A 129,513-nucleotide genomic window follows, 5' to 3' on the forward strand; every position below is an offset into this window, starting at 1 on the left:
CATAATACAATGATAATAATGATATCAATGAAATGGGATAAATGAAGAAAATAAAACCTTTAAAAAATGGAAGGGTTTGATAAATGTTTGTTTCCTTTTGTGATCTACTATGTACATAATATCATGTGATTTACAATATGTACAGTAAAATGACTTATTCATTTAGATCAGGGTTTCCCAAACTTGGTCCTGGGGCCTCCCAGGGGTGCACGTTCAGTTTTTTTCCCCAGCACTACACAGCCGATTTAAATAATCAAAGCTTGATGATGAGTAATTTAAATCAACGTCCACCCATGGGAGGCCAAAGGACCGTGTTTGGGAAACCCTGATTTAGATTAAAGCACTGCTCTTTAACATCCTCTGGCTGCCTAAGGTACTCTTCTGGAACAGGTTGGCCATGATTTGGGTATATAAATACCCCATAAGTTGCATTGTAAGCGTTCCATTACCATTATTGACGTGAAGCACAAATAGTTTGAGTACTTATGTTGACATTCACAATGTGCTACACTATAAATGAGAAATGTTGTATTAACACATTAATGATTTAATGATCCATTATAAACACAGAAAAACAGAAAATCAAACAAAAAATAAATTCCTGAACTTCTCCCAGATCTTTCAATAAAATGTCAGCATCAGATCATTGTAATTTCCACAGTGTTTCTCTTAAAAGAGAGTAAGGCTTATGCATCTGGTCTGGTCACAAGCAGATGCTTTCTTCTCCATGTAGCTGTCATGTTCATCAATCTTCCTCAAGTTAAATGGTTTGTTTTTGTCTTAAGTCCTCTAAACCACCCATTGAGACAGATGGAATGGATCCTGTTTTAATGCAGTGACTAAGTAATGCAGTTCAGTCTTATGACAAATGGGGTGTTTTCTCTCAGTGAGAGTTTTGGCATTTTGATGGGTGTAGGCATTCAGAACTACAGCCGCTTCCATTGTAGACACTCAACGTGCCAGCTGAATGAAGTAAAACACTGCTTGCTGCGTTTGCGTGATATTCACTTCCACCAAGTGGTTGTGGGGGAGAGAAAGGGAGCAGAATATGTTTTGATGTAAGAAAACCATACTTTTGTTTTTGATGCCTATTTCTTATCTACACACTTCCCATAGGAGCCAGCACAGCCATACTTGTGTGTCAATTGAAGAAGATAACCACCAATAGCAAAGTGTTTGAAAGGGAAGATGAGTTCCTCAGAGCAGTCTACAAGTTAATAAAGGTTGATATAACAACGTTTTGCCTGTAAGGTCTGGATTGATCCTCTTGTAATACATATTGGTAGAGATGAACGTTAATTTATAAGACAAAATCTGACTTTATTGTCTCATTTTCTACTTTTCCTAAAAAAGTAAGACACAATCCAGATTAATAATCAGCAGTGTTCTTTTTTTTGTATCCATAGCCAACAATAGAAGACCTTAAAGGGGCAATCTACAGTTTAAACAATAACAAAGGGACACCCCGCCTCTGTTTTGGTTAAAAGCTGAGGGATGGACCTGAAGAAATGTAACCACTCTTAAATGATGCAAGGACTGACCATCCAATACATCTAAATTATAGTTTTAAACATATTTTGAGGCTATACAGTGTTTGTTTACATTTACAATGTTTCCAAACAATTGAGTAAAACAAGCTTATATCTTGGGTTGTGATGGGGTACGACAGTCGAAGTAAGCTTTTGAGGCCTTTATAAGTTATATTCTTCAATTATCTATGAGTATATAATTAATTTATATGTCTGAAAATTGATGTATCAACTGTGGATTGCCCCTTTAAAACATGTGTTGATTTTGGGCCTGAAAGGTGCATGCAATAAATGTAAACCACTACATAATATTAAATATATACAGTGTCTGTACAGTTGACCATAAACAGTATTTTCTAGCGCTCTGACCACACATGAAAAAAGTAATGTTTAACTGTGCTAAAGTAATGTTTTACAGTTAGCTGAAAGAAACCTAGCTATCAAAGTATAATTGAAAATCATACTAACTGTTCAACCTATATATATATATATTAAAGTGCTTTAGATTTTGCTTATTTTGGATTTTGGATGGATGGAACATAGCAATAAATAAATACATATTTTAAAAAATGGGAAACTAAGCTGATGTCAAATCTTCCGTTTGTCTTCTACAGTACATGCGTGACTTGTTAATACAAAAAAACGGGAACATGCTTAATACTATTTTTGTTTGAATGAAGTTTGTTTACTGTGAAAATGTTTACTGTAATCTAATATACTGACTAAGGGCAGATACAAAAGAAACATTGAAGCGGCCCTGATTGTGAATACCTTCTACATAAACCAATTACCTGACCAAGGGGAATCTGGGAAACGTAGTCATGCAGAATCACTACGGTGAGCTTAGGTTCTTGCTTACCCAAAGCACAGTCGTAGTTCCACTATCGGACACCAGATCCCTGCATGCCTATTGGTTTTGCTACAACTTTTGCTTCAACCATACAAAGAAATTATGAAAAATATGAATTAACAAATAATGAAATCGAACAGAAACAAAAATAAAAGGAAAACATTTCAGTGGGTCCCCTTCTTAAAAATCATCTAGCTGGAGCAGAACGTATATTATAAGGCTGGCTACATGCTGGATCTAGAGATAGAGATAGGAGATCCAGTAAACCAGGTTAAAGAGACCGAAAGCGGTGGGGAAACCGATGCGAGCGTACGAGTCTATCTTGGCGACACGGATGTGCAACCGCCCATGCCGCCAGGCCCCGGAGCGGCAGTCCTCGAAACAGCAGAAGAAGCTGGTGCAGTCCTTGCCGTCCAGGCACTCGTAGCCATACTCCTCATCTCGCTCCTGCATGTGGGTGGCGTTGTTCATCTGGATGGCGGTGGCTGAGCGAGGCCGTATGTCCACCGTAGGGGTCTGCTTTTAACAGAGAGAGCACAGTTAGCGACTAGAGTCTAAGAGGCAGCACAGGGGACCTAATTTAGTCTCTCTTTATGTTAGTATACAAAATGTAATTTGCACCTTCACTTGCCAATGGGATCTTTTTAAGCATGTCAGTAAAATACATGTATACCAATCTGTGGCACCTGCATTTAATTAGAGTGGCTTAAAGATGACAATGGACTATTCCCTTTGGAACACGCAATGCAAATAACACCTTTGGGTAAAGCCTATGAGTACAAAGTTTAGCTTCTATCAGAAACATGGTGTAGTTTTGCTTTATTTAGCAGAATGATGACTCTAGTGCTGGGCAACCCATTTTAAGCTCTGCTGCTGCACATCATGGGAAAACACGAGGAGCATCATTGTTATCATTAGTCCCAAAGCTAAACACAGTCCTCTTTTGCATAATGATTCACTCAAATTACATCGGACCTGCTATATTTGAAGTGTATCTTATGAAGGCTTCATAAAGCATTCATATAGGCTTCATAAGCACTGCATACATGGGTCACAAATCATCTGTAACTGTATTTCATGCTTTATAAAAGATGAACAACTGTGAACAAATAAATGTATGATTATGTCACGCAGTTATGCCACATTATGAATCTTTATAGAGCATGATATACGGTTGTAGATGATTTGTGAAGCATCTATGTAGTGCTTATGAAGCCTATATGAAGGCTTTATGAAGCCTTCATAAGATGCACTTCAAATAAAGCGGGACCAATTCTTTTTCTGTACATGGATACCATTGTGTGGATTTCACAGGGGGGAAATCGGAATTTATTGTAAATCGCTCATGATGTAAGCTGTATGATAAGAAAGACTCCTGAGCAGGGACTCATTGTTCCTCCATCCTCCATTTCCTGTCCCTAAATTGGTTAAATCAACGTCCTTTTAAGCCTGCTCACCACTTGAGGGCATAGCGTTTTATTTCTGATGATTCCTAAAATAGGTCAGTGACATCAGCGAGTCCTTTGCTCCATCAGTCAAAAGAGGCACAATTCGCATTCAAATAGGGCATTTTCATGGGCTTTTATCTAAAAATAGCATGGCACCTTTAAAAAAAAAACTCTCTCATGATCAACTTTAAGACGGAGTTTTCTCCGACCCAGCATAATATTTTCTGAATGAGTCAATTTGAAATATAATGACACATTTATATATTGGATTGTCCCACTTAAAATAAACTGAATGGAATCGCTACTAATTGAACAGAGCCCAAAGCCTGAACAGAGACCCTAGCCTCTAGCCTCTTTCAAAAGCTTTTTTGCACTTAATGAGGCTTTACTGTAGCTTTATTTACAATGGATGCCGTGCCAGTACTATGTTTAGGTAATCATATTGCTTTCCGAATGTTCTGTCCTTATGAAATGAATCATATGTGTGTCAAGTACCACTTCTCAAATGCCATAAGCATTGGGGTAAATTGTTTAAGACGTGACATCATAAAAGCTCAAAACATTGATTTGACTTTAACTCGCACCCTGCAGCTCAAATTTGCCCAGCACTAGAACACAAGGGTTATTGTCGTCCCTTTGAAAACGATACATAACCATCATGTAAAGCATGATTGCTGGTTCCACATCATTGTCTGATTGATTGACAGCTGCCAGGGGATTTGCAGCAGGAAGCAGCAGCAGGTCATGTGACTCGGTTCTCAAAGTGGGGTTGCACGGTAGAAGGAAGAGCGTGGTGGGAGCTAGCTCAAGCAGAGTAGCAAACACAGATACTGCAGCGTGGCCGGGGTTTGCAAAACAAAACAGTGGCATTGCAGCTTTAACCGGATGAAAGTAGACAACCTCTAGGGAGGAATGATTGACGGAAACACTTAGGCTTCTGCTCTGGATCTGTACCACTTTAATCTAAGCTTAGTGTCAGCTGTAGTAAAACTTTTTTAAATTATTTGTCAATTTAAAATAACTATAGAAAATGGCCTTCCTATAAATGGCTGGTTCAAATGTTTACCATACTTACAGTATTCTCTGACTAATGGTATTTCAATTCAGTCAAATGACCCCATTAAGAAATGTTATTTCATACCATAGATTAAGGGTGATTCCGATTTTTAAAGCACACAGTCTTCTTTACTTGAGTGTTAAATATAGCTCTTCAGTAGCACCCTGTGCACTATGAGTGTTTAAAGATTATTGGGGCTAAATCTACTCTGCTGCGTGTGGAGCCATTAAGATGATCACTACTAATTAGGCTTAGCACAGTGTAGTGGTTGTCTATTTCAGTCTGTTAAGGCTCTGCTGACTCTATAGGAAGCGTCAGGTTAAAAGCCCAACAAATACACGGGTAGGTTAACTGACAGGGGAGAAAAAGCTGCCACTGGTTTACAGTCAAAATTGCACAGTGTGAGGCAGAAAGAAATGAAAAAAAGCCAGAATGAAACCATTGTGTGGCATCTTTTTACTAGCTGTGGACGTGTGTGGGCTGGTTGAAAGAGCGGAATGTTGTCACTACACAAGTACGTCTGGCTGCCTCTGCACTTTCCAGTGAGCACTTTGTGTAGTGGTATTGCGGAAGAGATTCTAAGGTAAAGAAAGGGTATCTAAAACAGACAAGTAGCAGTGCGGTGCGCTAGCTGGAGCCAGAAAGAGGCAAAATGCAGCAGACACATGCAGTCAATAGTTGAAACTCAAGGCAATATACCTTTGAGGAAAAGAACCGGAGGAGCTTTTGTCCCAACAGGAAACAAAGAATATGTGGAATTAAAACAGAACAACACAAAAAAGAACACATGTCAAAAAACTAAAACAAAGAGAACATCAAAAGAACATAAAAGTAGAAAGAGAACAGCATACTGAAGAGACACACACATACAGGAGGAGGAAGATGCATGACAGGATACATCACACTGGAGACCAGGTTGATCCCCAGTCAAATCTACCTTTAGAGATATGCTATATCCATGATAAAAACTTGACTTCAATGGTTTAGGGGTGATATTGATCCTAGTAGGGCTCAAAGCTGACCCGTTACACCAAAACAAGACAAAGGCATTTTTATGTACAGTTATTGGCATTTGTATCTAAAAAACACATTGAATATGGATTTGTAGTACTTTATACTCTCTTTCTCCATCTAACTTAAAATACTTTAGCATACCTAATCAGTTCCAGTACGCATACATTTAATAGATTGATTATAAATAACCTGTTGTTGTCCTCATGCATAATACAATTCTCTGAACAATTACCATCATAACATGAAATAGGACATTGTTATGTTTTATCTTTTCAGAAAATGGTTAGACCCTTACACCCAAAGCCTATGAGAAATGAAAGGATGTTATTTCCTCGATTTCCTGTTTTATTCTTAACTATTCATGAAGATCAAAAGGATCTCAGTCAAAGGCTTCCGCATCATATCTTGGCAGACCATGTGAAGAACCTCGGTGAGAACAACCTTGGTGAGAACATCCAGATCATTACTCGTTCATCCTGCACACATTTATATCCAAAAGAAAATCTTAGTTACAGAGAAGCTGAAACTGGAGCATCCCACAGCCTTTTAAGTACCTTGCTAGCTCTGGTGCTTTCACTTTAGCCACCATTATGTTGTGGGGATTTGAAGACCCTAAGAAAACTTCTGGTCATGTGAGAAAGGTCTAAATTACTACTGCACAGGTGTGGTGTGGATTAAGGACAGGTTCTATTTCTCCCGTGCCTCTCCCGCAGACTGCATGGCACTCACAAGGACTTCTCCCTTAAGGAAACCTAGTAGTAGTAGGCGGCTATACATTACAGTAACACAATAATACAGTGACAGTGATTGGTGAGGCTTTCCGAGGCTGGAAATAACTCAGTGTTTGGAAAGTGCTGTAATCTCCACTCCTTGACCTAGCCTCTTCCTCATATATACACATCATCACGGGTAAGGTTAAAACTCTGTGAAAACACGCTAAGCTCAAATGCTAAATGATTTAAGGAGAAATACTGTAAGTTCCCTGACAGAACAATTTTGTCTTCACTACTTGTGGGCCTACTTTGGATATAAAACACTCACCGGGTTTTTCTTTTTCTTGTCCTTTTTTGTGCTTGGCTTCCTGTTGCTCACAAAGTAGTGCAGTGTTCCATACTCTATCAGCGCGGCGAAAACAAAGATGAAGCACACGGACACAAAGAGGTCCATGGCCGTCACGTAGGATACCTTAGGCAACGACTTCCTGGCTATGGTACTCAGCGTAGTCATGGTCAGCACAGTGGTAATGCCTGTCAATGGACAAGATGGCCAAGAGGGTCAAGATGAGGGTATAGAGAGGTTATAGCAGCAAAGGATAACATATACCATTTGTGACCCATTTTAAGAAGCTATGCGTATGTCACACGTCTCTATTTCACAGGAGAGGCATTTGAAGTTTTTTAAAAATTATATATTTTTTATCAAAATGTGTTTTTTGGCAGAAACGCCTTCTTGAACATGTCAACTTTCATGTGCCTTAATAACCAACTTGTATGTCATCTGTAAATACGAATATTATTGTTAAATTACAAGCCTAGTTGGTTTAGCCATGGAAAAAGACAGGAACCTTCCCGCTAGCCATGATTGGCTGAGATAATGGATGGAGTTGACATGCCGAGAGATGAGTTTGGATTGGTCTGCCATGTAGCACGCTTCTGTCGATAACATGAGCTGCTCAGTATGTGTAGATAATCCTTGCTACCGCAGCTTTTTTGAAAGATATAATGTTAGCCATGGAGAACTGCAAAAGGGTCGCTACTGCTCTCAACAACATTGCTGCTCTTAATTTAGCAGGCGCTATCGACAAAGATGGGAAAAAGTTGTGATAGACTACTTTCTGCACACGGTCAGTGTGAACCGGAGTGACTTGACACATCGGGCCAACCAAGCTGTAGCTAGCTACAAATTAAATGGAAAAGACACAGGACGTCTTACTTAAAGTGGTTCCAGTTTGCCGTGAAGCGTGTCATCATCCATGTATACGGGTAAGAGTCTAGCTACATTTTCAGATATTATACGTTTCTAATTTTGTCAGGAAGTCGTTTTCATTGCAGGTTAAAGCGTACTGTTCGCTAGCTAGCGAACATTAGCTTTCTGGCTCGCTGGCTAACGTTACGTGTATAATCTGTGAAGTAATATTATTTGTATCTCAGAAAGACATTCGCATTGCTAGTTATAGCCTAATGTTAGCTAACTAACATTGTACTTAGTTGGTTAGCTTTAGCTACCTGCAGATTCGTCCTACAGCATTTAATGCATGGTGGCTAGCTATGACAATCAGTTTGTACTGTAGCTATGGGTGGTGGTCGATCACATTTTTAGGGATGTTGGATTTTAGGATTTGGGGATATGGTGCAGTGGAGGCATTCCAAAATGTAGGAGATGTAGGAGACTAACATGACAAGTTGTTTGAGAGTATGCCTTTATTTATAGTTGTTTTATTTACTTTTTTAATGGTCTCAGAGATGTGAGAAAAAAATATAAAAAACTCAAAATAAACTTTCTGTCCAAAAATGTATTCTCATAGGAAATTATTAGAATGGAGGAATCTCAGACTGGTTGAACAAAATAAAATATGTATGATATCCAGTGGGGATGGTTGAACTATTTTAGCATGCTGCACATGAAGAGAGCTTGCTATTTTATCCTTATGGGTTTTAAATGCATTACATACTTTATTCCAGCAGGTAAAAACATGTATGATTTAGTATAGTGATCAGAAAAAATTCTTCCAGAACGGGTTTGAGTACTGGATTACACGGAACTAAAGGATTATGAAATGCAGAGTGTGTTTAATTGCAACCAATTGACACAGTATGACGTATAGTCTCCCATAACGGATGGCGTAGCGACCAACTGTTTTGGTCCCCCTTGATCCACAACATATCTATGCTTTCGAATTCAGCCAATATGTTCATACCATGCCTTACCACCAGCCATCTGGTGCATGGGCTCTTTGTCACCATGTAAGAGACATGATGATGTGGAGGGAGATACTACACCAGGGGAAACCTTTTAACGTAGCACACAGATACTACACCAGGGGAAACCTTTTAACGTAGCACACAGATACTACACCAGGGGAAACCTTTTAACGTAGCACACAGATACTACACCAGGGGAAACCCTTTAACGTAGCACACAGATACTACAGATGTGTGTTTACCGTGTACAGCTTCCAACATCCCTGCCTCAAACACACACCCCAGCTCTTCAACAAGTCACTCTAATATATCATGAGGGCTTTAGGCTAATATGGTGTTTATTTATCAATTTTTTATGAAAAATGAGAGACGTCATCATGTCTCAAGATTAATGTTGTAATATCCATGGGGGTGCCTGGAGTGATTGTGATATTTGGTTGGATGGCACTGAAGGATTAAGAATTATGTCACAGCCATTAATCCTTCCAGCTAGGTAACCAAAATGTACCTCTCTGTTATCTTTGGAAAGGAAATTAAGCTATTTGACTCCATTTACATTTTGGCAGGCAATTCAATTTGTCATAATATTAGTAAAATGTTATGAAGATTATAAGAAAAAAAATTATAAGATATAGACACCGGCAATAAATTAAATAATACGTTAACCTCTCACAGTAATAGGGTATAACATTGTTTCTAAAGGTCAAACAGCTCTTCTCTGATAAGAAGTGGATGTCCGTGTCCTGGATTGATTTACATTCAGCAATGCTTCTAATGGTCCTGGTGTGAGTGATTGCGGTAAGGGTTGAGAGGCCTGGAGAGGCTTGGAGGTGCATAAGGAACTGACTAAGGAATATGTAACTAAAAGACGACATTCTCTGAAGATGTCCGCCCTTTCGGAGACAAGGGAAGATTCAATAGCTCACACATTCTCCTCAAACATTCCCCCTTTTGCTTTAAGCAAAGTTGGGCCCCTGCATTTTTATGCCGAGGCTGCATCTCCCCTGAGATATGCATAAAAACATATGCGCCAGGCTGGGCTCATGTAATCAAGACTAGTTACTGAAGCAGCTGCCCTCTCTGGGCGCTAAGGGTCGGTCTGGACCACAGCAAGTCCTATTTTATGAGAGGCAGTGATCAATTAGGGACCACACTGCTAATGAACTCCACTGATAATGCTGCAACGTATGTTTGTGTCGGGGCTAGGTTGGCAGATTATGAAAATGAATGCTTTGGCGTGAACCTGATGAGATTAAATACAGGGCAGATGCAGAAATGTTTATTTATCTTCAATTCAATTGAAATCAAAGAATTATGGATGAGATTTGTATTGCTTTGTTGTTACCTAAGGATGTTCTAGCAGGCACAGCATCCTTGTTAATCCAAAAGGAGACCCAGGAGAGGACAACGATGAGGGTGCAGGGGATGTAGGTCTGAATGGTGAAGTAACCCATCCGCCTGCTCAAGTCGAAGAAGACTGTCAGCACAACGTAGTCGCCTAAAGGAGAGAGAAGACAAGAGAAAAAGCAGAACATTGAATCACCATATGGAAATTACACTGAACAAAAATATAAACGCAACATATATATAAAGTGTTGGTCCCATGTTTCAAGAGCTGAAATAAATCATTCCAGACATTTTACATACACACAAAAAGCTTATTCCTCTCAAATTGTGTGCACAAATTTGTTTACATCCCTGTTAGTGAGCATTTCTCTTTTGCCAAGATAATCCATCCAAATGACAGGTGTGGCATATCAAGAAGCTGATTAAACAGCATGATCATTACACAGATGCACTTTGTGCTGGGGAGTATTTATGTCTGTAATAAAGCCCTTTGGTGGGGAAAAACTAATTCTGATTGTCTGGACCTGGCTCCCCATTGGGTGGGCCTGGCTGACAAGTAGATTGGCCTATGCCTTCCCAGGCCCACCCATGGCTGCACCTCTACCCAGTCTTTTGAAATCCATAGATTAGGGCCTAATTCATTTATTTCAATTGACTGATTTTACTATATGAACTGTAACTCAGTAAAATCTTTGAAATTGTTGCATGTTGGGTTTATATTTTTGTTCAGTATATATAATATGCAGGAAGGCGATGCAGTCAATACAATTGAATCACCATAGAGAAAAACATAAATGCCACACAGTCAACAAATAAACAGTAGACAGAAGTAGATAAAGTTGTGGGATTTTAGAATTGTGTATACTGGAAATCAGATTTGCACATAACATCACAACATCCCTCCTGAAGACCACATCCCCCCCTTATCACAGGGTATCCCTGACTCCTACACCATCTGGGATCGATTCTGTCTGCTATATGGAGTAACAGTGCCAGCAGCTCACCCTGCTTGTGTAGGTTTACAGTGAGCTCACCGTATGTTGTACACTAATTGATTAACACCATAGTGTAAGCTGTGTCAGAAACCCTCCCGTCCCATACTATATTTTGTGCTTGTAAGCCTGGGAGGCATTGAGCATTCTCTCATAGCCCCTTTTCTGCTCTGCGAGTGGGGCAGCGCTGCTTCTCAGATGGGACGAGAACAGCTGGCTTTATTAATAAAGCACCAAGCAATTTGGCAACCTGGTAATTTATCTCACGAGTAAAAAAAGAAACACACGTTGTCTGCCATTTCTGCAAAACGCCAACATCTGTGTGTTCACACAGCAGGGCTATGTGATCAATCCCAGGTTACACCTCTCCTCACCTCCACACTGATGGCGTAATTAGATAGCCGAGTACAGCGACAGAGAGAGAGAGAGAGACCTCATTACCGCTCATATCTCCATGTTATTTTCTGCTGACAAGGCAGTTGGTAAGAGGAGAGAGAGACATGAAGGATGTCCTCAGGGGTCTGTGGTCCACTATTTGTTTTTATTAACATTACATAAGTTGAGGGCTGGAAGTTGCACAGACAGCCCCTGGCAACTGAGAAACTGCCAGTTAATACACTTATTGAGCTTGGTCAGCAGTGGCACATCCACATTGCATTACCCTCCACTATTTATAATGATGGGCTTCGCCAACGGACCCAAATACTACCTTAGTGTAAGACACCCCCGGTGCACAACAGTACAGCACAGCTCTGGCAGAGTGTTTCCTACAGTGATTACAGAGAACAGTGCTCTCCTGATAGAGACTTGGGGTGAGGATATTGACAACCTCCTCCATTAGGGCTCAAGGCTAATGTATCAGTATCAATTCAATAATGCCTTCCTGTTGTCCTGAAACACTCAGCTTTCTTGTTTATCGCCTTGTTTATTTGTTTAGCTCAGAACCCCATTATCTCTCACCATGGCAAACATTATCACTCCTTCAGTGGACAACACAAGAGTTGGAGCTAGCAAATGAATGAGGTAAAATGGAGATACGATAGCTAGATATATCTGGTTAATCTCACACAGTAGACAGTATGATGAACAAAGTACATAGCGTGTAGCTTTGATACACACAACACTGATCAACACAACCCAATCATGTTTCGCTGGGGCTACGCACACCTCGGCAACAGTGACACATCACACATTATCATGGCCCACGGCTCACCATTCCTGGCTCTGCTCTTTTTTTCTTCTTCTGTGTCTCAGAAAAAGCCCTAAAAATAGCCCTCCCAAATTATTTAGTGAAATGTAATATTGGGTCCTTGGCATGTGCCGCATAGGTCTCCCTCTCTCTCTCCCTCCCCAGAATCTACAAAGCTTCAGTGAGGGAAGTAGCCGGCTCGTCCCTATGCATTTCTTAGTGCACTCCAGGACATCAAAGGGCCATGCCTGCTTCCCCCTAATGACAGCCTAGCTCATGCACGCGCACGCACACACACACACACACACACACACACACACACACACACACACACACACACACTCAAAGCTCCTCTCTTTCTGTCAGAAGATCTGATCTGTCAGCCCACAAGATAATGGAACAAATGGCGTAGGTGTAGAAATGCCTGTCCTGCTTTAATCTTCACACCGTGGGAATGCATGAAGCAACGCTTCCTTCGAACAGGCAGGCAACTCCTCTGGTGGGGCTATACCTAATATATTTATATATTTATTTTACTTCTCTTTGAAAATGCAACACCCTTATCCAAGAACATTAAAGATGGTTGGTAATCGGCTCAATGGGTTTGGTTGGGTCATGCCAATGAAGATGGAGCCTCTTCCATATTCAGCTTGAGATAGATCTTGGATTCAATTAGTCTATGTGGGTTAAAATATTTATCCCTCATCTAATGGTTAGCCTAACTAGTAGGCTATTGGTTGGCGATTTTCTGTTTTCTTCTATTCAAATAGACTCTACTACACAACAGAAAAATTTAGAAAAAATTATAAAGCTGTGAAAAATCCACCACATACAGTAGCCTAAACAATGACTCAAAAGTAAACTCATTGTTTATATTGAGATATTGTTTTCTGTAGTTGTATTAGTATAGCTGCACATTTTCCTGATGCAGGCAATTTAGTAAGAAACCTCACAGATGTAATCTTCTCCTCCTGTAAAGATTTATGGAATGCAATAATAACTTGGGGTGGAAAATCATTCAGAGCACACTGTTAAAACCTCTGGGACTGCCAGATAGAATTATACACACAACACAGGCCTCACTCTCCTCATACTCCTCCCATCCCAGATCCCACTGCAACAACATTACTGTGGTAAATAAGCAGTTCCATTTTCTATTTTAGATGGAAAAAAATAATGTCTTTGGATGGGCGGAGGAAATGATGAAACATCACTCCCAGGAATGTTGCTGGCTGCATATTGCCGGGGCGACTGCTTTCAGGAGAGGGGATATGGTAATCCCAGGTTGGGTTGCTGACTAGGAGAAAAGCTGCTGCCACAGGAAAATCTCTCTCACCCCCTATAAATTGGCATGACGGAGACAGGCAGGCTTGGACCTGCGGCACATGTTGGCCGTCCCATGGTCAGAGGCATCTGGTGACAGGATGGCATGATGTCTTGGTATGGCCTCAGCCTCGCTGTCAGGGGTCGACTATGAGAGGAGACGGTATGCAGAACCACAGAGCACAGTCTATGAGAAAGGATGGTAAGCATGACTGTGGGGTCAGCTACAGTATACGAGGGGATGTTGAGCAGCACAATACACTGGGGAGTGGGGACACAGCAGTTACAGTGTCTGTCTAGGGACATTATTAATGCCCATGTGCGGAGGATTGGACAGCATGTCTTAGTCAGGAAATAGTGTGCCCGCTGTTCAAAGAGATTACCATCATGGTCTCAGGTCTAGGGTCGAACTACCACATCTGGGGTTTACGTAACCACCCAGATCTGAATTTTAACTCCCAGTGCAGTCAGTCCCCACTCCCCATATCTAATATATTTATTTCCTTATCTTCCTCCGCTTGCTACCCATTTGAACTGGTTTAGGGGAAGACTTATCCCCCTCGCAGAACAATCAGAATGCTGATGAGCAAACTCTAATCCTGGATGTGCTGGGAAAAATAAGATAATCTGCAATTCAAAATGACAAGATCCAACTAGTGAAGGCAAGCCAATGCGGTGGTTGGCGGTAGACCTGGAGCTTCGGCAGTAAGGAGATGCACACTTATAGCTCAGAGGTATGCAGTACACAGTGCAATTAGGGCAGGCTTTCCAAACCCAAAACAGAAGGCAGGGGGTCTGTTCAATCATACTCTTTCTGTACTGCACATGCTGTCATTGGTCCAGTTGTCATAGCAATATTTCTCTAGGCACGGATCCATCCTCACAAAGTAATACGCTTAAGAGTGGTTTTTTCGAGGGGTTACTACAAGCTGAGCATATTTCACATTTCATTTGGACATGGGAAAGGTGCAAAATAGCTTACACGACAGCTCAGCTGTTGTAGTGGAATTATATCACAGAGATTCATGGTGAATGTAACCATATAATGTACCATTATGTTAGAGCAAGGTAATCATCTCATTGCCTGCAGTCTAAGTGATCTGACGTCTAATGTATAGTCTCAGAAATATAATATGAGTTGGTTGCTCGGGTTTCCACGAAGGGATTATATACTATATTACAGTACTATGTTCTTTTGTAGTAAACAATAAAAAATGATGTCATAAACTAATCAGCAGCCACAAGTTATAGTGAGACCAGCAAGTCTCCTCTCTCCTCCTCATTTCCTTGTTTATTAGCTTGGAGACTGAAGGTGTCCCAGTACAGTATAATGGTGGTGTCACGCCCTGGCTCTGGGGACTCTTTAATGTTGAGCCAGGGTGTTGGTTCCTATGTTTAGTTATTTTCTATGTTGTGTTCTAGTTCGTGTTTTCTATGTTGGCCAGGGTGGTTCCCAATCAGAGGCAGCTGATTCTCGTTGTCTCTGATTGGGAACCATACTTAGGCAGCCTGTTGGCACTTTTGTTTTGTGGGATCTTGATCCGTAAGGTTTGTGTTTAACCCTAGGACTTCACGTATCGTTTATTGTTTTGTTCGTGTGTGTACTCATTAAAAGAATGTACGCTTATCACGCTGCGCCTTCGTCCGTCACTTCTTATAACGATCGTGACAGGTGGGTGAGAGCAATTAGGGCTAGAGTGAGTACGGAGCCATGGACTCCTGTGTCATGCCCATAGGGGGCACTAAGGCACGTGCCCACTCAGATCTGTCCTGTTTTTACATTTTTCAGATGTTTTTACTAAACTTCATTTTTAAGCCCACACTTTATCATAATTATTTATAAAAATACCCATCTGAGGTATTTTGCCCCCACCCCCAATTCTCCCTAGTAAGTGGCCCATTCCTAGGTGCACGGAACAAAGATACCGGACCCTACGCTGGATGCAATTACTCTAGTGCGTGCAGTATCGTCAGTGGAGGAGGAGAGAGAGTATAGAGTGACACTCACAGCTGCCGGTGATGGACAGGAGGTATGTTTGTAAATTAATCTGATCAAGCTATGTAGCCTACTGATTCCTTGATGAATAAATAAAACATGTTTTGTTGTTTCTCTGTAATACTAGCCACCTAGCAATTTTATTTTATGGAAATTCATAGACAGTGAATAAAAATTCATAGACAGAGATTGAAAGACATTTAGATTGTTCTTTTCAAAACTCAAATTACAACAAATAGATACAGAATTATTGACAAAAAATGATTTAATTATTTGGTTACGATACCATATATCAGTGTGGCAGTTGTACTAAACTTCTAAGGCATAAAAGTTCTTAAAGAATCAACGTGCAACATTAATGAAAAGTACAATTAAACAGGTAAAGAGGTATGCTTAGACAACCTTTGTGGAAAAATATAATTTTTTTTACATAGAAAAGGGCATAATGATTATGGCTCTAGATTGCAAGAAAAAAGCTGTTTCAGGTGTTTGAAAAATGCTAAATTCTCCAACTTCTGGAGGGGGTACTTGGTGCCCCTCTAAAATAATGGCTGCATGATGTCCCTGCTAGAGCGAGTAGGGAGCCCTGGACTCTCACAGTAGACTTTGCATGCCTGGATAATTTGATCATGATCTCTACGACTCTCCTCTCCTCATACCTACTGCTCCACAGAGTGGCATTGACTCTGCACTGCTTCCTGCAGCTTAAAACTCAATGTATTGATGATACTGGTACTGGGTTGTCTCAACAGTGTGGGGTTGGGAGTGGAGCGAGGACAATTAAATAGCAACGATCGTAAACATTTATAAATGGTCAAAAATACAGTTTTGATCAATGTAACAGCTGCATAATGGAGTACGATAATCAACCCTTTTTTATTTTAAAAATCCATGAAATATTGACTGTATTATAACACATAAACAATTGGATAATGAGAGAGAATATTAATGGAATCCAGAGATTTTGGTGGGACTTCATGTATTCAATTGAATGTCAATGATACAACCACATATGGCCCTTTTATATGTTTTGTTAATATACTGATAGAATAATTATGTTTGAAACTACCAACTATTTTCATAAACATATGGACATAATCAAATTATCTAGAATTTTGAATGATCTAGAATTAACCAATGCACATTTATTTGACATTATGGGAGTGGCGCAGTGGTCTAAGGCACTGCATCGCAGTGCTAGCTGTGCCACTAGAGATCCTGGTTCGAATCCAGGCTCTGTCGTAGCCGGCCGCGACCGGGAGACCCATGGGGCGGCGCACAATTGGCCCAGCGTCGTCCAGGGTAGGGGAGGGAATGGCCGGCAGGGGATGTAGCTCAGTTGGTAGAGCATGGCGTTTGCAACGCCAGGGTTGTGGGTTCGATAAAATAATGTATGCGCTAACTGTAAGTCGCTCTGGATAAGAGCGTCTGCTAAATGACTAAAATGTAAATGTAAATAGCACCTTATAACACAGTCATAACATGTCATAACATGTTATAATAGTTGACATAACTTGTCATAACCTGTCTTAACATTGTCATAAGACTGTCATGACACATATTTAGACCTGTTCTGATATATATTACGATATTTTATGGCTGGTTATGACACCTACATAAGAGTGTCAAAACCAACAAAACCTTCCAAACTAGGCAAAACATTCCATTCCAGCATAGCCTACTTGTAAAATTGGCAATTGTATTACCATGTCACACACATTGATGTCAAACATGTGCCTACCCCAATGCTATGTTGCTGATGACTGGAATGAATGCAGGAGCAGGACAACATGTGTGACTTATGACTGACATATGGGGAATGTACTGTGTATACAGTTAGGTCAAAAATGATTGCCAACCTTGATAAAGATGAGCAGAAAAGACTGTATAAATAAATAATACATACCATACCTGGAATTTGATAAATGCCATTGGCACTTGGATTGGAACCGGTGCTATGGTCAGATGACATGAAAATAGAGCTCTTTGGACTAATCAAAATCCACAAAGTAATGGTTAATTGACCACAAAATCAACATTTTGCAATGGCCATCTCAGTCTACGAACTTGAACCCCATTGAAAAGTTGTTGTTTGAATTTAAGAGTGCAGTCCATAAGAGCAGACAAAGCATATCAACGTTCTGGAAAGATTCTTTATGGAGGAATGGTCTAAGATCCCTCCCAACGTACTCTCCAATCTCATAAAATGTTTTAGAAAAGGCTCATTGTCGTTATCCTTGCAAATGGAGGGTGCTAGTGTATTGTAAACAGGGGTGTGAATAATTTTGACCACTTTCTTAAAGAAAAAATATATATAACTTGCTAAACACAATTCTATTTCTCTGAGCAATTGTATTAGTATAATATAATATAATCACTCTTATTTTATAAAATGTTTTGCTCATATTTATCAAGGGGGACAATAATTATGGACCTGACTGTATATCTTTAGCGAACGGTGGGGCAGAGAAGCGACCCCGAGTCGCTGGTGTGAAAGGCTAACGCCCTACGCATCGAGCCAATAGGGTTAACCCACTTGGTGGGAATTGTAACATGGCTCATATAGCGAGGATTGCTAACCTGCCCCCTTCAAACGGTTAAGAACCAACTATGTGCTACCTTTTTGTAGCATTTCTGACAATGCTAACATCTTTTTTAGCCGAAACTCAGAGTTCTAACACAGGGTTGGTTGCTTGGCAACAACACAGCTGTTTGCACCATGCTGCCACTGCCAGTTATAAGAAGTGTATGCGAACAAACCTAGGCTACTGTTTATAGCTAGCTATATGGTGGTATTCAAGCTTAGGTTAATCAATAAATGCAAACATATATTTTGATTAACTAGGTAGCTAATGTTACGTTGCTAACTTTAGCTCGCTTGTACAAAACCTAGCAGCTAGCCTATGTACCTAGCTAACACCAGTCAGCTGAAAGCTAGCTAGCTAACGAACAGGGAAATAAAGTTAGCTAGCCAATGAATGCGTTTTTGTTTTGATTAGCTAGGTAGCTATCTAGCTAGCTAGCTAATGGAACATTATACTAGTCAGATGAGAGCTACCGTTGGTTAGGTAGCTAACCAACAAGTGAGGAAAGCTAGGTAGCTATATTTTGCAAAGTAAGGTTTTTCACATAAGGCCGAAGTTATGTGTAAACTGCTGATCTAGACACTTGTGTGTAATCGGAGCACAAACAAATATGTACAAATAAACTAGTGAACGTCATTGGCTGCTATGATAGCCAATTAAGTTTAGCTAGCTAAGTAACCTTAGCCAACGTAAGATTGTAACGTTAGCTAACATGTATGGCCAGTTCATGCACCACAATAGATCATACTTTCTTACACAAAGCATAACTAGTTAGTTACGTTAAGTTTAAAACCACCAAACTTTGGGAAACTGCCATACTACTCACGTCATTTGCATTCCACAGACCAAGCTAAGTATGGTCAAATGAGGTAGCTAGATTTCAGACAGGACAAACACTGCAGTTAGCTACGCTACATTTCCTCGAAGAACAACCAAGACCACTCAAACCATAGCCGAGAAAACAAATTGTTGTGTTAAGAAACAGTAAGCTAGTTATGAACCGAATATAGTAAATGGTTGAACCCCAAATGCACACGTAAACAGAACCTCAGTTGTGCAGACTTGACTGACAGCATCACTGTTTCAAACATGTGTAGAATAAATTCCAGCTCCGACATTAGCTCTTTCTCCTGCTGTCTTATCATTCTCATAATCCAAATGTGTGCTGACTGATCAACACATTGTCAAGTTACTGTTCAGTGTGTTCACAGAAAATCTGAAGTCGCCTTGCACAAGTAAAAAGTAGTCAGGGGGCTGCACACGATGCACCAGGGTAAAACAACATTAAAATCACTGCATGCGCAACATGCTGAGTTGCAGCCTGGTCCCATAGACTAGACGTAACATAGTAAATGTAAATCCGGGACACTAAAATTAGTAGATATGTATCCTTTGGTATGGTTACATAAGACAGAAGGTTACTTAAGGCAAAAATGAGGGTGGCTGGTCGGAGAGGAAGGATGGGCATATAACACGAATGTCTAGCAACCCAAAGGTTGAGTGTTCCAATCTCATTATGGAAAATGAGCATTTTAGCTAATTACCAAATTTGCAACTACTTACCACTTTTTAGCTACTTTGCAACTAGATACTGTAGTAGGTCAGAGCTGTGTGCTGGAAAACCTTAGTAGAGCATGGGTGGAATAGGCATTGTGGTGCTCATGTGAATTTCCTTTATTTTTCCACTTCAGACCAACGCCTATTCTCACTTAAAACATAGTTTTTAGTTTTGAATAAAGTTTACACACTGAGTGAAACAACTGCCATTTGTAAACATGATGTTCTTTAACTGAACTCATTGCATATTATCTTTTTATGCTGTAACTTCAAAATTCAAAAGTCACTCACACATCTGAGCTATCTTTTTTGCAGGTGCATGGTAACTTTAACACCTCTTTACTAGTCATGCTGTTAACATTATGGCAATTGATGTTAGTGTAGATTCATGGCTGTGCTATAGAAAGTCATGATAACCATAACCATACTGTGCAACATTACCTGGACTAGCTAAATACACTTTATGACCCTGTCATGAAGCACTATAACCATCATATGTGACTTTACTTGAACTAAGTAAATACACTTTATGACACTGTCATGAAGCATTATGTCCACCCTGTGTCACTTTACTTGGATTAAGTAAATACACTTTATGACACTGTCAAGACGCATTATGACCACCCTGTGTCACTTTATTTGGACTAAGTAAATACACTTTAAGACACTGTCAAGAAGAATTATGACCACCCTGTGTGACTTTAATTGGGATAAGTAAATATACTTTATGAAAATGTCAAGAAGCATTATGACCATCCTGTGTCACTTTACTTGGACTAACTAAATACACTTTACCACACTGTCAAGAAGCAGTAAGACCATCATAATCAAATAAGCCAAGCCTATCACGTACATGCCCTTATGTCAGTCATCAGTCACAAAGAGGGTGTCTTGTCCTGCTCCTGAAATCTGCTCCTGCATTCATCCCAGTCATCAGCGACAGAGCATTGGGGTAGGTACATGTCTGACATCAATGTGTGCAGAACTATAATGACAAGAATATGGCCAATTTCAGGAAATGTTATAAAACAAACATACTGTTTACATGTAGGCTATGGTGTAATGGAATGGTTTGCCTTGTGTGGTAGCCATAAAATAACACAATATTTATCACAATAGGTCTAAATATATTTGTCATTACTGTGTTATGACAATATTATGAGAGATTATGACACGTTATGTCAGCTGTTGTGACATATTATGACATGGTTATGACTGTTTTAACATGCTATGATGCTTCAAATAAAGTGTTATCAAACTTTTATGTCTACGACTTTTATGTAATCCTTTACACACTTTTCCCGATAGTAAAATCCAGGAGAAAAGGTGGTTTGCACAGGTAAACGTATGAATATTGTCAGTTTCTATTTTGAAAGCAATTGTGAAGTGGCAATTAGTTGACAAATATACTGAACGGAAATATAAATGCAACATGAAAAGTGTTGGTCCCATGTTTCATGAGCTGAAACAACATATCCCAGAAAGCTTATGTTTCACCGGGTCGTGGCTGAACAACGACATGGATAATATAGGTTTGGGTTTTCTGTGCATTAGCAGGACAGAGTAGCTACGTCTGGTAAGACGAGGGGCGGGGGTGTGTGTCTATTTGTCAATAACTGCTGGTGTGCGATGTCTAATATTAAAGAAGTCTCGAGGTATTGCTCGCCTGAGGTAGAGTACCTCATGATAAACTGTAGACCACATTATCTACCAAGAGAGTTCTCATCTATATTATTCGTAGCCATCTATTTACCACCACAAACCGATGTTGGCACTAAGACTCACTCAACGAGCTGTATAAGGCCATAAGCAAACAAGAAAATGCTCATCCAGAAGCGGCGCTCCTATTGGTCGGGGACTTTAACGCAGGCAAACTTAAATCCATTTGACCTCATTTCTAACAGCATGTAACATGTGCAACCAGAGGGAAAAAAACTCTAGACCACCTGTACTCCACACACAAAGCTCTCCCTCGCCCTCCATTTGGCAAATCTGACCATAACTCTATCCTCCTGATTCCTGCTTACAAGCAAAAACTAAAGAAGGAAGTACCAGTGACTCGTTCAATATGGAAGTGGTCAGATGATGCGGATGCTACGCTTCAGGACTGTTTTGCAAAGAGTGGGACACTTATAAGAAATCCCGCTATGCCCTCAGACGAACCATCAAACAGGAAAAGCGTCAATGATGAATCAACTATGATTGAATCCTACTACACCGGCTCTGACGCTCGTCGGATGTGGCAGGGTTTGCAAACTATTATGGACTACAAAGGGAAACCAAGTCGGGAGCTGCTCAGTGACGTGAGCCTACCAGACGAGCTAAATGCCTTTTATGCTCACTTCGAGGCAAGCAACACTGAAGCATGCATGAGATTACCAGCTGTTCCGGACGACTGTGCGATCACGCTCTCAGTAGCCGATGTGAGCGAGACCTTTAAACAGGTCAACATTCACAAGGCCGCGGGGCCAGACGGATTACTAGGGCGTGTACTGAGAGCATGCGCGGACCAACTGACAAGTGTTATTTTCCCAATGCAATCTCTTCTTTGGCTTATCAGGAGCATCAGTGTCCAGGTGTTAATTATGGGATTATTAGTCTGTCACAGGCTGGACGTAAAGCGAGGTATTTTACTCAGCAGAGAGGATTGTGTCTGAATCACAGCCCTCACAGCCTGTCTCTGCTCCCACTCATCTGCTCATTACTGGCATCACCTAGGAGGAAGACAGGGGTTCAGACACCTGCTCCTTTGGGAACATAGCTGTTCCGCCATGGTAAATTGATTATACAGTGCATTCGGAAAGTATTCAGACCCCTTCCCTTTTTCCACATTTTGTAATGTTAGAGCTTATTCTAAAATGGTTTAAATAAAATATGTTCCTCATTAATCTACACACAATACCCCATAATGACAAAGCGAAAACAGGTTTTTAGATTATTATTTTTTATGTTTACAAATGAAAAGCAGAAACACCTTATTTACATAAGTACCCTTTGCTATGAGACTCGAAATTGACTTCAAGTGCATCCTGTTTCCATTGATCATCCTTGAGATGTTTCTACAACTTGATTGGAGTCCACCTGTGGTAAATTCAATTGATTGGACATGATTGTGAAAGGCACACACCTGTCTATATAAGGTTCCACAGTTGACAGTGCATGTCAGAGCAAAAACCAAGCCATGAGGTCGAAGGAATTGCCCGTAGAGCAATCGTGGTAGAAGGGCCATGGTCAGGGAGGTGACCAAGAACCTGATGGTGACTCTGACAGAGCTCCATAGTTCCTCTGTGGAGATGGGAGAACGTTCCAGAAGGACATCCATCTCTGTAGCACTCCACCAATCAGGCCTTTATGGTAGAGTGGCCAGACGGAAGCCACTCCTCAGTAAAAGGCACATGACAGCCCACTTGGAGTTTGCCAAAAGGCATCTAAAGGACTCTCAAAACATGAGAAAACTAGATTCTCTGGTCTGATGAAACCAAGATTGAACTTGGAGACAGAATCACTAGATCATTTGTTTTGGTTCTGTCCATTTGTAGCTTGTTTTTGGACACAGGTCCAGGAATGGCTAAAGGATTGCAATATTTAACTGGAGCTAACCTTGCAGATAGCATTACTGGGTGATCTGAAAAGTCATAGTCAATCGATCAATAATATAATAATACTTTTAGCAAAAATGTTTATTTTTAATTCACAATCTGTAGAAGCAATGAGAATAGAATGGTTCAGAACTTTTGTAAAACATCACAGTACGGTTGAAATATATATGGCAAATAGAAATCCTATATGGATGGTGTTAAGAGATAGATGGGAGGTATTGAATGGAGTTGAAGGATGGGACTAATAACAAATAACAACAAATAATAACAAGATAACTAATAATGTAAGCATACTGTGTCCATAATAAGTATATAGGTTGTATGTTGGGAGCTTTTGGGAAAGAGCACAGTTAGAAAGATATGGCATATAGAAGCAAACCGGATGGACATCATGAAAATGATTGGAGAGGTTTAGAGTAGAAGAAGTTCAGGCGCAAAAACAAATAAAATATAATTATTTTAAAATTGACTGTGTCCATAAGGTGTAGATAGTAAGTATAGGCTGGAAGTAGAGGCCTGGGCATTGTTGTTCACTAATTTACCCCAAGGAGGGAAAGGATGGCGGGGTTGAAAAGTAATAAAGGGGAGTATATATATATAAAAAACATGGGGGATTGGAAGTTATGCAGATAATTACATTGATGGAAGTTACAATATATCTGCAATATTAAGCTGATCTACCCCCCCCCCTCTAAAAAAAATAAAAATAAAAATAACAAATAGATTGAACTATTTGGCCTGAATGCCAAGCGTCACGTCTGGAGAAAACCTGGCACCATCCCTACGGTGAAGCATGGTGGTGGCAGCATCATGCTGTGGGGATGTTTTTCAGCGGCAGGGACTGGGAGACTAGTCAGGATCAAGGGAAAGATTAACGGAGCAAAGTACAGAGAGATCCTTGATGAAAACCTGCTCCAGAGTGGCCCAGCCAGAGCTCGGACTTGAACCCGATCTAACATCTCTGGAGAGACCTGAAAATAGCTGTGCAGCGACACTCCCCATCCAACCTGACAGAGCTTGAGAGGATCTGCAGAGAAGAATGGCAGAAACTCCCCAAATAAAGGTATGCCACGTTTCATACCCTAGAAGCGTCATACCCAAGAAGACTCAAGGCTGTAATCGCTGCCAAAGGTGCTTCAACAAAGTACTGAGTAAAGGGTCTGAATACTTATGTAAATGTGATATTTCCGTTTTTGCTTTGTCATTATGGGGTATTGTGTGTAGATTGATGAGGGGAAAAAACGATTGAATCCATTTTAGAATAAAGCTGTAACATAACAAAATGTGGAAAAAGGGAAGGGGTCTGAATACTTTCCGAATGCACTGTATACTGTATGTATCCTTCCTAACCCTTTTAACACAAACTGCGTGGAGATCAGATAAAATGGCACTTAATAAATGTGCTCCATCATTGAGGAACTGTTTTTAACTGGAATGGAGAACCTGAAATAGAGTAGATGTAAGTATAGTTTATGCACTTGTGTTTCACGTGGAAATAGCTGTTGGCAGCAATACAAGTTGTTCTTTCTACTTCATTCATTCCACTGCCCTATGAAAGGCTCTTTGAGCTTTCACTTCTTCTTGGTCATCTTCTTAAACAGCCTGGCACCTTCTCTCCTTAATCTGCTTTTGATTACCGTACTTCTATCGAACCTGTTGCAATGCCATTACCGCAGTGCCCCTGGGATGATTCCCAAACCTCTCTCCACCACAGTCACTATATTGCCACAAGGTTTGTCTCTTCACCCTAAGTGGATTGCCTCAGAAAATATCCTGTGTTGGGATTACAGTACAGTACTACTAACACACGCTGCTGGAACAAAAGCCCTCCGTCCATCCATCTATTCAGAGCTTGTGTAGAGGTTGTCTAGTAATAATATAACAACATCAAATATCCAAGAACTGAGATTAAAAAAGGAAACAAATACCCCCCCTTCATTAGTGTTGACCATAGAAAATAGGACTTTTCTGGAGATAATTGGTCAGTTTTCAGTCTAGCATCACTACTGTCCTTCTGCGGCGGTTCATCTTGGGTTTTGTTTGTTTCTTTGCTGGCCCCCATGTGACCGAAGGGCTAAAGAGGGGACAATGACGCATTAACCAGGCGGGCGGCGTGTGCCCTGTGTGCTGTGCTTGTCCCTCGTCCCTCACCCCTCGACCCGGCCACTTCCTTTCATCCACAATGCCTCCAGATTTCATCTGCAAACTGTGGGGCTCCATAATCGGAGGAGGATGATGATGTGTCCCGAGGCTTTCTTGACTCCAGCTAAATCACACAGATCGACGCACACAGACAACAGAGCTGCACGCCACAGCATCTAAAAGGTCACTCTAAGAATAGCACTCGCCCAAAAAAACACACACACAGAAACACACACACACCAATACATAACAAATGAACCATCAGCTACACTGCTTAAAACCATACTATGATTCATCTAAGAGAGACAGAGGGGGAAATGTGGAATATGGAAATTGAAACGATTGATTCTTTTTACCTTGAGAGTATAGCCATAACCCGGGTTCTGTTTAAACAATGCTTTTTCAATTCATTCATTATGTTAATGCACTCAGAAGGAGACTAATGAATGTGGGGAGTTCCTTTTGCAATAATGCTGATGATTAACCCATTTGTTCCCCAAATTTTTCCAGACATGCCACTATGCAAATCTTATGCCATTAGTAACCCTAACATGTAACCCATATTTGTATTTTATTTTATTGAGAAGTATGTACAAATTAATGTATTATTCTCAGTCACAATTGTGACCGATGGGAACATACAGTGCTCTGCCTATAATAAAATGAACAGACATTTACCTGTTACAGGAGGGGGTCGCAGTTCCGGAGCGACCCACTAGGTGTCATCCTCCGACAACCTTAGGCACCCCCTCACTCACAGTCTGGACTAATTCTTATCCTATTGGTGTCACCTGTGTCTACCTGTTCACCTGTGTATTCATGCCCTCACTTCCCTGTGATCCCTTGCTCTGTTTTCTCTGCTAGTTTCTCGATGCCAAACAGTACTCATCAGTGTCTGATCGTGAGACATATGTACAGGTACTTGAGAAGTGTTCTCCCTGTTTCATTGTTGTTTTCAGTTGTTGTTAGTATTTCGTATTTCTGCTGTCATCCTGTTTTTGGAGACCAATTTGCTCCTTCTTTATTTTATCGTTATTTTGTATCCTGGTTTTGGCACCACCAGTAAAGATCCTTGTTTCACCTTCTCTGCCTACTGCCTACTGTCTATCCTGCACCGCACCTGGGTCACACCTCACACCAACCCTTACATTTATCCCTATTCCTCAACCACAATATCTATATAGCCCACTTACCCACACACCCCAGCCCTGTTACTCAAGCCCTAACCCTACACCCACATGGCAATACCCTAATATTGATACAATCAAGTACCAATACACCCATATCCTAGCCCTAAATGCACAATTTGTTACTCATGCCAATTCACCTCATCCCTTTTACTTGCCTGTCTCAGCCCTGTTACCCACTTTCCTTAGGCCTGTATTCCCCAAGTCACCAACAGTAACCGCTATTCAGCTATTTGCTACACATCCTAATCCTGTTATGTGCATAGCTTAGTCCTGTGACCTCCGACCTGTTTACACTAATAATTTCATAGATAAACTCATAGCACAGTGGTATAACACATGTGCCCCAGCCCCATTCACTTTTTCCTACCACAAACTTGAATGGGCATTTGAATGGGCAGTAGACATCCATCCAGACCATTTACCTGTATGAGCCTTGTGTATCCCTACACCCCATTACTCATAATGTATAAACCAGGTAAATCTATGAGCATACTCATATAGAACAGGTTTACCCCAGTATTCTTACAGATCAGCTGTACACTTGCACGTCTAACCCAATATTGATAAAAAATATATTTAAAAAACTGTTCTACTGCGACATGTCAGCCCCAATTGTCATAACAATAGGAGTACTCCTGCATTTCAGACCCAATATTCATACAAATCAGGTCTACATCTGTGGTCCTCTGTAGCTCAACTGGTAGAGCACGGCGCTTGTAACGCCAAGGTAGTGGGTTCAATCCCCGGGACCACCCATACACAAAAATGTATGCACGCATTGGATTGCTTTGGATAAAAGCGTCTGCTAAATGGCATATTATTATATTATTTACTTCAGCTCCAATTTACATACCTACAAAGTCTGCGCCTGTGCTTGAACCCAATTAGCCAACTAAACCAGGTCTAAATGTGCTGAAGCCTGAATACTCATAAACTATAAACCAGGTCTACTCCTACACTTAAGCTCCAGTACTCTCACAAACCAGGTCTACACCTTTGACTGAGTCCCAATAATAATATAAACCAGATTTACACCTGCATATCTAAGCCCAAATACTAATACGAACCAGGTTTACACCTGTGGCTATGTCCCTGTCACGCCCTGACTTATGGGACTCTAGTATGTTGAGTCAGAGTGTGGAGTTCTATGTTGTTATTTCTATGTTCACTTTCTAGGTTTTGTGTTTCTTTGTTTGGCCGGGTGTGATTCCCAATCAGAGGCAGCTGTCGCTCGTTGTCTCTGATTGGGGATCATACTTTAGTAGCCTGTTTGCTATCATTAGTTGTGGGATCTTGTTCCGTGTTTAGGATTGTATTGTGTTTAGCCTGAGGACTTCACGTTATGTTGTTTTGTTCGTGTGTTTATTTTGTTAAATAAACATATATGCATTTCACGCTGCGCCTTGGTCTGACCCGTCCTTCAACGTCCGTGACAGTCCCAATACTCTGATAAACCAGGTCTACCCTAGTGACTATTCAGCAAGACTTACATAAACCAGGTCTACCATTGTGCAAGAGACACTAAACAGACCTATTTACATTAAATATTTGTTTAGTTATTACACAAATTCAGTTTATGGGTCTATACATGGCCAATTCCCCCTGAAATAACAAAATATTACATTTTACAGTCAAAACCACTGATTTAAACATATGTAAAGGCTAATGGATAATGGTACAATCATCTGTAACATCATCTTGATCAAGTATATCCATAACCCAACTCAACTTCAATCTACTGAAAAAATAAATAATCTGCTATGATTAAATATACTGTTTATAATAAGTTAGAGCCACTGTATTTTCCCATTGGTAACAATGATATTTTCATATCCCAGAAGCATCAATGTATTGAACATGAAACATGAACGCATGTATGTAAACTAGACCCTTTAAACATTATATTTACGAAGAAAATATTTTAAAATGTCAACAATGTATTTGTTTTTTAAGCTGTTAAATATTGACTTCTGGTGCCAAATTAGTCTGTAAAAGTGCAGCTTTTTGATTATGGTCACCTTAATAATGCATAATATAGGACTTATTTGTTGATAAGTACAACTTTAACTTCTCTAGAGCCTGTAAAGTTTTGTGACCAATGGGATTAAATGGGTTAACACAAATGCTCAGAAACAAATGTCTGTGTTTGGCAAGGGACAAATCAAATGGAAGAAAACAACAACGTCTGACACAACTTACTCTCAAACCCTCAAGTCACTTTCCTTTCGCCGTCTTACTCTCTCTCTTTCTCTCTCTGCTCGCCTTCCCTCCCCCTCTCTCTCCTCCCCTTGTCTCTGTCACTGATCCGCCCTGATCTCTGGAGCAGCCTGCCAGATGGGTGGAGCAGATCCGGACCGTCGGCTTAACCCGGTGACTGAAGCTTTGAGTTTGCATTAAGGTTACCCAAGTATGGAGGGAGACCCTGCAATGACTTACAGACAAATCCTCTAGTGTGTTGTCTGTTTCTCACTCTCAAACTGCTTGCCCATGTAAAGTTAGTTCCTTAGTTGTCAGCAGCAATGGGCAACAGCAGGGGGCTAGATCAGGACACTGTCTGAGGAGGACGTAGGGATCCACAGGTAGACTGGTGGCCCTCCAGTGGCCTTGATGTGATGTGACATAGTGAAGGTCTAAGTTTGTTGACGTTGCCTGAGGAGGAACACCAAATCAAAGCAGACACAGCCTCCTTATAAAGCAAACAACCACAGCGGAGGATCAGATTGTCTTGCCTTTTGTTCTCTCTCTCTTTTTCCTCTCAGAGCGTCACTTTTCATCACAATTCACTAGAATTTCAACATGTCACCGTGAGCATCTAATGTAAAATATATTAGAATAATATGTCCAAAAATGGCTCGTCAGATATTGTGAGACAATCTGTTCCCCTGGCCACTGACCACACTCTGTTCTCCCTCACTGTGAATAAACCTTAGCAAGAACAGACATCTTGTTTCTCTGTGTCCTTGTGCTCCTCCTAACTGACCTATTTTACAACATGTACGTAACTCAATAAATCACTCTAATCAAGTGACTCTAATGATTTATGTGCTTTTGGCCAAACTTTAAATATTAACTCAAGCTATGTGCTCTGAATGTACAATATGCAACATATACCCAATGCCCTACAAGTAGTCAACATTTCCCATATCAGCACAGATGGTACGGTAGTTAAAATACAGAGTGCAAGGGCATGATCCCTTCTCCGCTCCCTCTGAATACATTTTCACCAGATGGTGTGTTCCAGAATCTTAAACAGAGGCAAACTCCACAGTGGACTGCACCATTACAACAGGGGCATCCACTTTCCCTTGTTATGTAAGAGAATACTATTTTGTTTATCTAACCAATAAGTCAAAAGAACAGAAAGTAACTTTCCATTTAGTCCTTCCCCACACAGCATATATTGCAAGTTCAATCAATCTGATTATAGTATACCATTTCCAATCAATGTAATTCCCTCTCAGTTGTATAGACAGTGGGTTATTTTCCAAGGCATTGTATTGTACCTCTGTTTTGTTCACTGACTTCAGGCTAGTGTGTGAATATAAAAGTCAACAGCTGTCGGAGCAGCCGTGCATGGTAGATTTAGAGCGTTGCTTTGTCATTATTATTATTATTTGTATCTATGAAAATGAGGTGTGCCAGGTTTCGTCAAACTGCATGCATTTACTGACAGGTCAGAATGACTGTTGCTGCTCATTCAATTTATCTTCTCCATACACAGCTTTACACTTTCAACAGGTCAGGTTACATTTCACTATCTATACATGCAATAGTTCGCATGATAAATAGGCTACTTAAAAGAGTACCTCAAACATAACCTCTTGATAACGGCTATATGCTGAAAGGAGTTGGATCTGTTGTCATCAAAGACATTCTGTTCATCTTTCACATTACTAGTTAGGACCACTACATGGAGTTTTGAAAAAGGAATATGCTATCTGACATCTGTACACTTAGAAAAAAGGGTTCCAAAAGGGTTCTTCGGCTGTCCTCATAGGAGAATCCATTTTGGTTCCAGGTAGAACCCTTTTGGGTTCTACATGGAACCCAAAAAGGTTCTACCTGGAGCCAAAAATGGTTCTTCAAAAAGTTATCCTATGGGGACAGCCGAAGAACCCTTTTAGGTTCTAGATGGCACCTTTTTGTAGCCTAACCATCATATGTGTAATGACACCAGTATTAAAAGCAATGACCAAAAGATTCAATATAATAAATGCATCGTACATTATGTCCCCTTTGCAGTAAATGGATTACTAACCGGAAATGTCTTAGAACATAGCAAAATGTGTACCTTTCAGAACAACAACATTGCCTTCTAAATATACTAAGATGTAATCTGAAGAAAATACCAGACATAATTGCTCTACTAAAGCATGTCTGATACAATCATTTATGTTTCTTTAGGCCAGGGAGATAGTCCAGATAAATATAGCCAAGAAAGATCCCTTCTGCGTGATCAATATCCATTTAAGTGAATAACCTAAATAAATTGAGTATATTTTTAAGATCTTTCTTAATTTGTACTCTCTCCCTCCAGAAGCCAAAAAGACTCTTGCCACGTTTATGATAATGGTAACAGATTGTGTTTCCTCTGGTTATCACTTCATCTTCTGTAGCTGCCATTTAGGGGAAATAACTGCTAAAATGGCATTATATCTTCATGACTGATTAAACATTGGGTTGGCCGGCCTCCAGAGTGGCGCAGTGGTCTAAGGCACTGCATTGCAGTGCTAGCTGTGCCACTAGAGATCCTGGTTCGAATCCAGGCTCTGTCGTAGCCAGCCGCGACCGGGAGACCCATGGGGTGGCGCACAATTGGCCCAGCGTCGTCCAGGGTAGGGGAGTGTTTGGCCGGCAGGGATGTCCTTGTCCCATCGCGCTATAGTGACCCCTGTGGCAGGCCGGGCGCAGTGCACGCTGACTCGGTCCCCAGGTGTACGGTGTTTCCTCTGACACATTGGTGCGGCTGGCTTCCGGGTTAAGCGGGCACTGTGTCAAGAAGCAGTGCGGCTCGGTTGGGTTGTGTTTCGGAGGACGCACGACTCTCGACCTTCGCCTCTCCTGTGTCCGTACGGGGGTTGCAGCGATGGGACAGGGACTGTATCTACTACAAATTGGATACCACGAAAATAGGGGAAAAATACCCACCCCCCAAAAAAACAAAAAAAACATTGGGTTGGCCTTTAGTTTTACAGACAATATCACGGTGACTACCCAACCAATCCATGCATTTCCATACAAGCCTCTTAACACACCACCACACATAATAAGCATTCAACTCCAACAACTAAAAACAGCCTCTGACCAGCCTCTGATACACTGTAGCTGCAGAGGAGCCATTTTCCTCAGGAGACAAATTCATTTCCTGCTTTGTTTCTAGTGGAATCCACCAACAGACAATGTGTGCATGCATAATGTCCCGTGTGGCTCAGTTGGTAGAGCATGGCAATTGCAACGCCAGCGTTGTGGATTCAATTCCCATGGGGGACCAGCATAAACAGAATACGAAAATGTATGCTCTGGATATGAGCATCTACTAAAATAATGCATATGTTTCCCTCTGTTATTTACTAGGCACAGAGTCTTCTAATTCACCAGGGTGCACATTCATTCAAGCTGCATGTGCCAGAAAGCAGAAGTGAGGGGTATGGGAAAAGGGGTCTCCTTGAGTAAACCACAGCACATTCAGAACAGGGAAGCTCAGAGAGACAGATACAGAGAGAGAACGAGAGCATTACCTGACACGGTCCTGACGATCTCGGAGGTGTTCCTCAGGCCAACGAAGGAGAATTGGTAGAGCCTCCAGGAGCGGATGTCTCCCACCTCCACGGAGCTCCTCTTCCACTTGTACACTATCTCCTCTCTGGGGTAACCATCTGAAAAGAGGAAGGGTGGCGAGTTAGCTCTGGACATTACTATCTGGTGGTCTATGACTGAATCCATCCCATATTCAAATGTGTTAAACGGGTGATGTGTTACACTATGTACTTCTGTACCACTCCAATGGTTTTTAGGTTTAAGGTGACTGTACTGTAAAGTGGACAATGAATATTCAGGAACATCGTAAGGTGCAATCCTAAATAATGAATTGACACTAATAACGACTGACCTTGAGTCAAGTCTTTGTTGATTTCTGTCCAGAGAAGAAAACAACAATGCATAGGCATCATGCTAAATGGGGTGGTTTAATGCACCTCAACTTTCCCAAGCGCAAGCTGTAGTGGGCTATGTAATTGAAAATATATCCTGTAACAGTAAACCCCTGAGACACATAGGTTTGAAGGTTGTAGTCTTTATCTGCTGTCCACATTAAGGCCATGCTATCCTTCCAAAGATCCTTCCATGGCTATGCTTTCAGGATACATTACAAAATGGTTGCAGTGAAACTGTGCCATGTGGCACTTTTTCTCAGTGTGTGCTGAAAGAAATATGCCGCATCGTGTGCTGCAACTGAGGGAAGCTAATGCATTTCAAACTGATTTCAGCCACTGGAATCATCCGTGGCTTTCATCAATTTTAAATGTGTTTTTCTGTTCTATTTTTAGGTCTTCAACTTTCATTTATCTTTCTTGTTGCCCTGGAGCTATTTAGGAACCTCTCTCTCTCTCTCTCTCCGAAGACCATCCCATGGTGCATCTGTAGCTCACTTACTGGCTCATTACCACAAACCCCTTCCCCACTAGCTCCTCACGAGGAACACTGATTTCTCTGGCTGTGGTCTCTCTCACCAACCCTGCCTGCCTGGCTACTGTACTGGATCTAAATGTATATGGTTTGGAGGTCAATGTAAAAATGTATTGCTTCTCCCCTCTCAAAATGTCCTGCTTTCTCTCTCCTTTTTCCCTATCTCGCAATAGGAAAAAAGGAAAAAAACATGGGAGCATTTTGTGCAGTGTGCTGATGTCTTCATCGGCATGGTATGGTGCTTGTTCTTGGCTGCCACTGCTGATGCAGTTGGAAGCGGGCATGTGGACGGCATGCAGAGAGATAGAGTGTGTGTGAGCAAGAGAGAGAGTGAGAGAGACGGTGGGGTAATAGAGAGCATATGGCCAGACTTACAGCTTGAAAACTCCAGGGGACAGGAGTGCTCATCCATTGGAAAGTTGTTCAGTTTAAGCTGGCACTCGGCATCAATAGTCAACCTGCAAACAGAAAAACACACAGTTTACATCTGCTGTGATGGTCGGGGTTGTCAACAAAGCGTCTAACATATTTCTGTTTTGTAACAATCCTGTCCGATTTATACTGTTCAGTGGACTTGAAAGTCAGACACATTAAACCTTCTTAATGACAAAATGGGCATTAATGACACTACCCATCCATGCACTTTTGTCATGTATCATTCTATTCAGCATTAGGACGATACAATTAGCCATGGGTGAGGTTGGAGTTCCCTAACAAATTAATGAACTGTGGTTGCATTCTGGGAGAACATCAATCACTGCTGGGTTGAGGAGTCCAGTCCAGCATAGTTCCTCCTCTAATTAGACAGTATGAGAGAGAGAGAGTTATCTAGCTAGCTAGTAGATACCGCTCATCCTAGACCATTGCGTTCTCTAGACTAGACCACATCAGCACTGCCAGGCTGAAGCTACTCTCCTTTCTTAACCGGGGGCACCAAATTATGATAATTAACGTGGTCCAAAGCTCAATCAGTGCCGATTGAGAACTACCGCCTGTCAGATACAGTCAACTGGAAACAGTCTCTGTTTCCTCATTTGTGTCAGGGTCACCCTTCGGTGCTTCTTCATTGGACATCTCACCGCAGTGTGTAGAGTATCCGTCCATCGTTCCAGATCCGGAGCATGCGATTGGGCGTGGTGATCCAGTGGGCGTCAGCCTTCTTGGAGTTGCGGAAGAAGGTGTCGGGTATCCAGATCTTGCCTACCATGTTGCTGTTGAGACGCAGGACCTTCATGGTACTGTTGAACTTCAATCTCCGGTCATACCACGTCTGGGCAAAAAAGATGTCGATGGTGTACTCCTGCGGAAGGAAAAGAAACACAGGCTCGATTTAATCAAACCGGCATGGCGGTATTACGCAGTAGCTCTTTTTCCTAAGGCCAAATGAGATCAGATAATGTTTTTTACTACTGTAACAACCTGCTACTACTAATACAAGGTAGACTCCCCTTACAGGTAGATGTATCCCATTTCAGAATAAGAAGTATGTGCATAGGCAGTATTTCATAAACAAAGACAGTGCCTAATTAATTGCCCATCACTATGGTAGTTTTGAGTGAATTCCATTCACAGTCATCATTTACACTACCAGTGAAATGTTTGGACACACCTACTCATTCAAGGGTTTTTCTTTATTTGTACTATTTTTTACATTGTAGAATAATAGTGAAGGAATCAAAACTATGAAATAACACATATGGAATCATGTAGTAACCAAAAAAGTGTTAAACAAATCAAAATATATTTTAAATTTGAGATTCTTCAAATAGCCACCCTTTGCCTTGATGACAGCTTTGCACACTCTTGGCATTCTCTCAAACAGCTTCATGAGATAGTCACCTGGAAGGCATTTCAATTAACAGGTGTGCCTTCTTAAAAGTTCATTTGTAGAATTTCTTTCCTTCTTAATGCGTTTGAGCCAATCAGTTGTATTGTGACAAGGTAGGGGGGTGTACAGAAGATAGCCCTATTTGGAAAAAGACCAAGTCCATATTATGGCAAGAACAGCTCAAATAAGCAAACAGAAACAACAGTCTTTCATTACTTTAAGACATGAAGGTCAGTCAATACGGAACATTTCAAGAACTTTGAAAGTTTCTTCAAGTGCAGTCTCAAAAACCATCAAGCACTATGATGAAACTGGCTCTCATGAGGACCGCCACAGGAATGGAAGACCCAGAGTTACCTCTGCTGCAGAGGTTGGATAAGTGGATAAGTTCATTAGAGTTACCAGCCTCAGAATTTGCAGCCCAAATAAATGCTTCACAGAGTTCAAGTAACAGACACATCTCAACATCAACTACTCAGAGGAGACTGTGTGAATCAGGCCTTCGTGTTCAAATTGCTGCAAAGAAACCTCTACTAAAGGACACCAATAAGAAGAAGAGACTTGCTTGGGCCAAGAAACACGAGCAATGGACATTAGACTGGTGGAAATGTGTCCTTTGGTCTGGAGTCCAAATTTGAGATATTTGGTTTCAACAGCAATGGCTTTGTGAGATGCGGTGTGGGTGAACGGAAGAACTCCGCATGTGTAGTTCTCACTGTAAAGCATGGAGGAGGAGGTGTTATAGTGTGGGGGTGCTTTGCTGGTGACACTGTCTGTGATGTATTTAGAATTCAAGGCACACTTAACCAGCATGGCTACCACAGCATTCTGCAGTGATATGCCATCCCATCTGGTTTGAGCTTAGTGGGACTATCAATTGTTTTTCAACAGGACAATGACCCAACACACCTCCAGGCTGTGTAAGGGCTATTTTACCAAGAAGGAGAGCGATGGAGTGCTGCATCAGATGACCTGGCCTCCACAATCCCCCGATCTCAACCCAATTGAGATGGTTTGGGATGAGTCGGACCGCGGAGTGAAGGAAAGCAGCCAACAAGTGCTCAGCATATGTGGGAACTCCTTCAAGACTGTTGGAAAAGTATTCCAGGTGAAGCTGGTTGAGAGAATGCCAAGAGTGTGCAAAGCTGTCATCAAGGCAAATGGTGGCAATTTGAAGAATCTCAAATATTAAATATATTTTGATTTGTTTAACACTTATTTGTTTCCTACATGATTCCATATGTGTTATTTCATAGTTTTGATGTCTTCACTATTATTCTACAATGTAGAAAATAGTAAAAATAAAGAAAAACCCTGGAATGAGTAGCTGTGTCCAAACTTTTGACTATATACACGTTAAAGTCTGTGTTGAAATTTAACAACGAATAAAAACACTACCATAGAGCACCCTGGGATCCTTAACTGGATCTGAGTGCCCTGAGACCCTTAACAGGATGAGAGTCCTCCAGAACTGTTAATACAAATCACTCTCCGGGTTCCACCAAACCTTTTATTCTGAGGGCAGTTTTACATTGGAAGAGCACTTTCTCAAAGAAAAATGGCTTCCTTTCCAGTCATGAATCCTTTGTCCCGATGAAATAGTGCTGCTGAACTGGACCATCTAAACTTGAAAATGAAATGTATAACAGGGCAAAGAATGGCTTCCCTGGGGCGGCAGGTAGCTTAGCGGTTAGAGCGGCGATCCAAAAGCTGGAGGGTTGCCAGTTCGAATCCCGGGTCTGACAGGAAAAAATCTGTTCGAAGGTGAGCTGGCAACTGGAGGGTATCAAATCCTAGAAGTCATTGCCTGCTGTTGTGCCATAGAGTAAGGCTCTTAACCCCCCCCACAATAACAGCTCCCTGGGTGCCCAGTGTGGCAGCCCCCTGGACCTCTCCAAAACCTGTGTGTCTTTCGGAGGGGTTGGGTTAATTAAAAGTGAAAGTCACATTTCGGTTGGACCTTGTGTGCAATTGACAAATAAAGTGACCTTAATCTTCCATTGTTTAGCAGAAGCATTATATAACCTCATAACCTCCCTGAGAATTGTTTCCTGCAGTGATCTCTGTCTCCCATTCAACAGGGCTGGGAAATACAGGTCACTTCATCCTCTTCTCTCAACTCCTCCAGTCCTTCTCTCCCGTCCTCCTGGCTTGGGCCACTACAAGCCACCAGGACAGCTTTAATGCGCCTTGGCATAGATTCTACATGTGTCTGGAACTCTATTGGATGGATGCAACACCATTCTTCCATGAGAAATTCCATAATTTTGTGCTTTGTTGATGGTGGTGGAAAATTCTGTCTCAGGTGCCACTCCAGAATCTCAATTGGGTTGAGATCTGGTGACCGAGACACACACACACACACACACACACACACACACACACACACACACACACACACACACACACACACACACACACACACACACACACACACACACACACACACACACACACACACACACACACACACACACACACACACACACACACACACACACACACACACACACACACACACACACACACACACCCTTTAAACCCCTATGCTCCCTTGAGACCATATTTCAAAGTCACTGAGATCTCTTCTTCTAGCCATGGTAGCCAAAATAATGGGCAACTGGGCATTTTTATACATGACCCTAAGCATGATGGGATGTTAATTGCTTAATTAACTCAGGAACCATACCTGTGTAGAAGCACCTGCTTTCAATATACTTTGTATCCCACTTTACACAAGTGTTTCTTTTATTTTGGCAATTACCTGTATGCAGTGCATTCAGAAAGTATTCATTCCCCTTGACTTATTCAACATTTTGTTGTGTTACAGCCTGCATTCAAAATTTATTAAATCGATTGTTTTATCACCCATCTACACACAATATCCCATAATATCCCATACATTTTAAAATGTATAAAAAATGTAATACAGCAATATCTAATGTACATAAGTATTCACACCCCTGAGTCAATACTTTGTACAAGCACCTTTGGCAGTGATTACAGCTTTGAGTCTTTCTGGGTAAATCTCTAAGAGCTTTCCACACCAGGACTGTGCAACATTTGACCATTATTATTTTCAAAATTCTTCAAGCAATGTCAAATTCGTTGTTGATCATTGCTAGACAACCATTTTCAGGTAGATTTAGGTCAAAACTGTAACTCGGCCACTCAGGAACATTCACTGTCTTCTTAGTAAGAAACTCCAGTGTAAATTTGGCCTAGTGTTTTAGATTATTGTCTTGCTGAAAGGTGAATTCATCTCCCAGTGTCTGGTGGAAAACATACTGAACCAGGTTATCCTGAAAAACTCCCCAGTCCTTAACGATTATAAGCACACCCATAACATGATGCAGCCACCACTATGCTTGTAAATATGGAGAGTGGTACTCAGTAATGCGTTGTATTGGATTTGCCCCAAACATAACACTTTTTATTCAGGACCAAAAGTTAATTGCTTTGCCACATTTTTTGCTGTATTACTTTAGTGCCTTGTTGCAAACAGGATGCATGTTTTGGAACATTTTTATTATGTACAGGCTTCCTTATTTTCACTCTGTCATGTAGGTTAGTATTGTGGAGTAACTACAATGTTGTTGATCCATCCTCAGTTTTCTCCTATCACAGCCATTAAACTCTGTAACTGTTTTAAAGTCACCATTGGCCTGGTCTTTGTGGTTGAATCTGTGTTCGAAATCCACTGCTCGACTGACTGAACTTACAGTTAATTGTATGTGTGGGGTACAGAGATGAGGTAGTCATTCAAAAATCATGTTAAAAACTATTATTGCACACAGAGTGAGTCCATGCAACTCATTATGTGACTTGTTATGCACATTTTTACTCCTGAACTTATTTAGGCTTGCCATAGCAAAGGGGTTGAATACTTATTGACTCATGACATTTCAGCTTTTCATTTTAAGTTAATTTGTAAAAAACTTGAAAAACATAATTCCATTTTGACATTATGGAGTATTGTGTGTAGGCCAGTGACAAAAAATCGCAATTTTATCCATTTTAATTTCAGGCTGTAACACAACAAAATGTGGAAAAAGTGAAGGGATGTGAATACTTTCTGAAGGCACTGTATATGAAGTCTATTCAATAGAGCACAGAAGAAAGGAGAGAGCAGTGTGTGTGGGTAGTCGTGTGTGTGTGTGTTTGAGTGAGAGATAGAGAGAGGAGAGACAAAGAGAGAGGAGAGCGAGAGCGAGAGAGGAGAGAGAGAGAGAGAAAGGAAGAAAAAGAGGGAAAGTGAAAGAGAGAAAAATAGAGATGTGCAGAGAGGGGGTATAATATTTGATTATTATTTGACCATTTAATTTTTTTCATTATGCTTTATGGAATGGTCCTGAGGTTAAAAAGTGATGTGCGGGTAGAGAAAAATCTGGGGAGTTGTGTGTGTGTGAGAGGGTATAGAGGCATTAACTTTTCTACAAAGCTTAGCCCAACAATAAAGCCCAAATCCACACCAAAGAGTCATACACAAGATAAAAAGCAACTCTGTTACCCAGAAAACATTTATGCCAATTCAATAGGCTATTTAAAAAATATATAAATAAACAGACAGCCCAAAGTCAATGACATGGCTCCCATGCCTTTTCATTTGGGCCTTGCTCCTATCCTACCTCTGTCTCTCACCACAGTAGGGGGGGTCCATCCCATTCCACCCCAGCCTGATCTAAGTCTCAGAGCTAATGGGCTTTCACAGTCTATAATCAAACAGTCAGGATATCGAGGCCTACTGTACATGAAGCCTCAGAAATCAATTCAGTATACAGTATATATCAGTATACAATTTACATCACATACTTTGTAGCATATATTTTTATAAAGTATAACCTACTTCATCAAACATATTTTAAGCTAATCAGCATTCTATAGACAACGATCGGTTGTTGTAAAATACATGTCAATACATTGATTCATAAATAAGTGTTCATAAATAATACCATACATTTGGAATAAAAACATACAGTATATATACAAAAGTATGTGGACACCCCTTCAATTTCAGCTATTTCAGCCACACCCATTGCTGACAGGTGTATAAAATCGAGCGTACAGACATGCAATCTCCATCGATAAACATTGGCAGTAGAATGACCTTACTGAATAGCTCAGTGACTTTCAATGTGGCCCTGTCATAGGATGCCGCCTTTCCAACAAGTCATTTTGCCAAATTTATGCCCCGCTAGAGCTGCCCTGGTCAACTGTAAGTGCTGTTATTGTGAAGTGGAAACCTCTAGGAGCAACAACGGCTCAGCCGCGAAGTGGTAGGCCACACAAGCTCACAGAACGGGTAGCACAAGCATAAGATCACCATGCGCAATTCCAAGCGTCGGCTGGAGTGGTGTAAAGTTCACCGCTATTGGACTCTGGAGCAATGGAAACACGTTGAATCACACTTTACCATCTGGCAGTCCGATGGACAAATCTGGGTTTGGCGGATGCCAGGAGAACGCTACCTGCCCCAATGCATAGTGTCAAGAGTAAAGTTTGGTGGAGGAGGAATAATGGTCTGGGGCTGTTTTTCATGGTTCGGGCTAGACCCCTTAGTTCCAGTGAAGGGAAATCTTAATGCTACAGCATACAATGACATTCTAGATGATTCTGTGCTTCCAACTTTGTGGCAACAGTCTGGGGAAGGCCCTTTCCTGTTTCAGCATGACAATGCCCCCATGCACAAAGCGAGGTCCATACAGAAATGGTTTGTCGAGATCGCTGTGGAAGAACTTGACTGGCCTGCACAGAGCCCTGACCTCAAACCCATCGAACACTTTTGGGATGAACTGGAACGCCGACTGCGAGCCAGGCCTAATCACCCAACATCAATGCCCGACCTCACTAATGCTCTTGTGGCTGAATGGAAGCAAGTCCCTGCAGCAATGCTCCAACATCTAGTGTTGTCCACACACTTTTGGTCATGTGGTGTATTATGCATAGCCTATATATGTTACCTGTTCGGCTGATAGGTTTGATTCTTGAAAGTATTTGTGTTAACTACTTATAGTTATTAGGTCGACTACTGTAGGCTGTCTGTCTCGTAGAGGAAGAACACACAGTTTCTGGTGCTTCTTGCTGGCTGTCAATCAAATGGCTAGGGGCTTGCCCAGATTCCGTATGACCCTTAGGTTGGAAAAATGGCTGCCTCCAGCTTTAAAAAAGTGTCTGTCTCAAATCTGTCTCAAACAAGGGATTCCGTGGCTAAAGTAAAACAGTAATTAAATTCATTGATTATTCATGTACATGAACTATACATTGACACATTAAACCCAAAACTGGAGGTATAAAAAATGTTGAGGTGGTTTTCGTCAAATTCGTGAATATCTCGTAGGCTACTTATCTCTTTTACCACCAGAGTCTACTAAAACTGGTTTGGGGGATAGCATAAACCTGCCGCTACCATGTAGATTCCTGTTATAAGACAGCTAGATGCTTCTTTTTCGGAATTAGAAGTGTGAATGTACAGACAAACATTTGCAAACATTGTTACGGCAGCTTCGGTTGAATTTCAACCTCAGACTACTGACCATAATAGAATGCATCTTACTATCTTAGATTAAGATGGCGGAGCTGAGGAGGGCGCACGTCTTGTCGGTTCCTGCTCGAGTTTGCTTTTTTATGGCTATTTTTGTGTTAATTATTACTTTCTTTGCTCAGAATGTAGTGTAGCTCGGTGGAGCTACTCGTACCTTGTTATTGCCAGGGTAGATATTTCCCCTGTGCCTGTTATTGTTGGAGCTACCGTTACCTTGTATTGCCAGGGCATATTTTCCCCTGTGCCTGTTTCGTTTGTCGATATCCAGCGCTATTTGTGTACGACGGAATAAACTCTGCATTCGGTGATTATCCTCCTGCGCCTGACTCGTGGCACGGGTCCAGGACCATTCCACGATGATGGCCAGCTTGGGGGAAGCGATGGATCATGTTCTTCAGGTCGTCCAACGCCTGGAGAGGAGAGGACCCGATCTGTTGAGACCAGCTGGCCAACCGGATCCAGCCAGCTACACCCCAGCACCCGGAGGGATCCAGATATCCTGACCACGGCGTTCGACGGGACGGCGGCGCCCTGCCAAGGATTCCTCCTCCAACTGGAGCTTTACTTCTCCAGCATCAGGCCAGCGCCATCGGAGCGGGAGAAGGTGTCCGTCCTCGTTTCCTGCCTCTCGGGGAAAGCCCTGGAGTTGGAGGACTACGGGGAGTTCGCTCGCCTCTTTCGGGCGGACTTCGATCACCCGCCCGAGGGTCGAGAGGCGGGTGAGCGGCTGGTCCACCTGAGGCAGGGGACGAGGACCGTGCAGGACTTCGTGTTGGAGTTTCGGACTCTGGCAGTGGGGTCTGGGTGGAATGAGTGGGCCCTGATCGACCATTTCCGGTGCCATCTGCGGGAGGACGTTCGATGGAGCTAGCCTGCCGGGACACCATGTTGTCTTTCACGAAACTGGTGGACATGGCCATCCGTTTGGACAACCTGCTGGCAGCCAGAGGACGTCCTGGTAGGGGTCTGCCCGTTTCCATCCTGGACGACTCGGATCCCAAGCTGATGGAGCTGGGTGGAGCCGCCGTCCGAGAGAGCGGAGGACGACAGTGACAGTGCCACTCTGGTGGCACGAAGGGACAGTACACCACACGTCGTAGTCAATGCTCTTTTGGGCCTTAAGGTGGCAGGCAGGGCACTCTCGCATCACCCCAGGTATCGAACCCCCACACTCGTTTAGAGCCCTCTGCTGCACACTGTACCCTACCTATCCACTTTCCTGATCACATTGTAGTTCCCCAGTGTAAGGCGCTATTCGATTCAGGCGCAGCTGGGAACTTTATGGACAGGGCATTATCACGCCGTCAAGGCATTTCATTGGTTCCCCTATCCATTCCACTCCCAATCAGAGCACTTGATAGTCGACCATTAGGGTCCGGGTTTGTAAAGGAAGTCACTGTACCAGTCACCATGATCACCCAGGAGACTCATTGTGAGCAGTTTACTTTTTCGATTATTGAGCCTCCTGCTTTCCCTGTGGTATTAGGTATCCCTTGGCTAGCACTCCACAACCCCACATTCTCATGACAGCAGAGGGTTCTCACGGGGTGGTCGCGAGAGTGTCAGGGTAGGTGTCTAGGTGTTTCCGTTGGTGCAACCACGGTGGAAAGTCCAGATGGTACCTCCACGGTGCGCATTCCCCCCGAATACCATGATCTGGCGCACACGTTTTCTATGACACAGGCGACAAAATTACCACCTCATCGGGCGGGGGATTGCGCGATAAACCTTCGGGTAGACGCTGTACCTCCCAGGAGTCATGTGTACCCCCTGTCGCAGGCTGAAACGGAGGCTATGGAAACATACGTCACCAAGTCCCTGGGCCAGGGGTATATACGTCCCTCCACTTCACCCGCCTCCTCGAGTTTCTTCTTTGTGAAGAAGAAAGACGGCGGTCTGCGCCCGTGCATTGATTATCGATCACTGAACAAGGAGACTATAAGATTTAGTTATCCTCTCCCCCTCATTCCTTCAGTGATTGAGTCAATGCATGGGGCGCACTTCTTCACCAAATTAGATCTCAGGAGTGCATACAACCTGGTGCGTGTTCGGGAGGGGGATGAGTGGAAGACAGCATTCAGCACAACCACGGGGCATTATGAATACCTGGTGATGCCCTACGGTTTGATGAATGCTCCATCCGTCTTCCAGTCCTTTGTGAACGAGGTGTTTCGGGACATGCTTGGTTTCGGTGTGGTGGTCTACATCGATGACATCCTGGTGTATTCTGCTACGCGCGCCAAGCATGTGTCCCTGGTTCGCAAAGTGCTGGCCCGACTGTTGGAAAATGACCTTAATGCCAAGGCAGAGAACTGTATGTTTTTCCAGCAGTCCGTCTCCTTCCTTGGATACCGCATTACCACCTCAGGTGTGGAGATGGAGGGAGATCGCATTTCAGCCGTGCGTAATTGGCCGACTCCAACCACGGTTAAGTAGGTGCAGCGCTTCCTTGGCTTCGCCAACTACTTTCGGAGGTTTATCCGGGGCTTTGGCAAAGTCGCAGCTCCCATTACATCCCTGTTGAAGGGTGGGCTGTCCCGGCTCCGCTGGTCTGCTGAGGCTGACCTGGCCTTCAGCAAACAGCGGGGTCTGTTGACCTCAGCCCCGGTACTGGCCCACCCCATTCCATCACTACCGTTTGTAGTGGAGGTGGATGCGTCCGAGGTAAGGATAGGCGCTGTCCTGTCTCAACGCTCGGGCACGCCACCCAAGCTCTGCCCCTGTGCTTTATTCTCAAAGAAGCTCAGCCAGGCGGAGCAGAACTACGACGTTGGTGATCAGGAGCTGTTGGCTGTTGTCCGAGCATTGACCGTGTGGAGGCATTGGCTCGAAGGGGCAAAACACCCTTTCCTCGTCTGGACGGACCACCGTAACCTGGAGTACATCTGGGCAGCGAGGAGGCTGAATCCTCGCCAGGCCAGGTGGGCCCTATTCTTCACCCGGTTTGATTCTACACTGTCATACATTCCGGGTACGAAGAACGTGAAGGCAGACGCACTGTCCCGGCTGTATGACACAGAGGAGAGGCCCAGAGACAACACCCCCATTCTCCCGGCCTCCTGCATTGTGGCGCCGATAGTATGGACGCAAGACGCAGATATAGAGCAGGCATTATGCACAGATCCATCTCCACCTCTGTGTCCAGCAGGGCAGCGGTACGTGCCTGCTCTTATCCGTGATCATCTGATCTACTGGGCACACACGTCACCCTCCTCTGGTCACCCAGGTATCGGCTGTACAGTGCGCTGCCTGACCGGAAAGTGCTGGTGGCCTACCTTGGCTAAGGACGTGAGGGTGTACGTCTCCTCCTGCTCGATGTGCGCCCAGAGTAAGGCACCTAGGCACCTCCCAGCGGGTAAGTTACAACCTTTACCAGTTCCACAATGACCATGGTGTCACCTAAGTGTTGGTTTTTGACTGATCTTCCCCTCTCCCAAGGTAACACCACCATCCTGGTCGTTGTGGACCGCTTTTCCATGTCCTGCTGCCTCCTTCCTCTGCCCGGTCTCCCCACGGCCCTGCAAACTGCGGAGGCCCTGTTTACTGACGTCTTCCGGCACTACGGGGTACCAGAGGATATAGTGTCCGACCAAGGTCCCCAGTTCACATTCAAGTTCTGGAAGGCGTTCATGGAACATCTGGGGGTCTCGGTCAGCCTGACCTCTGATTTCCACCCCGAGTCAAATGGGCAGGTGGAACGGGTAAATCAGGATGTGGGTAGGTTCCTGCGGTCCTACTGCCAGGACCGGCCGGGGGAGTGGCCGGTGTTCTTGCCATGGGCAGAATATGCCCAGAACTCTCTCCGCCACTCCTCTACTAACCTAACGCCATTCCAATGTGTTTTAGGTTACATTTACATTTTAGTCATTTAGCAGACACTCTTATCCAGGTTACCAACCGGTTCTGGCACAGGTGGCACCAGAGCCAGACCGAGGCTCCTGCGGTGGATAACTGGTTTCGGCGCGCGGAGGAGATGTGGGACGTTGCCCACATTCACCTCCAGTGCGCCGTGTGTTGTCAGAAGGCCACGCTGACTGCCACCTCAGTGAGGCCCCGGTCTTCGTACCGGGTGATCGGGTCTGGCTCTCGACCCGGAATCTGCCCCTCCGCCTGCCCTACCGGAAGCTGAGCCCGCGGTTTGTGGGGCCGCTCAAAGTCCTGAGGAGAATTAACGAGGTCACTTATAAGTTATTACTTCCCCCTGATTACCGTAGTAACCCCTCGTTTCATGTGTCTCTCCTCAGGCCGGTGGTGGTTGGACCATTCCAGGAGTCTGAGGTGCGGGAGGTTCCTCCACCTCCTCTGGACATCGAGGGGGCCCCGGCGTACTCTGTCCGTTCCATCCTGGATTCAAGGCGTCAGGTGGGGGGCCTTCAGTACCTCGTGGAGTGGGAGGTGTACAGTCCGGAGGAACGGTGCTGGGTCCCGGTGAGGGATATCCTCGATCCCTCCCTGTTGCCGGATTTCCACCGTCGCCATCCGGCTCGCCCTGCTCCGCGTCCTCCTGGCCGTCACTGAGGCCTGGGTTGGCGCGCTGTTGGAGGGGGGTACTGTCACAACTTCCGCCGAGGCTGCCTCCCCTCTTTGTTCGGGCAGGCTTTGGCGTTCATCGTCACTGGCTTACTAGCTACTGCCGTTCCATATATCATCATTCCATTTGTCTTGTCTTGATAATTACACACACCTGGTTCTTATCCCCTCATTAGTCAGTGTATAAGTGTTCCCTCTGCCCCCCTTGTCCTTGTGGGTGATTGTTTATTCGTGAGAGTAGTGTAGCTCGGTGGAGCTACTCGTACCTTGTTAATGCCGGGGTAGATATTTCCCCTGTGCCTGTTATTGCTGGCGCTACCGTTACCTTGTATTGCCAGGGCAGATTTTCCCCTGTGCCTGTTTCGTTTGTCGCTATCCAGCGCTATTTGTGTACAATGGAATAAACTCTACATTCGGTGATTACCCTCCTGCGCCTGACTCCTATCACACTCATCACAGCCGGCAACGAAAAAGAGAAAGGAAAGGGGGACTCCAAGCTACCTCTTCCTAGTATCTGGCAGAGTGAGTAGTCCTAGTGCATACCATACTATTCACCATCATGCTCATGCTTCGAGACACCCCTGAATCATCAGTCGACCCATAATCCTCTTCTCTGTAGAAAAACTAGCATCCTCACCACAATTTCCTCAACAACAGCCATGTGATTTAATGTGAACGTACCCACAAGACAGATTATATCTAAATGTACAGCAATCAATATGGTCTTCACACATGCATGTGCATGCACACACATAGGCACACTCACATGCAAACAGACACACAACGCACACATACACAGCCTCAAGGTGATTAACAGGAGATCAAACTGCCGCTTAACCCCGTGATGACAGCAACAGAGCTATACTTGTGCTAAGACTCTCTCTGTGGCTTGGTGCTTGCCGATGATGGAGATGAGAGATTGTTGTGCTGAATTACAATGAAATTGGAACCTCAGCAGGGATTTCAGTTACAGTACAATGGGACACAATGGCTGCAGGCTCTTCAAACCATACCCATCCTGCCCTATTTTTACAGCCCAGCTTAACTCCTGTACTCTGTCTACAAATAGCAACAACCATCTTGGAGTTGCTTATTCTGTATGTTTATCTGACAACCATAGCCAAGGAAATGCAACAAAAGCTATGATATTACCTTGAGCAGGAATTAGGCCATATTATCTCAGGTTTGATGTATGCAACAATCCATGGCATGACATGAAAGCAACACAAGCATAACACAATTTTGTAATTCCTTACATAACGCAATTGATCAACATTACGACTTCCATTGTATCTATCTATTTTGAAATGAAGCTTTGTGTGTACATAAACAGACCATGATGTCAAATGTATGGAAAAAGTGCAATGATGAGACAATGAACAAAAACAATTTGCCAGCTACCGAAAGGGAATATTACTGTAGCTTCAGAGTGTAATTTGAGAAGGGACTAATATACTCACCATATTGATAGCATTTACTGGGCCGATACTGTTGACAAACATGTCCGTGTGGATCACGGTTGGTTTGACTGAAAGAAGAAAAAAACAAGTGTAATGATGCACATTCGATGAACGATGGGGTATTCTGTGTTTAGGTTGTTATTGGTGTTATATATGTCTCTGTCTATCTTACAGTGGGGAGAACAAGTATTTGATACACTGCCGATTTTGCAGGTTTTCCTACTTACAAAGCATGTAGAGGTCTGTAATTTTTATCATAGGTACACTTCAACTGTGAGAGACGGAATCTAAAACAACAATCCAGAAAATCACATTGTATGATTTTTAAATAATTAATTTGCATTTTATTGCATGACATAAGTATTTGATCACCTACCAACCAGTAAGAATTCCGGCTCTCACAGACCTGTTAGTTTTTCTTTAAGAAGCCCTCCTGTTCTCCACTCATTACCTATATTAACTGCACCTGTTTGAACTTGTTACCTGTATAAAAGACACCTGTCCACACACTCAATCAAACAGACTCCAACCTCTCCACAATGGCCAAGACCAGAGAGCTGTGTAAGGACATCAGGGATAAAATTGTAGACCTGCACAAGGCTGGGATGGGCTACAGGACAATAGGCAAGCAGCTTGGTGAGAAGGCAACAACTGTTGGCGCAATTATTAGAAAATGGAAGAAGTTCAAGATGACGGTCAATCACCCTCGGCCTGGGGTTCCATGCAAGATTTCACCTCGTGGGGCATCAATGATCATGAGGAAGGTGAGGGATCAGCCCAGAACTACACGGCAGGACCTGGTCAATGACCTGAAGAGAGCTGGGACCCCAGTCTCAAAGAAAACCATTAGTAACACACTACGCCGTCATGGATAAAAATCCTGCAGCGCACGCAAGGTCCCTCTGCTCAAGCCAGCACATGTCCAGGCCCGTCTAAAGTTTGCCAATGACCATCTGGATGATCCAGAGGAGGAATGGGAGAAGGTCATGTGGTCTGATGAGACAAAAATAGAGCTTTTTGGTCTAAACTCCACTCGCCGTGTTTGTAGGAAGAAGAAGGATGAGTACAACCCCAAGAACACCATCCCAACTGTGAAGCATGGAGGTGGAAACATCATTCTTTGGGGATGCTTTTCTGCAAAGGGGACAGGACGACTGCACCGTATTGAGGGGAGGATGGATGGGGCCATGTATCGCGAGATCTTGGCCAACAACCTCCTTCCCTCAGTAAGAGCATTGAAGATGGGTCGTGGCTGGGTATTCCAGCATGACAACGACCCGAAAACACACAGCCAGGGCAACTAAGGAGTGGCTCCGTAAGAAGCATCTCAAGGTCCTGGAGTGGCCTAGCCAGTCTCCAGACCTGAACCCAATAGAAAATCTTTGGAGGGAGCTGAAAGTCCGTATTGCCCAGCGACAGCCCCGAAACCTGAAGGATCTGGAGAAGGTCTGTATGGAGGAGTGGGCCAAAATCCCTGCTGCAGTGTGTGCAAACCTGGTCAAGACCTACAGGAAACGTATGATCTCTGTAATTGCAAACAAAGGTTTCTGTACCAAATATTAAGTTCTGCTTTTCTGATGTATCAAATACGTATGTCATGCAATAAAATGGAAATTAATTACTTAAAAATCATACAATGTGATTTTCTGGATTTTTGTTTTAGATTCCGTCTCTCACAGTTGAAGTGTACCTATGATAAAAATTACAGACCTCTACATGCTTTGTAAGTAGGAAAACCTGCAAAATCGGCAGTGTATCAAATACTTGTTCTCCCCACTGTATGTAAAGGCTAAATAGCTTGTAGTGCTGTAGCAGTTAGTGTGTATGCGTTTGTAATGATGGCATGGTGGAGCTGCTCATGGTGCGCTCTCTCTCTCTAAATATATATAGAGATGTCTTTGAAAAACACAACAAATATGGCGGTATACAAAATTAAATAAAAACATTTTAGAATGATAACATTAATGCAGTTGTATAAACAAACTTCTACTTTCATCATGGGAATACTCATCAAAGGTGCAATGACGTGTAAAACCTAAAGCAAAACAATAAATGAAGCAAACTATCAGTACGTCCATTTGGATGTCCGATTTCATTTCGCTCCAGGATGGCATTACATTATTTCTTGTTTATACCTGCATGCTATGAAGCACACCATTTATTTTCATCCATAATGACAATCCAGCCTGCGCCCTTGTGATATCATAAATCGAGGAAAGGAAAATGTATTTCCCTGTCTATCTCTCTTCTTTGCTCTATTGCTATACATAGACTGCAGCAGCATTAAAATTGAATGAGCTGCAAAATGGACTTCAAAAGAACTGTGGCACAATCTGCAATGAATCCAAATCCCAGTGATTGTAGGAGAAAAAGCGCTCTTGGTTGTTGTTAGCTAATTATAACCCACTGTATCTGTGCAGTGGTGTAAAGTACTTAAATGGATACTTTGGGATTTTGGCAATGAAGCACTTTGTCTACTTCCCCAGAGTCAGATGAACTTGTGGATACCATTTTTATGCCTCTGTGTCCAGTAAGAAGGAAGTTAGAGGTAATTTCACAGGCCAATGCTAACTAGCATTAGCACAATGACTGGAAGTCTATTGGTATGTGCTAGACTTTCTACAGAGGGTTCTACATGGAACCCAAAAGGGATATACCTAGAACCAAAAAGGGTTCTGCATGGAACCAAAAAGGGTTCTGCTATGGGGACAGCCGAAGAACCCTTTTAGAACCCTTTTTTATTAGAGTGTAGATATACTGTAGCTACAGATGTAGGATCTTAATTTGATCACTCTGTTGTCACTGAGAATGTTCCTGCGTTGCAGGAAATGCAGATGAGCTTAATGATTTACACACATTTACTGAACACCTGCACTAACACATGGTTATATTAACATTATTGCACTTTTCTCGTAGACTGATTTTGGTCAGTTAGTAGCCTAACCACCTGATCAAGCAACATTATGGACTAAACATTAAAATCCTGTCGCTGCAGAATAATTTTCCTGCGACGATACGGGTCAAATTAAGATCTTACACCTGTATACGCATTCTCTGTCTGAACATGGGAGCTGAGCACAGCTGCCAGTCAAAGTGAAGGGAGAGAAAGCTCCTTCACTGGGTCTATACTTGGCCCACAGCAGTGACAGACAATGCTAATTGGCCCATGATGCATTACCAGCCCGTCCAGGTTTCACAGCTAACGCTGTCTCTGCATAACAATGCTAGCATGCTGTTTCGTCTACATGAGTCATACTGTGGTGGGCCTACGGTCCTGTAGTCTGAATGGGCTCATTGAAATGAGAGGGCTGTCTCTGATGATGCTAGCAGTGATGATGGTGTCTGCTCATCCCTCATGGCTTGTGTTGACGATGTTGATGAGAATGGAGATTGGTAACGGGGAGGGCGGCCATAGCAGCAGCAGCCAATCAATGTGCAGTGGTATGACACCTACCTCCTATATCTGGTCGAAGTTTGTTATCGTAGCCATCTAGTAGGCTGTTTAGGATGTTGGTGACATCGCTTTCGTACACTTTGGGAGTCAACACCCAGGTTTTGTTGGTCACTTCATCATCATCGTTTTCAGTCTGGATGGAGCTGAGGAGAGAAAAAGGGAACAGAGGAAATATGAATAAATGATTTTTCCATCAGCACTATAAGCAGCGAGGTAAAATGAAAAGAGAGAAAATCAGCACCTATCCACAACATCAGCACAGCAAAGACCACTACATCATGCTAGGCTAAGCTTGCTATGCATTTAGTGTCACGATCGTTTACGAACGAGAAGGACCAAGGCGCAGCGTGATAAGCATACATGTTTATTTAACGAATGAACACGCGACAAAACAACAAATGAAACGTTAAGTCCAAGGTAACACACAAACATACCTTACACGGAACAAGATCCCACAACTAACTTGTGCCAAAAGGCTGCCTAAGTATGGTCCCCAATCAGAGACAACGAGCTACAGCTGCCTCTGATTGGGAACCACCCCGGCCAACATAGATCTACACATCATAGATTCTATAACAATGAACAAACACAACACGGAATATACCCATCCTGACTCAACAAATAAACGTCCCTTGAGTCAGGGCGTGACAGTAACCCCCCCAAAGGTGCAGACTCCGACAGCGCCACATAAACATAACAGGGTAGGGGCCGGGTGGGCATTCCGCCTCGGCGGCGGATCCGGCTCCGGGTGTGACCACCACTTACTCTCCACCCCCCCGTTGCGCCCCTGGTCTGGTCTGGACCTCGGCGCGCTGCTTCCCCTCTCCTTCCTCCCACGAAGTACCAAGCCCTGTCTGGACCCTGGTGTGGGAGACCCCGAACCTGGAGAGGGGCTGACGTCTGGGTCTGGACTGGAACCGCTGACTGGAGCTGGACCCGACGACGGTGGATCGAACTGCTCTGGCTCCGGGGTGGAGCCGCTGACCGGAACTGGATCATGCATCGGTGGAGCGGACTGCTCTGGCTCCGGAGTGGAGTCGCTGACCGGAGCTGGACTGGACCCCGGTGGAGCGGATTGCTCTGGTTCCGGAGTGGAGCAGCTGACCGGTGCCGGACCAGGCACCGGTGGAACAGGCACGGGCCGTGCCGGACTGGACACACACACCACTGGCTTGGTGCGGGGAGCAGGAACGGGCCGGACTGGGCTGACGACGCGCACCGCTGGCTTTGTGCGGGGAGCAGGAACGGGCTGTACCGGACTGGCGACGCGCACCACTGGCCTGGTGCGGGGAGCAGGAACGGGCCAGACTGGGCTGACGACGCGCACCACTGGCTTGGTGCGGGGAGCAGGAACGGGCCGTACCGGACTGGCGACGCGCACCGGTGCGGGGAGCAGGAACAGGCCGGGCCGGCGACGCGCACCACTGGCTTGGTGCACGGGGCAGGAACAGGCCGGGCCGGGCTGGCGACGTGCACCACTGACTTGGTGCGAGGGACAGGAACAGGCCGGACCGGGCTGGCGATGCGCACCACTGGCTTGATGCGAGGAGCAGGAACGGGCCGAACCGTACTGGGAACACCCACCACTGGCTTAGTGCGGGAATCAGGAACGGGCCGGACCGGACTGGCGACACGCACCACTTGATTGGTGCGAGGAGCGGGACTGGGTTCCTTCATTAACCCCCGCTCCTTCTGCTGCCTAACCAGCTCCTCTCGCCGTGCCTCTACACTTTCCTTCTGTTCCCTCTGAACCAATGACCCCCTTAATCTGGCGGCCTCCTCTGCTAAACGGCTGAACCGCTCTATTGCGGCCTCCTGCTGCCTCGTCGTCCACGGCGTGAGCCCCCCCCTAAAATTTTTTGGGGCTTGTCTCTCCCCCGTGATCATGGCCTCCATCCCTCTTGCCAGACTCTCGCTCATCTCCTCCCAAGTCCATCCTCTCTCCTCGTCACGCTGCTTGATCCAGGATTGGTGGGATCTTCTGTCAGGATCGTTTACGGACGAGACGGACCAAGGCGCAGCGTGATATGCATTCATGTTTATTGACGACTAAACACACGACAAAACAATAAACGAAACGTGAAGTCCAAGGTAGACAAATAACATACCTCACACGGAACAAGATCCCACACCCCACTAGTGCCAACAGGCAACCAAGGTATGGTCCCCAATCAGAGACAACGAGCTACAGCTGCCTCTGATTGGGAACCACCCTGGCCAACATAGATCTAAACGATCTAGAAACTAACCTAGACAAACCCAACACATAAAATACACACCCTGACTCAACAAATACAAGTCCCTAGAGTCAGGGCGTGACATTTAGGCTCCATTCTTACAAATGTGCACTTTCCTCTGGTTGAAATTAAAGGACAAGCCAGAAACTGGATAAAAGGGCAAAACTCCTGCTGTTTGCCACTGATCTCTATGTGTTGCCCTACATGAAAGTTCTCACAAACTGACACCAGTCCCAAAGTGCAGCTGGAACTGAGGATAACGGCAATGAATAGTGCCATAGTCCCCAAAAACACAGTTAGGAGAGAAACACGGCGAGAGAACATTCTGTTACCAAAACCCTTTCATAAAACAGTTGGTAGAGCATGGCGCTTGCAACGCCAGGGTTGTGGGTTCGTTTCCCATGGGGGACCTGTAAGTCGCTCTGGATAAGAGCGTCTGCTAAATGACTAAAATGTAAAAATGTAAGAAATGCAAGGTACAAACAGTTGCTCTGTTGTTCCATTTCTGAGATTTTGTAAAGACAACCAAGAGTGCCATAGTCCCCAAAAACCCAATTAGGAGAGAAACATGGGGAGAAAACATTATGGTTACCCAAACCCTTTCACAAAACACTGAAGAAATGCAAGCTACAAACAGTGTATGTTCCATTTGTGAGATTTTGTAAAAGGAATCTTTGGTTCTCTTCACTCTTTTCAGTGCTCAAGCAGAAGGGTCAGTATTGTGAGTTGGCTCACCTCTGTAAAACGTCTCAATGCATTAAGACGTCTCAACAATCCCAATAAATGTTTGCTTCACTCAGCCAAGAGTCAGCTAACTGAATTACATGCTGAATAAAAGGTGTTTTGCAATGGGTCTGGAATATTGAGGCTGGAGACGTGCATACACTAATAATGGTGCATTGGAGTGCACCACAGATGAGCTTGATCTAGAAGTGCTAACGGCAACAAACTGCCATGAAGTGTGTGATCAGCCTAGCAAACACAGATTGTGGGCTCTGGGAGGTTGTTACTGCCAACGGCACAATACAATGGAATATGAAGGATTTCCATTGTATCAAAACTCACAGCTCTAGAGCTCACCCCAACTCAGTACCCATGGAATCTGAGGGATATATAATAAAACAACCTTGAGAACAGCCAGCCACCGAAAGCCCTTTGAGCAGAGAGAGGCTTTTGAGCTTGGAATAATGTTTAGCAAAAACAAAAGAAAACAGCACATATCTCTAATGGCTTTTTCATGCACTTAGGTATGGTGCAGGATATCGTGTTTTGACTACCAGTCTTCCTCAGGCAGCATTAAGTGCTCTATATTCCTATATGGGGGCACCACCCTCACATTAAAACTTCATAGACGGATTCAGGACAGCTTGGATCTTTTTGGGCTACCTTGGACACTGTAAATGGATCTGATTCTAATCATAGAACTAGAATGTACATTGAAATAGAATGAACATTTTAGTTATGTGGTTTTAATCTACTACAGAGTTGATTGAGCCAATAGCATTCAAGTGCTGTTCCTAGGTTTTAACAGAACTCTGTACTGTCAATGGAAATCCTCCAGAGGTGGCTGGATGAAAGAGAAATCTGAAGACAGATCTGAAGTATCAGTGGTTCATTTGGTAAAGGGAGGCCCATAAATATGTCCAAGCTAGAGTGTGATGCTGGAGTGCACTGGAGTACAGTAATGTTATTGTAGCTACCTCCATTGAGAAGGGCCTAGCTAACCACAAGAGGACTGTTTCCTATACTCAAATGTTTAAATTGTCCTTTACGGTGGTTGCATCATGTGAAAACTGTTATCAGATGAAAAGAGAACTCAAATGTCAGCATGTGAAACATGGTCTTCAGGAAACCAATTGGGATGTATTTAAAAATGAAGGTTACATGAGTACTGTTAAATATGCTGTCTGATTAAATGTTTATCAAAACCAATAATTAATCAAATACAAATATACATTTAAGACCCCCAAATCAGTGACTAAACCATCATTTCAAATGTTACAAAAAAGGCTGTGATGATTTGATGTATACTTAAAATGGTCTCTTGAGCATAATATTATCACGTGCAAAAATCACTGCTTCCCTGTTGATAGTATGTCACGTTTCCGTAAGCTATCATTCCCTGTGTTTGTGATTGTGGCTAACGCTGGCACGGCCCCTCCGAACTCTCTTCCCATGCAGCCAACCACACACAAGACACCAGGCAATCACTAGTCACCATTCTTACAATCATTACACCTAATGAAGACTCATTATGCTAGCTAGCAAAATCTTAATGAAAGACAATAACACAGACTGCCTTAATGGAGGACCTCACACCATTTTGCTTGATATTGCCATAGTGAAGGCACTAAGATATCCCTGGTGGAACAAGATGAAAATGCCTATGTATGTTCATTTCATGGAGGGTGAGATTGCAGTTTAGCTGAGATTTTGTAAAATGGCCTCCCTCTCGGTGCCCTGTCCTGAGGATGCAGAGCTTTTAGCAACATATCAACTGACCTGTGGTGGCCTGGTACTCCCTAATTAGCTCACCTCTTGCAGCAGCGATATTCGTGGACTCGGATAAGCCTAATTAAATGGAATCAGACAGATTAGAAAGGATCGTTTAAGAGGCGCAATACACTTTTTCCATCAATTAAAAAGTGAAAAAGAGATGTTCTCAATGAGACTAACCTGGACAAATAAAGGTTAAATAAATTAACAAATAATGATACAAATAAAACTCAGGGCAGATTAGGCCAATTTGAGAGGCACAAGACTATTGGTTTAATTTGTATCAACAGTTCAGAAAAAAGGACCTGTAGGCATACACACAGCTTTATGAGGGAAAGAGGGTGCCCTGTCTCTTTACAACTAGCTAGTATAAGATGGCAAATCACAGTCAAAATCCAATAACACACAGAAGCTCAGTCCCTCCAGGATGTCTCTGGGATTTTTTGTGATATTTGCAGGCAAAAAGGTTTGATTTTGCTGCGGCAATTCAGACATTTTGCATGGAAATATGCTATGATTTTGTCCAATTTTGTCGTGGAAATGCACTGATGAAGGAAAATGTTTGTTGACGTGTGGCTTGATTGAACCATGCTACGCGGTAAATTTGCTGTGATTGGTTGAAATTGCAAGCCCTCTTTTTGTACTGCGGTGATGGGTCAGTTTTATGCGATAATATTGTGACTATTTTACTTTTCTATGCGGAAATAGTGCGGTGATTGGTCAAATTTGCAAGCCCTCCCATAATATGCAGGGAATTTAGCCCAAAGAAATGTGATCGCAGAATCGCAGAATCCTGGAAGCACTGAAAGCTGATTGATTAAAACAGAGCAGTTAAATTGAAAGATGGGACTACGTAGGCCTACTGTAATTCTTGACACATTAAGTGTCATGCAGGTGGGAATTTAAGGAAGCAGGTTATATAAATACTTTTTCACAGCATGTATTATCCTCAGTATACCAACTACAGTAGGCTTATGCCATGTGCCCTTTGGAAATAAACTTGCTTTTTAGGATTAAGAATAGGCCAAGCGGTCCATATCCAGTGTGTCTTTCAGGATAATTGGAAATCACTACCTGCAGGCTAACACAGCAGTGGCCATCCTGAGATACCACACAGTCAGCGGTATCTTATGCACCAGGTAAATGAAGTGTCTAATGTAAAAGTGCATATAAATCCCTGTGGTCCTACTTCAGTATTATTGTAATACTGACTGGAGGGTCCTGGCTACATGTGTTTTCAGTTCAACATTGAGACCCAGATCCCAGTTGTATCCCAGAATCTAAAATTGCTCTCACATTTACCCCATGAGTAACTGAGATGACAAACTCTGGGTCACGGCAGAGAAGTACGGTACCCTCAGGTTTTACCAATGCTTCTTCACATTCAAATGCTTTCAACTAGGGAGAGAGAAGCTTTATCTCTTCATATTTTGTGAACAATTGTAACAATGTGTTCTCAAAATAATGCAGACATACCCAAAGCCCATAAATAGATGTGCATGGACAAACCTACAAGCATTTCTCTCTCCAATCCCTTCCATCAAAGCAAACAGAAAGGGCCAGCCACTTCATTCATTAAAGTTATGCCCGGTAGAGACATGCGACACCTGTAGGTCATAGTAACATGGACATTCTGAGGGATCACACTATAGATGCAGTTTGTCTGACATATTGGTTGTGCAATAACAACAGATGCTATGATCAGGGCCAGTTTAACCCAATGGGCAACATGGGCTCCAACCCAGGGCATTGCTTCTGGCATGCCATACAGTGACTTACTTGATTTAAGCTCTTGGCTCCTATAAGCCGTTGACAAATGTCCCCAATATGCTATACTGTAGTTGTGTACTGTTGTCATCTTTGACAAAAGGCTATTCAACCTGTCCAACATACATCCAACATTGTTGACTATGTCAAGTGAGATGAAAGAGAGTATACAATGAGAGGACACATTGAGAGGGGCAAATGAACAATAGACATTTGTGGTGTGGTGGGTCTGCTATAGGTAAACTGTTTGACAGTAGCGCCATGCTGAGTTTTGCTGTACTGGAGCTCTGACTTGACCATCTAGTACATGTTGTAGGTACAGTATGATTGTCTGAAAAGGTTGCATAATGTATCAAACACTACAAATTTCTTTGATAAGGCACACCAATGTGATACAGCTTAATAAATACTACACATTTCTTTGATAAGACACACCAATGTGATACAGCTTAATAAACACTACACATTTCTTTGATAAGACACACCAATGTGATACAGCTTAATAAACACTACACCTTTCTTTGATAAGACACACCAATGTGATACAGCTTAATAAACACTACACATTTCTTTGATAAGACACGCCAACGTGATACAGCTTAATAAACACTACACATTTCTTTGATAAGACACGCCAACGTGATACAGCTTAATAAACACTACACATTTATTTGATAAGGCACACCAATGTGATACAGCTTAATAAACACTACACATTTATTTGATAAGGCACACCAATGTGATACAGCTTAATAAACACTACACATTTCTTTGATAAGACACGCCAACGTGATACAGCTTAATAAATACTACACATTTCTTTGATAAGACACACCAATGTGATACAGCTTAATAAACACTAAACATTTCTTTGATAAGACATGCCAATGTGATACAGCTTAATAAACACTACACATTTCTTTGATAAGACACACCAATGTGATACAGCTTAATAAACACTACACATTTCTTTGATAAGACATGCCAATGTGATACAGCTTAATAAACACTATACATTTCTTTGATAAGACACGCCGATACAGCTTAATAAACACTACACATTTCTTTGATAAGACACACCAATGTGATACAGCTTAATAAACACTACACATTTCTTTGATAAAACACACCAATGTGATACAGCTTAATAAACACTACACATTTCTTTGATAAGGCACACCAACGTGATACAGCTTAATAAACACTACACATTTATTTGATAAGGCACACCAATGTGATACAGCTTAATAAACACTACACATTTATTTGATAAGGCACACCAATGTGATACAGCTTAATAAACACTACACATTTCTTTGATAAGACACGCCAATGTGATACAGCTTAATAAACACTACACATTTCTTTGATAAGACACGCCAATGTGATACAGCTTAATAAACACTACACATTTCTTTGATAAGGCACACCAATGTGATACAGCTTAATACACCTATGCCTATTATTTTATATGCCTCTGGCCTAGGGCCCACCTTAATCCAGCACTGTCTGGGCATGGCTTAATAATCATATTGTGATAATCCACTCAACACAGATTACCTGACCCGTGATGATCTATTGACCTTTTGAAATCAGAGACGTCACAACACAAGATGCCTGGGTGGGGTGGGGTCCAAGGGAGGGCCACTAGGCTACAGGTAGTGTCTCATTCTGACAGTACTTTGTGCTGGCAAGGCCTTGGCACTTCCTGGGTTTACAGATACTTCCTGGGGATTACATCAGAGGGCACATGTTTCCCCTGGGTGCCGGTGCTACCAACAGTGAACTATAGGTGGGCATGGCCCAGTATACTGTAAACCAAATAGTTGGAGTGGAAGTATGTTATTGTTATGAGTATGTTATTGTTATGAGTATGTTATTGTTATGATAATGTTATTGTTATGAGTATCTTATTGTTATGAGTATCTTATTGTTATGAGTATCTTATTGTTACTAACAGTGGTTTCATAGGTCATACTCGTGTAAAAAAAAATATTGAAGTTCAAATAGCTAGTAAGGAAATTGTAGTAACAACTACACCCCTCAAATAAATGTGTCAAAATAAATTCCCTATGCCATTTGTAGGGACAGGCCAAACCTTACGTTGTACCTAGCCTTGACAGCCTATACAGTATTGCTCTTTCACAGGTGCCTATGGATGTATTATGTAAGTATTCCTCCTAGAATTGACTGACTAACTAGAATGCACCTTTATGGTGTCTGTCTTTGATAAACATGAGCTGCAATCAAGGTGTTCATTACATTTCATGCATCTATTTAACATTTTCATGTGATCTGTGATATGATATAACCAAAGGTCCCAGATGCATATGAAAATCCTACTGTGCATTTCTGAATTCTTAACCACAGAATCCTATTAAATTAGGCTTCAATCACGTTAAAGGCTGAAATATGTGTGAATACAATTGCACACACAGTGCACACATTTTAATCTAGGCCAGAGAGCTCCATGGTCGCATTTTCTACGATGGTAATTGAATGAACACTGATCTATCACCCTCCATTTTTCACCCTCAGGCAGCATATAAGACGGAAGCGATGTGAGCCCTTAAACCATCTGCTTCCTTCTCAAGTGTTCATATTTTCTTGCTGCAATGGCTGCCTTTTCGTGACAAGTCAATTGAGCATTTTCTTTCTACAGATTCGGGAGTTAGCAGTGACTCAGTATAATATTCTCAAACGTTAAGACATCAAGATGGTTGCATTCAAGAGAGATAGTCCATATGATTTCCCCATATTGTTGCCTTTACAATTGCACTGCTTCTGTAAATATAAAAGTCTGCCATTTTGAAATGTCGTGATTTAGATATAGGAATCAAAAATTACTTTTGAAGAATCATGATTATAATGGCTAAGGGGGGCTACATATGAGACCAGTGGCTTTTTCATTGAAGTTCTACAGGAAGTACACAGTCCATCACCTTAAAAACATTCTGGAATGATGATGCTTTGGATCTTGGAATATAAGGAACATGCGTCAATAGACTATGTCTTCACCAGGTCTTCACATATCCAATTAGGGTATACAATAAATACAAAGAGTAGCTTACATTTGCAATTCTTCAATACATATATATGGTAGGCTATATTATACATATTTGCTCATGACATTGACTTCAAATATTATTCAGATCTGAATAGCTTTGCCCAGTAGCCCACAGAACCGTTATTATATTCATTGTACAGCGAATACACCCGTGGAAATAATGGACATCCTGCAGAACCTCACAAAAAAACGACTATCTGTTGGAAGCATTACAGTGAATGCCCCGATGGAGCCAATAATATATATCCAACCTGTTAACATACCGTTACAATGTGTGAAAACATTGGTTGACATGTAGCCTAACTAAACGAGTCCTGGTTCTGTAACAAGCCACTCTAAGAAGCGACAGTGTTTTATCATGTCTGAGAGAAAGCATAAGACGAAGATTCGAGGAAACATAATATATTGAAATAACTGGGCTGGGCTCTCATTCTAGTAAGCATAAAAAATATATTCGCCCGGCCATACATGTATCTGGCGACTGCACTTTAATAAAAGCCTCGTATGTTTCCGCTTACCTTGTAGGAAAATTAGCGAATAAAAACACCCAGAGAAATAGCTTTAGAGGGAAGGAAGCCTTCTCCATCGCTGTCGAGCATTTAGATGCTACATTTGGAGGAGCCATTTTCACCATCTTCTTTTCCTCTTTATTGCAGATGGACGGGTCCCCTTATTTATTGCAGATGGACGGGTCCCCTTATTTACTGTCTATACTCACTGTGATACATTACGCAAATAGCATAAGCGGCTCGCGTTAGCATTCGGTTCGGAAAATGTAGACCTGCTGCAGTGTTGAGGAAAACGGACACACAACTGATTGAATCGAAGCAAGCTTCACCGATCTTACGAAATAATAGTAAAACTACATAAATACAGCGGCTCCGGAATAGCTTAATATCCAGAAACGGAGAAATATATTGAATCGTCAGTCTGAATGTAGATTAACTCTGGGGTCAAAGAGGAACGGATGCACGTTGCTGCAGCACAGATCTACACATGCGTGGTTTCATCGCGCGGAAGCAGAGCTGTGAAGAGATGACAATAAACCTTAGCTTGCTACTATCCTTAAAAATGCACCCTAAATCGTTTTGAGTGTTATTTTCGTATGCTAGAAATGCCTCATAAGATGTTGAAAGAGAGAGTTGGTTTGGCAGGTTTGAGCGTGCAACGGACGTGTATTCAATTGGGTGCTACTAAATAGATCCAGCAAACAGAATTATACTATAGCTAAATCTTTCACATTGTAAACAATTGAAACAATATATATTTCACTGAGCTGAAAGATGTAATCTAGGCTATAGCCTACGCGACTCGTCGCCACCATGGACAGATCCCCTACGGTTTTGCTTTCAGCACCCTGGACAGCTCCCCCCACAGTGTTTTTTGCAAATGGATTTCCATAGGAAAGAAAATAAATGACACGTTTTAATTGTCAATGTGCTTGATACAGGCTACATTCTTAGAAAAAAGGTGCAATGTAGAAGCTAAAAGTGTTCTTTGGTTGTTCCTATATGAGAACCCTTTGAATAATCCTTGTTGGTTCCAAGTAGAGCCCTTTTGATTACAAGTAGAACCCTTTTGGATTCCATGTTCTACCTAGATGGTTCTACCTAGAACCAAAAAGGGTTTTACCTGGAACCAAAAAGGGTTTTCCTATGGGGACAGCCGAAGAACCCTTTTGGAGTGTATTTGGTCTTGGTCTTGGTCTTGGAGGTTTGTAGTTCAGGGCTATTTTAACAACCCACCATGTCTTGTTAGCTGTAATGTACGAACACTGTGGTTTTCACTGGTCTCTTTTGGAGAGTTTCCACATTTGTTCAACACAGGGATTAATGTTCTTATTAATATTCTTATTTGCTGTAATTTACTATAACTGAAAATGAGATAATATCATTTGTCTGACACATTATTTGATGATGAAGCCTGGGTCATTTCAACCATGGGAGACAGTTATACCCAAATGGTCAGTCCCCATTTACTTTCACCTGGGGAAGATCCCCCCCATTGGTACATCTAATCAACATAGCCTACTGTACAGTAGCCTTCATTTCTAGAATGTATTCCACGGTATGTATTGAAATCAACCAAATGCATAGCCTACACCATGAGATAACACATGACATTTGACCCTGATGTCGTGTGCTGTCCTTGGGTTTGTCTTATGATTTCCCTTCACAAATCAAAGTGTTTTGCCCAGCACTAAGATGCTCAGTGTTGTATGAAAGATAAAAGTGTTGTTGCTTTTTCCAAATAAGAAAATATGCTGAATTGAAAACAAACAAACATTGTCCGAAATTCTTGGTCACAAGAAAGAACGTTTTACTCATCTGAATTCAATGGGACCAGATGTATCCAGTAGTCTACATCTTTTAATGAGATGCTTGCCAACATCCCCCCACACGCATACACAACAACAGATGCGCATCGCTGAGGGTCCTATGAGGATAGCGGTGATGAACTGTTGCATAGTAAAAACTGTTTCATTCAGATACAATATGAGGATCCAGTGTCCTTGCATTGACCCCTAGCAATAACAGTTCAGTTATATCTGGTTTTATATCTGGTTTGAATTAATCTAATTGAATGGCTAGCCTTACCAGCTGCCTGTGCCATGCATGGATGGTGAGGTGCCTTGGTTTAATAAACAAAACCATGTACTCATTTGTAACAATTGAAGGTTGGTTCACCAGCCTTACCATATAATAATAATATATATAATATGCCATTTAGCAGACGCTTTTATCCAAAGCGACTTACAGTCATGCGTGCATACATTTTTTTTTTTTTTGTGTATGGGTGGTCCCGGGGATCGAACCCACTACCTTAGCGTTACAAGCGCCGTGCTCTACCAGCTGAGCTACAGAGGACCATAACTCCTTGAAGCAAAATATCTCCAACAAACACCTTTAATGAAAATAAAGAGAGTATGTTGTAATATTTAGTATCACCCTATGAATGGTTTCGAACCCAATTTCTCAGAAGCGCCTGAAGCTTTCCTTCAAATGTCAGATTCACAAGCACTGTACTGCACGCAACATGTGGAAATGCTAGAATTTGTAGTTTTATCACCACCCGTATATCTACACTGATGCGGAACTACATTTAGAGCGATGATAACAGAACATCACATGCCCATGTTTATATAACCCAGGAACATGTGCTTTTTGCACTGACCTGGAAAATATTTGGGATTTGTGATACAATTGAATACAGAATCTAGTCTCAGGCAAGCCTCATGTTCCCCAGCAACGCCACTTATATTACACTGACTACTGTATCTGTTTTGGTCCTAAACATTCCATTGTGTTTCTCTCCGGTGACTTTCAAAAAGGGATTCTGAATTCTTTACATATCATTACCCAAAATAAATAAAATGGAATGGTACCAGTGTAAAATCATTGTTCATTGTTCCATTGTATTTGGACAAAATACATAGTTGCATCTTAAAAATAGGTCCTTTGTAGATCATATCTGGTACAGTGAAAGAGCTCTGAGATGTGCAGAGGGGATGTTTTGGTTTGATCTACAAGGGCAAAGAAGACAGAGGACAACATTATTATTCATCTCCTGCTGTCGTTTTTACTTTATATTCTCGCAATGACCCCTTTAACCCTTAGCCAACACATGGTACATTGACATCCACTAGGTAGTGAAGAAGTCTATACTTAGCTTTGAACATGTGTAGAATAAAACTTCTGTTGGAGGCTGATTACAGATCATAATACCTTTACAACTAGTGGGTGTAAAGTCCATAAGCATTTAATGTCACCTGGAACAACAGCAGGAAACACATACTACAGGTCTGAGCCTGTGTATTATTTATGTTATTTCTTGAGAGGAGGCAGCTTACACAGCCCCGGTTGAGGGTTGTATCAATCAGTTGTCTGCAGATTAATTCAACTCTTCTTGTTTAGTTCAGTGTTATATAAATGACACGGCTCTCCAGGTCGCCCCACATAGACAGACATGATAAACAAAGAGCTTTACAACTGCTTGGAATGATTGCTGGAAGTGTTTCACTGGAGATTTACATACACATTCTAGGCCTTTATGTCAATTTTCGGTCAACTAATCTGTGTACCATACCGGTGGAGCACGAATTCCAATAGATGGTCACATACATTGTTTGAATTATCATATATCAGAGGGATTAGTTACTTAGCTACATGGGCCCTTCATGCTGATATGAAGTCAACAAACATGAATGTATAAAAAGGAAAATGTGTTTAATTTGCATAGTGGGGGAAACATCCTTTGTGTACAGATCACTGATAGACTTAATTCTTTATCAGCTTCAGTAGAATCAGCCACGACATAACTCACTTCCACTGTGCTTTTTATCTACAAAGTATTAGTACAGTCAACCACTCCTTCCCATACCCAGCCTCCATGTTCTGCGGTCATCAGTGTCCTCTCTATTTGTCATCATTAACCGCAGGATAATAAGACACCAGTATGCTAATGTGGGTCTGGCTGACTGCTCACATGGACCTAGACTCTACAGTCTGTTGTTCATCTGAAAACATCCATAATAACACATACCCCAGGGACTGATGCATCAGCATCCCACTCCCAGGCAGGCCACCATGTCATTGGTACTGTCATGGACACTGCTCAGGTCACCGCTAATCCCCAAAGATGGTACGGAGATATTGATTTGGTTGGATGTTGATTAGATGCTGATTTTCCAGCAGTCATTGCTGCTCATTTGAATTCATCCAATAGTTCTAGTAAAGTAACCTTTAAAATCTACCTTTTATGTAGCACTGCACTTGTGTATTTGTGTATGTAAATCAATGCATAAAATTGTAACTGTGTCCTTTCAATGAACACGAATGCTTGTAGTCAGTTTAAACAGGCAAACTGCAGTTGCACAGTACACAACAACCATTGGAGATGGACCAATATAGGATTTTCCTCATGGCACTCCATCAAGTCAAGCACAGGTTATTTTGGATTTTGAGAGAGGCAGGATACATGGTGAAAGAGTTGGTTCAACGGTCACAGAAGGAGAGTGATTCAGGAAATGCTCCCTGTCACGCATACACCTTTGCTGTACTGCCTCCCTGGATTCTCTCCCTGGGCTCTCTCCGAAGAGTGCCTCCCTATACTCTCTCCCTAATACTCACCTGCAATATGCACCTCAGCAACAACCACTTTACACTTAAGCCTCCTCTTATCTACACCACCCCTTAACACTCTATTGACTAGATGAACTGAAGGAATTGGTAATTTGTTGAGTTAGGTTGTGGTTCCTGTTCAATGTAAATCTTTGAACTCCATCACAGCGTTAAGTGCATCACCAATATTTAAAAAGGAATTCTTTTTCTTGTATCATGTATTTTTAAGGGCATTCTTTTAAAGGGATTCTTATGAATCTTTGATAGGCTGAAATTTTGGAGACGGTGCAGTTTGAATACATTGTGAAGATGCCACACTTAGGTTACACAACTAGCCTTTCAGGGGATATACTTATAACATTGTAATGAGCGCAATCGGTTCTGAATCATTTACTCTGTTGACATAATAAGGTAACACAATACCAGAATCTGGATTGATGGTAGATAATGGTGTTGGATAGTAAGTGATGTATTGAGTCAATTTCCGGCAACAGGAGGGAGGATTAGGGGAGGTTTGCCCTTCCACAATGGCATTATCATTTTAGTCCAGATGCCCAGCCAACGGGATTCAATATGGCTTTACGACCACCACATATGTTGTTACACCATCACTCCATTACATATATATCATTAGTATGGTGATTGGCTATATGTGATGTTTAATAGCATCAATATCGATTTGATAGCGATTGCTATTGTTTTAATGGCTACTGTTCAGAGTTTGTGGGGTGGGGGGGAGAAAATTGTCACTGGAATACACACCTGTATTTGGGGAGTATTTGGGGAGTTTCTCCCATTCTTCTCTGCAGATCCTCTCAAGCTCTGCCAGGTTGGATGGGGAGCGTCGCTGCACAACTATTTTCAGGTCTCTCCAGAGATGTTCAATTGGGTTCAAGTCCGGGCTCTGGCTGGGCCACTCAAGGACATTCAGAGACTTGTCCCGAAGCCACTCCTGCATTATCTTGGCTGTGTGGTTAGGGTCGTTGTCCTGTTGGAGGCTGAACCTTCGCCCCAGTCTGATGTCCTGAGCGCTCTGGAGCAGGTTTTCATCAAGGATCTTTCAGTACTTTGCTCTGTTCATCTTTCCCTCGATCATGACTAGTCTCCCAGACCCTGCTGCTGAAAAACATTCCCACAGCATGATGCTGCCACCACCATGCTTCACCGTAGGGATGGTGCCAGGTTTACACCAGACGTGACGCTTGGCATTCAGGCCAAAGAGTTCAATCTTGGTTTCATCAGACAATCTTTCTCATGGTCTGAGAGTCTTTAGGTACCTTTTGGCAAACTCCAAGCGGGCTGTCATGTGCATTTTACTGAGGAGTGGCTTCTGTCTGGCCACTCTACCATAAAGGCCTGGTTGGTGGAGTGCTGCAGAGATGGTTGTCCTTCTGGAATGTTCTCCCATCTCCACAGAGGAACTCTGGAGCTCTGTCAGAGTGACCATCGGATTCTTGGTCACCACCCTGACCAAGGCCCCTCTCCCCCGATTGCTCAGTTTGGCCGGGCAGCCAGCTCTAGGAAGAGTCTTGGTGGTTCCAAACTTCTTCCATTTAAGAATGACGGAGGCCACTGTGTTCTTGGGGAACTTCAATGCTGCAGAATTGTTTTGCTACCCTTCCCCAGATCTGTGTCTCGACGCAATCCTGTCTCGGAGCTCTACCGACAATTCCTTTGACCTCATGGCTTTTGCTCTGACATGCACTGTCAACTGTGGGACCTTATATAGACATGTGTGTGCCTTTCCAAATCATGTCCAATCAATTGAATTTACCACAGTTGGACTCCACTTAAGTTGTAGAAATATCTCAAGGATGATCAATGGAAACAGGATGCACCTGAGCTCAATTTCGAGTCTCATAGCAAAGGGTCTGAATACTTATGTAAAAAGGTATTTATTTTCTTTTGTATTTTCTTTTGTAATTTGCAAACATTTCTGAAAACCTGTTTTTCGCTTTGTCATTATGGGGTATTGTGTTGTAGATTGGTGAGGGAAATACGTTCCGAATGCAGTGTATACACAACTAAGTTTCTTAAAGTCAGAGCATTGTTTTATAAAGTAGGGTTACGCCAGAATTACCATTGGTAAGAGAGGAGCCGACATATTTGTCTCCAGTGAGTGCTCTTTTATGTACATGGGCTTATGGGGCCATTAGAGATACTAGACCATGCATTGTCTGCCAGACAGAGTTTACCTCAAAATCTTTGAGCAGTCAGGGTAACGAAAACTCTCATCTCGGTGCATATCCACCTTTAAAATTGCAGTTCACGACATGTCTAAAATATAATGTTGGTTTTCAAAAACTATTTATGTACACACCAATGGGCTTAGACCATAAAATTCCAGATAAAATCAAGAGGAATATGTACTCATTTCCTAACCCTCAGGTAAAAAGTACATATTCCTCTTGATTTTCTGTCACAGAAGTCTGCCTGTTCAGGGCAAAGACAGCAAACTGGGCTTACAGTTTTAAGTCTCTGCTCGTCTCTGCTCCTAGTTGATGACTTTCATTAAAAGTTTGGCAATGACCACACAAACAAACCTGCTCCCAAGACTGTTAACCCATATCACAATACCAAGGAAGTCTATCTACACCCTATATCTAGGGCTGATGCACTGCATCTCAAGCCCCCTCCTCCACCCCAAGTGTGTCCTGATATCACACACATCTGTAGTATAGTGATGCAGATACATTTACACTTAACCTTTTACTGCAATGGGCTAAATCAGGGTCACACAGAGTGTTTTTTGGTAGTCTTAAACAGATCTACTTTGAAACAAAAGTATACACCTCACACACATGGCTATGGGCTTAAATGTATTACATTTTGAGTTTGCATCCCAATATTACATTTTATAGACTGAAATATAACAAAACCGTTTGACATAAACACCGAATTTTCAGCATTGTTTTTTATTTGTTTGACTGTTTATTAATTATGTCGTTTGACTGCAGGAAAGAGCTACGTAGCCTATCACAACAAGGACAGCACTGTAGTCATAAGAACACAATCATGCCATGAGAGGTTGATGACAAAAAAAGTTCCTAAACTAGAGTATACTCCTCCACTTAGTAAGCATACTACAACTACTTTATGTCTGTTTCTGCAAGGCTGGCATCTCTTCCTTTCGGTCTGTGAGCAGTGGGGGCGCCTGTCTGGCTACTCCTAACCTCTCTCTCTCTTTCTTTGCTGTGATTATGGGAGACATCAGCAGGGTGATTTAATTGCTGCTCTGATACAATATGTGGGCTGCTTAAGTTAAGCAGGTATAATCTCCCCTCCCTAAGGTAGATCATGTTGAGTTTTTCCTTCCGGCATAGATAGTGTTTGCGGGGCCTCTCTGTAGGGAGGTACCAATTCAAATAGACATCATAACTATTAACTGGTATGTGAGACTGTTTAGACTTACCCAAAAGGAGATTACATATGGGGAACAGGTGATTAGCCACATTACCGTTTTACAGTCTCGTAGACTAGAGTATTGTAAACAAAAAAATCACTGTTCTGATTCCATCTGTGCATATAGCCTGTCTCTTCAGTCCTACACTAACCCTTAACTAATCAAAGATGTAATATCCAGTAAAAGTAATGTAAACACACACATACAGTTTGTAATTCTGTTGTCAACATATTCAGCTGCTTTAGGATGTTGTCAAAGCACTCTTTCCATCCCGATCATTCAGGGTCTGTATAATCAAGATTAGCATATCCTCAGGCAGATTGCAAACTCCTCGACACCCTATGGGATTCTCTGATTACGTGTTAAAATCTTCAACTCCTCATGTTCTTGTTTTTACCCACACTCTCTCCTAAATTTCAAAACATAAACTAAACTGTTTGCTTAATGGAACTCAAATCAAATTTTCTAATAAGATGCCAGCATGTATTTTTGATTTGAACTGTCATCCAAAAGTATTTACGCCTCCATAAATAATACTAAATAATCCTCTGGACTAAATTGCCCTTTCATCTCATGCAACAAGACATGTTTGATGTGGATAAATATGTAAATGAGAAGAGTTACTAATCAAATGGTAAAAAATAAGAGTCTGTTGATATTTGACAAATTACATCCCCTGCCAAGAATAAGTGATTATTGCAAAGATAAGTACTCCATTACTAAGTAAGCAAATACGAGGTATAACTTCATTTACATGTACAGTATTTGATTAATTCAAGTACTGAGACTGGGCCAATTAGACCTAATAGAAAAAACAAACAGATGTGGGCCTCCTGTAGCTCAGTTGGTAGAGCATGGCGCTTGCAACGCCAGGTATGTATGCACTCACTAACTGTAAGTCGCTCTGGATAAGAGCGTCTGCTAAATTACTAAAATGTAAATAGAGACTCTAACCAATACCAACGCAAAACAGTGACTTTTTAGATTAGCAGTACATTGTAATTTCTGATCTCAGATATTAGAGCCCAAAATAATTCATGTACCTACATTCTAAATGCAACTTCTGTTTACTATCGAAGAAAATGTGCCATGTTCTAGGGGTGTTTAGGGTCCTTTCCCCCTCCAAGTCTCTAATCAACTAACTAAATTAAACTAAAGCCAAATAATTATGTTTCTGTTTCTTGAGGTGAACATGAGGTGCCCGTGTATGTATGGCTTAGTTGTTATTCACGACAAACAGCAGAGTGATGCTCGAGAGCAGCGTGACTCATTTCAGGTTTCTTGGAGCAGCAATCTCTGAGATGGTACTGCTCCGCCAAGTTGTGGTGAATTATTTAGTTTTTGCCACTCTTCTCCCATGCCTCCACTAACCTCTTGGCCCCTTCTGACAGTGGGATAGGATTGATATTGAAGGCTCTCAGAAATGACTATTATTTATTCTGTAAAGTATAACAGTTTTTATCGTTCACGCATCTTATCCTGCCATCAAAAATCATTGAAAAGTTAGACTTCTCTTGGTTTGTGAATCCATGATCCAACCCTTCGGACCATTCTGTAGGATGATGCCAAAATGAAGGACATTTCCATTTGAAATAATGAGTCCTTGATCTTTCCTAATGTTTATGTCATAATGAGGATGAATTTTCCCCATGCCAGTAACTGGGTTTTTAAAGCCAGGGGATATTTAGCCACATCAACTATAATCTGTTTTGGAATTTAATGACAAATGTAGCACAATGCCTGGAGATCCATGCATGATGGACAATCACAAAGTCATTTAGACCTGAGATGTTACCACATTCAGTACAAAGACAGAATGTGCCATCAAAGCCATTGAGATAACAGTGGGGAATTTGATTTGTAGAGCCTGAAATTGTTTGCGTCTCATTTAATAACAATACAATGTGTCCTTCATATCAGTCAGAACACTGCAGAACGGTCAGCAGATCACTGCTGTCCCTGGGTTGAGCTAATGCAACATGGTATCTTGGAAAAACATAGCTTGTCTCTAAGCAGGAAAATAATTCTGCAGCAATATTGATCCAAATTGACAGGCATTACCAAAATGCCTGATCTGTGGGCACTCACAATTCACAGCACCCTCCAAATGTTGAGTTATGAGCATTGTGACAACCAACCTGTGTGGCAACCAGCCCCTGTAATAACAGAATGTCACGTATCTCTGTGTTCAGTAGTTCTCAACACTGCAGAATTTAGATGAAAATCTAATTTATTGCCCAAGAGATGTTTGGTAAAGCCCTTTCTGCATTCTCATCAGGCAGTTATATAACTTGTGTTTAACCCAAAGCCATATATTTCTCTCACTGTGAATACAGACAGCAATAGTTACTCAGCCAACAATTTGTAATTCTTCCAGGATTTTTGTGTCCACCATTTTCTCCCTGACTAAGGGGACAAAGACGAGTGCACTTGTCGTCACCAGAGGAAAAGGGTGATAAATAACCTTTACGATTGTTTCTACTGCTGCATACAGAGATCTAACCTTAAGTGTAGCTGTTATGTCAAAGAATGCCTGACGAAGCATTTAATGAAAAGTGTGTCAACTCAAACGATGAAATGGATGTACAGTGCCTACAGAAAGCATTTAAAGCCCTTGACCTTTTCCATATCTAGTTGTGTTTCAGTCAGAATTTAAAATGGATTACATTTAGATTTTATTTGTCACTGACCTAAACACAAAACCCCATAATGTCAAAGTGGAATTAAGTTTTTCGAAATTTTTGCAAATTAATAAAAATTGAAAAGCTGAAATGTCTTGAGTCAATAGGTATTCAACACCTTTGTTATGGCAAGCCTAAATAAGTTCAGGAGTAAGAATGTCCTTAACATGTCACATAATAAGTTGCATGGACTCACTTTGTATGCAATAATAGTGTTTAACATGATTTTTGAATGACTACCTCATCTCTGTACCCCACCCTCAGTCGAGCAGTGAATTTTAAACACAGATTCAACCACAAAGACCAGGGAGGTTTTCCAGTGCCTTGCAAAGAAGGGCACCTATTGGTAGATTGGTAAAAAATTTAAAAGCAGACATTGAATATATATGACGGCGTAGTGTGTTACTAACGGTTATCTTTGAGACTGTGGTCCCAGCTCTCTTCAGGTCATTGACCAGGTCCTGCCGTGTAGTTCTGGGCTGATCCCTCACCTTCCTCATGATCATTGATGCCCCACGAGGTGAGATCTTGCATGGAGCCCCAGACCGATGTTGATTGACCGTCATCTTGAACTTCTTCCATTTTCTAATAATTGCGCCAACAGTTGTTGCCTTCTTACCAAGCTGCTTGCCTATTGTCCTGTAGCCCATCCCAGCCTTGTGCAGGTCTACAATTTTATCCCTGATGTCCTTACACAGCTCTCTGGTCTTGGCCATTGTGGAGAGGTTGGAGTCTGTTTGATTGAGTGTGTGGACAGGTGTCTTTTATACAGGTAACGAGTTCAAACAGGTGCAGTTAATACAGGTAATGAGTGGAGAACAGGAGGGCTTCTTAAAGAAAAACTAACAGGTCTGTGAGAGTCGGAATTCTAACTGGTTGGTAGGTGATCAAATACTAATGTCATGCAATAAAATTAATTACTTAAAAATCATACAATGTGATTTTCTGGATTTTTGTTTTAGATTCCGTCTCTCACATTTGAAGTGTACCTATGATAAAAATTACAGACCTCTACATGCTTTGTAAGTAGGAAAACTTGCAAAATCGGCAGTGTATCAAATACTTGTTCTCCCCACTGTATATATATAGAACCCTATATGGAACCCAAGGGTTCTATATGGAAACAATTTTGGTTCATTGAAGAAGAACCCCAGGAAAAGGGTTCTATATAGAACATTTAGGGGTGCCATATATGAAGCAAGCAATAGAACCCTTTTTGGTTCTATCCAGAACCTTTTTTTCTAAGAGTGTGTTCTATTAATCTTCAATTCATGTACTGATACAGAATAGTTACCCTTTTATCAGAAATAAATGGCAGACTCATTTATCATTTGCACAATGCTTACAGAAAAGATTCTGAGAAGGCCTACATTTTGATTTGAAAGATTTTCAATTATGCACCACCCCTTTTATGCCCACATGTAAAGGTCAATTTCATCTTCACACTGTGAAGGTTTGAGTAATACATCTGGAGCTACACAGTCATTTTTTATACTTGGCCAGAACGAATGAGAAATAATGCACCCTGGCAGCAATGTGTATTAACTTCTGATTTGTGCTGTGTTGGGTTATTTATGAGTTAATCAAATATGCATTAATCCTAATTTACAATATCTCTGTCTGGTTGAAAAGTGCTCTGGCTGAGAGATGCAGCGTTTCTCTCTGCATTAGATGCACTTATTTTAATTGGTCCACACCTTAGCCTAACCCTCAGCTGTCTACCGTCTCGATCAGGGGGCCCTTTCTTTCCAACGTGAGAGCAATTACTCAGCTATGTGATTCAATTTAGTGGAATAATAGATTTAGGTAAGAACTTTTAACGTTTTTTCTGGAGCGCGTTCAAACCTGGATTGGAATATTTGCGCCTCCTGCCTCTCCACCTCCACTACTCATCCTCCAATATTGAGTGCAGCATTTAGCATCTCCGGCTCCGCGGGCCGGATGGGAACAGGCGGCGTGTCAGCAGAGGGGGCCATGAGATAGTGGTGCCCTCACATCCCCTGTCAGCTGCGTATCTGATCCCCTGTCAATCAGCAGCTAACCCACCATAGCCTGGCCCCAGCGGACCCACAGCCTGAGTACACACTCTGCTGCCTAGCCTGCGCTGGGAAGGCTTAAAGAGGAAGCCTTGTGCTCCATTTCAGCTTTGACACATGCATTTTACAGATCGTTATCTCCCCGTCACACCACTCAGCTATTTGTGCTTCCTCCTCACAGGTTTCATAGTGATAATGAAATATTTAGAGCTAACATTTTACCAATGTAAACCCTATGACCTGAATTTAGCTGGAATCGAGTTGAAAGCAGCAACGTCAGTGGTCATCATGCCTTTGGGACATGGCAGTGGAACGTTATTCAGTGCTGAAAAATCAACTTCTCCCACTGTAGTCTCAGTGAGTAATAGCAGCAGAGTCCCTGGGTGCATTGCGACTGGGCATGTGTTATTAATGTAATAGAAAATAAGACTTCATATCACCCCACAATCACCCCCCAGGGCATAATCTGTATTTATGATTCCGAAATAAACAACAACACAAACATCTGTTATTCATTACTGTATGCAGTATTAATATGTCATCTATTTACTCTAAACCATGGGTGACTTCCTTTTCGTGTTTCTCCAAATTCAGGTACAGAATTACACAGAAGAAATTACACATCATATGAGCTCAGAGATAAACTCGGACCTGCAACCCAAACAAACAGATATCCATACTGCCAAACTATCCTTCACCACAGCTCTGCATAAAAGACACCTCAGCTCAGACTGTCTCAGCCAGTCTCACCTGTGACACCAGAGAACTATAGCAGGCAAAATGTCAGTGCCTCCCAAGTGCAGGAAACATTTCATGGGCTGGCTCTATGTGCCAGGATGGACTGCACACCTACAGTGAGCTACGACAGCCAGTGACGGCCTGGTTCATTTACTGTCACAGAACTCCTTTGAGTTGACTGTACCTCGCTGCACTTGGTGATATTGACTGCAGTGATAGAGCTAGGCTGTCTCTGGCTGTACGTGTCTGCCTGCCTGACGCAGTGCTTCACACACAACCAAATATTACAACAACTCCCCCTGCTGGCTTTACTGCAGTGAGATGAGCTGATGAATTATGGAGCGTTTGCTGAGATTCTCTCCTCTTCTCACTCTCTCTTCACTCTGTCTTCCACTCGCTCCCTCTTTCTCTTGCGTCTCTTTTTGTCATTCTCTCACACTCACACTCTTTTCAACTCTCTCTTGCGTTCTGTCTCTTTTTCTGCCTCATTTGTTTCTATTTCTCTCTCTCCCTATTTCTCCCTCTCCCTATTCATTTTGTTACATTCACTTACCTTTTTTCTCCCTCTTTATTTGTTACCACACTCTTACGATGTTTTTTGTATTTGGCAGTGTAAAGTACAGCCTTCACTAAAGGTAATAAACTGGGGGAGGGAGAGGGGATGGTTGACATGCATTCTGAGTAATACTCAACAACAGTATTTGTCAATGTCCATTTCTCAAATAGTGTGGGAACGGTTTGCTCAGCGGGATTTTTAGGCACGGCTGAAATTTGAATGTCACCCAACTGCAATGGTATGAATCAATAGGGACTGGCGTCCGTCTCAAAGTCAGCCATCAGTATTCAAACAGCGTGTGCAGTGTTAGACACAAAGTCAAAGCACAACCAAACTAAATTTGATTTTTGTCTCACGATAAAGACTCACGATAAAGACAATTCTGACTCTCTCTTTCAGTGGTTGTCGTCACGCCAGGGGTGCGCGAGCTGTGAGCCAGATTAAACAATTAGATGTAAATTAAATGTCTGCGGGGGAAAAACTTCTTAACATCAACATAAACAGGCAGTGTGTAAAGGTTAGCCTGCAGGCAGAGCACACAGGTCAATGGCATTTAACTTAATTTTCATTTAATTTCATCTAATTTAAAAAAAAAAACAGCCAAGTTCCTTTATTACAAACTATCAGTGTCTTCAAAAGATGAAGGAAAAAAGGCGAGTGTTCTGAATCAACTGGAGCTTTAGTGCTTGAGAAAATAAGCAAGGCTTTCATGCCCCGAGTCCCCAGGCGGAATGTCATATTGAGATGGTCCCAGTCTAACGTTGCCACACCTCCAAAATCATGTCATTGTCACGCCTCCCTTGGAGATCTGAAAAATGTTGTATTGCAAAAATGTTTTGAATGGTCTGCGGAAAGATGCTGATTGGCTGTTACATTTCAATAACCCTCCCCAAATCAAATCAAATCAAATGTTATTTGTCACATACACATGTTTAGCAGATGTTATTGCGGGTGTAGCGAAATACTTGTGCTTCTAGCTCCGACAGTGCAGTAATATCTAACAAGTAATATCTAACAATTTCACAACATACACCCAATACACACAAATCTAGTCAGGAATGGAATTTAAGAATATATACATATATGGACAAGCAATGACAGAGCAGCATGGACTAAGATACAATAGAATATTATAGAATAGAATACAGTATATACATATGAGATGAGTAGTGCAAGATATGTAAACATGTGGTGCTAAGTGTTATGTGCGTCACTGTTTTCAGTCCAGGTAGTTGTTGCCTATGCTAGTTTTAAATGCTAGTTTTCAAGTTATCAAGTGTGGCTGACAGTCTGCGATTTATATTTATTGAAATTGAAAGTGGATTACGCTGGTAAAGTCAAACGTCACAACATGTTCTAAACCACTCTGGTGAGAAACACACTTTTTTTTCCTTGTCTCCATTTGTGACTAGTTTCAGGAAACTAGGTGTATGTCGCGTATCACTACTTCACAGGAGAGACATTTGAACTTAAACTTTTTTTAGTTATACAGCTGCACCATCGAGAGCATCCTGACTGGTTGCATCAACGCCTGGTTTGAAAACTGCTCGGCCTCCGACCGCAAGGCACTACAGAGGGTAATGCGTACGGCCCAGTACATCACGGGGGCCAAGCTTCATGCCATCCAGGACCTCTATACCAGGCAGTGTCAGAGGAAGGCCCTAAAAATTATCAAAGATTCCAGCCACCCTAGTCATAGACTGTTCTCTCTGCTACCGCATGGCAAGCGGTACCGGAGCGCCAAGTCTAGGTCCAAAAGACTTCTTAACAGCTTCTATCTCCAAGCCATAAGACTCCTGAACCGCTAATCATGGCTACCCGGACTATTTGATTGTTCATGTTCATTGTTTAGCTAGCTAGCTACATGTGTTAACGAAAGACTCCACTATGCAAGTAACCATTACAATAGAATGTTAAAGATGTCACTGCAACAGCTGTTGATAGACGTAGCTGGTAAATTCGCTATGGCTATCTACTCCGATTTCAGAGCACTCTCGTCTGAGTGTGCCAGAGCGCAGAATAACTGACAGATTTACAAACGCTCAACACCCGTTGAATATGGCCGGTGTTAGTAAACATTGGCAAAAAAGCATAAATTGTTGCCAGCAGCACAGTTGCAGTCACCAATGCTCTGGATAACATAAAAACAGCCTAACCAGCTCTTCTAGGGCGAGTAAAATGGTCAGAGTGAGCTGTTCTCTCATTTGTGTCTGGAAGTAGTTAGCAAGCTAGCCAATGTTAGCCAGTTAGCTTCAGTGCTTGACTGCTATTGTTAGGACAGAACGCTCAGATCAACCCTTAAAGATATGGGTGGGGCTAAAGCTTAAGAGGGTGTGAATGATGCTGAATGGGTGTGAACAAAGAAGAGATCTCCAATAGGTGTACCAAAACATTCAAAGGCCATTTCCTCAAAAGCAGAAGTACTTTCCCATTGTTCCTCAACTGTAGTGTATGATATACCATTTTCTAGCTCTAAGTCTCTACTTTTATCCAATGTAAAAAAAAACACAATTTAAAATATTGCTACATAAGACCGAATCGAGCCGGTCGGTCACATTTGTCCACATGGCTGCAGGCTGCGCTTTGCTACCACAAACAATATTGTAAAGATTGCCTATTATTTAGTTTTTGTAAGGACCCAAAAAATGGAGGCAGTGGGAGAACCTAATCAAGTAAGTAAATTCATTTTTAAATGTAAAAACATTATGTAGGCCACTTTGTAGGCTAACTCAACTAAGCTGCTAGTTAGCTAGTTAGCTTTACACACTGTTTAGTCAACGGCAACTCCCGAGTGGCGCAGTGGTCTAAGGCACTGCATCGCAGTGCTAGCTGTGCCACTAGAGATCCTGGTTCGAATCCAGGCTCTGTCGTAGCCGGCCGCGACCGGGAGACCCATGGGGTGGCGCGCACAATTGGCCCAGCGTCGTCCAGGGTAGGGGAGGGAATGGCCGGCAGGGGATGTAGCTCAGTTGGTAGAGCATGGCGTTTGCAACGCCAGGGTTGTGGGTTTGATAAAAAAATAATGTATGCACTAACTGTAAGTCGCTCTGGATAAGAGCGTCTGCTAAATGACTAAAATATAAATGTTTAGCTAAGTGAATTAAACGTAATCAGCTAGCTAACGTCGTATTAGCTAGCTTTCTTGATATAATCAATGTGAATTAAAAACACAGTCTCCAAATGCATTTGTAGATAACAGCCATGGAAGAGGGTGAAAGAGGGACAGAGAGATAATAGCAGCATACAGTAATATTCAGTGCTGTCTAATTTGAGTTTAATGAAACCTGTTTCTTTGTGATGTTTTCTGTCCTCAGATATGGAAAGCTGTGAAAGCCTGTTTGCAAATGAAGAGAGAGGTCCCAATGAATGTCCAAAGAGACTAAGGGTATATCCTAAATGCCATGGGTTATACAGTGCCTTCAGAAAGTATTCACACCCCTTTTCCACATTTTGCTGTGTTACAGCCTGAATTCAAAATTTATTAAATAGATTTCACCCATCTACACACAATACCCCATAATGACAAAGTGAAATATAATGATAATAGAAATGTTTGCAAATGTATGAGTCAAACCTGTAACTCGGCCACTCAAGGACATTTACCGTCTTCTTGGTTAGCAACTTCAGTGTAGATTTGGCCTTGTGTTTTAGGTTATTGTCCTGCTGAAAGGTGAATTTGTCTCCCAGTATCTGGTACAAAGCAGACGGAATCAGGTTTTCCTCTAGGATTTTGTCTCTACTTAGCGCCATTCCGTTAATTTCTTTATCCTGAAAAACTCCTCAGTCCTTAACGATTACATACATAGCCATAACATGATGCAGCCACCACTATGCTTGAAAATGTGGAGAGTGGTACTCAGTAGTCTGTTGTATTGGATTTGCCCCAAACATAACACTTTGCATTCAGGACAAAAGTGAATTGCTTTGCCACATTTTCTGCAGTGTTACTTTAGTGCCTTGCTGCAAACAGGATGCATGTTTTGGAATATTTTTATTCTGTGCAGGCTTCCTTCTTTTCACACTGTCAATTAGGTTAGTATTGTGGAGTAACTACAATGTTGTTGATCCATCCACAGCATTCTCCTATCACAGCCATTCAACTCTGTAACTGTTTTAAAGTCACTATTGGTCTCATGGTGAAATCCCTGAGCGGTTTCCTTCCTCTCCAGCAACTGAGTTAGGAAGGACACCTGTATCTTTGTAGTGACTGGGTGTATTGATACACCATTCAAAGTGTAATTAATAACTTCTCCATGCTCAAAGGGATATTCAATGTCTGCTTTTTTTTAAACCAATCTACCAATAGGTGCACTTCTTTGCGAGGCATTGGAAAACCTCCCTGGTCTTTGTGGTTGAATCTGTGTTTGAAATTCACTGCTCGACTTAGGGACCTTACAGATAATTGTATGTGTGGGGTACAGAGATGAGGTAGTCATTCAAAAATCATGTTAAACATTATTGTTGAACAGAGTGAGTACATGTAACATATTATGTGACTTGTTAAGGACATTATTACTCCTGAACTTATTTAGGCTTGCCATAACAAAGTGGTTGAATACTTATTGACTTAAGACATTTTATCTTATAATTTTTTAGTAATCTGTAAACATAAAAAAAAAAGACATAATTCCACTTTGACATTATGGGGTATTGTCTGTAGGCCAGTGACAAACAAATTCAATGTAATCAATTTTAAATTCAGGCTGTAACACAACAAAATGTGGAAAAAGTCAAAGGGTGTGATTACTTTCTGAAGGCACTGGGGTGTGATTACTTTCTGAAGGCACTGTATGTGTAGGCCTAGCAAATGTTGTATACAAAAATACAGTTAAGCATCACACACAATGTACACTGAACAAAAATATATACGCAACACGTAACAATTTCAAAGATTTAGTTACAGTTCATATAAGGAAATCAGTCAATTTAAATGAATTCATTAGGCCCTATTCTATGGATTTCACATGACTGGGAATACAGATATCTGTTGGTCACAGATACAGTCCCTTAAAAAAGGTAGGGGCGTGGATCAGAAAGTTAGTATCTGGTGTGACCACAATGTGCCTCATAAAGCGCAACACATTACTTTCGCATACAGTTGATCAGGCCTGTGGAATGTTGTCCCACTCCTCTTCAATGGCTGTGCGAAGTTGCTGTATATTGGCGGGAACTGGAACACGCTGTTGTACACATCGATCCAGAGCATCCCAAACATGGGATGCTCTGGATCGTATACTGTTGAATATTCAGGCCATGGAAGAACTGGGACATTTTCAGCTTCCAGCAATTGTGTACAGATCCTTGCGACATGGGGCCGTGCACTATCATGCTGAAACATGAGGTGATGGTGGCGGATGAATGGCATGACAATAAGCCTCAGGATCTCGTCACGGTATCTCTGTGCATTCAAATTGCCATCAATAAAATGCAGTTGTGTTCGTTGTCCGAAACTTATGCCTGCCCATACCATAAACCAACCACCACCATGTGGGGACGACGAGCACGCAGATGAGCTTCCCTGATACGGTTTCTGATAGTTTAAGCAGAAATGATTCGGTTGTGCAAACAAACAGTTTCATCAGCTGTCCAGGTGGCTGGTCTCAGACGATCCCGCAGGTGAAGAAGCTGGATGGTCCTGGGCTGTGACACTACCGTCCTCACTCTGTTTAGCACATGGCCTCAAATGTGAATCCTTAAAGAGATGGGTCGGGCTATGCTGAATGGGTGTAGACAAAGAAGAGCTCTCTGTTAGGTGTACCAAAACAGTTTTTCAAGTGCCATTTTCTCAAAAGTGGGGTTACAAGTTTATCAACTTTCAAAGCAGAATTACTTTCCCATTGCTCCTCAACTGTAGTGTATGATGTACCATTTTCTAGCTCTGAGTCTCTACTTTTATCCAATGTAAAAAAATAATAATTTTTAAAGAGCAAGAGAGAGAGCAAGAGAGAGAGAGAGAGAGAGAGAGAGAGAGAGAGAGAGAGAGAGAGAGAGAGAGAGAGAGAGAGACAGAGAGAGAGAGAGAGAGAGACACTGACACAGATGTACTGCCAGTGTATTCATATTTTGGCTCTATATTATATATGTAATAGTAATTAGAAACAGCTCAGATGTGAGTGCAGTGGAGGTAGGAAGAAAAAAGAGACCCAGATGCACTGCCAGTTCCTTAATGTGTTGCATTCGGAAAGTATTCAGACCCCTTGACTTTTTCCACATTTTGTTACGTTACAGCCTTATTCTAAAATTGATTTTTTTTTTTGTTATCCCTTATCCATCTACACACAATACCCCATAATGACAAAGCAGAAACAAGTTTGTAGACATTTTTGCAAATTAATTTAAAAAAACAACAACTGAAATATCACATTTACAAGTATTCAAACCCTTTACTCAGCCCTTTGTTGAAGCACCTTTGGCAGCGATTACAGCCTCAAAGTCTTCTTGGGTATGACGCTACAAGCTTGGCACGCCTGTATTTGGGGAGTTTCTCCCATTCTTCTCTGCAGATCCTCTCAAGCTCTGTCAGGTTGGATGGGAAGTGTCGCTGCACAGCTATTTTCAGGTCTATCCAGAGAGATGTTCTATCGGGTTCAAGTCCGGGCTCTGGCTGGGCCACTCAAGGACATTCAGAGACTTGTCCCGAAGCCACTCCTGCGTTGTCTTGTCTGTGTGCTTGTCTTGTCTGGGTCATTGTCCTGTTGGAAGGTGAACCTTCGTCCCTGTTTGAGGTCCTGTGCTCTCTGGAGCAGGTTTTCATCAAGGATATCTCTATACTTTGCTCCATTCTTCTTTCCCTCGATCCTGACAAGTCTCCCAGTCCCTGCCGCTGAAAAACATCCCCACAGCCTGATACTGCCACCACCTGCTTCACCGTAGGGATGGTGCCAGGTTTCCTCCAGACATGACACTTGGCATTCAGGCCAAAGAGATCAATCTTGGTTTCATCAGACCAGAGAATCTTGTTTCTCATGATCTGAGAGTCCTTTAGGTGCCTTTTGGCAAACGCCAAGTGGGCTGTCATGTGCCTTTTGCTGAAGAGTGGCTTCCATCTGGCCACTCTACCATAAAGGCCTGATTAGTGGAGTGCTGCAGAGATGGTTGTCCTTCTGGAAGGTTCTCCCATCTCCACAGAGGAACTCTGGAGCTCTTTCAGAGTGACCATCGGGTTCTTGGTCACCTCCCTGACCAAGGCCCTTTTCCCACGATTGCTCAGTTTGGCCGGGTGGCCAGCTCTAGGAAGAGTCTTGGTGGTTCCAAACTTCTTCCATTTAAGAATGATGGAGGCCACTGTGTCCTTGGGGACCTTCAATGCTGCAGACATTTTTTGGTACCCTTCTCTATATCTGTGCCTCGACACAATCCTGCCTCTGAGCTCTATGGACAGTTCCTTTGACCTCATGTCTTGGTTTTTGCTCTGACATGCACTGTCAACTGTGGGACCTTATATAGATGGGTGTGTGACTTTCCAAATCGTGTCCAATCAATTGAATATATCACAGGTGGACTCCAGTCAAGTTGTAGAAACATCACAAGGATGATCAATGGAAACAGGATGCACCTGAGCTCAATTTCAAGTCTCATAGCAAAGGGTCTGAATACAGTTTTTTATTTTGATAAATTAGCAAACATTTCTAAAAACCTGTTTTTGCTTCGTCATTATGGGGTATTGTGCCTAGATTGATTCGGAACATTTTTTATTTAATCCATTTTAGAATAAGGCTGTAACGTAACAAAATGTGGAAAAAGTGAAGGGGTCTGAATACTTTCCGAATGCACTGTATGTGTTCCCCTGAATCCCTGCTTCCCTAATTAGGCCTAAGTGTTAAATACACATCAACCAGTGTAGATGAAGGGGAGGAGACAGGTTAAATGAGCTTTTTTAAGCCTTGAGACAATTGAGACATGCATTGTGTATGTGTGCCATTCAGGAGGTGAATGGGCAAGACATAATATTTGATTGCCTTTGAAAGGGGTATGGTAGTAGGTACCAGGAGCACCGTTTTTTGTGAAGAACTGCAATGCTGCAGGGTTTTTCACGCTCAACAGTTTCCTGTGTGTATCAAGAATGGTCCACCACCTGAAGGACATCCAGCCAACTTGAAACAACTGTGGGAATCATTGGAGTCAACATGGGCTAGCATCCCTGTGGAACGCTTTTGACACCTTGTAGAGTCCATGCCCCAACGAATTGAGGCTGTTCTGAAGGCAAAAGGAAGGGTGCAACTCAATATTAGGAAGGTGTTCTTAATGTTTTGTACACTCAGTGTATAGAATTATGACAACAGAGGAAAAAAACGTTTAGTCAATAGTTTTTATCTTTTTTTTTTTTAGACCAGCCCACCCAACAAAAAGATGGTCTGGCCCATCTGGCATTTGCCAGAATTGCCTGATGGCCAATCCGCCCATGCTTGAGAGATGTACATAGAGGAAAGCTCCCTGTCTCTGTCTGGATGTGAGGTCTCAGCCAATTAACTTTCACTCAGCATCAAACAGATTCCTGGGTAAGGAAATGAGAGACAGAGAGCAGATTGCAGTAGCCCCCACCATCAACAACAGACAATTTCATACTGAATTGAAATAAACTTTAGACTCCTATCTTAGACACTGCATATAATTAACTGGCATTTTTTTCCTCCCCACTCTCTCTTTCTCACTCGGAGCATTCATGGTTAGTGAAAGAAGCAGAAATAATTATTTATGTGACTGTACAATCGTGGTCAAAAGTTTTGAGAATGACACAAGTATTGGTGTCACAAAGTTCACTGCTTCAGTGTTTTTAGATATTTTTGTCAGATGTTACTATGGTATACTGAAGTATAATTACAAGCATTCCATAAGTGTCAAAGACTTTTATTGACAATTACATTAAGTTTATGCAAAGAGTCAATATTTGCAGTGTTGACCCTTCTTTTTCAAGACCTCTGCAATCCGCCCTGGCATGCTGTCAATTAACTTCTGGGCCACATCCTGACTGATGGCAGCCCATTCTTGCATAATCAATGCTTGGAGTTTGTCAGAATTTGTGGGTTTTTGTTTGTCCACCCACTTCTTGAGGATCGAACACAAGTTCTCAATGGGATTAAGGTATGGGGAGTTTCCTGGCCATGGACCCAAAATGTCAATGTTTTGTTCCCCAAGCCACTTAGTTATCACTTTTGCCTTATGGCAAGGTGCTCCATCATGCTGGAAAAGGCATTGGTCGTCACCAAACTGTTCTTGGATGGTTGGGAGAAGTTGCTCTCGGAGGATGTGTTGGTACCATTCTTAATTCATGGCTGTGTTCTTAGGCAAAATTGTGAGTGAGCCCACTCCCTTGGCTGAGAAGCAACCCCACACATGAATGGTCTCAGGATGCTTTACTGTTGGCATGACACAGGACTGATGGTAGAGCTCACCTTGTCTTCTCCGGACAAGGTGTTTTCCGGATGCCCCAAACAATCGGAAAGGGGATTCATCAGAGGAAATGACTATACCCCAGTCCTCAACAGTCCAATCCCTGTACCTTTTGCAGAATATCAATCTGTCCCTGATGTTTTTCCTGGAGAGAAGTGGCTTCTTTGCTGCCCTTCTTGACACCAGGCCATCCTCCAAAAGTATTTGCCTCACTGTGCGTGCAGATGCACTCACACCTGCCTGCTGCCGTTCCTGAGCAAGCTCTGCACTGGTGGTGCCCTGATCCCGCAGCTGAATCAACTTTAGGAGACGGTCCTGGTGCTTGCTGGACTTTCTTGGGCGCCCTGACGCCTTCTTCACAACAATTGAACCTCTCTCCCTTAAGTTCTTGATGATCCGATTAATGGTTGATTTAGGTGCAATCTTACTTGCAGCAATAGCCTTGCCTGTGAAGCCCTTTTTGTGCAAAGCAATGATGACAGCACGTGTTTCCTTGCAGGTAACCATGGTTAACAGAGGAAGAACAATGATTTCAAGCACCACCCTCCTTTTAAAGCTTCCAGTCTGTTATTCTAACTCAATCAGCATGACAGAGTGATCTCCAGCCTTGTCCTCGTCAACACGCTCACCTGTGTTAACGAGAGAATCACTGACATGATGTCAGCTGGTCCTTTTGTGGCAGGGCTGAAATTCAGTGGAAATGTTTTTGGGGGATTAAGTTCATTTTCATGGCAAAGAGGGACTTTGCAATTAATTGCAATTCATCTGATCACTCTTCATGACATTCTGGAGTATATGCAACTTGCCATCATCAAAACTGAGGCAGCAGACTTTGTGAAAATGTGTATTTGTGTCATTCTCAAAACCTTTGACCATGACATACATGTATAGAGTCCTGCGGCCTGCCTGTATTTGTAAGAAAGAAACGGTGAGAGCTGTAAAAGGGGAGGGTCAATAGGCATGAGTTACTGTGTTTCCTAACTTCAGCACTCCTTAGAGAGTTAGACAGATCATCATTTGGGTAAAAGTAGGTTTCTATGACCTTACTCTAATCCAGAAGTCGTAGAAGAGCTCTACAGTACTTTAATTCAGTTTAACCAGAGGAGATAAATCTGTTATGTATTAATTATGTCAACTTAGCCCTCTCACCCAAACAACACTGCCACCTGAGACATGATTGTGCATATTTCTAGCATTGCCTGTGCAAAATTCAACTTTATGTCCCCTTGAGTCCATGCCAAATGTATTTTATATGCTTGTAGTAAGCTGCAAAGGTCTTGCATTCTACTTTTACATTCCCCAAGAGATACATAAATGTATGAACTGTCACTTATCAAGCATTATCTTTGTTTGTAAAAAGGAGCAGAAAGCATATAAAAGGAAAAGTGACAAGGAATAATGTGTTGGCATTTTTATAATTCAATTTATTACACATTGATAAAAATGTCAACATGACTGTTTTCCTCTCTTTTATTTAAAGACAGATTCTACAGAGGGCCATATCATAACAAAACAAAACATTTACAGAAGGTACACCTTTCCACCCAATCCAACAGAATCCTACCCCATCTCCATCATCGTTTGTCATTTATCATACATTATATACCACAAACACATATCAGTGAGTGTGGATGCATTTACCCCTCATCCATTATATATCTTCAACATTTGTGCTTTAAAAAATGTTGTTTTATTTCCAAATTAATATTTTTTTTTTTTATGCCTGATAAATTAAAACACAAGAAAACAAAAAACTCCCACAGGTACCTAACATTGATCAAAGACCCAACTTTGAAAAGCAAGTACTGTCCAGAACAACAGTTCTAAATGGGGGATTACTTGGTCTCCAACATAGGGGATCGGTTTGCGATGCATTTATATACATGTTACAGCTGCTGTATGTGAAAGGAGAAGGGGTTGGAAGCTCATGTTTGCAAATATACCACAGATTCTACAGCCAGTGCTCTGGAACAGATACAATGCCTTCCTAAATTAGTATGACAAAATAACAACAACTGGTGGTGGCCCACTTTCCACTCTGAATGTCAAGAACTGTATTTTAGCTGAGGTTTTAATTAGCAAACAATATAGAGGAACCCTTCAGGGATTTTGCTATCTTTAAAGCTAAAGTTCTATGAAAAAGGAAAACATTTATTTGTCCAGTCTGCAATTTATCATCACTGATTATTAGCAAATCCTCAAATAAAATTATTAATGTGAACTTAATATACAGTACTTTTGTGGTTTTCAATTGACTCACTTTATTGCCATATTTAAAAAAAGGTGCAATTGACATTCAAAGCCATCTCCCCATCAATAGATCGACCTGTACATCAAAAATAAAGAAGAGTAATTCACGATTACCCTGCGGAGAAATGGTTAAAACGCTAAGGGTGCATGATTGATTAAAGAGTTCATCTTTTTACAATACCTTGTTCATTTGAAAACACAATGGTCAGGGAAAGAAGCTAATGAATGTGTTTCAAAGCTGACCTTGCATGGCACAAAGTTGACTACATAAATGTAAAGGATGCTTCTAATGTGCAAAATGTATAACAATAAGTTGGTACAAACAATATCTATTATCTTAGCTAGTATTTTTATATTAAATAGTCATATATGCATTATGTATATTATATATCATTTTTTCATCATGATAATAAACATCCATACAATAGGTTTAAATTGAAATATCTATATATTTACATGTATACATTTCACACAGGACTTGTGTTCCTAACGCAGTTTGAGACTGAGTGCACTTGCATACTGAAAGCCTTCCATCTCCAGCAACGGATCCTCTCAATCGGTCATAATACAACCGACTCTCTCCTTCTCCCTCTGGGATACACTAACCTTCTTACCCCTGTGCACTGATCTACAATACACACTAGTCTGTCTACACGGTCCAGAGATATTGTCACCACTGCACAATGTCCAGTACTACAATACCCATTTATTGTAAAAACACCCCAATCCATGCCATACAATGCCCCCACTCTCAATTTGGATCATGGTTTTCTGAAAGCAAGTTGGGTGCTGACGGCTTGAAAACTACGGAGAAGAAAAACTAAAAGACATTGCCCGTGAGCGTTAATCCAAATACTTTTTGGATACCGATGCTACACATGGAACTATGATTACTGAGGTCAACATGAAGCTATGGATATCACACCGGAGAATGCAGATTTTTTAAAAGCCCTTGCTAATCGATATTGCTACATTAACAGAATTTTAGGACAATTAACTTTAACTTTCCACATCTGAGAAAACATCTCATTGCGTATGTTTGAATGTGAAAAAATAAAATCAATAAAAAGAAACCAACAATATTTTTACATGTTCGGTTTAGTACCTGTTGGGTCTCTTTGAGGAGGGATTGATATCATGCTACAAAAATATAGGTATCCAGTACTATCATAGAACTACAAGACATTTCCTGTGTGTAGGACACAGCACTAGCCCATCACGTTTAATGCCTCTGTATTCTCTCCCTTTCGCTCTCATCAACATCAAGCAGCAACAAATGCAGTCCAAAAGAAGCATTCCTCTAACGGCATGTGAGACTGAAGGCAGTGTAGCTGGTACTTTCTGAGTGTTGTCTAAAACATTGTCAACAGAAGATGGGAACCATGGCGCCTTCACAGGATCACGGAATAGAGCAGAATGGAAAACATAGTGCCATCAATTAAAGGAGTATCCTTTCCTTAGTTCAACCCTGAAAATGTAAATGCACTGCTCTTCACTCTCAATGCATTTGCCACCGCCCGCCCGCTTCAATGCTTACTGCTAGCAGCCCTCTTAGAAACGAAACAATGTTGCTGACAGTCCTCTGGGCCCTGTACAAATGACCCTCTAGGGGTTCTTCTATTGCCATAGAAACCAGAAACCAATATAAATAATAATAGTGTTTTTTTAATTCTAAATATAAAATGCATTCCGACATTTAGATTTTACAGTTTTACATTCTTACTCATTACTAACCCACCCCAGACCTTGACACATTGTTGTTGTTAGTGTGTACATAGCTATGGATTTAGGGTGAATAGATATTAACTTATACTTCAATTATAACCACTGGCAACGTTGACCAGCCATCAGTGGAACACTGACTTGGTAAGAAACAGTCACTTAGGAGTGAACCAGTGAATACTCTCTTCATACAAACTATTTTCAATGTTTCATAAACAGTTAAAAAAAGAAAAACTTTCTCTGCCACGTGTTGAATATTAATACCCTTTAGTTACATTTTGCAAAGCTTAAACGTAATCTCTAACACTTGATAATATTTACAATAAAACTAAATAAATTGTATTCATAATGTTGCACATAAACAAATTGTTTCTATCCTCTTCTTAAATCCATGAATTAATGACATTGTTTCCACTGAGACATGTTTTATTGCTATTGCTGAAACCCTATCTTGATTCTTTCAACAAAAGGAAATGAACAACCCCAAAATATCAACTACAGAGAATGGAAGAATATTTGACGGAGATTGAAGGTAGCATTTTGTCACTGATATCAAACAAACTAGGCCATCAGTCAAATTTTGATTGGTCTTTGAAAAGAAAAACTTCCAGTCCATGCAAAAACACGATTTTCTTTTACAGTGTCAATGATTTAATGCAAAACAACAACTGAACATATATCAGAAAACTAAAACAAAGAATAGATCCTTAACAATTTTTGGGCTATGTGAATTTGTAGAATAGCATTCTCTTGCGTATATTATATATTATTTTTAGCATATTTCCTTTAGTAGCATAATCCCTCCCTCCCAAAACAATTCCCATTATAGTCATCACATTGCTCTGATCCTAAAACCTTTTCTCTTTTTTAAATCTTGGAAGGTACAGTATGTGACATTGAAGCAATGTGGCGACTGGGAACTCAACCAGCATGGACACCATGTTTTCTGAAAATAAACATTCGGAAAAAAGAGAAGGGAGGATTGGGATTAGTGGGATCCCGGGGTCATCCCCAGTAACTTGGGCTTTTTATTCAAGTAAGTTGCCCAGTAGACCAGGTTAAAGGTTCCGAAGAGTAACGGGAAGGCTATTCTGGCGATCCTGTCGATCTTGCTGACGCTGTTGAAGGTCTTCTTAGCCTCTGGTGGCTTGGGCTTGGGTTCTTCCTTGGGCTCGGTGGGGGGAGGGGGGGCGCTTTTGGCAATGGTGGCCAAACCAGGGTCCCTGGCAATGTTTGGAGCGAAGGCTGTAGCAGTGGCGGCGGTGTAAGCCGTGGTGTTGTTCTTCTTCAGGAGGGACTCTTTCTTTTTCTTTTGCTGCAAGGAGGATAAACAGACAGTGCCTTGGGTTATCTCACAAGAAACCAACCAACAAAGCACATTGACAAGCTAACAATTCAAACTGGGTACAACCTGAATGGATAAGTACAGATGTCTGCTCTCGCTTGTTCAAAAAACATGGCAAAACATTGTGTGATAATGGCAAGACATTGTGTAAGAGTTTGTCTAGTATTTTGTCTCAATTTTGTTTAGGAGCAGGTAGAGACCACACAGTATAGTAATGTACTGTACTCCTAACTGCACCGGTGAGACAGTGAGCACCAGAAGACTCGGCAGGAACTCTAAACTATTAATGTTTTTGTCATGTCCCATGAATCTCATTTGCATTGAGATGAGTTAGTGACATAAAACTAACCCTCACTGTTGTGCTCCACCAATAATATAGAACTAACTGCTCTGGTTTTAGGTGGAAACCCCTGATAATTATGTTTGAGCTTTGTTATCTTAAAGCTAGAATCCTTAATTGAAACAATAACAAAGCATTCTTCCTGCCCCCCTTTCACTAAAAAGCTACAGGATGGGGCTGGTGAAATGTAACCTCTCTCAAATTCATAGACAGAGCTATTGATGCAAGGACTGACCATCCATGATATCAAATATATAGTTTCAGCCATGTTTTGACATTTACGTTGTTTACAAACATTAGAGTAAAACAAGCTTATATTTTGGGTTCTGATGGGGTACAGAAGTTGAACTATGCTCATGAGGCATTTCTTCATTATATTCTTCAAGAATCAATGGTATATCAATGGATAGCAACTAAGGATTCTAGGATTAATATATCACAAAATATATAATTTAAAAATATATATATAATTTATTTAAAAATACAATATATTTGATGTGAGATAATAATAATAATAATAATAATAATAATAATAATAATAATAATACTACGAATACCTTCTCTGGCACCACACTTTTCCCATCCCAGGCGTAGCCCCTCTTTGTGAAGTAGTTGACTGTAGCAAACTCAATGAGGGCAGAGAAGACAAAGGCATAGCAGACTGCAATGAACCAGTCCATGGCTGTGGCGTAGGCCACTTTTGGGAGAGAGTTCCTAGCGCTGATACTGAGGGTAGTCATGGTCAGCACAGTTGTCACCCCTGTAGGGACAGAGCGGGAGAATGGGTTACATTCTAGACTGAAATAGATAGATCATGTTCTTGCTTGTTTGGGTTTTACGTTGTAGGCTAAATACGCATATTACATCCTACAACTACACACTCTGTCCAACCTAGTCTAGTATGCGTGGCCATTTCCAAAATGGGGATGTTCTGGTGAGAGTATAGCACACTGCTGTTGACATATGTAACTTTACGCATCTTGAATCAGTACCAACACAATTGGTCACTGGGTAAAATTGCTTAAATGGATTAAGCAAAAGCTACGATTATGTTGGCAGCCTGAGCATTACATTTTGATTAGCTGGCGAAAAGCTTGCCAACTTCTCCAATACCTCCCTGATTCCAACTTCATGCACTACATGAACAATGAGGCTGCAGCCCCAGAGAAATAGGAATTGTCACGTAATGCCGGCGGAGGCACATATATTTTTTATAAAAGCACCAAAACACATGCGTTTTTTTTAAGCCTGCATAATACCTGCACACAAAAGGTTGTATGACTTTAAAAACAGAAAGGGGGAGGGTGTTAAGCCTACAGGATTATGCAAGGGTGTCGTTCTGTACTGTGGATGGGTTTTGTTAAAGAAGAGGTGAGAGTAGGGGATCGGAGAAGAGAAGCAGTTCAGGGGATGTCTGTCGGTGCATTGCTCATCCACACGGACTGCTGCAGATGTTTACACCACAAAACAAAAACAGCCCAGCAGCTTACACAGAGAACTCGGCTGGGGCCAAAGAAGGCAATTCAAGGGACAGAATGAGAGGCTGCTTATGAATCCAATATAATGGACTGTTCCTCCACCACCATAGTGTTATAATGCAATGGTACTGGGTGTACAGGTATAGGGAACGGGCAATGCTCGCCTCGTCATCATATGTTGATAGACTACTGTGACGTTGTCTCTCCCTGCTCTGCTCTGCTTGGAGGACTTAGTTCACTGAGACAGCGATGGAGAGATGAGACACACAGAGAATCAACCTGATGCTTTATAGACTGAAACTTTGTGACTCTACTGCCTTTGGTCTGGACCTTGGTCCTGTGATGTGGTTTCTACACAACCATCAAGTGCAATTGTGGAGCAATGTTCCCTCTAAGCTTCACACGTGCGCGGCTGCGCACCTCCTCCAAGACTGCCGAGCAGAAGAAAAGAAACGCCAGGCCGTGTAGAGAGATTGAACTTTGCTGAATTAGCCCCATTAGTTTGCACCATATAGATCAAAAAAATTTCTGTGATCAAATCAACATTATATCAGCCCATTTTCAATGCAACAAACCAAAACAAATCTAACTTTGCAAGACTGGTGTCTGCGATTTTGTTGTAGGCAGAGCCAGAGCGCAACGGTGGGGGGTAGCCCACAAGCGGTTTTTCAATCACTGACAAGTGAATGGCTTTTCAGATCAGTTCAGATCAGAGAGCATAGCCGCGCGTGTGCACATTTGTTGATATTCTTTGCTCGTTAGCGAGTTATTAGGCCAGTTACACAGTGCATTCGGAAAGTATTCAGACCCCTTGATGTTTTCCACATTTTGTTTAGTTACAGCCTTATTCTAAAATGGTTTAAATAGTTTTTTTTCCCTCATCAATCTACACACAATACCCTATCACGCCAAAGCAAAAACAAGTTTTTAGAAATGTTTGCACATTTACATAAGTATTCAGACCCTTTACTCAGTACTATGGCAGCAATTACAGCATCGAGTCTTCTTGGGTATGACGCTACAAGCTTGGCACACCTGTATTTGGGGAGTTTCTCCCATTCTTCTCTGAAGATCCTCTCAAGCTCTGTCAGGTTGGATGGGGAGCGTTGTTGCACAGCTATTTTCATTTCTCTCCAAAGATGTTCGATAGGGTTCAAGTGCGGGCTCTGGCTGGGCCACTCAAGGACATTCAGAGACTTGTCTTGAAGCCACTACTGCATTTTCTTGGCTGTGTGCTTAGGGTCGTAGTCCTGTTGGAAGGTGAACCTTCGCCCCAGTCTGAGGTCCTGAGTGCTCTGGAGCAGGTTTTCATCAAGGATCTCTCTGTGCCTTGCTCCTTTCGTCTTTGCCTCGATCCTGACTAGTCTCCCAGTCCCTGCCGCTGAAAAACATCCCCACAGCATGATGCTGCCACCACCATGCTTCACCGTAGGGATGGTGCCAGGTTTTCTCCAGACGTGACGCTTGGCATTCAGGCCAAAGAGTTAAATCTTGGTTTCATGGTCTGAGAGTCTTTAGGTGCCTTTTGGCAAACTCCAAGCGTGCTGTCATGTGCCTTTTACTGAGGAGTGGCTTCCGTCTGGCCACTCTACCATAAAAGCCTGATTGGTGGAGTGCTGCAGAGACGGTTGTCCTTCTGGAAGGTTCTCCCATATCCACAGAGGAACTCTGGAGCTCTGTCAGAGTGACCATCGGTTTCTTGGTCACCTCCCTGACCAAGGCCCTTCTCCCCCGATTGCTCAGTCTTTCTGTGCGGCCAGCTCTAGGAAGATCCTTGGTGGTTCCAAACTTCTTCCATTTAAGAATGATGGAGGCCACTGTGTTCTTGTGGACCTGCAATGCTGCAGAAATGTTTTGGTACCCTTCCCCAGATCTGTGCCTCGACACAGTCCTGTCTCGCAGCTCTACGGACAATTCCTTCGACCTCATGGCTTGGTTTTTGCTGTGACATGCACTGTCAACTGTGGGACCTTCTATAGACAGGTGTGTGCCTTTCCAAGTTATGTCCAATCAATTGAATTTACCACAGATTGACTCCAATGATGTTTAGAAACATCTCAAGGATGATCAATGGAAACAGGATGCACCTGAGCTCAATTTCGAGTCCCATAGCAAAGGGTCTGAATACTTACAGTATCAGTCAAAAGTTTGGACACCTACTCATTCCAGGGTTTTTCTTTATTTTTACATATCTTTACTAAAATATACAGTATTTTGATTAGTTTAACATTTTTTTGGTTACTACATGATTCCATATGTGTTATTTCATAGTTTTGATGTCTTCACGATTATTCTACAATGTAAAAAATAGTAAAAATAAAGAAAAACCCTTGAATGAGTAGGTGTGTCCAAACTTTTGACTGGTAGTGTATGTAAATAAGGTATTTCTGTTTATTATTTTTAATACATTTGCAAAAATGTATAAAAAACAGTTTTCGCTTTGTCATTATGGGGTATTGTGTGTAGATTGCTGAGGATCCATTTTAGAATAAGGCTGTCACGTAACAAAGTGTGGAAAAAGTCAAGGGATCTGAATACTTTCCGAAGGCACTGTAAGTCAACACATCGCCAGTGTTATGTTGAAATAACCCTTGGCCCTAAGCCCTTCATGGAATGGGCACTTGCTGATGTGTTTGATAGTGTCAATTACTTGAGAATTGAGACGATCAGAACGCACTTGTATCCCAACTGCAACTTTTCAATACTCCAAAACCCATTTGCGAACATCTTGTACCCCCCCTCATACTGTTTTGTAACATGATTCCCTATGAAGCACTGCCAAACAGATGCACACTATGGTAATTGATAGTGAGAAAGTTATTAAAAACCAAATGGCACCGAAGCACACACGTCGACGCTCACCAGTGACCTGATTGTGGCCTGGCTGCTCAATGTGCCTGCTAGTTCCTAACATTACTTGCTAGCTTCATTGAAAAAGTTTAAACTCGTATGGCAAGTGATTTTGGGCACTGATAAACAGCGTGTAGCTTGTGCTTTATTTACCATCGTTTCACAGCTTGCAGATGATGAAGTTGTAGACATGTTGTCGTTCTCAGAAATCAGTCCTGAGCGTGCATCCAGACTTTCCCAATTCGATAGAGTGTGTGCAATACACTGACTAGTTTTTCATGCAAATTTTTTTTACTTGAGAAATACTGCACCAAACATCTATTTCCACTTAGCGCTTCACAAGTACTGCAGCAGTAATGAATGTGTAGGAAAGTGTATCTATAGGCTTGCGTTGTTGCTATTATTAGTGGCTTGGGTCTTTTTTAATATCCAGGAATATGTCACTTTCTCTGTTCATAGGAGTAACAACATGAATTTGTGCATGAGGCAGAAATAATGCGGTGCGACTCGAGTTTCGCCATCAGCTGGAAGACGGTGTCCCTTTTTGGTCAGTGTCAGTGGAGGAAAGGGAGAGCGGAGGGATGTTGAGAGGTGGACCCTCAGTCTGCTGCTCTCTCCCTCCGCTGAGACTGACCATCAGATGCAGGCACCATCAGCCCAGTAAAATAAAAAGCAAGTTATTTAAATGTATGCTCACTCAGCTGTGCTTCACCAGTAATACAACAACGGATATGTTACCGGTGTGATCATATAGCCTACCTCAAATGTAGAAATATACTTTTTTTAAATGGCCCGAACGACAATGCATTGGCAGGGCAATTCAAGCAAAGCCAATAGGCGGTGATAATGTATTGGGCCTATAGCTTACTGCACAAAACTCATTACTACAGCACTGTTTTTAATTGGTTAATGTTGCATAGGCTTACGTTTTTTAAGTCATGTAAAAAAAAATCTGAGTGGTAGATCTCGTCTTGCAGTTTGAATCAAAGTGATCTTGACTCAGAAAAGGTTGGTGGCTACTGTTCTAGAATTTTCCCTGTTAACACTATCAACATTTCACTACTGTGGCAATTATGATTGAATCAACGCAATATTAGCCACTTTCAATCCAACATACCAAAACAAAACTAACTCTGCAAGAGATTTTGTTGTAGGCAGAACGCATCGGAGTAGGATTCTATTGCATTGACACTCACGACTCAGCCCGTACTCTACACAGACCGGTGCAGCATAAACAATCAGAGCTGCAGTAGGCCTATATGCAAATAGACCATTGCCATATATGGATCTGTGTCATTACTTTGAACTGGACTGTGTTTACAGCGTAAGCGGTCGTGAGTAGATGTGCTTGTTTTGAGATCAAAGCGAGAGCTGCATGTAGCCACGGGTGCACATTTTTTCATACCCTTTGCTAGTTAGTGAGTTATTAGCCCAGTTATAGATAATTTGTAGTCAGCAATAGGGGAGTGATTGCTTCCTACAAGAGCAAAAAATAAATAAATTTCTAGACATCTTTGAAAAGCGAGTCAGGTAAAGAGCATTTATTTTTGTCCTAAAGGGGCAGTGTTACATTTTGAGACAGGCTTGAATAAGCTAAGTACTGTAGCCAATAGGCAGAGGGTAGCATAATTTGTCTGATTGTCTGTAATAATGGTATGGGAATAATAATGCATTTTATTTTGTAAAGTGGTTTCTTGCATCAAACAACACAACAAAAATGTTTGTCACCTCCTTGTCTGAAGGACAAGTGGATAAACAGGTTAATGTCAAGCCCTGTATGTTTTTTTCTCCAAAAGTCTCATGGAATGTAGGCCTACATTGAACACCACACATTGGCTGCTACTGTAGGCTGAATGATAGAACAGCTATTTCCATGTTCAAATGTTATGGGATGCATGTTTTGATGGTAGGCCACTCTGGTAGGCCTACATTATGATCAAATAGCCACAGTAGCCTACTTGCCCACTGTTAAAACTGTAACTTAAAGTGGGTACAGCCTCAGTGTTTGCAGTAAATGCTCACTGGAATTTTCACAACGTTCAAGTTTGTGCTCAGCAGACCTGAAATTTGCTCAGAGCTGAATTATTTTGAGGGAACATTGACGATGACCCAGGAGGGACAAACCTACCAGGGTACGATATGCGAACATAACACCCACATCAAACCACACCACCAAGACAATTCTCGTTTGGCTTCAGCATTCCTTTATGAGAAATCTTCACGGGGGGTTGATGGTTAGATGGATAAGTACGTTTGGGTAAAGGGGAGGGGGATGGGGATGGGCATGCCACAGTCAGTCAAGAATTGAGGCTGGTCTATGGCAGCTGCCTCCTTCCTTCCTTCCCCACCACACTCTTTTCCAAAGTATCCTGAAGGATCCACTAACATACATAAAGACAGAAAGCTGTGTTGCCATGGAAACACATCACCAGCTCTAATGTCATTTCATGTCGTATTTTTTTTAACCAAGAATATTAAAATCCCAAATGATGTGTGGAATGAAATCAAAGTCATGTGGTGGGCATGGTAACATTTGCTTATAGAATAGAGAGTGACACTGTTAGGTATTTATAATTGTTTTCAACCTAAATAAGTGCAGCGAGTGATTCATTAAAACAAGATTTTGACGCTCGTCTTAAATGACTCTATTTGACAAGTTGGACTAATAGACTGTGTGTGGTTGGTGAGTTTGAAGGCCCTTAATGAGCAGAGGCACCCATCTGGAAAGTTCTAAGTGGATTAATAGTGGTATAACTCAATTGTTGGGAACCCTTCCACTCAATTTAGCTCTGTGTGCAGAAGCAACTCTCACTTGATTTAGATGATACAAATCTTTTAACAAGGTTTTCCTCCACACAGACGGTAGGTAGCAGGGAGGAACATTTTTTAGATAAAGTGTGATAGTGTGAAAAGGTACACTGCAAAAATGAAATTAAACATTTCAGGTGATGAATGGCAAGGTGGGGCAATGAGACTGTCACACTTTGCTGACTTAGATAGAGAGAGCACTGTAACAAGGAAAGAATGGATAAATCATAACCAATAAAGTATATCAAATGAAATCTCAAATTAAACTAATATTTAACTCCTTACCACTCCCAGCAGTGGTGGTCCTCTCCATTCCCCTACTGTATCCACCTTAAGGCTACTGCTTTATTCATGACCTTATCAATAACTAAAAACTAATCTGCACATGTCTAACCATGCCAGTGGCACACACCAACCCAGAAGATGTTCAATAGCGGTGCTCACTTTAAGAGCAGGGAAGAAAGAGAGCTAATCTTCTGAGCACCGTTGATGTCTATGACAGCCACAGAGAAAGAATAGAGGACGGTGCTCCAAAATGAAATATAATGGAACATATTAATTAAATTTTCCTTTCAGAGCCATTTAATCATTATCATATTTTTATTTTTTATTGGGATGATAAATAAATAAATAGCCAATTGTTTTTCCACTACAATATACTGGCTCTGAATGTATCTGCCTTCTTTAATCACAACAATGACAAATAGATAACCCTATGCTGCATTTTTTAAATTGCCAATTTATCTAAAAGGGAGGATTTGCATTTGCTATATGCCGTCTTTGCTCACTCACACAGAACCCCTACATCGGATATCAACCAGGAGGCAATACCTTACATCCTGTGCTAGTTAATATGCTAGCTAATATGTTTTGATGAGACAAATACTACTTATTAATTTCACTAATTATTTCTTAAAGACTTGAACAAGTTACATTGCAAGAGTTGTGAAGACATACTTGTTCTAAACATCAGTATAAAACATTAGAACTACAGTTTGGATACAAGCTTGTACAGCTGATTATTGGAATCTTTCATTCAACAAATAAACATGAATTGGCTTTTTGTCAACAGCCTAATGATTAACTTCACAATAAAACATACCAACTGCCCCTCACATCATTCATTGTACATTATTTATTATCAATGACATATGCCATTGACCTAGCCTATCTCTTGAAACATGCCCATCTCTTGCCTGAAATAATGAGTACTGAATAGCTAATTGTAGTGTGAGTACAGTGGATGAGTTTTGTGCTCCCAGAGACAGAAGTACAGTACATGACATGAGGAAGACACACGCTCCAGATAGTGCTATGCATCTAGGTCAACCTCATTCCCCTACTCCTCATTCTGCCACGTGATGAACAGCACCAGGTAGGCTACATAACAGCACCACAGGAACCCTGAAGCAAACACAGTACAGGCTAGGGTTGCTGTTGAAAAATCCTCTGCCTCACACTCACCTTTACTTTTTTTTTGGGGTCATTTAACAGACTCTTATCCAGAGCGACTTACAGTTAGTGAGTGCATATATTTTCATACTGGCCCTCCGTGGGAAACGAACCCACAACCCTGGCGTTGCAAGCGCCATGCTCTACCAACTGAGCTACAGGGGACACAAAGAGGCTTTATTATGTAGCTCGGAAAGCTCCTTTAAATACTCAGCCATGGGAGACACTGACATGGGCGATGCGCATAGAGAGTGGGAGGTAAAGCAAGGACAGCCCAGCTAACCACCGCTCTGTTCTGCTACAGAGCAGCATGCTGCAGACTGACGAACAAGAGCATTCCTTTTGGACGCTGTTGCGTAAGAGCTCAGACATACACACACACACACACACACACACACAGTGCACTCACTCACACACACGCACATCCATACTCACAGCCACACTCAGCCAGCGTAGAACTTGAAATTCCACTGCAGCCACTGTTGAATCAAGAATTAATACACCTCTGGCTGGTGCAGTGCTCCAGAATATAGTAGGTTTAGAACTCAGACGTAATAAGAGGATTCAACCAATCTGGTTTGATACTGACTTTAGGAAACCAACCAATGTGAGCGAGTGTCAGTGTTACTTTTCCTTCGCTTTGATACAAGCTCATTAATTGATGGGCACCAGGCCTCCTCTATCAACATTGCTAGTATAGTAATTGATTTCAGAGCTACATGTGAAGGGACGTTAGTAAGGCAATGTGACGAAGATCACACTGTTCCCTCTGGTGTGAAGGCCTGCTGTGGTTAGTTAACACTGTGTGTGGTGACTGTGTAAATTGGATGTCAACTGGTTTACGTTTGGTATGAAGTAGCAGGGACTCACCAAACACAGTCCTGGCTGGGACGGACTCTCTGTTGAGCCAGAAGGACACCTGGGACAGGATTACCGTCATGATGCAGGGCAGGTACGTCTGGATGACAAAATAACCAATCTTCCTCTTCAGATGGAAGTGTGTCGTCATGACAACATATTCTCCTGTTGTCGGGCAGGATGGAGAGGTTGAAACAGAGAATGATGCGTGAGAAGTTATTGTGTCATTTCCAGTTGGAAGGCCACTTGATAAAGCTCTTGTGCTCCTGTGAATCCTACACATTTGATCTGATATACTAAAAAAATGTGTGAGATTGCAGTTCTGTCTGCGTCACTGCATCATGTTGGAGCTCAGAGCCTAAGATTTTCACTGTACCCTACTATCCCACCTGCAACCCCTGTACATGCAACTATTAAACACTCTGAATCTGAATCAACACCCCCCCCTTCCCTTTAAAAGAATGTATATGGAAAATATTAGATCCAATCTAAGTGCTGTGCTGGTTCATAATCTTCAGATTGGCATAAGACTATTATATCATACTAGAGAGGAATCTGTCTGTGTGCTTTAGAGTGGTTTGCCATGTTATGAGCATGGTGTTTTGTTGCCATAGAGATATATTAGTATTGTTAAAGGCCTCATTTATCAACTAACTCAGTAACGTGGCATAACCATCAGTGCATTGACAGCAATAACATCGAGAATTCTCTGCGACAGCAATGGGAATTAATTAGGTAGTAATAAATTGGCTCTTTATGTTTGACAGAGACATAAACAAAGGAATCAATATGCACTTATTCAATGGCCATGCAAAATTAATTACATTTGTTTTGATAAATCAATGGTACCTCAGAATTAGCATATACAATTTAATGAGATAGGTATTGTCACTTTCAAACACCGACCAATAAAGAAACAGTAAAGGCTGTCTTAAGCATAGATTTCTATGGTCTTAAGCACTACCTTTCTGCCTGCAGCTAAACTCACTGTAAAGGGGTCACCCATTTTACACTGTCACTAATTATGCCATGCAGCATCAATGGACCAAAAAGAAGAGAAATGATGTGATGCCCACAAGGGAAATTACAAATCTGGGACATGTTCTCAAAGCAAGCCTACAAACGTAAAGCAGCGGAAGTGTGATGCAGCTATTTGGAGAGAAAGGAGAGGGAGGTTTAGGGAAACAAGGGAATCAAACCTGTGCTGGACTGGACAACCCCAGAGTCCACACTTTGCCCCATCAGATCATACTGGTTGAGCCGAGAGCCATCTTCAGCCACCACAACAGACTGGGCTGCCCCTCTCGTCCACACGTACACAACCTCAGCCCTGGTGTAAGCATCTGGCAGGGAGAAGAGAGAGGGGAAGAGAAACAAACAACATCTCAATCTGACTGACCTTTAAACAGCCAAGTCAGATTTCCTCCCTCCTGGCGAACCCTCTGACATGTCAAAGCCATCCACAGTGCAGTGTTGCTTCAGCACTGCAGAGGAGTTGTACTGCAGAGGAGCCTCATCACTGAAATATTTAGCAAGCCAGTTTAAAGTTGAGGGTTGGTCTTTTATTCATGCTGTGTTATTCCGAACAGACTGACTCATCATTGTCGGGCTCCTCTCTCTCTCTCACTCTCTCTTTCTCTCTTCTCTCTTTCTCTCTCTCTCGATCTCTCTCTTTCTCTTTCTTTCTTCACTTCTCAAGGATGATTTGGGGTCAGAAGACCTGGCAGCCATGAGCACTTGGCACGATGCGCTGAAAGTATGACAGGGACTACTGCATCCGATAAACAGAGGTCTCCGCCCTGCCGTGCACCTAGCGAGGCCCAGCGGGGCCTGGGAGGTCAGATCCTGCCGGAGAACAGCTGTAACGCCACTGTCAGCTCCTATCAGGTACGAGAAGCGCGTTTCCGGTCGGAAGGGAAAGAGAGAGAGATAGAGGAAGGGGGGAAACACTCACAGCTGCCAAACTTCAGTGGACAAGCATGGGCGTCCATGGGGAAGTCCTCCAGGTGCATGGGACACTCCGCCCTCACTGTCAGTCTGGAAGGAGGGAGGGAGCGAGGGAAAGATACATAGAGAGAAAAAGAGAAAGAGACAGGGAGAGACAAAGAGAGAGAAAGTGAGAGAGAAAGAGAGAGAAATAAAAAATGGCAGGGAGGGACAATGCTGCAAACCTCTGAGCTGCAGCCTTTTCCCGACAACACAGTGAAAAAGGGAACGTCAACCCAGCCATGACACGTCACCCATTCATCATCTCTACGCCATAAATATGAACTCACACTGTGTCCTTATCTGCTAATAAACATGTTAAAGAAGGTTTTATGGCCACCCCCTGTGACCCACACGTTAGCTCCATTTTGTGAGCATTGGAAGTTCACGTCTGAGACCATTATTTATAATGTTTCAGCTCAAATGAAAACCCACAAAGGGCCTCCACTCTACCACTATATTCTACACTACTCACTCTACTCACTATGGGTCTTATCTTAGCGCTCCCCACTACAGTATACAATCTCTTTAAAGATAAATAATTTGCTGGATACCAACATTATTTTCTAGAGCAGAAACTACAAAAACAATACAATATACTGGAATCACGATCATCATGGGACTGGTAGACTTATGACTATTGTCTGTAGAGAAAATCATGTTCCGCTTTCCAGTAAGGATTTCCAGTTACAGTGTTAAAAATACCTCTTCCTAAAACTAATATAACAAAAACAGACAAATGTGTTCTCTTACCTCATAGTGTAGAGCAGAGTTCCCTCCTCTGTGATTCGTAGGAGTTTGTTGGGCATAGTCATGTTGTGGGCCACAGACTTCTTGCCATTGTGAAAGAATGTGTCAGGGGTCCAGATTTTACTGGCCATCAGGTTGTTCAAACGGAGAACAGACATTGGACCTTTAAATTTTAGCCGCTCGTCCTTCCAGCTTTGACGAAAGAACACGTCAATGGTGTATTCCTGTGAGAGAGAAGGCAAGGTCAGGACCCAGGAGAGGTAGGTTGTCCCTAGTCATCCTATATCTGTTGCTGAGTAATGCACACTCCCACTTTTCAATACTTTTGTTCTCTCACACATCACTTAGGCTTCCATGTAGCAGCAATTGCCTATTTATCCTGCTGGTGACTGTCTTGTCTTGTCAAGGTAGAGGCTTCAACAAAGGTAGGTCTATCTAACTGGTGGAGTAGCTTCCATCTCTTCTTTCCAGCTTGTCCTCATGAATGTGTCGTCAATAAACATGAGGAAGAAGCACAGTGCTCTAGATTTAAGCACACCAAAAAATACAAACACTGGCATGATATCTCACTCTAACATGCACTAATCGCCATGGCTAAGAGCAGCTTTGAATTATTTCAGAATGCCTGACGGAGTTAGCTAGCCAGTGAATTTACAACGTTCCGGTTCTCTATTTTTCCCCGGCCGTGAGTTAATTAGTGTGAACGGTAACAGAGCTGCAAGGTAATGGAAATGGACTGGAAAGGGAAATGGTAGCTACTGTAGCTGTTCCTTTTGGCCAGCCCATTCCGTGACTTACTGTGAAGTTGCGCAGCAGTAAAAAGTGCAGGTCCATATGTTAGAGCATGTTCAGTAATAAAATCATAATACGTCAAATACACACGGTTCAAGTGCACCAATACCAAACCTTCATCAAGATTGCGAGACAATATCAGAGGCAGAGAGAGAGAAAGAGAGAGAGTGTGTTTCACATACTGTATGTCCCGGGACTTGATATTCCTGTGTACATTACGCAGAGTCAGATTAGTAATTGTTTTATACTGACGCTATGATTCATCCACAGTGGTTAAAGAAGACATCTCAACAGAGCAATGATTAATAAATCAATCTCACCATCGCTGTTGCCATTCAATAAAGAATATCTCTTCAATATCCAACTAGATTTTTCAAATGGTAGGTACACCGACTTTTGGTCAATGAAATTGCGTTTGGCTCATTTGAGGAGAACAGGTAGAACATTCTGAAGGGTGATTTTGCAAAGACTAGTCTAATCATTCCACTGTCAGTTTATATCTCTGAGTGTGATTATATCAAATCACATTATCCAGTCATGATAGCCATAGGAAGGGTAATGTCTCTGGCCATAACCATAGCATCTGTTCTCTGTGGCTGCATCCCAAATGGCACCCTATTCCCTATAAAGTGCACTTCTTTTGACCAGGGCCAATTGGGCTCCATTAAAATGTGTCAAAAGTAGTGCACTAAGTAGGGGTTCCATTTGGGACACGAACTGGGGCTTTGCAATCTAGTCCCAAGCACCTGCTAATACACTGTACATCATGGCCAAATCTAAAGACAAAGGCTATACAAGATCCAAAGTCATTATACCCACATCAATACCAAGCCCTCTCCGCTTGGGTCATGCCATGCAATAAAATTGGACATACAAATATAATTCTGTTTAAGACTACAAGTTGCATTTATCTGGGAAATGAATGAGCCAATTGGTCTAATAACATTTCCTTGCTCGTGACATTTCATTTATGTCGAAAACTAATGGGGCTGATCAAATTTATAAACATTTTACCTTTGAAACCACATCAAAAGAGGTTAAGGGGAGAACATGGACACAGAACTGGTGACATTTCAGAGAGGGGAATAACAGAGAGGAAAGACGGGCATACCATGTCATGGTCCGAGACGGGCCCAATACTCGTCACGAAAATGTCAGTCTTGACTTCAGTTACACGCTCTGTTGAACCAAGAAATTAGGAGAGTGAGTGTCGATCAGGGCTCCTCATTAGCTCTAACTAGCACGTAATCCTGGGGAGCATTGCCCTTTGATCGTATCATTCCCTAATTTTCACAGAGCCCCCTTCCAAAATGACACCTTACAATCCTGATTTTGAGGTCAATAACCATTTCTGCAGTTCTCCGTTTCAGGGTCAGGACCATTACCTAGGGACTGATGCAATCTCTTCATGTATTTTCAAGTCTCTTGGCTGAGATAAAATTTCACCTGGTCTGACGTATTTTGAGTACCTTCATCTGTACAGCATTATGTTTTGAAGTGGAAAATGGCAACATGATTTACATCAGGAATGGTGTCAATCATAATGTTTAATTTCTCTCCATTTGCCACTGAAAATGTAATATTCTCTTGTCTGTATGCCCCCACACTATCAATTCCATACTTTTATTTATTTATTTTTATTTCACCTTTATTTAACCAGGTAAGCCAGTTGAGAATCAATTCCATACAAATACCCTTCACGTTCCAGTAGGCCTAGATATCTCTCCATTACTCTGTCAAGTTGAGTTGAATCTAGAGCAGTATAGGCAACAACTGTCTTTCACAGTACACTTCCATGAAAAGAGCCAAAACTCCCCAAGGTCCCAATGAGAATATCTACACCATACACTATTTCTCAAAATAATTAGTTAAGTTATTCACCAAGGGTCTTTATTTTCTGTTTGCTTTCATTTTCAAAAGATACTTGTTCTTGATATCATGCTTCTAAGGAAATAGCTAACAGTAAATCGCCCTCCTGTAGATTCCACTGATATGAGTGCAAAGGCAGAAAAAAGAAAGATATGAGGATGCTTGTGACGATAAGCGAATGAAATGCCGATTTATTTTTCTTCAAGCAGGACAAAGGACTCCAGCCCTCCCTTTTTTATGTGCTCTGGAGTACTATCATCCAATTAATAGTATTGGCAAATGACCAATAGTAAACCAACAGGGTGGTGCAATCTCGTGCCATCAATTCCAAATAAGACAACAAAGGATTCCGAAAATTAGCTGCTGTAAAGGTAATTTACGGCATGCAATAACCATGTTATTGCATAAATCCAAGTAACTCATCATCACCCTTTTATTTCCTACCAGCTCTAACTTGAGAATGTTATGAGTTGGTGAGAAACCATTGTACAGTACTGTACCTCCCAACCCTGGTCTGAGACGGTTGTCGTAGCCATCTAGGAGACGGTCTAGGATCCGGGTGAACACTGTGGTGTTGTCTTTCTGCTCATCTGTCTGGCCATTCTGTCCAGAGCTGACGAAAAGGAAGAGTCATTTTGGACAGTGAATTCAGTGAATTGATGCAGGAGTGTTGGAGCAAAATCCCAGCTGAGCAACTTCTCTTGATCCTCTAAAATCTACTTCCTCGGATGAAACAGAATTATTATAAAGCCATATGAATGTGAGAAATACGTTTATTTGATCCACAGGGCATGACATTGTACACATGCAGAACTCATAATGCATTATACCTTAATGTGGCCTTTTAACAGCAAAGGACTAATTGGGTTTGCTCTTTGTGCAACATGAAACTAAATGCTTAAGGCAAACCGAGAACACTCACAATCAGTAATTGTGTGAGCAGAGTTAACATCACCACTCATTAATATTTCAACACAGTAATCAGTAGCAAAGTTTTAATCATGTAGTGTACATTTGTAGTTTATCAACAGGAGGTGTGGATGGAGAAGGAAATACTCGGCTTGGGAAGGGGTGGGAGAGATTTCTTCTCTCCCTCTCAAAATAATCACAGGAAAGCCTTTCTCATAAATAATCGTTTGCCTCTGAGCAATCATCTTCCATTTTAACCGCCCAGTCGCAGGCCACATTGGTTTGATTGCATGGTAAATAAACAGTCCCCAGTGTTTGGAAACAAGCTCTGCTCAGAACACAGCTCCAAGGAGAAGGGAAGGTCATCAAGATTAGTTAGCATTGACCGGTGAAGGGATGGAAAGGTGGGGAATCTGAAGTAGCGAGTAGCAGGAGGAGTCAACAGAATAGCTGAGAGGATATGCATGCTGGCAGCCACAAATGAGAGAGAGAGATAGAGAGAATGAATGAGAAGGGGGAGGGGCGGGAGCGGCAGATCACACGGCTTTAAATGTGAGCTGTTAAACGATTCTTCTAAATAAGGACATTCTACTCACATCACTGCAGGAACAATATAGTTAATATGACATTAACACACCATTCATTACCACATAGGTGATTTGTTCAAATGCCACTTCCTGCTAAAATTACTTTTAGGGAATCTAAATAATATTAAGAATTATGATAAATAATGGAACAAGCAATTAGAATAAGCATCTGATATCACACGTTGGGCATCAAAAAGTCTTACTGATGGCAATTCTACATTCTACGTTTTGGGTCAAACTTTAAGATATGGCAAAGCCTTCCTTGCCTTAGCTCAAGAGCCAGGCCACCAAAACAAAGATATGAGAAACTACATGCAGGGTCATGTGAGGCTGAATAACTAAAATCTCCCTAAAATACCCCCCCGCCACGTCCCCTCTCCCCACACACACATTTTATTTTCTGCTCGCTTGTAAACACAACATGCCGAAGATTTTCTTCCATTTATCACAGAGATACAGTACATTCCATCAGATAAGTTCATTATATCCTCCTTACAAAAAACCACAACAGCAAACATACAAGGATGCCTCAGAGGGCTTTCAAGTGCGCAATAATAAAAAATGCACTTGACATAGGGTATATTTGGGATTGGGGGGGTCGAGGAGGGGAACAGCAGAGTGAGGGGGGGAGGGGTGCAGATAAGCAGAGAGCAATGGACTGGATGTTTATGAGCTGACGGGGCCACTTCCTCATAAAACATTGTACACCATCCCCATCTACAGGTCATCTGAACAGCAACGGTACTGCCCTCTGCTGCATGCTGCTGCAGCCTCAGCCTGCCTGCCATCCCACAAACTCTGGAGCTCTCTCTCTCTGGACCTTCTTCCAAACACTATAGTTACCCCATTATATGGTCCTTCTCTCTATCCACAACACGAATACAATGTGTGCACAACTGATTATTGCGCCTGTTTAAAAACCCTCCAATGATTGTGTTTGAGTTCTAGAGGTAAATACAGTGAATTACTAGTTAATAATTACACTGCAGTTTATAGTGACAGTTGTAAGGTAGAGTAATCAGGGGAGGTGTTTATTGGTTAAATGGGCCATCCTTGAAGCAGTGCAGTTAAAATACATTCAACTCACGGTTGATTACTGGGGAGAATGTCACAGCTCACTGAAAATAAATCCTTAAATGGCAATTTCATTAGACTGATGAGATATGCACGCATGTTCGAGTACATATTCCATCTACACATATGTTCTTCAGCATATAAACTGTGGTGTTTACTCTAACTGTACATAGGACAGTGACCGAGAGGCAAAAGGCCAAAATATCTCAATAAATAACCATTTAAGTCAACTTCAGTGAATGACTCTGACAGTTCAACTAAATAATTTAGGCTTGCAGAATAGCAAGACCAAACATTATTAATTTAAGAGTCGAGCATCTTCATGCTATATGAGTATCTAGCATATACGGCTTCATTTGCAAATAGTGAATCCTTGATATTTGCATAATTTTGGTTCAATGTCAAACTTCTCTAAGTTTATCCTAGGACTGGATTAGTATTGAGGTGTACACGCAAATGTCTGTCCTTTCAATGGCAGGATTAATAGTGTGACAATCACATTTCAAAACCACATATTGCTGTCATCTCTCAACCCATCACACCGTGGTACTGAGTGGTGTGGTCAGGGCACAGACCCCATCTGTATTCCCACGTGTTACTTTCTCTATTGAACTACCCTCACATGAGACACATACATAATTTGAATAAATGACAGAACATCTGAGACATGCACTTCTCTACTTTGGTTGAATATTCAGTGTTGTCCCATGTTGCTGCTGAGCCAATGGAAACTTTAACACAGTAATTGCTATTTTGGGAAAATCAGCCCCAGCTCGTGTTCACCTCTTATTACCTCATGGCAATTACAGTGTGGCGTCCTGAAGTGATGGCCTAATTACTGCCATCCTAGAGAGTTAGGCACAAAGGAAAAATATGGTCAGCTGGCGAAACATAATCATTACATTGTTTTCTCACAGACTGTCAGTGAGGGATGGACGCCAACATGACATGATTGCACATCACAAAATCAATTCTAATTCCGCTCTGTTGGGGACTTGAGAGACAAATATATTGTCGTTGTAACTAGAGCATAGAACAGAACACTGTGATTCTCCTTCCTGGGCCAAATCTAGCTCAGCGAATGTTATGTCTGTGTGGTCGAAGCCCACCTTACCTTTTCCCACAAAGCACATTGGCCATCAGCAAACAGGCCCACACACATAGTATGGCCGTTCCTGTCCGTCCACCCATGGTTGGAGAGTGGTTTGCCACTGAAGGAGGAAGACAACAATAACAATACATCATAAAATACAACAGTAGGCTAGCATTGACATGAATGGATCAAAAGAGAATCAAACAAGACACAATTGAGGCGTTGATGGATCCTCAAACCAAGACGATCAAGGAGAATAAGAGGCAGCCAACTTTCTACTAAGACCAGCCTTTCCCAATAACTATGTTGTATCTTTTGGTTTATATTAGTGTCCAGCTTTTGCACACACACAAAAAAAAACTACTTAAATTAAGATTTTGTGAACCTCAAAGCACTATATATTTCACAAGTTAGCCATATGCTCACAACCTGAACTGCATCCGCCAGCTCATATGTCATGAATTAGTCCCACTATTTATTATCCTTCATATATTTGCCTAAAAATAAAGATAGTGAGAGAGCGTCTGAATGAATTTGATAGATTGGAGGCGATGTATCCGTTGCTTCAAAAAGGACTACATTCCATTATGAAGAATATATTTCTCATAATCCGACGACACACATTACGCACGCATATTGCGATCAATAATTGCGGAAAATAATCAAACACGTTACCGGTTATATAGTATTGTATGTCGTGTGTTATCCTGGCACTTGTATTATAGCTTACTCATAGCCTGCAATTGAAAGGCGGCGGTACCGCAATATTAAACCAAATCCTCTTATATTCACCCATTTTCATCTTCGTCCAACATCGTCATGTCAACCCAGTTTCAGAGGATGTTAAGTGGTAGGCTACGTTATTGCGTTATGCAAAGACAATTGTTTGCCAGATGCCCGTTTAATTGAACCCATTAAAAATATATATAACGATGTTTCCCACGGCAGCAATTAATTACCCACGAAAAAGACGCTGTAATCAATAGCTACACCATTATCCAACAAACGACTACAATAACCTGTCAATAAAACGTACATAGAAGAAACTGTGCCTGTTACTCGCTTCAATTCCTCCAATGTGCACTGGAATATGCTGAGACCGAAGCTGTGCAAAGGACGTGCAATGTTCTGTTAAAATTCCGTTAGTTGACAAGGATTTGATGAAGCAGGGATAATGCAGTTTAGCGTAAAAATCCCATACAACCACACTTTCTAAATTATTCCGTGGAAATGCATCCGCAGTATAAATATATTGAGTTCAGGGAGATATTTAGCATGCAACTGACATTTCTCAAGGCTCATCTTAAACATGACCAGTAGTCTAATTCAATTCGTGCGTGGCGAGTAGCCTATTAAGCAACTGTATGATTCTATATTCTGAAACAACCTCGACAAAAACATAAAATATCATACCACAGCAGATGCCTCCCTAAATCGTCTTAATTTTCAATAACAAACTCCACATACTCCACTCACGGATCGTTGCAACTCCTCTACCATCTATGTGGACTGGATTCTGCCTCTGTTAGGCTGAACACAACTCACTGCAGTTCTAAATGCAAGTCAAATTCCCCGACCTCCTTCTGCACCGATAAAGACAAGCAAAATGAAAAACGATTAATGAACTTACAGCGATATACCAGAGATATTCGAGGCTGTCGTATCCTGAAACTTTTATGTATATCTTTTTTTAAACTGATTCAATGAGAAAAATCCTCAAAGATCTCAGATCTACTGCCGAATTTGAGTTTGAGGCTGGAGAAGCGGCTGCTGACGATGCTGAGTATGCGCAGGTCTCGCGCACTATTCATTGGTGTGGATGGTTAAACTCTTCTCAGTCCCCAACAAATTGGTAATCTAACTACAAAATCTACTGTAAATACGGAGATTGCAGCCAAATAAAGCTTTACTTTACCAGGACAATAGTAATATGTCCCTGGGTAAACCGGATGTGAAATAGGCTGTGACTTCATGCCAGGGCAATTTTATTTTAGAATGGAAGGTGGTCCCACTCTCTCATCTAAAGACCAATCCGCCCATTTTTTTTATATGCAGCACAATTTAACTTCCACTGCTGTCGACTTAATCTCTTTTCAGTGGCTGCAAAATTAAATCCTCTTACATTTTCAACCGGCTCCCTTGTTTTTTACCCCACTCTTTCTCCCTGACTGATGTTTGATGTTTTCCTATAAAAACTGCGTTTTACATTTATTGAATGGATTGGCTATATCAACTGGCACGACATTCCTCTCTGACCAAAACGAAGATCTCCAATCGATTATTAAATGTTTATCACATAGCCTATCAATGAAGACACTCAATGCATACAAAAACAAATCATTCATACATGAATAGGCTACATTCTTCCCAATATTGAGAAATGCATATATCATACCCTCACCCGATAGATTTGATGAGACGAGCCTCACCGAAAATCACCTTGAATCACTCACTCACTGTACCCTAAAAGCCCAGGATTCGCATCGAGACAACAGGACCGCCTGTGCTTACAGCCAAATATTATGCTGCTATTGCCTGCACTCCACGACTGAACACAGGCAGAGCTGGAGAAGCAGAGCTGTGCTGTGCATCTGCAAAAACCGCCTGATGATACCAAGCGTATATTTTTTGTAGTCATCTGTGTATTTCAAGTTAAACTACAAACCAGAAGACATTTTAATAATGATGGGACATGTAATAACCCACAATTTATGTAGCCGGTATATTGCCCTTATCAACGCATAATACACACCTGATCTCATTTGTTTGTTTTATTACGTTTACAACAGACTATGATGGCATCTAGACTACTCGTCATTCATGTACAAATCATAACTCCTCAATGCAATATTGACATTGAATTGTATTTACCAGACTACTGTGATTCGTCTTGTCTGAAATGGAACCGGGCTTATGTGTTGCGTTATGCATACTTAATATAGTGTATGAATACGTTATGGGAGATGTCATAGAGTATATGCATCGGTATTCAGTAAGGTTTCTCTCTCTCTCTCTCTCTCTCTCTCTCTCTCTCTCTCTCTCACTCTCTCTGTCTCTGTCTCTCTATCTTGTGCTCTACACAGATCGTGAGGTTGCCTAGCCTATATGCATCGCCCTTAACCTGATGCTGCAAGTGCATTTTTCTACCCGTTATTCAAAACTAAACGCCGAAGACTTAATGTCATTGTAATGTATGTAATATATTCCTAGACATGCTTCTTCGCTGTCCAATGACATGGAAGCGGGCACTGTGAGTTGATTTGCTTGTGTGCACGCGCGTGCGCGTTCGTGCACGTGAGTTCGCACGTGTCCAGTTAGCAAAATTACAACCCCCCCCCCACACACCCACCCCACACACACACCCACCCCCACACACACGACCAAATTTAATGCAATTCTACTCATTTTGCCATGGTTCAGAGATCCTATTTATTTATTTTATTTTTTTGTTGCAGTTTTACAGCACTTTTCCTGCAATTCAACCCATTTTGCCATGGGGTGGAGAGAAATGGTTTCATTTTTAAAGCACATTTCCTGCAATTCTACACATTTGCCAATACTGGAGGTCAGGGCCCCTGGGCACATATCCTGCATACCTGGTCGGTATTTGGCAATGATTACTACAAGTTTAGATAGCTGGCTAGAATAATTTACCAATCTAAAAATTGTTAGCTGATGTGGCTAAATGAGTGACTGTCAGTGACTGACATAACAAGAGAAAAACTGCTGATGCACAACCATATTTCGAAATTGCACATTCCCCCCCCCCCCCAGTGCAAGTGAGGGAGAAGACCTGTGGTGTAATGTAGTGTGGAGATATAGGGCTGAACATCAAAGTGATGGATGATAGTAATTTATGTAACTGCCTTGTTTGATGTGCAGGTTATAGGGATATAAGCACTGCTTCTAAAGTAAGGTTTTGAATCAAAAAGTAAATCAGACTTCTTCCTGGCATTTTATGGGTCACCATTTACATTGACTTTTATTTTCTGTTTTCATATTCCATGTCAATGAGCATAATAATCTACTCAATAGCCTACAGTTGCCCAGTGAAAGGTGTCATCTTTCCTTGATGTTTTTGTTCCATTATCTACAGTGCCTTCAGAAATTATTCACACCACTTTACTTTTTTGTTGTGTTACGGCCAGATTTTAAAATTGATGAAATTGAGATTAGTTTGTCACTGGCCTACACAAAACACCTTATAATGTCAAAGTGGAATGATGTTTTTCGAAATGAAAAGCTGAGATGTCTTGAGTCAATAAGTATTTGTCACGACTTCCGCCGAGGCTGCCTCCCCTCCTTCTTCGGGAAGGTTTCGGCGTTCGACGTCACTGGCTTACTAGCTACTGCCGATCCATTTGTCATCACTCCATTTGTCTTGTCTTCAATCACACACACCTGGTCCTTATTCCCTCATTAGTCATGGTATAAGTGTTCCCTCTGCTTCCTTGTCTGTGTGGGTGATTGTTTATTGTGGAGGTTTGTGTAGCTCGGTGGAGCTTGTGTATTGTGAATCGACGGGAGTATTCTCCTGTGTGCCTAGTATTTTCCAGTGCGCCTGTTTTGTGCCCTGGAGTGTGTTTGACACATTTCTGCGACACATCCGGGGCTTTGGCAAGGTCGCAGCTCCCATTACCTCCCTGTTGAAGGATGGGCCATCCCGGCTCAGCTGGTCTGCTGAGGCTGACCTGGCCTTCAGCAAAGTGCGGGGTCTGTTCACCTCTGCCCAAGTACTGGCCCACCCCGATTCATCACTACCGTTCGTAGTGGAGGTGGATGCATCCGAGGTTGGGATAGGAGCTGTCCTGTCTCAACGCTCGGGTACACCACCCAAGCTCCGCCCCTGTGCGTTCTTTTCGAAGAAGCTCAGCCCGGCAGAGCAGAACTACGGCGTTGGTGATCAGGAGCTGTTGACTGTTGTCCGAGCCTTGACCGTATGGAGGCATTGGCTCGAGGGGGCAAAACACCCTTTCCTCATCTGGACGGACCACCATAACCTGGAGTACATCTGAGCAGCGAGGAGGCTGAATCCTCGTCAGGCCAGTTGGGCCCTATTCTTCACCCGGTTTGATTTCACTTTACCATACATCCCGGGTACGAAGAACGTGAAGGCAGACGCGCTGTCCCGGCTGTATGATACAGAGGAGAGGCCCAGAGACAACACTCCCATACTGCCGGCCTCCTGCATTGTGGCGCCGGTAGTATGGGCGATGGACGCGGATATAGAGCAGGCATTACGCACGGATTCCTCTCCACCTCAGTGTCCAGATGAGCTACAGTACGTGCCTGCTCTTATCCATGATCGTCTGATCTACTGGGCACACACGTCACCCTCCTTTGGTCACCCAGGTATCGGCCGTACAGTGCGCTGCCTGACCGGAGAATACTGGTGGCCTACCTTGGCTAAGGACGTGAGGGTGTACATCTCCTGCTGCTCAGTGTGCGGACCAGAGTAAGGCACCTAGGCACCTCCCAGCTGGTAAGTTACAACCTTTACCAGTTCCACAACGACCATGGTCTCACCTGAGTGTGGATTTTCTAACTGATCTTCCTCTCTCCCAAGGTAACACCACAATCCTGGTTGTTGTGGACCGCTTTTCTAAAGCCTGCCTTCTCCTTCCTCTGCCCGGTCTCCCCACGGCTCTGCAAACTGCGGAGGCTCTGTTTACACACATCTTCCGGCACTACGGGGTACCAGAGGCTATAATGTCTGACCGAGGTCCCCAGTTCACGTCCAAGGTCTGGAAAGCGTTCATGGAACGTCTGGGGGTCTCGGTCAGCCTGACCTCTGGGTTCCACCCTGAGAGTAATGGGGAGGTGGAACGGGTAAATCAGGACGTGGGTAGGTTCCTTTGGTCCTACTGCCAGGACCGGCCGGGGGAGTGGTCAGTGTTCTTGCCATGGGCAGAATATGCCCAGAACTCTCTCCGCCACTCCTTCACTAACCTAACGCCTTTCCAGTGTATTCTAGGTTACCAACCGGTTCTGGCACCGTGGCACCAGAGCCAGACCGAGGCTCCTGCGGTGGATGAATGGTTTCGGCGTGTGGAGGAGAAGTGGGACGCTGCCCATGTTCACCTCCAACGCGCCGTGCATCGTCAGAAGTTCAACGCTGACCGCCACCGCAGTGAGTCTTTGTACCGAGGGATCGGGTCTGGCTCTCAATCCAGAATCTGCCCCTCCGCCTGCCCTTCCGGAAGCTGAGCCCGCGTTTTTTGGGGCCATTCAAAGTCCTGAGGAGAGTCAACGTGGTCACTTATAGGTTATTACTTCCCCCTGATTACCGTTTTAACCCCTCGTTTCATGTGTCTCTCCTCAGGCCGGTGGTAGCTGGTCCGCTCCAGAAGGCTGAAGTGCGGGAGGTCCCTCCACCTCCTCTGGACATAGAGGGGGCCCCGGCGTACTTTGTCCGTTCCATCCTGGATTCGAGGCGTCGGGTGGGGGGCCTTCAGTACCTCGTGGAGTGGGAGGGGTATGGTCCGGAGGAACGGTGCTGGGTTCCGGTGAGGGATATCCTCGATCCCTCCATGTTACATTGCCACCGTCGCCATCCGGCTCGCCCTGCTCCGCGTCCTCCTGGCCGTCCCCGAGGCCAGGGTCGGCGCGCTGCTGGAGCTGCGCGTCAAGGGGGGGGGGGTATTGTCACCACTTCCGCCGAGGCTGCGTCCCCTCCTTGTTCGGGCAGGTTTCGGCGTTCGGCGTCACCGGCTTACTAGCTACTGCCGCTCCATTTATCATCACTCCATTTGTCTTGTCTTCAATCACACACACCTGGTCCTTATTCCCTCATTAGTCATGGTATAAGTGTTCCCTCTGCTTCCTTGTCTGTGTGGGTGATTGTTTATTGTGGAAATTTGTGGAGCTTGTGTATTGTGTATCGACGGGAGTATTCTCCCGTGTGCCTTGTATTTTCCAGTGCGCCTGTTTTGTGCCCTGGTGTGTGTTTGACGCATTTCTGCGTAATCCTGTATTTTGCGGATTAAAGCCTATTATTCTGTGATTTACCCTCCTGCGCCTGACTTCTTCAACACCACCTCATCACAGTACTCAATCCCTTTGTTATGGCAAGCCTAAATAAGTTCAGCAGTAAAAATGTGCTTAACAAGTCACATAATAAGTTGCATGGACTGTGTGTAATAATTGTGTTTAACATGATAATTGAATGACTACTTCATCTCTGTACCCCACACATACAATTATCTGTAAGGTCCCTCAGCCGAGCAGTGAATTTCAAACACAGATTCAACCACAAAGACCAGGGAGGTTTTCCAATGCCTCGCAAAGAAGGGCACCTATTGGTAGATGGGTAAAAAAAAAGCAGACATTGAATATCCATTTGAGCATGGTGAAGTAATTAATTTCACTTTGGATGGTATATCAATACACCCAGTCACTACAAAGATACAGGTCTCCTTCCTAACTCAGTTTCCGGAGAGGAAGGAAACCACTTAGGGATTTCACCATGAGGTCAATGGTGACTTTAAAACAGTTACAGAGTTTAATGAATGGCGCTGATAGGAGAAAACGGAGGATGGACCAACAACATTGTGGTTACTCCACAATACTAACCTAATTGATAGAGTGAAAAGAAGGAAACCCCTGTACAGAATATACATATACAAAGTGCTATGTTTGGGGAAAATCCAATACAGCACATTACTGAGTACCGCTCTCCATATTTTCTAGCATAGCGGTGGATGCATCATGTTATGCTTAAAATAGTTAAGAACTAGGGAGTTTTTCAGGATAGAAAATAAACGGAATGGAGCTAAGCACAGGCAAAATCCTAGAGGAAAACCTGGTTCAGTCTGCTTTCCCTCAGACACTGGGAGATGAATTCACCTTTCAGCAGGACAATAACCTAAAACACAGGGCCAACTCTACACTGGAGTTGGTTACCTAGCCTAGAAGACAGTGAATGTTCCTAAGTGGCCGAGTTACAATTTTGACTTAAATCTGCTTGAAAATCTATGGCAAGACTTGAAAATGGTTGTCTAGCAATGATCAACAACCAATTTGGCAGAGCTTAAAGAATTTTTTAAAGAATAATGGGCAAATATTGTGTGTCTGGAATACCCAAAGGTTGCGAGTTCGAATCTCATCACGGACAACTTTAGCATTTGAGCTAATTAGCAACTTTTCAGCTAATTACAAATGTTCAGCTACTTTGCGACTACTTAGCATGTTAGCTAACCCTTCCCCTAACCTGCACCCTTTTAGCTAATTCCTAAACTTAACCTTAACCTTATCCCTAACCCTAACCATAACCCCTAGCCTAGCTAACGTTAGCCAGCTAGCTAATGTTAGTCACCTATCTAGAATTCATAATATATCATACATTTAGCAAATTCGTAACATATTGTACGTTTTCAAAATTCATAAAATATTGTAGGTTTTGCAAAATTCGTTACATTTAATATGAATTGTAATTCATAACATATCATACGAAATGAGTGATGGACATCCACAAATTAATACATACCATACAAAATGTAACATACAGTGAGGGAAAAAAGTATTTGATCCCCTGCTGATTTTGTACGTTTGCCCACTGACAAAGAAATTATCAGTCTATAATTTTAATGGTAGGTTTATTTGAACAGTGAGAGACAGAATAACAACAAAACATTCCAGAAAAAAGCATGTCAAAAATGTTATAAATTGATTTGCATTTTAATGAGGGAAATAAGTATTTGACCCCCTCTCAATCAGAAAGATTTCTGGCTCCCAGGTGTCTTTTATACAGCACATTAAGGTCCTGGAGTGGCCTAGCCAGTCTCCAGACCATAATCCCATAGAAAATCTGTGGAGGGAGCTGAAGGTTCGAGTTGCCAAACGTCAGCCTCGAAACCTTAATGACTTGGAGAAGATCTGCAAAGAGGAGTGGGACAAAATCCCTCCTGAGATGTGTGCAAACCTGGTGGCCAACTACAAGAAAGGTCTGACCTCTGTGATTGCCAACAAGGGTTTTGCCACCAAGTACTAAGTCATGTTTTGCAGAGGGGTCAAATACTTATTTCCCTCATTAAAATGCAAATCAATGTATAACATTTTTGACATGTGTTTTTCTGGATTTTTTTGTTGTTATTCTGTCTCTCACTGTTCAAATAAACCTACCATTAAAATTATAGACTGATAATTTCTTTGTCAGTGGGCAAAAAATGGAGCTTCTCTAATTTACGTACATAATGATATGAAATGCTCTGAGACCAGGTTGGCTGTGAAGGAAGGGGGGTTCCCACAGCAGAATTACTCTCAGCAATCAGCCAGAAGCTGACATTGTCTGTGACTCATACACAGATCCACAGTGAGGCGGAAGGAGGTTTCAGTGGGGATATTTTTGGGTTCATAATAATCCATCTTGGTGACGCAATACCATGCACTACATGTATGATCAATAAACTAAACGTTTTTGGGCCGGCTTGCAGTCCAAAACAATGTCGCAGGTCGGTTGCGGTTTTAATTTCATGCCATTTCTAAGCCTTCACAACTTGTTGTTGAACATATTACTCACAGTTACAAAGTTCCAATATAGCATCTTGATATCGGTGATATATTATCCACTGCTGCCTCATACAGTATATTCAGCCGAAAGAAGAGAAAATATATTCACCGCGCAAAGCTAGAAATAAATCAGTTTAGCAAAACATATGAATGCATATGTAATGCATCATTGATGGATAACTTCTCCAGCCAGCAGTCTGTTTGGAGTGGGTGATTCAGGAAGAGGGCTGATTGTACAGACTAACAGTAAAGTGTTGTATTATGTTGTGTGCCTAGGGAGTGCAGGCAGACGGCACAGTGCATCCAGTCTGCAGTTTACATAACACTGATTATAACCCAGAGATTTACCAAAGCGCAACAGTTTGGCTCAGGCATTAAAACCTCCACTGGCCATCTGTTCCTCCTCTAGTTTGCTTTCTTTCAAATACTTTCTCTACAGAACAACTTTTATTCGAACAACAATGTTCACCGGTTCAAAACTCCAGGAAAAGTATCAGTAACAGTAACAGTTCCTTCAGAAAGTATTCATACCCCTTGACTTTTTCCCCCCCAAAAAATTTGCTACAAACTGGGATTAAAATGTATTTAAAAAAAATATTATTGGTCAACGATTTACACAAAATACTAACATTTGTAAAAAAAAATATATATATATATATATATATATATATATATATATATATATATATATATATATATATATATATATATATATATGAATGTCTTGCTTAGATAAGTATTCAACCCCCTGAGTCAATACACGTTAGAATCACCTTTGGCAGTGATTACAGCTGTGAGTATTTCTGGGTAAGTCTCTAAGAGCTTTGCACACCTGGACTGTACAATATTTGCACATGATTATTTTTAAATTCTTAAAGCTCTGTCAAGTTTGTTGTTGATCATTGCTAGACAGCCATTTTCAAGTTTTGCCATAGATTTTCAAGCCGATTTACGTCAAAACTGTAACTCGGCCACTTAGGAACATTCACTGTCTTCTAGGTAACCAACTCCAGTGTAGATTTTGCCTTGTGTTATAGGTTATTGTCATGCTGAAAGGTGAATTTGTGTCCCAGTGTCTGTTGGAAAGCAGACTGAACCAGGTTTTCCTCTACGATTGTTCCTGTGCTTAGCTCTATTCAATTTCTTTATATCATAAAAAAACACCTGAGTCTTTGCCGAAGACAAGCATACCCATAACATGATGCAGCCACCACCATGGTTAAAAATATGAAGAGTGTTACTCAGTGATCTGTAGTGTTGGATTTGCCCCAAACATAACACTCTGTATTCAGGACATAAAGTGAATTTATTCTGCTTTTTTTTTGTTGCAGTTTTACTATAGTGCCTTTTTGCGAACAGGATGCATGTTTTGGAATATTTTTAATTTTGTACAAGCTTTCTTCTTTTCACTCTATCAATTAGGTTAGTATTGTGGAGTAACTACAATGTTGTTGATCCATCCTCAGTTTTCTCCTATCACAGTCATTAAACTCTCTAACTGTTTTAAAGTCAACATTGATCTCATGGTGAAATCCCTGAGCAGTTTCCTTCCTCTCCAGCAACTGAGTTAGGAAGGACACCTGTATCTTTGAATTGACTGGGTGTATTGATACACCATCCAAAGTGTAATTAATGACTTCACCATGCTCAAAGGGATATTCAATGTCAGCTTATTTTTCTTTTTTTAAACCTATCTACCAATAGGTTCCCTTCTTTACGAGGCATTGGAAAACCTCCCTGGTCTTTGTGGTTGAATCGGTGTTTGACATTCACTGCTCGGCTGAGGGACCTTACAGATGATTGTATGTGAGGGGTACAGAGATGAGCTAGCCATTCAAAATTAATGTTAAACACTATTATTGCACACTGAGTGAGTCCAGTGTTAAGCACGTTTTTACTCCTGAACTTATTTAGGCTTGCCATAACAAAGGGGTTGAATACTTATTCACTCAAGACATTTCAACTTTCAATTATTTTGTATTAATTTCTACAAGTTTCGAAAAACATAACTCCACTTTGACATTATGGGGTATTGATTGTAGACCAGTGACAAAACATCTCAATTTAATCCATTTTACTTTCTGAAGGCACTGTATATGCTGTGTTTGTCAAATATACTATAACAAAATGAAGGACAACCCAGGGAGTCTATTCCCCCTAGATGGATTCCATAATGTGTCTGTTTTGCACCCACTGTAATTCAATGTGTATGTGCTTTGCATTCTGCATATGGTTAGTATGATATTCCTATAAATATTTACTGCATAGTTGTTGACTTTTCTCTCTGTAATGAAGGCAGATCATTTATTGGCATGGATACTGTAGATATTTCAGTTACTTAGATATCTCATGAGCCCATTGAACTGGGAATCTCCAAAGACACTTTGCTTGTAAGCATTAGCCTTCTCTCTCTCTCTCTCTCTCTCTCTCTCTCTCTCTCTCTCTCTCTCTCTCTCTCTCTCTCTCTCTCTCTCTCTCTCTCTCTGTCATATCTTCATTAGGAAGTCTTTACAGTTTAGAATATGGACATTGAAGGCTCATAAACTCCACTTCCCCCTCCTCAGGCTGAAGCAATACAGAAATTGCCGGGTGACATCATTAACTATGACGGCTTTATGGAGTAACAGTAACCATCAAACCATTCCCAAAAATAGAGAGGAAGGAGGGCATCGGAGGAGGTGGAGGAGAGCGAAAGAGTTACAGCTCTGATTGTTAGCACTGTAATGAAACACTGAAAAGGTGATATTATCAACAGATCAACACTGTCAGACAAGACAGTCTCTATTTCTGGAAAAGTGCAGGAGTGTGTGTGTGTGTGCTGAACACACAGTAACACACAGTTATCAAGCCCCCGCTCACATGTCCCAGTCCCTCATTAGATCCAATCATATGACTCTTGAGCCGAGAGCTCCCGTTCTGGCTGATCTGCCACCAATACCTGTCCATCTCATATCTCATCAGTCCCCTGGGTCTGGCACACACCCACACAGGGACTACTTCATGAGGGCACAGAAAGATTTTTCACGCTCAGTTTCCCAGTTTCCCGTGTGTCTCAAGAATGGTCCACCACCCAAAGGACATCCATGCAATGGCAGGACAAGTGGTCGAAAATGGGTCATTGAAAGAGGACAATGGAGGCTGACACGAATTGTGCAGAGCAACAGATGAGCTACAGTTAGTCAACTGACAGTCCAGTACAACATTGGTGCCCAAAGACCCATAAAAGAATGCACAACTGTAGGAAGCATTGGATTCAACATGGGCCAGCATCCCCATGCCCTGATGAATTAAGGCTGTTCTGAGGGCAAAAGGGGTGCAACTCAATTTAGGAAGGTGTTCGTAATGTTTTGTACACTCAGTGTATATCCGTCAGTGAATATGATTGCTTTGCTGCGATAAAAAACTGTGTGGGGTCAAAACAAGATTGAGTTTCTCTTTACGCTTTCATTTTTAGCTCTGTCATTTTGAAACTATTTTGGAAATGTCTCTCTCCAAATAGACCCTCCAACTGACACCTCCATCACACACACACAGACACACACACACACACACACACACACACACACACACACACACACACACACACACACACACACACACACACACACACACACACACACACACACACACACACACACACACACAGAGACACACACACACACACAGAGACACACACACACACAGTCATTTTATTTTGTGCATTCAAGAGTGTACCTCCAGTGACCACAGGGTGTCTGAAGGGCTTGGGTTGCGGTATGTGGAGGGAGCTGTCCGTAGTTCTGACGTCTATCAACACTGTCAGGCCACACTGCTGCTCCTCTCATCCTCTCCAGGTGAGAGGGGCCAGGGCAGGTGGAGGTGCTGAAGCATCCGTCTCCATTGCCTTTCTCCCTGGGAGAACCTCATTGGCAGTCCTCCCAGGGTCTGAGTAAGCCGACAGACATACCCCCGAGATCTGTGTCGGCAATAGAAGCAGCAAGACAATTTAGAGCCTAAGTCCTCTGCCACTCTTAAAGACAAAAGAACAGGCTGTTCTAATGTTGAGGATAATGGCACCACAACAGGTGGCTGTATTTTGGGGCTTGTGCTGTTTCTCTCTCCTCTGCTCTTGTCCTTCTAGACCTGTCTGCTGCCTTTGATACTGTGAACCATCAGATCCTCCTCTCCACCCTCTCTGAGCTGGGCATCTCCGGCGCGGCTCACTCTTGGATTGCGTCCTACCTGACCGGTCGCTCCTACCAAGTGGCGTGGCGAGAAGCTGTCTCCGCACCACGTGCTCTCACCACTGATGTCCCCCAGGGCTCAGTTCTAGGCCCTCTCCTATTCTCGCTATACACCAAGTCACTTGGCTCTGTCATATCCTCACATGGCCTCTCCTATCATTGCTACGCTGACGACACACAACTAATCTTCTCCTTTCCCCCTTCTGATAACCAGGTGGCGAATCGCATCTCTGCATGTCTGGCAGACATATCAGTATGGATGACGGATCACCACCTCAAGCTGAACCTCGGCAAGACGGAGCTGCTCTTCCTCCCGGGGAAGGACTGCCCGTTCCATGATCTCGCCATCACGGTTGACAACTCCGTTGTGTCCTCCTCCCAGAGTGCGAAGAGCCTTGGCGTGACCCTGGACAACACCCTGTCGTTCTCCGCTAACATCAAGGCGGTGACCCGATCCTGTAGGTTCATGCTCTACAACATTCGGAGAGTACGACCCTGCCTTACACAGGAAGCGGCACAGGTCCTAATCCAGGCACTTGTCATCTCCTGTCTGCATTACTGCAACTCGCTGTTGGCTGGGCTCCCTGCTTGTGCCATTAAACCCATACAACTCATCCAGAATGCCGCAGCCCGTCTGGTGTTCAACCTTCCCAAGTTCTCTCACGTCACCCCGCTCCTCCGCACACTCCACTGGCTTCCAGTTGAAGCTTGCATCTGCTACAAGACCATGGTGCTTGCCTCACGGAGCTGTGAGGGGAACGGCACCTCCGTACCTTCAGGCTCTGATCAGTCCCTACACCCAAACGAGGGCACTGCGTTCATCCACCTCTGGCCTGCTGGCTCCCCTACCTCTGCGGAAGCATAGTTCCCGCTCAGCCCAGTCAAAACTGTTCACTGCTCTGGCACCCCAATGGTGGAACAAGCTCCCTCACGACGCCAGGACAGCGGAGTCACTCACCACCTTCCGGAGACATTTGAAACCCCACCTCTTTAAGGAATACCTGGGATAGGATAAAGTAATCCTTCGTTATCCCACTGGCTATAAGGTGAATGCACCTATTTGTAAGTCGCTCTGGATAAGAGCGTCTGCTAAATTACGTAAATGTAAATGTAAATGTTTCGAGCAGGTGCCAGGAATTTTTTTACTTGGGTGAACTGGTGCATTTAAACGTTTCTTTAAACTTCTAATGATGCATAAAAATCTGCATGTACTGAAACATGACTCTCTCAATCTATCTCCCACGACTGCAGATAGTTTATGATAGCAGGGTGTCTGTCAGCACTTGCTGTTTTCATAAAGTATGGTCCCATAAAAACTTATCAGGAACAGCATGAGAGAGCACAATCTATTCTAAACACTGTCATTTTCCTCTGCACAAATAGATTCAAACAGGTAACATGCTATGACAAATGAACTAAGACGACTAGAGAGCCTAGGTGGGAGACTTTCAGCTCAGAAATTTGAGCTCATAAAACGGCTGGCACATTTTGGAGAGTGGTCATTTAGGAAATAGTGTGCGCTAAAAATACCACTTGCCAGCCAATCAGACACGGACCCTCCCACCTGGATGAGTGTCTGGTCAGGTCCACACCAGCATCAATCATCATCACCCAACTGACTGTGGGGTGACCGGCGGGTGCTACCACCTGGCCATGAGCCACAGGGCCTCTCTGGATTCCCTGAGGCTCTGCCTCTACCCTGAGCTCTGCTACGTGGTTCCCTCCCCAAGCTCCCACTCACTTACACACTCCCCCTCCACAGCTTGTTTAACATGATGAATGAACGGCAGCGAGCCAACATGGTGGAGAGAGAGAGATACGTGTGTAACGGAGGGTGAGGGTTAGAGCAGATCTTAGCACATGCAGGAGAGCGATTGAGCTTGGTCTCCTGCCTCTCTCACTCAGACCACTCTACCCCTCTAATTATTTTCATAGTGCCTCCTTCTCCTCTTTTTTTGGCCTGTACTTACTAATTCCTCCCTCTTCTTTATCTCTCCTACTCTCCCTTTCTGTCCCTCTCTCGTCCTTCTTCTCTCCCTCTCCCCCCTCTACCTCTGTCTTTCCCCTCTGTCTCCCTCATCCCCTGTCGCCCTCTTCAGCCCAGATTGTCTGCCTCATACACAGTGACATGCCCTCTAGTGTGCACTGTGCAATGCCTTCACTCAGGGTGGGAGCAGAACACTGGGGAGTTCATGACTGACAGCATGATAAGGCTGTATGCACTAGCAGCTTGGAATCATACTGTATGCAACCAGGTTACACACAGATGAGTAGACAATACCTTATCTTAATGTGCTGTTTTAATCGGATCATTGATCTTTTGTATGTACCTTCTCTAATTTACATAACTTTCACATTCATAGTTAATAATTTTTTTCAGAATATCATGCAGGATGTACTTTTCCACCCGCTAGCATAATGTATGTATGTTACATAATTTCCATACGCAACACAATGATATACTGTACTCAGAATCTCCAGCATTATTGATTCAGCTAACCTCCATGCCATAATGTATCAGTATTCCATGTGTTAAGTGTGAGCTTACAGGAAAACATATGCTTTTCTATTTGTAATTAAAAACATAGCATTTTCTGCAATGTTTACTAGGATCCATCAGTGGGTGGTACAAAAAGCAATTCTGTGCTATATGGCCCCGATCAAATGTCACAGTTCATAGGTTCTCTGTGCTGCCAGTCATGGACGACCTTATTGACAATTGCAGACAGTAGTCTTCTACCATCTACTGTCCAAACAGACAACACTGACAAAGGGTCAGGAGGACTTCAAGGGGACCCGGCAGTAAATTATTTCAACCAACTGTCTTGACAATGAGAAATGAATGTCAGTTTTTGGAGCATCATTTGCTTGAACGATCATACTTGAGTAAGCATCTGGCCCTCTATGTTTGCATTAGTCAATAGCTAGGTTTCCATCCAATTGGCGACAGACCCTAAAATCTGCATAAAACAAAACATGCATTTTCCCATTGACCATTGACTTATTGCAGAGAAAAGGCTGTGCGAGATGACGTAATGCACACAAAAAATTCAAGTTAAATGGGTTTCCTTCCCATTTTCAACTCTACTGATGGTTTTGTTAAAAAAATATGTTGCGTTATTTAGCAAATGTGTTCACGCTGGTCTTGGCACGTGCGCTCTAGCCAACAGCTCGTAGATACAGTGCGGGTAAACTGACATCATTATGATATTATTATGGATAAGAGGGAGATTATTTGTCGATATTGTACCGGCATTTGATTTTTCCATCAGTCCGGTTGTGACTTTTTGAATGCGTCAGGTAATGCATCCGCATTAAATGTTTGGATGGAAACCTGGTTACTGTGTGCTCCTATATTTTAGGGTGCTTTAACCAGAGCTGCCTGCCGAGAACACTGAAGCGGTTCAGTAATTCCTCTACACTCTTAGAATTGCTGGTGACTCAAGGAACCCTGGAGATCCTCAAGGAACCCCTGGAGTTCCTTAAAGAACCATTGCTAGTCAATGGTTCATATTTGCACCTTTGGTTAGTCGAGGGGTTCTTGGAGGAACCTTTAATGATTCAATGTTGCAACGGGTTCCTGGAGGAACCCTGGAGTGGAGGCGTGGCTTATTAAGGGCGTGGCTTTGATATTTTATTTATTTATTTATTTTATTTCACCTTTATTTAACCAGGTAAGCCAGTTGAGAACAATATATATTTTTGAGCCACGCGTTAGAGTAATTGTCATTCCTGTTCATCTGTTCTGTTGTATTGTAGTATAATGTAAAGGTTAAACACTAATAGTTTTGTACTTCAATGAGGCGAACAGAGGTGTATGAGTTACTCAAGAACCAAATCCTGAAGTTGGTATAGTTACCACTTTATTACTACAGTGACTTCTGAAAGTATTCATACCCCTTAACTTCCTCCAAATTTTTTTGTGTTACAGCCTGAATTCAACATGGATTAAATAGATTTCTTCTCACCCATCTACACACAATACCCCATAATGACAAAGTGAAAACATGCTTTTACAAATGTTAGAATTTTTTTTGAAAATGAAATGAAGAAATTTTACATTTACATTTTTACATTTACATTTACATAAGTATTCACATCCCTTGAGTCAATACATGTTAGAATCCCCTTTGGCAGTGATTATAGCTGTGAGTCTTTCTGGGTAAGTCTCTAAGAGCATTGCACACCTGAATTGTAGAATATTTGCACATTATAATTTTTTTAATTCTTGAAGCACTGTCAAGTTGGTTTAAGTCAAAACTGTAATTAGGACACTCAGGAACATTCAATGTCGTCTTGGTGAGCAACTCCAGTGAAAATATGTCCTTATGTTTTAGGTTATTGTCCTGCTGAAAAGTGAATTTGTCTCCCAGTGTCTGTTGGAAAGCAGACTGAACCAGGTTTTCCTCTAGGATTTTGCCTGTCCTTAGCTCTATTCAATTTATTTTTATCCCACCCAAAAAAACTCCCTAGTCCTTGCCGATGACAAGCATACCCATAACATGATGCAGCCACCACCATGCTTGAAAATATGAAGAGTGGTACTCAGTGATATGTTGTGTTGGATTTGCCCCAAACATACAGTGAGGGAAAAAAGTATTTGATCCCCTGCTGATTTTGTATGTTTGCCCACTGACAAAGACATGATCAGTCTATAATTTTAACGGTAGGTTTATTTGAACAGTGAGAGACAAAATAACAACAAAAAAATCCAGAAAAACGCATGTCAAAAATGTTATAAATTGATTAGCATTTTAATGAGGGAAATAAGTATTTGACCCCTCTGCAAAACATGACTTAGTACTTGGTGGCAAAACCCTTGTTGGCAATCACAGAGGTCAGACGTTTCTTGTAGTTGGCCACCAGGTTTGCACACATCTCAGGAGGGATTTTGTCCCACTCCTCTTTGCAGATCTTCTCCAAGTCATTAAGGTTTTGAGGCTGACGTTTGGCAACTCGAACCTTCAGCTCCCTCCACAGATTTTCTATGGGATTAAGGTCTGGAGACTGGCTAGGCCACTCCAGGACCTTAATGTGCTTCTTCTTGAGCCACTCCTTTGTTGCCTTGGACGTGTGTTTTGGGTCATTGTCATGCTGGAATATCCATCCACGACCCATTTTCAATGCCCTGGCTGAGGGAAGGAGGTTCTCACCCAAGATTTGACGGTACATGGCCGCCTCCATCGTTCCTTTGATGCGGTGAAGTTGTCCTGTCCCCTTAGCAGAAAAACACCCCCAAAGCATAATGTTTCCACCTCCATGTTTGACGGTGGGGATGGTGTTATTGGGGTCATAGGCAGCATTCCTCCTCCTCCAAACACGGCGAGTTGAGTTGATGCCAAAGAGCTCCCTTTTGGTCTCATCTGACCACAACACTTTCACCCAGTTCTCCTCTGAATCATTCAGATGTTTATTGGCAAACTTCAGGCGGCCCTGTATATGTGCTTTCTTGAGCAGGGGGACCTTGCGGGCTGCAGGATTTCAGTCCTTCACAGCGTAGTGTGTTACCAATTGTTTTCTTGGTGACTATGGTCCCAGCTGCCTTGAGATCATTGACAAGATCCTCCCGTGTAGTTCTGGGCTGATTCCTCACCATTCTCATGATCATTGCAACTCCACAAGGTGAGATCTTGCATGGAGCCCCAGGCCGAGGGAGATTGACAGTTATTTTGTGTTTCTTCCATTTGCGAATAATCGCACCAACTGTTGTCACTTTCACACCAAGCTGCTTGGCGATGGTCTTGTAGCCCATTCCAGCCTTGTGTAGGTCTACAATCTTGTCCCTGACATCCTTGGAGAGCTCTTTGGTCTTGGCCATGGTGGAGAGTTTGGAATCTGATTGATTGATTGCTTCTGTGGACAGGTGTCTTTTATACAGGTAACAAACTGAGATTAGGAGCACTCCCTTTAAGAGTGTGCTCCTAATCTCAGCTCATTACCTGTATAAAAGACACCTGGGAGCCAGACATTTTTCTGATTGAGAGGGGGTCAAATACTTATTTCCCTCATTAAAATGCATTTACATTTACACCATTTAGCAGACGCTCTTATCCAGAGCGACTTACTATTTCGTGCATTCAACTTATGATAGCCAGTGGGACAACACTTTTTTTTTTGTATGGGGGGGTGGGGGAGGGGGGTAGAAGGATTACTCTATACTATTCCAGGTATTCCTTAAAGAGGTAGGGTTTCAAGTGTCTCCGGAAGGTGGGCTGTCCTGGCGTCGTGGGGGATCTTGTTCCACCATTTGGGTGCCAGAGCAGCAAATAGCTTTGACTGGGCTGAGCAGGAACTGTGCTTCCGTAGAGGTAGGGGAGCTAGCAGGCCAGAGGTGGATGAACGTATTGCCCTCGTTTGGGTGTAGGGTCTGATCAGAGCCTGAAGGTAAGGAGGTGCCGTTCCCCTCACAGATCCGTAGGCAAGCACCATGGTTTTGTAGTAGATGCGAGCCTCAACTGGAAGCCAGTGGAGTGTGCGGAGGAGCGGGGTGACATGAGAGAACTTGGGAAGGTCGAACACCAGACGGGCTGCAGCGTTCTGGATAAGTTGTAGGGGTTTAATGGCACAGGCAGGGAGCCCAGTCAACAGCAAGTTGCAGTAATCCAGACGGGAAATGACAAGTGCCTGGATTAGGACCTGTGCCGCTTTCTGTGTAAGGTAGGGTCGTACTCTGCGAATGTTGTAGAGCATGAACCTGCAGGATCGGGTCACCGCTTTGATGTTAGCGGAGAACGACAGGGTGTTGTCCAGGGTCACGCCAAGGTTCTTTGCACTCTGGGAGGAGGAAACAATGGAGTTGTCAACCGTGATGGCGAGATCATGGAGCGGGCAGTCCTTCCCCGGGAGGAAGAGCAGCTCCGTCTTGCCGAGGTTCAGCTTGAGGTGGTGATCCG

At 42.4% G+C, this 129,513-nt stretch overlaps 2 protein-coding genes across 10 annotated transcripts; both read right to left on the bottom strand.

The window, feature by feature from the left end:
* Nucleotides 1-1,594: 1,594 nt before the first annotated feature.
* LOC121574025 (gamma-aminobutyric acid receptor subunit gamma-2-like) lies at nucleotides 1,595-61,791 on the bottom strand. Of its 5 annotated transcripts, none has more exons than XM_041886542.2 (10): nucleotides 61,322-61,791; nucleotides 51,237-51,379; nucleotides 47,783-47,850; nucleotides 34,503-34,723; nucleotides 33,799-33,881; nucleotides 32,478-32,615; nucleotides 10,165-10,317; nucleotides 6,940-7,145; nucleotides 5,584-5,607; nucleotides 1,595-2,895 (listed from the first exon to the last, which is right to left on the bottom strand). In XM_041886542.2, exons 1-10 carry the CDS (start codon nucleotides 61,435-61,437, stop codon nucleotides 2,617-2,619), a joined length of 1,431 nt encoding a protein of 476 aa, XP_041742476.2. In that variant the 5' UTR covers nucleotides 61,438-61,791; the 3' UTR covers nucleotides 1,595-2,616. The 5 variants fall into 5 exon arrangements, with proteins under 5 accessions (XP_041742476.2, XP_041742475.2, XP_041742479.2 ...); XM_041886541.2 differs by having other exon boundaries at nucleotides 1,595-2,898; XM_041886545.2 differs by lacking the exon at nucleotides 5,584-5,607.
* Nucleotides 61,792-86,123: 24,332 nt separating this feature from the next.
* LOC121574023 (gamma-aminobutyric acid receptor subunit alpha-1) lies at nucleotides 86,124-111,486 on the bottom strand. 5 transcript variants are annotated; one of them, XM_041886540.2, is made up of 10 exons: nucleotides 111,286-111,486; nucleotides 108,912-109,008; nucleotides 105,728-105,840; nucleotides 104,470-104,537; nucleotides 102,570-102,790; nucleotides 101,785-101,867; nucleotides 101,030-101,173; nucleotides 99,843-99,995; nucleotides 90,942-91,144; nucleotides 86,124-90,014 (listed from the first exon to the last, which is right to left on the bottom strand). In XM_041886540.2, exons 2-10 carry the CDS (start codon nucleotides 108,986-108,988, stop codon nucleotides 89,688-89,690), a joined length of 1,389 nt encoding a protein of 462 aa, XP_041742474.1. In that variant the 5' UTR covers nucleotides 108,989-109,008; nucleotides 111,286-111,486; the 3' UTR covers nucleotides 86,124-89,687. The 5 variants fall into 5 exon arrangements, with proteins under 5 accessions (XP_041742474.1, XP_041742471.1, XP_041742472.1 ...); XM_041886537.2 differs by having other exon boundaries at nucleotides 111,292-111,485; XM_041886538.2 differs by lacking the exon at nucleotides 111,286-111,486 and adding an exon at nucleotides 110,521-110,867.
* Nucleotides 111,487-129,513: the final 18,027 nt, after the last annotated feature.

This window comes from Coregonus clupeaformis, chromosome 9, assembly GCF_020615455.1.
Source record: "Coregonus clupeaformis isolate EN_2021a chromosome 9, ASM2061545v1, whole genome shotgun sequence".
Taxonomy (NCBI): Eukaryota; Metazoa; Chordata; class Actinopteri; order Salmoniformes; family Salmonidae; genus Coregonus; species Coregonus clupeaformis.

Bases quoted from the DNA above. Each gene is read 5' to 3' on its own strand.
- LOC121574025 (XM_041886541.2), bottom strand. From the start codon at position 61,437: ATGGTGAAAATGGCTCCTCCAAATGTAGCATCTAAATGCTCGACAGCG. The intron at 33,882-34,502 runs GTGAGATGTCCA...TTCTGTTTGCAG, and splicing joins CGGATACTCTACACACTGCG to GTTGACTATTGATGCCGAGT. The intron at 5,608-6,939 runs GTGAGTGTTTTA...TTGGGACAAAAG, and splicing joins ACAAGAAAAAGAAAAACCCG to CTCCTCCGGTTCTTTTCCTC.
- LOC121574023 (XM_041886536.2), bottom strand. The intron at 99,996-101,029 runs GTTTGATTCCCT...GCCCGACAACAG, and splicing joins GGTTGTCCAGTCCAGCACAG to GAGAATATGTTGTCATGACG. The intron at 91,145-99,842 runs GTGAGTCCCTGC...CTGTCCCTACAG, and splicing joins CCCAGCCAGGACTGTGTTTG to GGGTGACAACTGTGCTGACC.